The following is a 144,179-nucleotide window of genomic DNA, read 5'->3' on the forward strand; positions in this document are numbered from 1 at the left end:
ATTGGAAGAATCTCGTTTAGTCTGGTTAGATCATCTTAAAACGTATAAGAAGGCTCTCCGTAATGCCAGAGCAGCTTATTACTCTTCCTTAATAGAAGAAAATAAGAACAACCCCAGGTTTCTTTTCAGCACTGTAGCCAGGCTGACAGAGAGCCACAGCTCTACAGAGCCTTCTGTTCCTATATCTCTCAGTAGTGACGACTTCATGAGTTTCTTTAACGATAAAATTATAATTATTAGAGACAAAATTAATCTCCTCCTGACCTCAATTGGTAATGACTTCAACTGTTGGAATTTTAAAAACATCTGTAACTCCTGAAATATATCTAGACTGTTTTACTCCAATCAACCTTAACCAACTAACTTCAACAATCTCATCGTCTAAACCATCAACCTGTCTTTTAGACCCGATTCCAACTAAACTGTTTAAAGAAGTTTTACCCTTAATTAACACTTCGTTATTAAATATGATCAACCTATCTCTATTATCTGGCTACGTACCAAAATCCTTTAAAGTAGCTGTAATAAAACCACTTCTTAAAAAGCCTAGTCTTGATCCAGAGGTTTTAGCCAACTATAGGCCGATATCTAACCTTCCCTTTCTCGCTAAGATCCTTGAGAAAGGAGTCGCAAAACAGTTGTGTGATTTTTTACATAATAATAGTTTATTTGAGGTTTTTCAATCTGGATTTAGAGTTCATCATAGCACAGAGACGGCACTGGTGAAAGTTACCAATGACCTTCTATTGGCATCAGACAAAGGACTTGTTTCTGTTCTTGTCTTGTTAGACCTCAGTGCAGACTACATAGACTGGAACATTGTGTTGGCATAAAAGGAACCGCACTAAGCTGGTTCAAGTCCTATTTATCTGAGCGATCTCAATTTGTACTTGTTAACGATAAATCCTCCATGACAGCCAAAGTCAGTCTTGGAGTTCCGCAGGGTTCTGTACTTGGACCGATTCTATTCACCTTATATATGCTTCCTTTGGGCAATATTATAAGGAACCACTCTATAAACTTTCATTGTTATGCGGATGATACCCAATTATATCTATCAATTAAACCAGATTAAACCAATCAATTGGCTAAACTTCAAGCATGCCTTAAGGACATAAAAACTTGGATGTCTAGCAACTTTTTGATGTTAAACACAGACAAAACTGAAGTTATTATATTTGGCCCTAAACGCCTCCGAAACGCATTTTCTAATGACATAGAAGCTCTGGATGGCATTAACTTGGCCTCCAGCACCACTGTAAGGAATCTTGGCGTCATCTTTGAACAAGATCTGTCGTTTAACTCCCACATAAAATAAATCTCCTCTCTGGGAACCATCACCTTATTGTGGTGGAGAGGTTTGTGTGTCCCTATGAACCTGAGAGCTGTGTTGTCTGGAGCCTAGTGCTCCTGGTAGGGTCTCCCAAGGCAAATTGGTCTCAGGTGAGGGGCCAGACTAAGAATGGTTCAAAAACGACTTCATGAAAGAAAGGAAAAGGAAAGGAGAGACCCTGCCCGGAGGAAGCCCGGGGCCTCCGTCTGGAGCCAGGCCCAGAGGGAGGGCCTGACAGCGAGCGCCTGGTGGCCGGGTTTGCCACGGAGCCCGGTCGGGCACAGCCCGAAGAAGCTACGTGGTGCCTCCCATCCATCCATCCTGTGGGCCCACCACTCATGGGAAAAACCGCTGGGGTCGGGTGCGCTGTCACATGGGTGGCAGTGATGGTCAGGGACCTCGACGGACCAGACCCGGGCAGCAGAGGCTGGCTCTGGGGACGTGGAACGTCACCTCTCTGTGGGGGAAGGAGCCGGAACTAGTGCGGGAGGTGGAGCGCTACCAGTTGGATCTGGTGGGGCTTACCTCCACGCACAGTCTTGGCTCTGGAACCGTACTCCTGGATAGGGGTTGGACTCTATTCTTCTCCGGAGTTGCCCAAGGTGTGAGGCGTCGGGCCGCTATGTTGGAGTTTATCCCGGTGGACGAGAGGGTCGCCTCCCTACGCCTTCGGGTTATGGGGGGGAAAACTCTGACTGTTGTTTGTGCCTATGCCCCAAACCGCAGTTCTGAGTATTCGGCCTTCTTGGAGACCCTGAATGGAGCCCTGCAGGGGGCTCCAGTAGGGGACTCCGTAGTCTTGCTGGGAGACTTCAACGCACATGTGGGAAACGATGGAGACACCTGGAGAGGCGTGATTGGGAGGAAGGGCCTCCCTGATCTAAACCCGAACGGTCGTTTGTTATTGGACTTCTGTGCTAGCCATGGAATGGCCATAACAAACACCATGTTCGAACATAAGGATGCTCATAAGTGCACGTGGTACCAGAGCACCCTAGGCCAAAGGTCAATGATCGATTTCGTAATCGTATCATCTGACCTGAGGCCGCATGTTTTGGACACTCGGGTGAAGAGAGGGGCGGAGCTGTCGACTGATCACCATCTGGTGGTGAGTTGGATCAAGGGGTGGGGGAAGACTCTGGACAGACCTGGTAAACCCAAACGGGTAGTGCAGGTGAACTGGGAACGTCTGGAGGAAGCCCCTGTCCTGGGGATCTTTAACTCACACCTCCGGCGGAGCTTTTCAGCCATCCCTGTGGAGGTTGGGGGCATTGAACCTGAGTGGGCGATGTTCAAAACCTCTATTGCTGAAGCTGCGGTGATGAGCTGTGGTCTCAAGGTCTTAGGTGCCTCAAGGGGCGGTAACCCTCGAACACCGTGGTGGACCCCGGTGGTCAGGGAAGCCGTCCGACTGAAGAAGGAGTCCTTCCGGGTTATGTTATCCGGGAGGACTCCGGAAACAGTTGCAGGGTATCGAAGGACTAGAAGGGCGGCAGCTTCTGCCGTGTCAGAGGCAAAGCAGCGGGTGTGGAAGAAGTTCGGAGAAGCTATGGAGAAGGACTTTCGGTCGGCACCAAGGTGCTTCTGGAAAACCATCCGGCACCTCAGGAGGGGGAAGCGAGGAACCATCCAAGCTGTGTACAGCAAGGGTGGGACCCTGCTGACTTCAACTGAGAAGGTTATCGGCCGGTGGAAGGAGCACTTTGAGGAACTCCTGAATCCGACTAACACGCCCTCTATGGTTGAGGCAGAGCTGGAAGCTGATGGGGGATCATCGTCAATTTCCCTGATGGAAGTCACTGAGGTAGTCAAACAACTCCACAGTGGCAAAGCCGCAGGGGTTGATGAGATCCGTCCAGAAATGGTGAAGGCTTTGGGTGTTGAGGGGCTGTCTTGGTTGACACGCCTCGTCAACATTGCGTGGAAGTCTGGGACAGTGCCTAGGGGTTGGCAGACCGGGGTGGTGGTTCCCCTATTTAAAAAGGGGGACCAGAGAGTGTGTGCCAACTACAGGGGTATCACACTTCTCAGCCTCCCTGGTAAAGTCTACTCCAAGGTACTGGAAAGGAGGGTTCGGCCGGTAGTCGAACCTCTGATTGAAGAGGAACAATGCGGATTCCGTCCTGGTCGTGGAACAACGGACCAACTCTTCACTCTCGCAAGGATCCTGGAGGGGGCCTGGGAGTACGCCCATCCGGTCTACATGTGTTTTGTGGATCTGGAGAAGGCGTATGACCGGGTCCCCCGGGTGATACTGTGGGAGGTGCTGCGGGAGTATGGGGTGAGGGGGTCACTTTTGAGGGCCATCCAATCCCTGTACGCCCAAAGCGAGAGTTGTGTCCGGATACTCGGCAGTAAGTCGGACTCGTTTCCAGTGAATGTTGGCCTCCGCCAGGGCTGCACTTTATCACCAATCCTGTTCGTGATTTTCATGGATAGGATATCGAGGCGTAGTCGTGGAGGAGAGGGGTTGCAGTTCGGTGACCTCAGGATCTCATCGCTGCTCTTTGCAGATGATGTGGTCCTTATGGCATCATCGGTCTGTGACCTTCAACAGTCACTGGATCGGTTCGCAGCCGAGTGTGAAGCGGTTGGGATGAGGATCAGCACCTCCAAATCTGAGGCCATGGCTCTCAGCAGGAAACCGGTGGATTGCCTACTCCGGGTAGGGAATGAGCCATTACCCCAAGTGAAGGAGTTCAAGTACCTCGGGGTCTTGTTTGCGAGTGAGGGGACAATGGAGCGAGAGATTGGCCGGAGAATCGGAGCAGCGGGGGCGGTATTACAGTCACTTTACCGCACCGTTGTGACGAAAAGAGAGCTGAGCCAGAAGGCAAAGCTCTCAATCTACCGGTCGATCTTCGATCCTACCCTCACCTATGGTCATGAAGGCTGGGTCATGACCGAAAGAACGAGATCACGGGTACAAGCGGCCGAAATGGGTTTTCTCAGACGGGTGGCTGGCGTCTCCCTTAGAGATAGGGTGAGAAGCTCAGCCATCCGTGAGAGACTCGGAGTAGAGCCGCTGCTCCTTTACGTTGAAAGGAGCCAGTTGAGGTGGTTCGGGCATCTAGTAAGGATGCCACCTGGGCGCCTCCCTAGGGAGGTGTTCCAGGCACGTCCAGCTGGGAGGAGACCCCGGGGAAGACCCAGGACTCGGTGGAGAGATTATATCTCCTCTCTGGCCTGGGAATGCCTCAGGATCCCCCAGTCGGAGCTGGAGGATGTGGCCCGGAGAAGGGAAGATTGGGGTTCCTTACTGGAGCTGCTGCCCCCGCGACCCGATCCCGGATAAGCGGTAGACGATGGATGGATGGATAAAATAAATCTCAAGGACTGCCTTCTTTCATCTACGTAACATTGCAAATATAAGACACATCCTGTCTCAAAATGATGCAGAAAAACTAGTCCATGCATTTGTTACTTCAAGGCTGGATTACTGCAACTCATTGTTATCAGGTTGTCCCAAAAAGTCGCTTAAGACTCTTCAGTTGATCCAAAATGCAGCGGCACGTGTATTGACTAGAACAAGGAAACGGGATCATATTACTCCTGTATTAGCTGCACTGCACTGGCTCCCGGTAAAATACAGAATAGAATTCAAAATCCTTCTCCTGACTTACAAATCAATTAATGGTCAGGGTCCAGCATATCTTAAAGATCTCATAGTACCTTATAAACCAACTAGAGCATTACGCTCCCAGACTGCAGGGTTACTTGTGGTTCCTAGAGTCTCTAAGAGTACAATGGGAGCCAGAGCCTTCAGCTATCAAGCTCCTCTCCAGTGAAACCAGCTTCCAGTTTGTGTTCGGGAAGGCAGACACACTCTCCACATTTAAGAGTAGGCTAAAGACTTTCCTTTTTGATAAAGCTTATAGTTAGGGCTGGCTCAGGTTTGCCCTGGATCAGCCCCTAGTTATGCTGCTATAGGCTTAGACTGCCGGGGGACACCTCCCTGCTCTCTTCCTTCTCTTCCTCTCTCCTCCCCTCCCTCTCTCTTCTTCTCCCTCTCTCTTCTTCTCCCTCTCTATCTGTATGCATTTATGTAAATGTATGTTACTAACTCACCATCCGGGGTATCATCCCCGGAGTGTCTGTCTCTCATGTGGCAGGTTGCCACTGATAAAGTTTACGTCAGGATCATGAATCGTGACAGCGCCTGCTGACCTGGTCCTGCTGGACACCGGGAAGCCTTATTGACATTTTCCTGGATTCATCCATACTTTCTATTTCTTTTTTTTCCAACACAACATAATTTCTGTCAAATGTTGTATTTGTACTATGTTGTTTATCCTGTACACACAACATCTATTGCACGTCTGTCCGTCCTGGGAGAGGGATCCCTCCTCAGTTGCTCTCCCTGAGGTTTCTTCCATTTTTTCCCCTTTAATTTTGGGGTTTCTTTTAGGAAGTTTTTCCTTGTGCGATGCGAGGGTCTAAGGACAGAGGATGTCGTAACCTGTACAGTCTGTAAAGCACACTGAGACAAATGTATAATTTGTGATATTGGGCTATACAAATAAATTTGATTTGATTTAAGGTCATCATAGTCCTAGACTATGATGAAGAGGAAGGGAGCAAGGGTGTCCCCTTGCAACACTCCAGCCAGGATGTCAAACTCTTCACTGTTGCCATCTGGGGTTACCACCTTTCCTATTGTACCCTTGTACATGGTCCCTATGGCCCAGAGTAAATTGGAAGGGACACCGTAGGCCTTGAGTATCTTCATCATCACGCCTCTGTGTATCGAGTCAAATGCCTTTTTGAAATTGATGAAGCACAATACCTCCTCGATGATTCTCATCAAGGCCAAGATCTGGGTCACAGTGGTCCTCTTCTCTCGGAAACCGTTTTGGTTCTCTCAGGTGGGGGTCGATGGCGCTCTGTATCCGGTTCAGTATCATGCGGTTGTACATTTTTGCAATGACACAAGTCAGACTTATGCCACGGTAGTTGTCTGGCTTCGAGAGATCTCCGGACTTAGGCACTGGGATGATGTTAGAGAGAGACCACATATCAGGCTGGCTGTTTGTCATAAGGGTTAGGGTTGATCACAGATCACAGTATTTACAGACCTCTGGAGGGATGCCGTCCGGCCCAGCACTTTTTCGCTGCTTCAGTGTCGATTTCACTTTGGCAAACTCCCTGACTGTAAACCATCGTCAATAGCGAAATTCGTGAGGACGACAGGTATCATTTCCTCAGGTCCATCCACTGTCAGGTGTGTTCCTAGGAGATTTCGGAAGTGAGTGAACCAGGAGGTCACCCTCTCTTCTGGGCTATCGCCCGCCACCTGTCCCTCCTTTGACCTTTTCCTCCCACTCATCTCATTGATGACCCTCCATGCCTCCCCGTACTGCTGTTCACCATGCGCCGCCTCCACTCTCTGCACCTTCTCCATCAGCTCCTCCCTCCTGATTATGTGGACACACTGATAAACTTTCAATTTCAACACCATATCCCAGAACAAGGTCCAGAGTGTGGTTTAAACAGTGAGTTGCTTCATATACATTCTGACTGAACCCAATTGAATCTAATATTGATAAATCCATTATTAAGGCGGTCATTATCAACATCCACATGAATATTAAAGTCACCTACAATAATTACTGTTTTAAGGACTAAACTTGATAAGAATTCTGAGAATTCAGATAGAAATTCAGAATACGGACCAGGAGGGCGGTACACAGTAACAAATAAAACTGGCTTTATTGTTTTCCATGTTGGGTTTGAGAGCGTAAGAACAAGGCTTTCAAAAGAGTTATAGTTTAGTTTAGGTTTAGGATTGATCAAGAGGTTTGAGTCAAATATGGCCGCAACTCCACCTCCTCGGCCAGTGCCTCGAGGAAGGTGAGTATTAATATGACCAGGTGGAGTGGATTCATTTAGACCAGTTTTACTCATTGCGCGGCTCGCGAGCCTCCTGCGGCTCGCCAAGCTTTAATTGGTGGCTCGCATGGCAGTAGGCTAAATAAAGGGGTGATAGATATGACTATGCAGTCAATACAGATATTTCATAAAAACACTAAAAACAAGCAGGGCTATTCCATATAACCCATTAAAACACAGTGTTAGCCTACAAATAATAATAAAATAATTGATAATAATAATTGATAAAAGATGCAAATATAGACTAGAAACGGCACTACACTGACTCACTGCGGAGTTGCCAGTGTTGGCGGTCTATAAGCACTACAATGGTGAATGTGCTCTTGGACAGGCAGATACATGGTGTGCTAGTATAGAAATAAATAAACTTAAGGTCATTAAAAATATGTTATCATAAGCATGCTTACGAATATGGACATTTGCTTAAAAATTATTAATATCGCTAAATTGGAGCATTTAAATTGGAGGATACTACGACCAACCTGGCACTTCATACTCGCGTTAGCTTGTTTCATGCTAGTTTGCGTGTGTTTCTACAGGCGTATAATTGATCGATTTCTTATTAAAAAAATAGTTGCACACCAGGTGGACAGAAACAGAGCGTGACAAACGAGGTCAATTAAGATCTATTTAACAACCGCAAATCGAGCGGGAGATGTGGTGTGTGGACAAACAACAGCTGCTCCCGTTAAAAATAGAAAAGAAAGGTACGAGCCATACAAGACGAGCAAAGGACATTTCAAGAAAAGTGAACAGGAATTTTTATTTGTCCTCCACAAGTCGAACCCTTTGTGCTTAATATGTAAACAAACCCACTCTGGTTTCAAGCAAAGTAATTTGGAGCGGCATTTCTAAACGACGCATCCAAAATTCAACGAACACACCTGGAAGTGAAATTAGAGCACCTTTCTTCTTCTCTTTCTGGAAAACAAAGGCTCATACACAGGACAACTAATACAGCTGAACGATTAACTGAGGCATCTTTTGAGATCGCATGGATTTTGGCTCTGGCAAGAAAGCCCTTCTCAGTCTCAAAAGTTGTGAAACACTGCTTTTTGGCTTCAACAGAAATATTGTTTGCAGAGTTTACAACATCATCCCAGTATTAAGCTAATCCTGTTTTTATTGAATGTATTGGTTGGCTGCATTGCATATTGTATGTTCTGGGTGGGATGACAGATTTTTATGACTGGATGTTGCTTTTCATACTTTGCGGTAAAAGTGGCTCTCCTATTGACTTTGTCCTATCAATGCGGCTCTCATATAAAAAGTAGTGAAGACCACTGATTTAGACTGACATATTCTTCATGTTTCATTGAGACAAAATAAATAAATCTTATTATCTGATATTAAGTAATCTACCAATCCAAAGTAGGATGGATGCCGTCACTCCTACTCCCGTGTCTCCCGGCTGCTCGGGCCCTGACGGGGGACAGCTAACAGGAGATACCACTGGTATAGGGGGCTTGCTAACAGCTACAGTTGCTAACCGCTGACTAACCATGGTGCGGAGCCGCTCATCTATCCCTCTAAAACTCGCCTCCAACCCTGCGTATAAACTACATTTAATACACATACCATTATCACCAAAGGAGGCAGAGCAATAGCTAAACATGAAACACACCGAGCAGGAGAGAGCAGAAGAGGGAGATGCCATTGCTAACTGCCGAGCTACAGCAGCTAACGTTAGCAGAGCCGAAAGGAGCGTAAAGAATTGAGGATTTAGCGAGAGTCGCTAAGAGAAGGAGGATAAGGAGAGAGTTGTAAGTGCTAAGGAAGTAAAAGTATAGGTTTGGATAGATGACAGGTAATTAGCCGATGTGATCAAGAATATAACAACATTAACCGAGTCAAGCTGGAGCTGCCGAAGTATGCTACCAGCAACACAGAAACATTAACAACTGAAAATGACGCGCTTACCGTAAAGCACAGTCGCACCTTATATGGAATTATATGAACACAATTCCATTCCAGAATGTTAACTGATGTCATAAAAATAATTCTGTCTGGCTCTGTGGGACTTATGTGTGACTTATGTGTGACTTTGTGTGACTCTGTGTGCCTCTATGTGGCTCTGTGTGGCAGAGTGTGACTGAGTGCGGCAGAGTCTGGCAGAGTGTGACAGTGTATGGCAGAGTATGAATCCTATCCTCTCTGGCATACCCACAAAACTACTCAACAGACTCCAAATCATTCAAAACTCAGCTACCCGTATCATTACCCGCACCAAATCGTCTGACCACATCATCCCCATCCTCATCCAACTTCACTGTCTCCCTGTTCAGCACCAGATTGATTACAAAAACCTTCTGCTCACATACAAAGCCCTTGGGGGTCCTCGGCCTGAAAAGCGTTGAACCCTGCTTTAAACATTAAAACAATGAACTAACATTATCAACAGAATGTGAAGAGGTAACAGTATTGACGTTATGTCAAAGACGTCTGTGTTGTGTTGCAGATATCTACTGAAGTTAGCATGCTAACAGCTAGCTGCACTCCGTCCAATCTGTAATGCCACTTGTTCCTCTAGAGGTGATAGTGAGTCACTGTAGCTGCAGTCTGCCTCAGTACAGAGGGAGAAGAAGTACAGCTGCCTGACTCTCTTGTAGATATTACAATATTATACACAATAAACAGAACTCATGTTCTGTGTCTGTTTTATTGATTACATTCAAAGTGGCAGAAACAAGAAAAAAACTCTGCATCACCTTGCTTCGTCCTCCCAGCTCTGAGGAGGATGTTTCTCCGAGTGTAAAGCGGTCCGCAGACCCGGGAAACGGCGTTGCTTCAGTTAACAGTTAACCGTCTGAAAGAGGCGGCTGCTCTCCTGGCTGCGCCGCCATCGGGAAGATGAGATATGCGGGTCGTTTTCTAATTTCTGCCACTTTGGATTCAGTCCATTAAAAAAAACAAAAAACAATGTTACACGGACTACAGCCCCGTTAACATCAGTTCCCAGTAAACACAAATGATCAGCTCCACGTGAAGATTATCAGACAGCAGAATTTTCTGACCAGCAGTTTGGTCAAATATCTTTGAGATTCTTGCCCTGCTGACTGACAGGCATTACACAGGAGTAAATGCAATACACAATATAAAGAATAAATTAGAATACAATAAACATGCCAAACTACTACAACTAAAATATGAACATTAGAGATTGTATGGACCCAGTTTAGTATTTACTATTTCATTGGAGCAGGTGTCTCAGAATTACACACTGAACCTTTAATGTCTAGATTTAAGAGTAAAACAGAATAGTCTTAAAACATTTCTTTTAATGAAATGCAAGAATTTGGAAGTGACGGGTGTGTCAACTCGAGCAAACAAAGAGTACCTGAGAACTTTATTATGAGAAAAACAACATTTACAGAACACATTTTACATCGGGTATCTCGTACTTAATGACATTTCACAACTCAATGCATTTAGTGACACCATCTTCACTGTGTCTTTTTAAATGAAACTTGCATATGCATCTGAGGATTCAAGTTTATGGGAATCAAAAAAAAAAACTAATACTTTGTGGTTATTTCATAACAACATAAGTAATTGTTCTTTATGTTACCAACATCTTATTAAATGGCTTACAGCAATGTCAGTATCACGTTGAAATAAAGACAGTCCCGAAAATAATCTTTGGTGATGTCATACATCAGATGATTTGAGGTGGGAATCGGTTGTTTCATTTGACTAATTCAGTTCATTAGATTTAGACGAGATAGAGTAAGTGCAGCTCGGGGCAACGCGACACAAGCGTCAGAAGTCTCAATACATTAGTACATTATTTCAAAATCTATATTTGTACAAGTCAAAATATGTTTTATACAGAGCTTGAAAAAAAATAAAATGATGTCAAGCTGCATTGAAAAAAGAAATATGGTGCACCTTTAACAGCAGTAAGATAGGGCAAGGCCCTGCCTGCCATTAAACAGCATATTGCTACACAAAATATATTGTATAGTTAAAGACTGTCAAGTATTGGGACATCTTTTTTTAGACACCATAACTGCTGTAAGTTTCAGTGCTGTGGTAAAGGCAAGCATCCGTTTGTAATTAAATTGCAAGTTAGACCCTTAAAAGTTTGTATTTCTCCCCCTGCCATCTCGGACAGTACACAAACTAAAAAGAAAATAGAACCGAATACAACCTTTAAACCAGCTGCACAAAAGGACTGATTTCCCTTATTCATTTCCTCAGTCTAAACAGAATCATATAAAAAACTGGTCTTTTGAGCCCCAGGATGCTCCTGCCTTTTTAGCCACAGCATAGAGCACATTGGGCTCGTATGGACGGACCCTCCTTCCACTCTTCGCTCGGGAAGGGCTGCGCTCAGTGAGGCCGACTGCTGGACTCCATGTTTGGCTGCTTCTTTGTTGTTCCATAACCGTTAAACCACCCGTTCAGCCGTTTGGTCAAACCACCGTTTAGAATATCCTGGATGTGCTGAACTATGAGATTTATAGCAACTGTATGAAGAGACAAAGAGATTGTGTGGTCAGTGTCAGCCCCAGTGTGTGTGTGTCACAAAGCTACACTGCAGTTCCATCCACTGCATGATAAAAAAGAAAGAAAAAGAAATGTACCCGCAAATCCAAACATAGTAAGAAATAAAAAATATTGTTTCCAATATTTTCTATTTTATTACAAAATAATGAGAATATTTTGCTTGTGCTGTACAAAAAGAGCAACATGTCCGAACCTGAATTAGTTTGGAATTGTTAGTGTATTCTCATCATGAATTGTAAACTTGGAAGCAGCTAAGCTGCATTTATGCGGTCTTGAATTTTATAAAAGTATGATACTTTGTGTCTTGTGCTAAAGAGCAAATGTAAACATGCCAACATGCCAAACTAGAATGACGAGCACGTTAGCCTTGTCATTGTGATCATGTTAGCATGATGACGTTAGCATGTAGCTCAAAGTACCACTGTCCTTAATAACTGTGTCACTGCTATCCTGGCTGTGGATTCAGTCCTGTTCAAAGATTGTTGGGTATTTATTTTTCAAAGAGCTGAATGCTTAGCTCTGTGACTTCAATGTAATGGTATAATACTTGAGGCAGACACAGGGGCTAGGTCAGGGTAGGTATCCTGCTTCCACATATTTAGACTAACTACAGTACATTTTTCTTTTTTTTGGATGGTTTTAAGTTATTTTCTCAAATCAACAGACAGCTGTTTTGTTCTACCAGCAGCAGTGGCTTTTGCTGCTTTAGTTTTGAGCACAAGTCCCAGCTCAGAGGCCAACAATAAACACAGCTGTGTCCTTTATGATAACACTGTTGAGACTAGTCTCTCCAACATTTGGTTTCAATGTCTTTACCATCATCTCTGAGCACCAAAAGCTCTAACACTCACCGAGATTGTCAACTCCTCTCGGTATGATTACATCAGCATATTTCTTCGTCTAAAAAGCACCAATAAAAAAAGGACAAAGGTTTGACTATGAGTCAATGTTCAGACAACCATGCAAATTATTTGGTACATGTTGACTAGCACTTACTGGCAGACAGAACTCCTCAAATGCAGGCTTAACAAAAGTAATGTACTGTGCTAGAACGCTTTCCAAGTCCCGTCCACGTTCACTGATATCACGCAGCACTGGGGGAAAATGAGACCAGGGAAAAATTAGCTTTAAAAAAGGGAACACCAGTAGTTCGACATTTTGGGAAAAAAACGCTTATGTTAAATATATAATGTGTTTATTAAGAAGTTCAAGGTGTTCTGGTAGGCAGATTTCATTGCCTTTGACAGAGCCAGTCAAGCCGTTTCCCCCTGCTTTACGATCTTTGGGCTGGGTTAAGCTAAACACCTGCTGGTGGAAGCTTCATATTTACTTTACAGACATGAGTGGCATCAATCTTCACATCTAATGCTCAGCAAGAAAAGGAAAAAAACATATATCCCAAAATGTCTAAATCACCTAAATTAAGTGTCTTGCAATCTTTTTTTAACTGTAAAAAATGTTTGTTACTTTTTTCTAGTAAATACATTGTTAATTAGATTTTTAATATCAGTTTTGCCATCTCTTTCATTCCATTTCTATTTCTTTTTCATCTTATTATTATTGTTTAACATAAGTCTTTTTAACTTAATATTCATTATCACTATCTGTATATCTCTCCATGTATTATGGTATTTACTCATGTACACACTAACTTAAAAACTGAACTGTTGATCCATTTATGCTGGAAAATTTCAATAAACAAAACTTTGAAAAAAAAAAAAAATTGTGTCTTGCCTCTTGGGTTTTGAAACAGAGGGGATTTGCTTTGTCATGCTTGCATGTCTCACCTCTTCGAGATAGACGTGTGTCTGCGTCTGTGTCCACAAACAGCTTCATTTGGAAAAGGTCTCGGATTTCCTGAGAATAGAACATCAGAATGCCCTCAAACAGCACCACGTCAGCAGGGTACACCGTCACGGTCTCCTCCTTCCTGCCATACAAAAGACAGTCAATAAAATATATATATTTTTTTTTTAAACACTTGAAGTGTGCCTATGTAACATTTGCTAAACCGAAGACTGTTTTAAACTGAGAAAACAACTTGAGAAAAACAAAAAGGGGGGCCACACCAGTACTCGTGAAATTGTACTTTAGTCCATTTACTACAATTTCCGTATAATTTGCATTACTGATGACCATTTTCTATAACACTTTGGTGTTTCAGTTTTTCAAATATGTTATCCTGCCTTCCTGGCAGCTATTGGTTTCTTTTCATTTCACCATGCTATGAAATCAATGTATGAAGAGAGTAGTCCACCACAGTGGAAATGGTGTCTTCTTTTAAAAAAAACTTAATTTTACTGCTGCAATATGATGCCCTTTTATAGTACCAGTGCTGAAACATGCAAATGCTCCTTTCATGTTGTCTCTGTATGTAGCCTACTTGATTAGACTCATTCACCTGGAGTGGGAAACAAAGTCGTACACAGGGATCTGGACGGTTTTTCCCTCCTTGATGTCCCACAAAGTCGCGATTATGAGATCGTTGTCAAATGCATCTATACAGAAAGAAAAAAACAAACAAAGAGAAAAAACTCCACGATTAATGACGTAAATTAACAATCCTCACATTTATGAAGAAAATATTCTCTGATAAAGTCACAGATTTACGAGAAAGAAAAAATAGCATAATCTCTGAGATTAAAGTGGTTAATTTGGAAAGAAAAAAAAACAAGAAAAAAAACTTGAATATTCTCTGAAAGTATAAATTCAAAATCTATATTTAAGTCACAAATTTACAAGAAAAAAACCTTTTTGTCAAGGAACAACTTCACTTAATTAACCTCATGACGCCACCAATAAACTGGAAATGCCACATGCACATGTTAGTGAGGAGGTGCCACAGTATGGAACACTTTTTCACATCAATTTGTGAATATAATCTCAGAGACGTTTCTCACAAATTTCTGACTTTATTATGTTTTGAGGTTTTATTGTGATCTGGGAAATTCTGAGTTTTCCCTCCCACCTCCACTCCACTTTTTTTGGTCTCTGTCCTTGCACCATTGTAAATATCACCAAGCAAACCTCACAAGACCTTGAATCACATAAAGATGAACTGCTGAATAAACAAGTCAAATGTTTCCCAGCAGGAGACACACAGCTGTTTGAGGCCAGCAGACTTCCATCCTCGACTGCGCTGCTGCCAGATGATACATGAATACAAGGAGGCATGTGATGAGGTGAATGATATCCACACACCTGGGTGGTCGAAGTTGAACTGGCCCTTGAGTGCCTTGGCCTTCTGCTCCGGGGTGAGGACCCTGTAGAAGCTGTCCAGGCTGAGGATGGCCACTTGTCGCTGGTGGTGGTCGATCTCGTTCTGGCCCAGCAGCTCCATGATCTTGCTGCACACCGATGACTAGTTACACAAGAAGAACAAAACAAGTAGTATGACTAACTACAGGCCCCCCATTATCTTAGTCATCACATCATTATGCTTTTGGAACATGAGTGGTTGCATTTACAAAGTATACAAACTTTCATTTTCTTTGCATTTAGTTTACGCACGTCTTCACAGCCTGGATGCATAGTTACTATTAGAAATAAGTATCCATTTAAAGGCTACAAACTTGGATTGTTGAAATGTGTGAAGCTGGCAGACAAACACACTCAGACAGTCACATGACAAAACAAAAGATGGCAGTTTACTCCACATTCAGATAACATGTGTGGGAGAGCAGGTGGTTCTGTGAGCAGTTTGTCTCATGGGGGGAAAGGGGCAGAGTACCAGGAAGTCAGACCCACAAACAAGTGTCTGCTGAACACAGTTTTGTTGATCCAATCACTTATAACATCTACCTGCTGTCACCTACATAAACAATGTCAAGGCTACCTAAATAATCAATGGTGGAAGAAATGTTCAGATCCTCAACTGAAGTAAAAGTAATAATACTCTTACTGTTAAAATACTCCACCACAAGAAAAACTCCTGCATTCAAAACTTACTTGAGTAAAAGTATCGATTGTGCAGTAAAATGTTCCCAGTCAGTGTTTTACTATTATATATGACTGGATTAATATTATGGCTGCATTAATGTGTATGTTGCATTTTAAAGCTGTAGGTGTTTAAAGTCTGTCTCATTTGAACTCCTTTTTAATACTGTTGGGTTAAATCTACAGCAATGCATCATATTCTATAAGATCATATGTATACAAGCGCCTTAAATGTGTACTTGAGTAAATGTACTTAGTTATATTCCACCACTGTAAATAACAAATGCATAGAAGTACATTTGACTACCTTCCAGATTTACACTGATGTCACACAGTAACTCTCTGACATTTCAATAACCACATTTGTCACACATTGATTTGATTTTGCCTTTCTGTGTGTATCCTGATGAGCTACTCTACAAAGTGCTACAAAATATAAAACTAATGCATCCAATTCTGATCTTCAAAAGACAGAACCACACTTACTGACAACCCCACTGCCCAATATTGATATTGTAATGCCAGTAAGCCACCCTGTGAGATGAGGTGAAGTGAAAATCTAGACTGAGCTTGAGACAGAGGTTACATCAGTGTCACAGAGAAGACAAATCCAGGTCATGACATCAGATCAGATCATCATGATCAGAACAAAAAATAATCCTCAGGCCACATTGGGTAGCCTACACCACATCTATAAATATAGGGAGTCTATTGAGCTTTCATGGTCTATACATCGTTTTTTTCTTCTCCAATTGTCATGGCTTATAATCGGCTGACCAGGCGCAGCTGATGCTAATTAAGTGGAATCTTATCTTTTTACTCTGATCCATGACACCCTTTATATTCCCCTTAAATTGAAAAATATGACAACATACGAGAGTCTTTAAGTCTGATTTCCATGTACCACACTACTTTATTATCTAATAAAGGCATATTAGACAATGCACATGTCATCTTGTTTTGACAAGTGTGCTGTAGGGCGGCCTACACTCCGCTCACTACTGATCAAACAATATATTCAGTCTAATTGATCCAAAAGTAACGTGATAAAGATACGATTATATCCTGATGAAAAAAATGCACGTCATCTTCAAAATTCCAAAAACAAATTCATTCGGTTCACACATGTATAGCAAAATACAACAAACACATAATAAATACCAAGAAATAAAACGCCACAATTAATTATGATATAAATACCAACCTTTCCGCTGGCTGTCCCTCCAGCGACACCAATGAGGAAAGGCTGCCAATTAATGCTCTCATTTTCGGCTTGGTCTGCCGGCTTTGTCTCGCTGTCTCCTGCCATGCTTCATCTGCAGCAGCGCGATGATGCGGCCCTCTCACACCCGCTCATCGTGCGCTCCTCCCATTTGACGATGGTGACGGTGACGAGGCTGACGTTAATGGACATGGAAGCATGATGATGAAGTGGTGATCAACATTCACAAACTACATTGATGGAAAATGCGTGTTTTGCAATTACGAAACTGAGTGCCTCTGTATGAAGTTAGTTAAAGACTTTGACTAGTTTGATTATTCATTTACTTAAATAGGGTTAGGGTTAAATAGTTTTATGATAAGAATGGTATTGATTGTAAAATATTTTTTATTTCGAGCCTCTTTATTTTATATGTACAATACCATACTCAAAAATGAAAACACACTAGAACATACTACAACAATTCAAAATAGAAATCAGACACTGTATTGAAATATTAAAAGGACTGAAAGCAATGAAAACAGTAGCATTGTAAAGCCTTCGATATTTTTTCTTTAATATCTTTATTGTGTGTTACATGGTACCCTTATGTATATAGTTCTATCCTGTCCTGTCATTTTGTTGAATCGTACACCTGTTATTTGTTTGAATACAATTGTAGGTCTATGGCATGATACAATAAAGGGGAGACTTTTATTTTGAAACGTTTTATATAAATTGAGTGCTTTAGTCTACTTTCATTCAGGGGCGTAGCTAGGTTTTAAAGTTTGGGTGGGCTTAGCCCAGAGGTGAGGTGGAGCTGTGTGCACATGCATGGTAGTACAATCACCATTAAAGGAACTCAGATGGCATGATGATGGAGAAGTAAGTCTGGGAGTTTTGCACTGAGCAAAGCCACCCATAGTGTTAAACATAGTGTTTTGTGCTGGTTGCGTCACCAATATATTAGTCATGTTAAGCAGGTCCATGTCACCTGGTCTTAGTCATGTTGGCATGACTTAGGAGTAGGGTGGACTTCACATCCTCTAGGGGGGTCCAGGGGCATGCTCCCCAGGGCAGAATTGTTTTTAACATTTTAAAGTGAATTGTCTGCATCTGGTGCATTTTGAGAGCAAAATTAAGATGCTAGATCTAATAGAACTTTGTGGTCTTGGTAACGGGAGGGGGCACAACTCTCAACACTAATGTGAAAAATATATCAATCAATCAATCAAAGTATAAAAAATAACGTAACCAATGACAATTAAGTGAAATATTTTCATTTTGAAAACGTTATTCTTCAAAAAGGAGCATGATCCCAGTTTTTTTCATTTGGATGTGAATTTATATTTGTTTCTTACTAATCTTATACTTGCTCATCTCTGTGAGCCCATGGGGTTGGGGTGAAAATATAAGAATGTTTGCCCTTATTGTTGATGGTACCTGTGAAAATAATAATAAAAATATATAAAAAAGAAGCTGAGATGGCAATTACAAAGCGGCCTTACTCTGAGCCATCTCTCACCTCCCCAAGGGTCTTAGTGCCTGGTTATTACATTGTAAAGTATTTGGAAACAATATTTTAAAATATCTGTGTAGTGTTAACCCCTTTCCTCACAAAAAAGACCATGAGAAGTGAATGCCCTTTTCTTATTTAAAAATGTGTTTTCTTCTAAATTTTCATTTGGGTGGGCTTTATAACATGCAAGCCACTTGTTTCTATTACAATATTTGAGATACAAACATTTATTTCAGGACGTTTATTTATTTTATTGTTTTTGGGTGCACATCACCTTGCAATTTACGCTAATACAATTCAATATCTCAGACCTCACAATTCAGTATCAACAACTACTGTGGCTAAATCAACACATCTATGACACAATGTTAAAATAAATATATTTTTTATTATAGAATAGTTGCATTGGTTTTGTTTTAATACAACATTCAACACCATTTCTGGTTAGCCTGTTGAACCGGAAGTACTTTTCATATGTATGACCTCGTTACTAATGCTGACACAACCCTATGAGACCAATGTAATGTGCTCATGGTGTAACTTCTATTAACAGTAGACTACTTCTCGGTGTGGTCGGACAAACAGGACAGTAAACGGGACACTTAAAGCACCATGAGCACCATGTTTGCTGATACTATTCTCATCGTGTTCATCTCCGTTTGCACAGCCTTGTTAGCCGAAGGTGAGTGAAATCCTGCTGACAGTTCGACAGGCAGCTTAAGCAGGAATGCGTTTTACTATCGTCCAAACAACACATCGATTAGTCTTTCTCTTTACATCCTTCTGGATTACATAGTGGGGAAATATTATTCATAATAATATTCATTCATTTCTACTTTTGGTGCTTTTGAGGACTGGTTTGCTTGCTAGCCAACGAATGTAGCTTACCAAGCTAATGCTTGACAAGTCAGTAAGCGCAAGGAATTAAACTTCCGGTTAAATTTTCACAATAACAATCTTACGAGAAGCCGTTTTTTGTTATGTTGGTATAAATTATGCTTTATTCACTCCTTCTGGGAAACTTGTGCTCTGTGATTGACCCATCCTAATTTAGGATAATTTAATTTAAGATGAAAACAAGTTAAAACAGTTATCGAAGTTTTATTGTTGTAACAAGTTAATATGAATGTTATAAATAAAAAAACCCGTATACCTAATTTCTAAAAGGGCTTTTTAAAACCTCCTTCTTCTTAGCACTTAGAGCAGTGGGAAACTACAAGACTTTCAATTCATCTGCTAAATAACAAACTCTTTATTGCAGGAAAATTCAAAACTAACGATAGTCCTGTGCATTTGAAATTTAAAGAGCATATATTGTTAATTAAGTGCAGTTTAGCATCTGACTGTCGATTCTATTTTGACAAAAAATCTTCTTTGGATTTCTCCTCAGGAATTACCTGGGTTTTAGTGTATCGTACTGAAAAGTACAAGAGGTTAAAGGCTGAAGTGGAAAAACAAAGCAAAAAACGTAAGTGACTCGTATGTGAACTTCATACGACTAATTTCTGCATTGATATTTTTTTCTGTAGACCGTTTAATGCATTCTCTGTTGCTTGTTTGATATTAGTTGAGAAGAAAAAGGAAACCATCACAGAATCTGCAGGACGTCAGCAGAAAAAGAAAATTGGTAAGAAGCGTTTAAGCACACATTGATGAATTGAAAGCAAACACCTGTGTTTGTGGATAAGTGATATATTTGTCTGAATGTATTACAGAGAGACAAGAAGAGAAGCTGAAGAACAACAACAGAGACTTGTCTATGGTGAGAGACACTACATATGTTGGAGCTAAAGCCATCAATATATTGTCATATGAAAGGAGATCATGTCTGGAGTTTTAGTTGTAGTTTAGAATAATTATAGTTTGACAACATTAACAGGCATAGCGACACTTTCATTGTCAATATAAAAATGTGTCAGTATTGTCTAGTCAAATATAATCTTTCAAATTTCAAATATGCATATTTAATGTGTGTTTGTTTTATAGGTTCGCATGAAGTCCATGTTCGCCATAGGCTTCTGCTTTACAGCTCTGATGGGCATGTTCAACTCCATGTAAGTGTTGCACCTATTGGGTTGATGTAACATTTTCATCTTTTTTATAAAAAACGGAAATAAAAGTTTAAAGGTGATGACTTTAAATCTGTGTTGCTCACTGAGATTTTTGCTTTAACATATTTGTAGCAGACTTCTTCGTTCCACTACTTTAAACATGCCGACGAGCTCCAACCACTGTCTCTTTTTGTGTTTTGTTCAGCTTTGATGGAAGAGTTGTGGCCAAGTTGCCGTTCACACCGCTCTCTTACATCCAGGGACTGTCGCATCGCAACCTGCTGGGAGAGGATTACACTGACTGCTCCTTTATATTCCTCTACATCCTCTGCACCATGTCCATCAGACAGGTAACTTCTACACTTAAATAAAAGAACTCAAAGGTCTTTGGAGTATAGTGGGTGCACAAAAAATCCCACAACTAGCACATGAAGTCGACAGCTCTTGCAAATAAGTATGTAAACCATTTCATGATGCACAGCAGCAGAAAGAAACGTGTGTCAGCCCTCGGCTTTACTCAGTGTTTCTGACACATTAGTGGGTGTGAGCCCTCTTCAGCCCTCTGGTGATGACCAACCAGCTGCCACAGATCATCAAAACATTGTAGCAGGAAACTTTAAGTTATAAGAAGGAATGTATCATATTTTGTTCTTGCAACAATTCTCATAAGTGACCGACTGATTTACACATCAACAATAGAAAATGCATGTATGTACATTTGTGTGCAGAACCTCCTTAGAAAACAATCACAACAACATCATCAAAAGATAAATACTTGTGAGAAAGAATACATCGCTTTCTTTTATTGCAACAACCAGATAAGTGACCAGTTGAATTGCACACTAACAATAAGAAAACCTCTAGAGTTGCAACAACTGTAGACCCAGGGGGGTTGATACCTTTTACAGTGTGTCACTGTGCAGTTCTGGATGTCATGGGCTGTATGTTAGTGGAGAGAACAGAGGTTTTGATAGGAAACAGTTTCTGAGCAGAAAGCGATGGACCGTCATACAAAGCTCAAAAGAATGCCAATTTGAAAACCTGCTTATTCAGCATGTTAACATGTTAAGCATGGTCAGCAGGAGAAACCCCTGGAGAAGTAGTAGGTAGTTTTGCAGGGGGAGCCTAAGTGCAGCTGATTTAATTTGTCCTTTCCTCTGGTTAACCTCAGGCCGAGCAGTCTATGCTCCACAAAGACATTTAGAATAGCAGATGACATCTTTCCAGTTTTCTCAGCACACTGATTCTGATGTGTAATGAGCATAACAGCCTCACAGACCACTGGTGTGGACATAGATTTCAGCAGTGTCGATATGTTGAACCTCAAACAATTAAGCAAAAAAATCAATGCAACAAAATATTTATAGATTGCACCTCTAGTGTAAAAGCAGATGGTTTTACATCGCACACACAGCGGTACAGACAGTAACGTGTAGAAATTCTACAGTGTGAATGAAGAAGACATATCGCTCACAATTTATAATTACAAGTCCAAAATATGCTGAGGAACAACTTTAAAAACAAGGTTTTCACAACAAAATAGCCCTGTAACTTGGTGCGGTTTGGGAGAAAATGTAAGCTATTTCAATAGTCTTAAGTTTTATTTTGAACATGCATTTGAATTTATCAATTCTCCATGAAACAAAATAAAGTTGTTTATGCTTTTTGAATTATAGTTCTTAGGAAGAAAGAAAACTACAGGTCAAGAAATCATAATTGGCCAAGAAAATTGCAATTGGTGCATCTCTAATTGTTATTAACCAATAACCTTCTAAAATCCCGGTATATTACAGCCAGTCTGTGCTTTGGGACAGGACAGTCACCCATCTTCAAAAGGTTTAAGTTGGTGGAATTCTATATTGTCTTGGTGCAATTGATAACATTCAGCCAATAGATGGCTCACTCCTCCTCCCATCTCGTTCACATAAAAGCACCGTGTTTGCCAGTTTGATGCACAACCCGCCCACTTCATGGACAGTGTTGGTGTATATTTCCAGTTAGCTAACTAGCCATTTTAGGGTGGCTTTTCAGTCCTTGAAACTCCTTCAGCTGACTCCAAAAAGCAAAAGCAGAACCAATGTTCATCCTGGTCTTATTCCTCCTTTTGTCACTGAGCACTTGGAATTGGTACCAGCGTGAAGCCAGCACATACATGCGTCAAACTCAGAAATTGTTCTGTTTTTTTTGCACACCAACTGGCAACTATTAAGACTCTTGATCGCTGACACTGGGTGATATTTACAGATGACACTGACAAAAATGTTTATATAATGAATTCACTGTCATAATGTTTTTAAGCAATGCTTTTATTCTGCACCTTTTTTTAAAAAGCTTTGTGGTGGATTTAAAAAAAACATGATTTGTCTACATAACAATTTTATCAATATAAAACTTTCAAATCAACAAATCTCATGAAAACAACAAAAGCAACAATGTGTGCCCCCCTGTTGTGGCACACTGCCCCAAGACCATTGATTCTGACGAAACATGTGACTCTTTAAAAATAACTAACATGTGTCTCATCTGTGGATTAATACACATCGTGTGTTCTAGTGCAGCGGTCTCCAACCTGGATTAGTGGGAGCCCTGAGCTTGTGTCTCTGCAACGAGCCGGTCCAATATAGGGGGATAAATTCTGCACCAATAGTAAAAGGTTTCTTCTCTTAGCAACACAGTTAGTCACTAAGTATGACGCTCTCAGTGCACTCGCATGTGTTGATGTGGTGACCATCAGTCATTGTTTATGTCTTTCTTGTTCATGTTTTTTTCTTTCAAAAAACGCCAAGGGCTTGTCTTTTAACGGCGGGTGCCGGCGAAGCCGTTATGATGGCTTCGTTACCTCATGTGCGAGCCTGTATGTTATGCAGAGCGGCGCATGAGAATCACCTGTAGCGATAAACACGTATTTTAAGTAGGACTCCTGATATTGTCTTTTAAATGTCTCCTCATTGGGTCTTTTCCCTTTTCCAGAAAAGCTCTTTAAAGACGTTTGTTGCTTGTGGGCTTAATTTTTTTGAAGTATCACGTGACGGACGAGCGTCTTGACATGTGTCAAGAGACACAGACGATGTATCCGGTGATTTTTCAAAATAAAACCTCTTTCAAAATAAAATATTATTTTATTCAATCTTTCTGTGCGGCCCTGTACCAAATGACGACGGTACCGGTCCACGGACCGGTGGTTGGGGACCACTGTTCTAGTGTTTCTACTGCAGCAGAATGGTGTATGTGAGATTAACTCAATACTATAGTGACAATGTTCCTCATAATAAAGGAACATGTCAGCCAGTGCAACAGTGTGAATCATCAAACTAAAAACGTTGCTTTGTAGATGCACATTATAATAATGCCCTAGCCTCAGGTTTGTGTTGAGTGTGTGTCTACACCTGCTCTGCCTCAGCTCATGCTTTATAAAAGCTTCATTACGTGAACTTTAGCAAGAAAAAAACTATATTTGGTTTCTGAGAGAGAGTGTTTTGTTCTGTGTCTCCAGAACATTCAGAAGATGCTCGGTCTCGCGCCTTCCAGAGCTGCAACTAAACAGGCCGGAGGCTTCCTGGGACCTCCACCCCAAGCAGCCAAGTTTTCCTAACCATCAGACGGGTCTCACAGTGCTGTTCCTGCAGTCATGCCTCCCTCATCTGAGCACAGAGCACGGAACAAACATATTCTGTTGCAGCTACTGTACTACTGTGTACCTTCTGTTAGATTTTTCATTCATATTCTGTTTATTTAACTTTAACATTGTCTTACTTAGAAATTAGAGGAAGAAAATGAGTTCTTAATGACATTAATTACAAAGGATACAAAAGTCTACCTTGTATTCAGCACATGCCATACATTGTTATGAGATTTTAATGAATAATTGGCACAGTAAACTCTGATCCATTAATCAGTATTATTGTATGTCATTATCTGTATCCTAATTTCTTACATATAAATAAAGTTTTACTCTTTAGTAGTGTTTTTTATTTTTTGAATGAATTGATAGTGAATAAATTATTTTGCGGAAACAAAATCCCAATCAAATTGGCTCACTGTCAGCTCTTTTAGCCTGGTCATTAGTATGTTAATACAAGTTCAGTCCTCACAGATACTTTATCTGGAATAAGTATATTTTACACAAAAAAGAATTACTGTTTTTATCGATCATGGTTTGACGTGGAAATGTTGGTAGTTAATCAATTGGTAAACAAAAACGATTTGTGACTGTCATATTTAGAATTTCTTCAAATAATGCAAGGTACCAGTCACACCCAAAGAATATGCTCTTGGCCAAGGAGACAAACAACAGACGTGGGACGCACTCAGAGGCGGACTATTCAGTATGAAGGAGGCGTGTCCTCTGTCCAGTGTAAATCCACACCGTCTGCTGAAGTTCACGCGGTATGTACGAGCCCTAAATTCACACATATTCCTCTTTTGTTTTAAAGTTACTGTTTTTAAAATGACCTGCGAGTGGTCTTGCGTGCTGCTTTTTTCCTTGTGCTGGTTTAGCTACGCTCCTTTGTGACAGCTTCACAGCGCATGCATTGTTCACTTGTCCTAAATATTATTCTGCATTGTCAAAATCAGCGACTTTGCTTATGTAATTTAATGTAATTCCCCGTGTCCTTGCAGGTCTCCTCCCGCTGAAAATGTCCCAGTCAATCCTCGACAGTATGCCCGGAGCTACGACGGGATCCGTCGTGGTCTCAGACCCGCTGAACTTCTGGGCTGGGAAGCGAGTGAAGCCCAGACAGCAGACTCACGCAGAGCCCGTGTTCGAACCTGCCACTGGTAAATACAGCGCACTGAAGTCTGGTTCATTATGTAATGCTTCATATCTTAACTTTGAATAATTACATTTGTGTTGGAGCCCACTTTACACGTTTGTAGGAGAGTAGCACATGAGTGCAGACCTATGTCCACACCTCAGCGCTGTGTCGTGGCTGTTGGCTGGTCACTAGAAGGACATACTGTTATGTAACGGAATCATCCCTTCTTTCTTTCTTCCTTATTTGGTGGAGTGCAGTAACTTTTACATTTTTAAATTGCATGGATGTATTTAAAGGATTAAGGATTCAATACTACTTCAAATAAATGAATAACATAAAATCTAACACACAAGAACACCGTAGATTAAACACTAGCACCTGTACAATGTGCATCAAAAACCTCTGCCAATTATTGAACCTTTCGAGAGGCCTGAAATGCTATGTTTGTAGTGTTGAGGACAGCTTCAACATATGTGCTGTTCTGGAAACTAGATGCTCTGGTTTTAATGCTTCTTGGGTCTTTTTTGAGAAGGAAGTAAGATTTAAAAGGTTGTTAGCTGAGTGAGAGGGCTCCTTTAAATCTTGAAGGCCCTTCTAGTCTTAGATATTTCCCCTAAGGGTGGGAGATCAAACTCAATAATTAAATGTTAAAATAAAATACTAACTGTCATTTTCCCATAATTCTTTAATTCTTGTGTTTAATCTTGGAGCTCAGCCAGTCTGTAATCTGTTGATCTTGTCCTGTGCAGGCCGTGTCTTGTGTCAGATGGTCCCCTGTGTGGCTGAGGAGGTGGACGAGGCCATACAAAGCGCCCACGCTGCCTACCTAAAGTGGCGCAAGATGGCTGGCATGGAGAGGGCTCGGGTGATGTTAGAGGCCGCCCGCATTATCAGGGTGAGTCTGGAAACTAGCCAGTCTGATTTCAGTGTTTTACAACATAAATTGGAGGCGACTGTTGTAAGCATGCAGTAATACACTAGTTATTCATTACAAGGGCAAACATGCCCTCCCTCCCTCCCTCCCTCTACTGTTGGCCTACATTTGCACAAAATACACTTTTTGTGTGTCTGTGTGACCTCTTTGATGTCATGCGGGTTATTATATAATCTTAAAGGGATAGCTTGGATTTTTGAAGTGGGGTCAGCAAAAAGAGTAATTTTACCTCGCAGAGAATGGAAGTTGCTGGTCTACCGCCGCATCACTCAGTTAGGTAGTTTATTATGTGACTTTGATGAATCCGAACCAACAATTTACAGTCACACAATAACATCACACACCCAATTTCAAACAATCCACCTATCCCTTTATTAACACTAAACTAAATGTTTTTCAATTGTTCTGCATTTACAACATTTTCTCTGTCAACCCTACACATATAGGAGAGAAGGGAGAAGATTGCTAAACTGGAAGTGATCAACAACGGCAAGTCCATCACTGAAGCTCTGGTGGATATTGATGTTGCCTGGCAGTGCATTGAGTACTATGCTGGCCTAGCTGGTACTCTTGCAGGTGTGTGCAATAACACTTTAGTTTTCCTCAACAACAAAAAAGTGTTTTTCTGAAAGTTCCAAAACTTAGTGTTGTGTTGTTTTAAAATTGTGTTTCATTCACTGAAGGCCAGCACGTCCAGCTTCCTGGTGGATCATTTGCGTACACCAGGCGGGAGCCCCTTGGTGTGTGTGTGGGAATCGGTGCATGGAATTACCCCTTCCAGATCGCATCATGGAAGTCTGCTCCTGCTCTGGCATGTGGTGAGTTCTAACAGTGTGTATTAACACATTATTATAAGACTTGAGATGATTATTTCTGCCTGTTTGTTCAGCACTTATATGCCTTGAACATAAACTGCTATGTAGACCATATCCTGCAGTGTTAAAATGTGTTTGTGTTTAGGTAATGCCATGGTATTTAAGCCTTCTCCAATGACTCCTGTGACTGCCGTCATTCTGGCTGAGATTTACAAAGAGGCAGGGGTACCCGACGGGCTCTTCTGTGTGGTGCAAGGCGGAGCAGACACCGGTACCTTGCTTTGCCAGCACCCCAAGGTCGCCAAAGTGTCTTTCACTGGCAGTGTACCAACAGGCAAAAAGGTACAGAGCTGTGACTTTTAACATAATTATGTTTAACTCAACTGAAGAGAACAAGAGTGTCATACAAGCCTATAACCACGCCTGTCATAAATGATCCTTCTATTTAAAAGACCATACCAGTGTTTCTGTATGTTTTAACCCAACTTGCAGAGACATGACTGCATTTATTATTGTCAGAAAAATGTCTATTGTCATTGTGTGATGATTCGAGTTTAGTTTAACTTGAGAAGTTTGCGCTGCAATACTATATAGTACTACAAGTTTAATCACAATTGATGCAGATTCATGTTGCGTTCATTTGTGATTATGTATACAAGCAACGTTCCATAGGACGCAGGATATGCAAGGCAGCCATCATGCTCACACAAATGTATAGTTAAAAGCAAGTTTATGGCTTTTCAGTCATTCTCTGGCCACAATGACTGTGCCGATGTGAAGGACTCGGAAACACAGACTAAAATCTGCTATATTCAGACAGACACTACATTAAAACAATAAAGGAATTTGTGTTGCATGTGAACATGCTCTAGTAGAACCTGAAATGAACATAATATTTCCCCTTTAAACTTTTCCAGACAATGCATGATTGTTACACCATGTTGAAGTGAATAAAGCCAGTGGAAGCCTGGGCAGTAACTCCATTCAAAGTATAAAAAAAGCAGCAGTATTGGGAAATATATTGCAATAATGTAAAATATTTGTGCTTTGTCATGACTCTTTCAAAACAAAGCTTTTTAACCTCTCTACAAGGCTTCAGTTGTCCCTGTTGTTAATGCCCAGTGTGTTCTCCTTGCCCCCAGGTCATGGAAATGTCTGCGAAGGGGGTGAAGCAGGTGACTCTGGAGCTCGGAGGCAAATCTCCCCTCCTGATCTTCAAAGACTGTGAGCTGGAAAACGCGGTGAAGGGAGCACTCATGGCTAACTTCCTGACACAGGGACAGGTGAAGCGCTTGTTTCATTTATGTGTTGCGTTGTATCCAGCTCGATCTGGTCAAGTACATTATTTGAGTGCTTTAAAATGACTTCTTGCATGGTATAGGTTTGCTGCAATGGGACCAGAGTGTATGTGCAGAGAGAGATCATGCCCCAGTTCCTGGAAGAAGTGGTGAAGAGGACCAAGGTCATCCCTCTGGGGGACCCCCTGTTGGATGGCACCCGAATGGGAGCGCTGATCAGCAAGCCACAGCTGGACAAAGTGCTGGGATATGTCAGTCAGGCCAAGAAAGAGGTGTGTTTATAATCCTCCGACCTTTAATGATCCCTGTGGAAGAATTGAGCAACTGTGGAGAGGCATTTATCTGAGAAATAATCAGCTGATGACACCACCACTAGTACCTTCACTAGACCTCAAAGCAGTTATATGAAGTTAAATTATACTTATCATAGTTGTTATATGTCTGTTATTACAGGGAGCCAAAGTGCTTTGTGGAGGAGAGCCTTTTGTACCCAGTGACTCCAAATTGAAAGGAGGCTACTTCATGACACCCTGTGTACTTGGTAAGTTCTTTGTATATTCTCCAGGATGTCTTGATTTCTTGTAACACTCATTTGCACCACAAGCATGTTTTATGTCCCACGATGCACCATGATATGTTACATCCAGTCCTTTTCCCGGCACAGATAACTGCAGAGATGATATGACCTGTGTGAAGGAGGAGATTTTTGGCCCAGTTATGTCCGTGCTGCCTTTCGACACAGAGGAAGAAGTGATCCAGAGAGCTAACAACACCACCTTTGGATTGGCCTCTGGAGTCTTCACCAGGTCAGACACACAGACCACACTTGAGTTTGTCATTACTAAGCAGTCTGTTGCAACTGCTGCTTCAACCTGACACTTTGCACCTGAAGAGAGTGAGGTTATCGCGTTCAATAAAAATGTTGCAATTCACCAAGTGGAATTCATTGCGCAACAGTAGTCTCTCTGTTGTTAGAGGGCAGAAGAAGCAGCCTTTTATCTGTGGGATCAAGTTGCACACAGACTATTGGTTCTTTTTTGAGCTTGAAGTCAGAAATGTGTTCCTTTGCTCTGCCTGCAGGGACATTTCTCGAGCCCATCGTGTGGCTGAGAACCTGGAGGCAGGGACCTGCTTCATCAACAACTACAATATCAGCCCTGTGGAAGTGCCATTTGGAGGATACAAGATGTCAGGTAGGGTGATTTAAGTTTAAAGTGATCAGAGTCAATCTCCATATATTGCTTGTAATTACATCTGGTTGGCAAAAAAACCTTCCTATTAGGTTTTATAGCAATTTACTATGTTGTTAGTTTATAACCATCTTTATTAAAAAACGCTGTTCTGGCACAGTTCATGCGGTCAATAATTAATTACAATTGCATACTTTTTTTTTCTCCATATATTTTCTTAAAACAGAACTTTTTTATTTTATTTAGAAAAAGTCTTGAAAGACATGTTAATACTATTTCCACCCCATTCTCATACCTGTTTTGAATAGTTCAGCTGTTTTAATGTTTTCTTGTGTGTGTGTCTCTCACAACACACTCAAAATGTCAGGAGGGTCTGAAAAAATAAAGTCTTGCCTATGTCCAATGTTGTCTCGAGTACCTGGATAATCTTTACTGAGTGGGTGAATCATGAACAGACAGTGTTAACACAATCACTCCTGTGCTTCTCCAGGCTTTGGCAGGGAGAACGGCCAGGTGACCATCGAGTACTACTCCCAACTGAAGACTGTGGTCGTGGAAATGGGCGACGTTGAGAGCCTCTTCTAAACTCCGGACAGCAACTTCACACTGCTGAGCCAGAACTGTGAATACTATGTTCACTTCTCCCTTCAGTCACGTGCTCTGCACCACACATGACTGTACATCCTACCTGTGAACTAGGAGAGGCAGTTGTGTATTAAATGCCCATGTAAGAAGTGAACACTGTACTTTTTTTGCCCAACCTGTGAACCTACTTTAGTATTAACCAAGTACATAAACACAAACTTTGAATTCACACTAACTGCTTATTAAAAACAGAACACATGCTGCTGATGTGCGTCTATGTGCACAACCAAGCGCCTTAATTAGAACTTATGTTTGTAGTGAACTGTGTCTATTGGACAACTAACGCCTTTTTGACAAAAATAAAACATTTTAGATCCAAAGTCTCTGATCCTGGTTACTTGTAGCTTCTGAATCAAAGATGAATTAAGATTAAGGGGTCACACTACAGGTGAATAGAATAAACGTTTTCATTTACTTACATTAAGAAAATAATTTTACAATTAGAAATTGTCTTTGGAATCATCCATACCTCCCTCCATGGATGTGTGGCAGGAACAAGCCAATCAGAGAGAAAGAGTGAAGAAGATTATTGTTCTTCATCGTGGACTGATTCTGAGAGAACTTATCATGGAGAATGACTTTCACTTCCAAGTTATTCTTCCTGATGGAAAGCTTGAAAAGGCTGTGGATGATGGAGGTGTTATGAGCGATATGCTGTCAGGATTTTGGAATGACTTTTATGAACAGTGCACTATGAGAAATGGCTTCAAAGTGCCATACTTATGTCATGATTTTGGTAAACCAGAATGGGGAGAAGTACCTTCCTGTAAAACTTGCCCCTGTACTTCTGGAGCAAGCTGTTTTGGGCTTTTTTGAGAGTTATCTTGTGGACAGCTTTCTCAAGTATGTGTCAGAGTCTGAGCGAGTGATCTTTGAATCTTGTCGTTCAGATTTTGAAGGTGTGGACCAAGAAGAATTGCTGGATATCATGGACATCCACAACTGCAGGCGGCTTTCAACAGCAAATAACTTTGAGCATATCTTGAGGGAGCTTGCTCACCAAAAACTGATTCAAGAGCCTGCTTTTGTGATTGAACAGTGGAACCACACACTTGCACCGGTTAGATCAGAGCTCAAAGGACTTGCAGCAGTCTACGAAGAGCTCCAACCAACGTCAAGAAAGATCATGAGATCAATAACTTACCCCAGTACACAGAATGCACAGGAGAAACAAATTGTGTTAAATATAATATGTTAGTTCATATCTTAGAGCAGGGGTGGGGAACCTCCGGCCTCGGGCCGTATACGGCCTCCGAGACCATTTGATCCAGCCCTCGAGGCAGTTCATAAAACACACGCAAAAAAATTCCACTTGCAAAAAAAACTAGACGCCAATATTTTAAATGGCCGACTGACTGTTTTTCCTGGCCAAGGTCAGGGTCCTTGAACACAACACGAGCGGAACGTGTCATCACGTGGTCATGTCATGTCAAAAAACGTCATGTCTTAAAAAAAAATTAAATAATAAGTTCAATAATTAGTTTGGCCCTCGAAGGATGTTTAAAAAAAAATGGCCCTTGATAGGAAAAACACAAAGATTTCAGCTGACATGAACCTGACTGCAGTCAGAGGTTCAAGGCTTGTGAAAGAAGAACTACAGCAACAGTTGTTTGACCTTACGGAGTGTCACAGCATCAACATCTTGTCAATATGTTTTAATGCTTTTAGTCACATTGAACATTGTTTTCAGTTTAAGAACATGTTATTTTAAGTTTTAATGCAGAGCACTTTCTGTGAATACCTCTCAATGAGTTATTTTCGATGATGCTGTAGCAAGTTATATTAAAATGAAAACAGCAGTTTTTTTATGCTGTGATTGTTTAAATATTTGAATAAATAATTCAGTTAATACATGTGTGGATTTAGCATTTTTACCCAGTACTTACACATAGTCAATCTAAGCGCAACACATTACTTTGTATGTCAATGTATTTTGTTAGACTGATAACTGGTGACTGAAAATATTTGGTACATATTTGATGTGTCTCAAACAGCCATACTTATATTTTCATTCATCACATGTTAAAGCATATTATAATTCTGACAATTGCAAGTATGTATATTTCAATTTGTCAATTGAGTCCGGACCTGGACCTATAATCAATAAATGATTGAGGGATTTTCAATTTTGACGGGGAACTTCTATTTTAACCGGCGCAGCTTTTTTCGTCTTTAAGGCACTGGTTTAGCGGTTCAGGAAACTCACAGACCAATTGCATTTGAATTAAGCCATCCCACGTGATGCTACTCAGCCAATCAAATCTGTGCCTTCCAACCGGCAAACATTGCGACTCTGAATACAGACAGATGAGAGGCGAGAGGTTAGTGACAGACGGAAAGACGAGTTAGCGATACAGGAAGAGAAGACGGAGAAAGAGAGAGAAACACAGACGAAGAGACGAGGGAGAGCGGCAGACAGGGAGAGAACAATAACTACTCATGGCGCTCTCCAAGAAGAGAAAAGTCAACAGAGCTTTCAACCCAGAATGGACTCATTCATGTTCATCCTTCCCACTGGGAACACAACACCAGCGTCTCATATGCTCAGAGACTGTGGTGCTCATTAAAGTGGTGATGTGAAACGCCACTATGAGACAAAGCACAACGTTTTTGACCAAACATACCCACTCAAGTCTGAACTGAGGGCACAGAAAATAAGCACTCAGAGCCCAATGTGATTTTGATTAGTGACAAAATAAAGCAAATAGGCCACCTGCCAGCATCATCAGCCACAGAGAACAGTTTAACCCAGGATGTGCTAGCCTGTGCTAACTGTTCAATTGTTAAGATGTGTTGAGATCTATGTGTTTATTCTAACATTGCAGCCCGAGAAGAACATTATACATATCTACAGTATTATATATATCTGTATAGTTCAATGTTGAGTGACAATAAATATTGTCGAAATTCTTTATTAGATTACAGTCAGTTGTTGATGACGTGCAGACGTTGATACAGCTACTAGGCTACTTCAATATATATCACACTAATTCATAACGCAAGTTAGACATTATGATGTTCCAGACCTTTGCTTGCGGAAATTTTCTCTAACTGGACCTCTTAGAATTTTAGTTGAATACCCCTGATCTAGATCTAGTTCATTGTTCATCAGCTGTCTGAGTTGGATGTACAGGTCAATGGTTTCAAACACATCATTTGTTAATGTCAGGTTATACTCTGACATTAGGTCCACACAGATATGGAACACATCTTCATCACATGGGAAGTCTTTTAACACACACTCGTCAAGGCAGACTTGAACCTTCTCCAGGTCCACAGAGTGCAAACACTCTCTGCCTCCGTACAGATGAGGGACTGCATGCAATATGTAGGGACGTCCATGGGGTGATTGTGAGTTCTGGACTAGACGGACTCTGTGGCTGTTCCAAGTCAATACAACCTCATTAAGTTCTTCCTAGGAGGCAAATAATATTCAGTCAGACAGAATGTGTTAAATATTGAGCATTGGTGATTACTGCCTTAGTCAAGTCGTTTGTTATATTTGAGAGTTTTATTTTTTAGTTGTAAGAAGTGTTTATCTCCACATGGTGTGTTGCAGACGTGTCTGCAGAGAAGTGATACATGTCTGGTCCGTCATGTGTCTTTTCACCTTCTTGAGCAGTTGCATCACTATTGTCTTCCACCAGATTGATGTCACAGGCAATGTCTCTCTTCTTGATTGTTAAATAGAAACATAAGAGAGGTAATTTTGTCTTTTCATACAGTTCCCTGACTGCATTCTTTCCATCTGGAAAAAACAACTGCACAGCCTTTTCAATTAGGTTCTGTTTTTTACTGTCCTTCATTACACTCTCTTTTCTGGTTCCCCCACCCTTTTTGGTGCGTACCTGGACAAATTCCCCTTCTCTGAAATGCATCCATCCAAGTTCAATTTTTCCTTTGATTCTTCTGAGCATTCTTTGGAGGAGTTTGATGCTCTCTTTCAGACACATGATCATGTTTGTTTTTTGAGAGCCTTCCTCTAAGTCGCTCAAAAGCTTTGTCTTGCGACTGCTGGGTTCTCTTTCCTTCCGTCTGCAGTATCCAAAAACAGCCAGTCGATCACCATAGGATGGCAGATACTCTCAGCTGGTCATCTGTCATGAGATGTATGACACTGGAATCAATCTGAAATTAAGAAATATTTCAAGAATTTTTAGGCCAAGTGACAACAATGAAAAACCTGCATATACAGCACCGGATATTATTTACAAAGCTCTTCCAAAGTTTAGGGTTTTTTAATCTGTTTATCTGTAAAATGTGAAAATGAAGCATTTCCTATATAAAGATGCCGAGATATCCATGCACAATGAATGATATCCATGCACAATGAATGATATCCATGCACAATGAATGATATCCATGCTAACTGTACCACCTCAAGGCTTACGAGGTGATGTCACTGAGAATAATCGCTGATATTAGCACTTTCAATAGAATACAAACTGAAAAGCGACAAAGGACGACAGTGCTCATGTACAATATCCGCATGACCTTTAACCACTACCTTACAACGTAGACTACAATAATGAGAGGTGTATTGTAGCTGAGATAACACTTGCCGACTCTTAATTTAAGAGCTATGCTGATACAGCGGCCTCTGAGTAACATGAAGCAACTCACCGCAGCAGTCGGCCTGCTTACACTGTTTTCATTAGTGATGTGAACCACAACACTAGAGGCATATTATAGTTTATAACAGGTATTTTCGGAGCTTCATGAACTGCATTGTTGTACAAACTGTAGTTTAGCTGCAAAGACTGCTGATTAACGTTACAATTAGGCTATATGTACTATCTAACGTTTACAAAAGTCACCTGTAATAGTTTCCTTATTTAGCACTGCATGTCGTTTGCATGATGGGGGCAGCGAGGTGATGAAGGGACCTCTGAAGACAGCGCCACTGTAACGCATGCGCACTTCTGATCTCATAATTATGACTTAGTATCTCATAATTTCGACTTTTTATCTCATAATTATGACTTTCCATTGAGATTTTTTTTTTTTACTGGCGGAAATAGGCTTCCATAGATTTGCATGCATTTCCTGTACAGAAGCTTTTTCATTTTGTTGACATATTAGAGTCAACGTTTTTTTTAGAGGGAATTTTAAATATCTATCACTCCATAAATCAGAAGATACTTTGCGTGTGGGGTTTTGCATATTTACTACCACTTCTTTAGTAACAACTGACAAACACATTAATACGAAACATGTATGACATTCATATTTGAGCAAATATCCAATAGCTGGTAATCTCCATATTAACTTTTGCCATTTCAGTACAATACCACCACTTGTCCAACTTCCAGTTTTGCATTTTATCTTTTACATTGTAACTGATGCTTGGTGAAGATACAGATGTATCATACCCTGGTCAACCTTAAGTATTGGGAAAGTATTGCTTAAAAACAATTATCACCAGTCTGGATTTATATTTTAACATTGAACTCCTGATTAAATGTTAATTATTACCATTCATGTACTAACGATACACTGTTTCCATCTAGATGCAATCACCAATATGAGCACAAACAAATATGTTGAAACTGTCTCATGTTTAACTATTCTTTTTAATATAATATATGTTTTTACACATCAGTGTTCTTGAAATAAAAATGCCGCTACCATTGATGCGCATATAATCTGAGAATGGCCATGATATCAAGGAGTTATTGCCCATTACTAATAAACTGGCCAAGACATGTTGCTGCCCTTGTACCACAGTAACATGTATTATAATATATTTGACTATACATGTTGCAGTTGAAAAGTAGTGTGCAGTATTATTGTCGCCCCCTTTTGTCCAAACAGTGTATTGTCAGTGCTGTCAGCAAAGGTTTGATGCACATACTTGTAATTTCATATATTACAGTTTTTGCTTTGGATGCATTTTTTTCAATGGTGGAAGAAGAATTAAGATAATTTGCTCAGACAAAATAGAAAATATCTCACTGTGAAAATAATACAATGTATTTTAAAAGTTGTTTTTTAATAGTCTAAAGAAGTACAAGACATTTCTCAACCCAACATTTAATCCTGCAGTTCATCTGAAATATTATCATTCAAAATCACCAAATGTGGAGATATGTGGTTTTCACTGGACAAGAAGGGTATGGGAAATTGTAATCTGAAAAGTAATTAGTAACTAACGATGTCAGATAAATGTAATGTAGTAAAACAAATACAAGATTTGCCTCTGAGATGTGGAGTACAAGTATAACATTTGTATGTAAATACAGTACTTGAATAAATGTTCTTAGTTATTCCATCAATGCATTTTTAGTATTTCCATGTAGTGAAAAGAAAATCTGTTTTTTATACAGTTTAAGTTTAGTGCTTTTATTCTGACATCATGAACCGGAAGTGTTTCTGCCTTGATTACTGTTGAGCATTTCAACGTAAACTTGTAGTACAACAATGCAGGTAATGTTATTTTAATGTCCATATATTGCCATTTACAGTATGATACTTTGTTATATTATTTGTCTTGTATTTTCATTGAAGTTTTACTTGTATACGCTTGTATGCAGTGCTTCTGGTTTAATTAAGGAGCTAGCAGTAGCTAGCTTGCTATATTAGGCAACAGCTATATTAGTTCGCGTTTAAACTAGCTAACGGTACATACAATTACAATACATTTGAACTAACATTAGTTTGACGAACTGTCGTTCGGATTGTTTGGTGTGTTCAGTGAGTATTTGGCGTTTTTGTTTATCTGACGGAGCTTTTCTCTTCTCTCTCCCTCAGCAACGAGAAGAGAAGCAGCTGGAGGCGGCGGTGGAGTCTCTTATTTCTCGGGTAGCACACGTCAAAAACGCTCTTCACAGTTTCATTTATAAGTTGGAAAATGAATACGAGCGATTAACATGGTAAGTGAAGCATTTTACTAAACAGTAGTTTATAGTTTGTGCCGTTAAACTGAAAGGGAAAATCCTCTCTAAATAAAAGTCTGTTGCAATTTTTGCAGCCACATTATTCACATCCAGCTTCAAAATCCATCTCTGGGTGACTCTGTCTCTCTGGTCAACTTCTCATTTTCAGATAGATATAATATCCGAATCATAGTTCAGTGTGGATTGTCCCTTCGATGATCTGAAATGTTGGTAAATTATTATTGTCTGTGTATATGATGGAGGGTAGTCAAACACTGTACTCCACACCAATCAGGTTTATAAACTGTCCCAACTTCAACCCTAAATAAATATGTTCACACTAACACACTAAGCAATGAGGTGAAACTGAAAGCACTGAAATCCTGGTTAATGCATTTGTCACATCCCGGATTGACTACTGTAATGCTATCCTCTCTGGCCTACCCACAAAACTACTCAACAGACTCCAAATCATTCAGAACTCTGCTTCCCGGATCATTACCCACACCAAATCGTCTGACCACATCACCCCCATCCTCATCCAACTTCACTGGCTCCCTGTTCAGCACCGGCTTGATTACAAAAACCTTCTGCTCACATACAAAGCCCTCAACAACCTCGCCCCCACCTATTTCTCAAACCTCCTGCAGGAATACACCCCCTCCCGCTCCCTGCGCTCATCCTCAGCCGGACTCCTGACTGTCCCCACCTCCCGCCTCAGCACCATGGGATCCAGGGCTTTTAGCTGCACCGCGCCCAGGCTCTGGAATTCCTCAAAACCCACCTATTTAAACTGGCCTACTCTAAAACACAATCAACTTGTTATCACAGATCCTCCTTTCACTCCGTCACTCCACACTCTTGTCTTGCCTGTTTTATCTGTCGGTTTGACTAATTTGTTTTCCGTCTTTGTTTTAGCTGTTTTAACTTTTAAATGCAATGTAAGGCGTCCTGAAAGGCTCCTCTAAATAAAATGTATTATTATTATTATTATTATTATTATTATTATTATTATTATTAAACAACTCCACACACATTACATTAGATGCTCTGATGTTTTGTCCTCAAAATGTACAGATTCCAGATGTTCTTTGTGAAGCGTTTGTTTTCCTCTCAGATGCTGTGACCTGTGCTTGTGTCATTCAGGCCGTCTGTTTTGGACAACTTCGCTCTGCTGTCTGGTCAGCTGAACACCATCAACAAACTGCTCAAGAACGAGAAGACACCATCCTTTCGCAACCAAGTTATAATACCACTGCTTCTGTCTCCAGACCGAGATGAGGATTTAGCGGTGAGTATCAAAGCCTCTGACTGACGTGTCTGCTTCTCCGAGGCGATTTTCAAGCAATCTGTCTGACCTGTACATTTCCAACCTCTGCTTGTTTCCCCACAGAAACTCACAGAGCAGCGTGTCCCAGTGTTCAGCCATGAGATTGTACCAGACTACTTGCGGACCAAGCCTGATCCAGAGGTGGAGGAGCAGGAGAAACAGCTGAGTGTAGAGGCAGCACGGATTGGCCCAGAGGTGGCACAGGTCGGTTAGTTATCTCATGGACTGAGTGCATCGATGCTGTCTTACTCGTATGCAAAAATATCAAGCAGTTTTTCTGGGCTTAAATGTAGAGATGCACCTAACGATCGTCTGGCTGGTTGTCAGCTGAGTGTGAGTGAAGAAGACATATAACTTGCATTTCTTAACACCGTAATAACAAGTTGTTCATAACGAGAAGGTCCAGTAACTTGGTGCCGTTTTGGAGAAAATGTAAGTTATTTAACAGTCAGTGTTTTCAACTTTCCATGAAAGAAAACAACGTTTGTGTATGCTGTGAAGTATAGTTCTTTAGAAAGAATTTGTTGGTTAGACGAAAATTGCAATCAGTGCATCGCCACTAGAATGTGGAACCGTAGTTTGTCTTACGTTGCTGTCCAGCTGTAGAGTATGTTGTATTTTTCAAACCTCCCTGGTTATGCTTTTCTCAACAGAAACAGATCCAGACGTTGAATAAACTGTGTTCCAATCTGCTAGAGAAGCTTAACAATCCTCGTGATGACAGAGATTCAGAAAGTGCAGGTACGTTGTACTTTCACTGTCCAAATAATTAATCTCAAATGTATTTATACATTTAAATATGTTTTTAAACATGTTGACACATTTTTGCAGCAATGCGACAGAACAAACCGTCTTTCAACCCTGCTGACACCAACGCACTGGTTGGAGCTGTCGCATTTGGAAAGGGGCTTTCTAAATGTAGGCCTCCAGGTCCAGTGGCCCCTGGACATCCAGGACAAGGGCCCATGATGAGTGGAGGTCCGACCTTACAGCAGGTCACCATCGGTGGTGGCTCAAGCCAACAAGCAGGTATGGGAGGACCTGTGGCTCCTCAGCAGCAAGGGCAGCCAGGTAGGAGACCTGGAGAGCTGGGTTAGTATTCTACCTGTCTGTCTGCTGTTTGTGAGTTGCTTTCTGCAAATACTTCTGTACTGATGTTCAGCTGTTGCTGCTCCTCATGTAGAGTAAATGAGTTTGAGGTGGACAGGGTCTTTACATTACATTGCTATGTGAAATAATGAAATAAATGCAGTGTGAAGGTTAAATTATTTATTTAATACATCATAAAATATGACGAAAGACATTCGAAGCTTCATTCTAAATCTAAAATGTAAACAAAAACCTCAATCTGATTTGACCCAGAATCACCCATCTAGCTGTTACTTGAGGCGTCTGACAGCCTTTGCTGGAAATCTGGAACCTTCAAAGTTGGGGAAAAGGAAATCTACATGTGGTTTTACGGGGCGAAAAGTGACCATGTGATGCTACATTTTGTGAACAATGGACTCTCGAGTACAAATATGGACTGCCCTTATGCAACCTCCAAAATATTATAAGAAAAATAACTTGGACTGATATGATTGTCCATCGAGTTAAAGACACAATTCAAAAGAAAGAAAAAGATTAAAATGACAATGTTTTAGCTGCTTCAGTTTCAGGGTCCTGCTCCTGGTCATGGCTCAATAGAATCTTCACGTGTGGTACTAATTACTCCATATTTCCATACCCTCTCACACAGTAAACAACATTACTGCACATTAAAAACAGAAGAGATTGATCCAACATTATATTTGATTTAATCAGGGTAAATGTTTATGTAACTGGCTGTGTGAAGTGGTGATTCTGTTGGAATCTGTCTGACCCACTTTACGTGAGTCTTTTTCGCTCACTCGTCCACTTCCAAACCAGACACACATTCATGTCAAATGAGCCTATTTACTAATAATGTGTGTGCACAAAGTATAAAACAGTGCTGAAATCTGTAGAGGTCTGAGTACACATGTAAAACATTGTTACTAAGCATTAATTCTCCCTTTTTTTCTTTCTCAGGAAAGATGCCGAGCAGCATCAAGACAAACATCAAATCTGCACCCGGCTCAATGCATCCTTACAACCGATGAGCTCCTTGTTTCTTATTTGTTCATCCAACAGTTGTTACATTTCAGAGACTTGCCTACAGCAACGAAAACATTCTTAATCCTCACCTTTGTAACCTTTTATATGAACCCATTGTGTTCAGGCAATGGAACAACTTCTAAGAAGTCATTCTCTGTTCTCTCACAAGCTGTTTCACTGACATTCTGAGGGTTGAATGATCCCATTTATTTGTGAGCATTAGGGTACATTTTTCATTTTTGATACATCATCTGAGCATCAGCAGTTGAGACACTAGGTGGCAGTATGTCATCATTTATGGGATTATTATATTATGTTTGTGTTTGGAACTGCACTATTGACTCTTTGAATAAAATATGTGTTAAAAGAACTATCTGCCTGCATAATGAATACCTTTAAATAAGTACTTTAGCTTTTATTCTGTTTGTGTACTTGAGGAATGTGTACCTGAGGAAATGTTTTGCAAATTTTCAAATAAATTATTTAAAAAATCCTAAACAAGCAAACGGTCACAGTGCTACCATTATCAAATTTTTACAATTGGGTGGTGTTCACACAGCTCTGTGTTGTCAGACCTGTAACATTGTTGTAATTGAACATCACTAGTGTTATGTGTCTTGACATGGATGTGACCTCCACCCATCAAATGACCATCCCAACATTTCAGACACGCACCATGATCTGATGTCTCTTCAGTATTTCTTCTTCTCTTGCTGCTCTTTGCCCATTTTGCTGCGGTACCAAAGGTGAGAATAATGAGGGTGGACGTTGCTCTGTGTGGCCTGATAATGTCAAAGTGTTTAAGGGGGTAAATAAGGAAGTATCGGTGCTGACGTGTGAGGGGGGCCCTCTCTCCACGCCGGCTCTCTCTGTCTACTCCAATCCCTGTCCTGCTGCACAGCACAGTGACCGTGCCGCTGTCACAGCATGCGGGCCCATGGCTGACCTACATACACCCTCTGTCCCCGAACAGGCAGACGTCTCGCTGTGTCAGCCACCGTGGTCCGACGCTCTGCTGAGACAGCTCAAAGCTGCACAAGGTCACACTTATTGCGTCCACAGATGAAGTCTAAATTATAAACAAAGACCTAACAGGCAGCATCCTGCAAACCTCAGAAAACACAAAGGTTGACCAGAGTTTACTGACAAACTATCACCCAAAGTTAAAGGATTCTGCAGTGTTTGCATTTTAAAACTATTTTCTACAAACCACATCGTATATTTCACAATAAAGCTGTCTATTTTTTTTTGTTTGTTTTCAAAGCGGTGGACTATTTTCATGGTGCATTATTACTTTTACTTAAGTAAAGGATCTGAATACTTTTTGTAACACTGCAGTTATCTATTTCCAGCAGTATGTATACCATTGAAGGCTGTTAACCTCATTTTATTGCACCTTTTGTTATGAGATGAATCCATTTATTTTTCAAATGTCAATAATTTGCGAGGGATTGATAATATTTAATGGAAATGTATCCTCTCAAAACTATTGAGGTACAGTTTTGTTCTTGCATTTTTGCTTTTAAAAAGCAGAGCAGAATTGAATGGTTGCTTTGGCTGTAACTTTTTCTGTCATTTGTGTCAAATCAGATAAAGGTTTTTGTTTACATTTTTAGATTTTGTTCAAAATGTAATGTATATGCTATTTGTGACCAAAAAATAAATTATGTAAAATATTTTGGCTGAATTTTGAAATGTTGTAGTTTTTTCAATCAAACATTGTATTTCTTGTAGGAAATATGGAAACACCCATATGTATATACTTTGGGGGACTGCCTGTGACTCCAAAATCACACATATGAAATTTGCCTTGTGCCTTTCAATCAATTGGATCTGTTGCACACCAACTCCAAATGTCAAGGCTGTCGCAGTCTGAAGATATTAAACCCTAAAAATAGTTTCAGCCTTGGACGTTGTTTTTGGGGAACGAAAGTAATACAAATATTCAAGGACAACAAAACTATGCAATTCTCAAAATTCCACCAAAATATTTTACAGAAATTATATTTTTGATATCAAATAGCATATACATAATATTTGAACAAAATCTAAAATGGAAACAAAAACCTCTCCTTGATACCTGATGACCCATATAGGTGTGGCCTACGGCACCATACAGTAATCTTTGTTCAGAATTTGAAGTTTTGTTGGACGTACTTCACATGTTGTTATAGTAACTATTAATGACGTGCAATAAAGAAAACAATGATTGATCTGCTCATCCTTTAAGAGCTGTATAAGAGCAGATGATGTCAGTGATTTAAATTGCTCTCCCTGGAGAGACACATATAGTAATGTTACACCATCACTGCCCTGACACTGCTGCCACAGCCACATCTGAGCTCATGACAGTTGTGTATCTTCTGTGTTATGCAATTAGAATATTAATTTTCTCCTTGTCGTAAAACTAGCATGTGACATCTGGATCTGAATACCATCCTTTCATGCTGCGCTTCAAAACCAAAACGCAGAACATATTTTGGCTTTTTGTCATTTTAGATTATCAAAGAAATCATTTTACGATAGAATGTGTAATTTTGGATTAAAGAACAGCATGAAAGATGTACATTACAAGAACTAGAAAACCGGTAAAAACCAAACTACAGTGGCTGCACTCCTACTCGCCAAGGCTAGCTCGTGAGATAGCCTTAGCTTAAGCTAATTTCCTCACTTTTTCCCGTTTTCTGAGTAAAATGCTTCAACATCTTAGTCATTGAGTTTGTCATACCACATACATAAGATCGTGGCTAAATCTTAAATCATAATGGAGTAACACCACATCCATTGGGCCTGCTAAAAGCTAATGAGCCTAGATTAACGGTAACTGCTGTCTCTACAGCCTCGCTAGTGGAATTATAACTTCACAAGTTCAAAATGGAAACAGACAACTTTTCAACTGCGTACTTTAGATTGTTCGTAGAGTGCAGCATGTATTTTCTAAGGTTTTATTTAAAGGTCTCTGACAATGATTAATAATCTGCTATACGTATAACACAGTTTGACTGTGAGCCTTCAAACCGTTGAACTTTCCCTGTTCCTGTTCTTAGTGCTCTCTGCCTCTATAAGTTCCACACACCATGAGGGGTCAGCAGTGTTTCACTGTTGGGAAGCAGCAACCTGCCACAGGCTCATTCTGTAAAAACGCATTTCTTAAACCGACTTCTGTTTTAACTATTAATTTAAATATTAATTTCAATGCATAATTCAAGATTGTGTTTGTGTGACTTAGAGAGAGAGAGAGATAGTCACACCCAGTGCATTCTGTCTGACTGAGCCACACGGTACATACAGGATAATAGGAAAACTCAATATGACAGCTGCCTCCTAAATTACAATATACAGTATATAGCAGGGTACACGGAACAGGGGGAACTGGGCAGTTTTCTTTTACCAGACATAAATCCATGTTGACAATATAATCAGCATTGCTATTTTATGAAAAGACAAGATTTCCCTCTAAAGCGACACACTGCGGTGACCAAATGTGTCAAATGACTTCATGTCCAGAAATGCAGGGAAACATTTAAGAAGATGAAAACACGGACACAAACTCAAAACAAATTAGCTCACAGCTGCATGAGCGCTCCGGCTTTTGTTGTCGGATGCTCGTGCGATAATTATTGCAACAGCAGTGTATCTGAATGTCCTTGATCATCAGCACAAAAACATTTTTTGTTTCATTTTTGATTTGTGTTTTGGAGAGATAACTTCCTTAATTCTTTAATAAGGGAATCTCCTTTCACAGTTTTAAAGGGTTTTCCCCCTTATAATCGAAGAACACGATAAGGTCCACATTTTGCTCATTATGGAAGCTTTAGGCAAATATAAAGAACCAGTTTACAGCCTTAAACTCCCACACCCCAAATGCTCAAATTTACTGCAGATTCTAATTCAAATGTTCCACGGTTGAACTAACTTAAAAGGCTATGATGGCGCACGTTGATCTGTGAAATCTTTTCCAAATGTCTTCTTTATGAAAGTTAGGATCAGAGGAATTCATTAAAGATCTGTGGGTGGCACCGGCAATACAAGAGGAAGGCTTTCCAGTTGGCAAGTCTTTGCCAAACTGAACTGAGGCCAAATCTGAAATCTGCAACGCTGACTGCAACACACCCACAGTCACTAATTACTCAACCCTATTCCTGCACAACCTGTTTCCCCTGAGTTATTTTGTAAGCAACGTGATTCATATGAGATCTATCAGAAGACTTGTTTCATCTTATTAATGCAGAGGGTTTCCTTGAGACAATTATGCCGTGCCCCCAGACCTCAGACCTCAGATCGTCTGCTTCAGTACTCCTTCCCTCAGGCACATGTGTGTAGCGTCGGTGTGTATGTGTCATGCTGGCAGGCATTGACATAACTGATGCACATTATGCGTTGTGTATAAGGCCAGCCCTGTTATGAGCCTTGTTATTGTCATTGATATAATGTGAGTATGTGCCACATGCATTGTGGTCTGGTTGAGGATGATTGATATTAAACTCCAGTGATGAGAAGACTCAGACGTACAAAACCAAAGGAGACAGAAGTAACGGTTCCTGTCCACTGCTGTGTTGTCCTCGCTCTCATAAAGCATTTTGCAAATCTAAAAACTTTAAATGTTTGTGTCTTTTAGTTTTGAAATAGAAATGATGATGATGCTTTATCTCCAGTGCGGAAGCTCTGAGAGGTCAAGTGAGAAAAGAAAATTCTGGTGCTCCATTTTCTCAACGCTGGTCTAGACTGTTTTCTCTCCAGTGTTTATGAGTTAAGAAAAGGTGAAAAAAAGTTTGTTAATTTGTTTTCCATCTGTGAAAAATAAAACAGTGTTTGTTGTTGTAATACAAATTTTGACCACAAGAGGCTGAAATGCACCACTACCCCATGTTCTAAATAGGACTAAAAGCATTCATGTTTTCTTCCAGGTGAGTTTTAATTTCTCCATGCACAACGCACACAACGTACATTTATTTTGTGTTAGCAAGTTACGTTACTTTACTGTCATGTCTTTCTTTTGGCTTGAAATGTATTTTAATATGTGCTAATCTAATATTCTCATTAAAAGTCCTATTTAGAACATGGGGTGCATCTCTTGTGGCGCCAACAGCAAACACTTGCCAAAACCTTTTCTTTTCTTTGAGAAAGATTATCCCGTCAAGATCTTTTTTCTCCTTCTGTTCTTAAGTGAACACGGGAGAGAAAACTATTTAGATCAGACTTAGAGAATGGATCACCAGAATTTCCTTTCTTACTTGCCTCTTACTTCTTACTTGAGGGCTTCCGTACATGATTTAGAAAGATCTATTTTTCCCTTGATGTAGATCCATCAGAAAGTATGTACTGCCATTTTTAACCGTACCAATACAGCCTGTTGTTGTGTTCTTACTTCTGGAACAGAATCCCGGAAGTACCGGTTTCACTTTGACTCTCTGAAAACTGGATTCCTCTAAATCCAAAAATGCAGAGGCTACCTTAAAGCAACAGTTCACAGCAAAATCTAAAATACATATTTTTCCTGTTACCTGTAGAGCTATTTATCAATCTAGATAGTGTTGGTGTGAGGAGCAGAGTGTTTGAGATATCAGCCGTAGGGATGTCGGCCTTCTCTCCAATATAATGGAATTAGATGCACTCGTCTTGTGGTGCTCAAATCAGCAAAAAAAACATTTGAAAAATTCTGTTTCCAGAAATCATAACCCGGTTACTCCAAAATCCACAGAGCTTTCTGTGAGCAGTTTCATGTCGTACCCAATTTTCTTTCAACCGAACTACATCCCGGTTCAAACCAAGAGACATCGAGGCATTTTTTGACCTGCATATCATCAGATGAGCGATTGCTAGGAATGAATTGCACTTGTCGTAGCAGATCAAAGATAATAACAACTGCCTCTGATTCTTATTTCTTTTTAAATGGATATTATTCACTTCAAATGTATTATTGTGTTTTTGTATGGTACATTTTATTTATGACTCTTCACCCATATTTCAGCCATGTATTTTTTAATCATGAAATACTTCAGATAGTTCTGATTCTGTTTCTTTTCACCCTGTAGAGTGGATTACGATCAGCGTAGTCTTCTTTAAAACCTTCATAACATTTGTCACGGTGTAGCATGCTATCCAGCCTTCTTGTTAAAGGAATCAGAAATTCAAAAAGAGCGTACAGTGATTTCACTCAGAACTGGATTTATACCTTTTCACCATGTAATGACTGAATGAGCCTCACAATGCCTTTTGGTTTGTCGGAGCACATGAATAAATTAAACACGGCCAGCACTTCCTGCCTTTGATGCACTCTAAACAGTAGCCCTTTGATAGAAACAAGGAGGCTCCTCCATGTAATTACACTTGATCATGTTTGCATATGTCACTCCCACAGTCTCTGTCACGCTCTCTGATTTTTGGATGCTCATGGGAACCTATTCCTAATCCACAAGTTAATGTTTCAACCTCTTCCTCCTTTTTTTCTTCTTCCCAGGGATGGATGAATTGGAGGAGCAGCATCAGACATCCTGTCTGGTTTATCTGGAGGAGAGAGATAAGTGTGGATTCCGCCTCTTTCAGGGAACGCACATTAACCATGCCTCGGAGGGAGCTGGGTGTGTGGAGGAAAGGGAGGGGGGGTGTCTGTCTGCCGGCAGCGCACAGCTTTCACTCACTTCGGAAAACTGTGAAAATGTCCCCTTCACACCCTCGGCAGCTCGGCTGAGCTCCGGTGCTATGTTAGTGGTGATAAAATGCCTGCGTGCAGCGGCGTAGTTGGAAGTGAGACGTGCAATGTTATCCAGAGGTGTTGGCCTGACAAGTCTACAACGTGTAAACTTGTATCCTACAGTGACTCCTGACCTTGACCCTGTTACAAAAGTCTGGAGGAGAAAGCACAAGTTTCAGACGAAATCCTGCCGTGCATTTGTGGAAAACTTAAAAGCACATGAGATTTGACACAAAAAATGACAAAACTGCAATTTATGCAACAAAAGAAACTATTTATTTGGGATACGCATTGCCAGTACAAATTAAGAGACCATAAAACCTACACCTTTCAGCTATTTTTCTCCACAGAAAAAACAGGTTTTTGAATTGGAATTAAAAAGACAATTGTTTTCCATTTGATACCTTTTTACATACGCAGAGATCTTAAAAGTTAAAACCTGTCAAGAAAAAGGCTCCACGGTTTCACTCTGAAATCCTTATAAAAAAGAAGTTAACATTCAAAAACACTGCAGTACGTTATTTTTTATTGAAGAACAAAAAGACATGCAACAAATAAAACATTTCATGTTTTACAAATTGTTCATTTTTCTTTTTCATGTCTCTTTTCCTTTTATATTCAAAAACTAAAAAGCATCATTACATGAAGCTTCGATAATATTTGACAGGCGATGTGAAAAGTAGAGTTAAGCCTTTTTTTTTCTTCGAGGGGGCTGCAAAAACAATCCTTGCGTTTGCCTTGCATGGCCGGTGCTGTCAGTTCACTCCAATGACATGAGAAGACACGGCCTCCGCTGTAACACTGAGCAGGTGAGTGGAGGAGTGATCCAAATGACTTTGTTTGGTGGAATCATGCCGCGGTTGACCTCCTGACAGCAGCTCTGAAACATCCATGATTTCATACATGTGTAATAAATACAAACACACTGACAACTGTTAAAAAAGTCCTGTGGTTTTCAGGCTGTATTGTGACCGATTGGGATGTCGGGATTGAATTTAGTTTTCCGTAAGGGTTCAGTTCAGCTAAAAAACAAAGCCAGAGGGCCAAGTTAACGCTGACTTTTCACGTCACCTTCATTCTGACGGCAGCCATCTTGGAGGCAGGCTTGTTTCGGCGGTCTGAGTAGAAAGTCATACCACGGGTTTCCCCTTAAATTCAACTCCGTCAGGCTGCGTTAAAATGGCTACTGTCCAAATTCAAAGATGCAAAAAAAGAGTAAAGGTGCATATCTACATACTGTATATAGAGCATTCTTGGGCTAATTCACATATAATGGTAGCATAAAAAAAGAAACAGTCCTGTAGCAAAGCAAAATAATATCGAATGAAAAAAAGAGTTATTCACAAAATGGAGACATAAAAATATATCCAAACATTATCTGGATTTGTGTGCCATCAGGGTATTTGTTTCTGTTTTAATTTATATAAACTACTGTATTCCAACTGCATTTTTTTGGCTTTGAATACAGAGAGCATTATGAGATGCTCACTCGTACCGTAGATAATAAAATCCTACGAAAAGAGGAAAAAAGAAAACGTTGATAAAGCTGATCCCAATGTAGAGGATAAAAATTCTGCCTTTTTTTGGTATCAAAGTATGCAAATGAGGACTATTGTAATAAAGTATACGTGTTAGACCACATACTATACTGTACATACAACAACAAAAAATCACAAATGTCATTTCACATTTTGGATTGTTTTTTGTCGATGGATGTGTAAATTTTAGTGTCATTTTAAAACAAATCAAATAAAAAAAAGTAAAGAGACTCTTGAATACGTAAAATACAAGGTTCTCTTTCAAATCTTCTGCCTATTGTTATCAGAGAACCGGGGTTACGGGATAAGTAACGGACTGCGTATGGAGTTATATTTGTGCCACAATCCTGAGCGTGCATTGGGAGATTTTGAGGACAGAATTAGTTTTTTGCTCGCACACAAAGTAAAAACCGTCTTATTGTGTAAAGAATCATTTAATTTCAGAAAAACAAAAACATCTGCTCAAAATGTCCCAAAGCACTCTCAGGATTATCACACACATATTATTCCACAAATGAAAAGTGAATTCATAGAAAAGACATGCAACATGGAACCTTACAATCTGAATTACAATTGTTGTTTTGGATTTGGTTACCAGCAGTATTTGGCTACATTGACCTCACTGACTGTCTGATCATGTTCTGTACGCGCACTCTTTTTCTTCCATATAAGACTCCTATTGTTAAATCTTAATGTTCTTTTCTCTTCCACATTTACAAATGTTACCCTTTGAGTTCAATCATTAGGTGTTCTTGTGCTTTAACACATATTGACGCGTCATAATCGCTGCTCATGTTGTCACGATTTAGTGTTTCAGGTCAATTCTTCTTTGAATATTGTGGATGCAGCCAACACGCATGACAGAACTTCAACTTTTTGTGAGTCGCACTCAATTTGTTGCTAAAAATTGTGAATTATTGGCATTATTGTTCAGCACATGAGCAGAAACCCTGCTTCTCTGGCGATTAAATATAAAATGCCTTATATCTCATAGTTTGCTGTAGAAGTTCTGAATACAAACTATATAATTCGAGTTTTGGATATTACCTGACTAATATGACTGGACTAACATAATAATACTTCACAAAAGTATGACATGAAAATTGGAAACATAACATTATCAAAATTCACCTCCAGGGTTGAACTTTGGCACGATAGATAAAACAAAATGAGTGAACACAGTAATAAACAGAGGGCTTATGACGGGGCAGGGTGTGTGTACAGTCACATTTAAATTATTATATAAAGTTTGTAGTAACACTTTCTATGACGCCCATGTCAGTAACGCATTAAACTTACATTATACGATACTTATAATCTACTTTATAACAATAATCATGACACATTAATGCATTATAAACACTTAAGAAATGCAAAGTGAAGAAATATCAAAATAATCTATACAAGAACACATAAAGTTGTAAAATGAATTTTCACTTTACTTAACGTAAACAATGAGCATTATGAAAAGATAATAATGTATTATAACAATGAGAATTATAATACACTATGATCATGCAAAACAAATGTCAGTTATGAAACTTGACCTTATAAGTTATTATAAAATGTTTTATGTTTTTTTTATGTATTATTACTGTTACAAATCATTATGAATATGAATATGAGTGTTTATAATCTATAAACAGGTTATAATTCATTATAAGTATGTTTATAGTGCATTGTTGACATGGAAAGTCATAGAAAGTACTACCACTTTGGGAAAACCGAAGTTGTTGTTTTTCTCTGTCGTTGTTTCGAATCGAGGTAGTGTGGAAGCGTTTCAATTTACAAGACGTGGGGCTTTATGCTGCGAGCTGTCAGCCTACTGTGTGGATATATAATGTAAGAGAAATACAAAGAGGCAACATGGACATCAAGTGGAAACTGTACAAACTGTGAAGTGTGGATATGAGTCCCCATACGCGGTAGTCCAGATAGGAAAAGTGAAATATTTGTCTGTAAATGTCATCCCAGACCCCAGCTGTGTCCCGCCGTGTGGCGACGTACAGTACGTCACGTCCAGCCCCGATGGGGTTTAAGTTTTGGGAGATGTGGCTGGGGGTGCACTGGTGGAGGAAGTTAGGAGGCAGAGGATGGAGGAGTGGGGGGTGGAGGATCAGTTGGAGGTGTCAGAGTGAACGCTTCCGGGTCCTTCTGTAGGCGAAGTCACAGATGAGGGGGTTGGAGCATCCGGCCAGCCACCGTTTGCCTGAGAAGAAAAAAAAGGGGGGGTGAATTACTTTTATATTCATACACAATGCAGCGGGTCAAACACAGTGAGGTACTACGGATGGAAGTCCTGAGGGCGAGGTAGTGCAAGAACGCGGCGTGGACCGCTGGGATGTACTTTGAGCCTAAAGCTAAATTGCCTCCTGGCTCGGAGGAAAATCTGGAATTACAGCTAATATCACAGAATTAGACCGACATGAAAACATATAAAATCATGTTTTCAACCAAGCATAAATGGACTGAATTACAGTCTCTAGCCCATCAGACGCTACATACGCAAATTCATATAATGAAGAAAATACAAAGATTTTGTCTCAAAATAAGTGCCTGTCACTTTCATTTTAAATATGAATAATATATGTAAATTGTATGAAAAGACCTCTGAAACAAAACATGTACAATCAACGTCATATGCACTAATTGTGACGCTGACAGCAGGAATTAACATACAATAAGAGCTACGAGGGCCTTACACCGCCACAGACAGGCCGGTAAAGAGCATTTTGGGATATTAATAGTAAGTTTAAAGCCATCAGAAAAACGGGGGAATGGTCGTCGACAGCCTTTCATTTCAAAGCCTGTTATTTAAGACTGCAGACAGTAAGTGTGTGATCAAAAGTGGAGAGGTCAGATTGTAGAAAGTCTGACTTCCTGTTCCAAAATTGTAATTACGGCTGTAATCATCCACAGCATGCATTATGTATCTGCTCAGTCAATATCGAGGCTTTTTTAAATTTCACACAAGATATTTCCTTTAACTCTTTCATCATTTGGCCAGAGGTGGAAAGTTACAAAGTACATTTACTTAAATACAACTTTAAGATACTGCTATTTTATACTTCTACTCAACTATATATTTTAAAACGTTACTTTGTAGATTCATGAACAAATTAATTATGATGTATTACATTGGATAAAGATAATACTTTTACTATTACTATTGATCCCTTGATGAAATTCACAAGCTAACCGTCCGTGCGTAAAATAAAAAATAAGCTCCACCTTTACCAACTGCAACATTAAAGTAATGTACATTTAGATTAATCAATAATATATTATATATTATATAGTACTTTAAGTATATTTTGATACTAATATCTACTTATTTTGCATGCAAGACCTTTTTTACTTAAAGTATTTCTATACTGTAGTATTACTACTCGATCTGAGTACTTCTTCCACCGGCTGGAGGAGACATCTAAAGCTGATGTATTGGCATTTTTTAGATATATTTTTTTAGTTGTAAAAATAAAAGTAAAAAATACTTTAAAATGTATCATTTTCATAGTATAATCAATTTGGAGCTCTTTGCTCTGAATTGTGTGAGTTAAAACAGGCCAGAAAAGCTTGAGATGACATAAAGCGTACACCATATAACATAACAACAGACAGAAAATAACACTATCATGATCAAAGAAAACTGCAGAGCACATATCGCAGTAAAAAGGCGAGTGAAGAAGCCAAAATTTGTAACTTACTAGCTTTAGCTACATAAATCACAGGCAAACAGCCTGGCAGACAGATATCCCGCTCTTACATTATGCATTGCAGGGCTTCTTTACAGGGTATAAAAGTGAATAACACAGCATATTGTGGCAGTGTAAGATGTGGTAGAGCAAGCAGGCGTCCAAGGAGAACCGTATCTGTGAGGTCAAAGGACTGAGAGAGAACAGGGCCTGAATACGTTAGCGGCCTCTCAGGGCTCGTACAGCTGGCTGTGGGATGCGCTCGGAGCAGCCGGGGAGCCCATTTGAATACACATACATGTTTTTATACGGGAGACATTTCATCTGATTATCATATGGCCACTGAGGCACGACGACGACAGCGGAGGAGCCCAGCCGCGCCGGTGACCGTCCTCGTGCTCTCAGCGCGGCTCGCTGTCAGGGCCATTAGTGTGGCAGGAACATGATCTGAGCAATGCGCTTGGATTGCTGTCCCAAGTCCACACTCTGCTCTCCTTGTGTCTGTCTTATCGATTTTCCCCTTTACGACACGGCTTGTCGCTGTGAATTTCCCTACTGTTTGCAGCCGCCAGCGAGCAACCCCCAACCCCCTCCCCCCCACTCGATCACAACCCCCACTTCTCCCCCTGAACTCTGCTGCAAAATAAGAAAAACATACGAGGAACACACCCCGATGGCACATGAGGAGTTGTTCCCAGTGGCGTGAGGTTTTATTTTTAGCGGCGTTGTCTTTAATGGGAGCTTCTGGCCGCGGGGCGGCTGATCACGGGTCTGGTGGTCAGAGGGATCTGAAGTCCAGTGCAGGAGGTGTCACCTGGTTGTGCAGCTCGCTCACGGCTGACTGTACGTGGCTGCAGGTGCTACACCAGACCTGATCCGACGTGACAGGCTCAGACGGCGGCCCTGCATGTGTGTGGCCGGCCACATGCCTGCGTACGCCAGGCAGTGTGCTGCCCATGGCGCGAGCGATACAGAAGCAATCAACTAGGTGACCATGGAGCAGAGACAAGTCCCACTAAGTGGCATTCTGAGCCCTATGGCTTTGAAATAATTGGTAGGGAGTGAAAGAAGAAAAAAAAGAATCCTTACATTGATGCCCTGCGGACTGTACATCTGGTTGGCTGTGAGTCCTTCACTGTATCCGCCTGTCTGACTGATAACATGGCGAAGGGTATCCACCTGAAACATTCAGAAACAACAAACAAAGCAAGGTCAGAGTCAACACAAGAGAACAGAGAGAGGGGTGACAAGACGAAGAGTACACGGCTGCAAGGATATCTTTGGAGACAACAAGGTCCAATCAAACAAAAAAGGCATTTAGGATAAAAACTATTCACATGGTGAACACATTGTAAGTAATATTCTGCCCTAGAGACTGAGAAGAAGCTCTAGTGGAGCCGGTAAAAGCATGTAAAGCACTTTTTCATTAGACATCTTAACTTGCCATAGCAGGAAAACTAACAGGTATAATTAATAACATTACATGATGACTCTGTTCTACAACAGCATATTAGGGCCATTATAAAAACAACACAATTTCCCAAGTTTTCTCACAAATGCATGACTTTATATTTCAAGTTTTTTGATCGTAAATTTGTACGTTTTGTCTCCTACATTTTCCGACTTTAATCTCTGGAAAGTTTGTTTTTTCTCGGAATATTACTCCCTACCCCCGGCTCAGAAAAAAACTAAAACTAAAACAACTTTGGGGTTGGCTCTCCTTTGCAGCTGTAGAAGAACTGTAATGGGAGTGTGCATGAACAGGGTAAAATATGTGTAGTGGAACTGAAGTTGAATCAATCAGTTTCATTAAACAAACATGGCAGCAAGGCTTGCAATATTAAGGTTAGAAATACATTTTCAGACAGCACAATTAAATGTTAAGTAAAATTCATTCATCAAGCAAGTATAATAGTTAAAGACAAAATCAAGAAGACATGACTAATTCTGCATTCACGCAATGTTGGAATGGGAAAAACAGGAAGACTTGGCTATTCCTACTTGGGAGTTCACGCACTGTTCCAAGATGGCTGCCACCATTGATAGTCTTTCAGTCACACCATATTCAGGAAATAAGCCCCATTATCTTAATTAACGTGTTAGATTTGTAGCGTTTTTAAACAAGTATAACCAAATGCTAAATAAGTAGCTACTTCTACTGAATTAGAGTTAAGAGATTATAGTTAAGAGTTATGATATTACTTGGATATTAAGACTAGGGGTTCAAATTCAGATTATTATCGATTAATCTGTCGATCATTTCTTCAATTTATCGATAATCTTTTAGTCTATGAAAAGTTTAAGAAATGGCCAAAAAATGTCCATCACAATTCCACAGAGCCAAAAGTGACGTCTTAAAATGTCTTGTTTTGTTTGACCAAAAGTCCAAATATTTAGTTTATAATGATATATAACAAAGAAAAGCAGGAAACCTTCTCATTTAACAGGCTGGAATCAGAGAATATTGGGAGTAGTTTCAAAAATTACAAAAAATGGCTAATCGATTATCAAAATAGTTGCCAATTATTTTTCTTTCATTGACTAATAAACTAACTAACCTAAATTTCCCTCGGGATCAATAAATGAACTCTAATGTAATGCAATGTAAAATAAAGTATCTATCTATCTATCTATCTATCTATCTATCTATCTATCTATCTATCTATCTATCTATCTATCTATCTATCTATCTATCTATCTATCTATCTATCTATCTATCTATCTATCTATCTATCTATCTATTTAACTCTCTCTCTCTCTCTCTCTACCTATCTCTCTCTCTCTCTATCTATCTATCTATATCTCTCTCTCTCTCTCTCTCTCTCTCTCTCTATCTATCTATCTAGCTCTCTCTCTCTATATATCTATCTATCTCTCTCTCTCTCTCTCTCTCTCTCTCTCTCTATGTCTGTCTGTCTGTCTGTCTGTCTCTGTCTGTCTGTCTGTCTGTCTCTGTCATCACTCTCTCTCTCTCTCTCTCTCTCTCTCTCTCTCTCTCTCTCTCTCTCTCTCTCTATCTATCTATCTATCTATCTAATTGATTAACCATCTTTTCGTTTCAGCTCTAGTTAATGATAATAGTTACACCTATGCATGACAAGTCAAAATGTCTACGGTAAGTGAAGGAGGTCTGCCTCTGTATTATCTGCTAAACTGCTCGCGACCCTACCTGTGACTGCACGTTGGCTCCCACCTGAGCCCCCTGGTATGAGTCCCCATTGAGAGACTGCACGCTCATGAACAAGTCCCCGGAGTTTGACATGTTAAAAGAGCCAGCAGAACCTGAAAGGAGAGATGGAGCACTCGCATCACAGAGAGACAGAGAGCAAGCAGGGTAAGCAAGTCGATGGAGCATCATGCAGAGGTTAGCTAGCAGCCACACAGGCTCTGTTAGATGAGAGGAATGGAGCCAGAGAGGAAACTAATGGAAACATCAGGACAGAAGAGATACAGCTGTAACCTGACACAACAGTGTGTGTCAAGTGTTTACCTCCAAACATAGATAAGAAAGTCATTTGTATATTATTGCTCTGAAGATGTTACCATGGCTAAGCAACATCTAGGAAAAAATAAGAATTGAAAAAGCAGTCCACATGCCCCATTCGTGCTGTCTAACCAAAGGTCAAATTATCAATATAATTACAGAGTTGAGGAGTAGGCTCAGGATGTGTTTAGCCTAGTTTAGTGCAAACACTATAGGGAACTGCTAGCCTAGCTCTGTCACATTTGACAAAAATGCTAAGCCACATTCACAACCTAACACCTAACACAACTTGACTACTTGGTAGGCTACAACAGGATCAACAATTTAAACGGTTCAGATTTAAATTGGTCTAAGATAATTTTCCTCCACTTTGTTTTTCACGGATCAAAGCTAGTTGTTTGTATCTGCTTCCCATACTTGTTCTCTGCTAGGCTGAACATGTTTCCTGTCCTGATCTCTGTGCTGTGTCTCAATTTGAGTCCTTTCATAATTACACTTACTATGAGTGTATAAGTGTTTTCATACTGACAAGTATGTAAAATGCAGTGCACTACGAGTACCTGGATGGTGTACTCATAACGGTCAAAAAGTTGAGTGTGGAACGCCATCTTGTGGTTGCTCCGGCGAACACTGCACTATACACATGTATGTTATACATGTAAACAACTATTCTGTTATTGGATAAAATCCACCAGTATGTATATTGGGTTAGTTTAGCTGTCTGTAATGATTTGGTATTGCAAAACGATAACACCAATGCTAGCTAGCTAGCATTAACAGTGGCGATCGCCATTTCCGGTAAGTGCTCTTCGACTTGAGACAACAATACCCTGTTGAAATTCACGCACTATGTAAGTATAGTACACACAGTTTACTACATGGAAGTGTACTAACAAAATTATCCAAATTGAGGCACAGCACTGGTAAAATGACAAATACACACATTTCTCAAAATAATGGAGTGTATCTTTAAAAGATAAGGCTAGCAATATTGTTTTTTTCTTATTGTCAAGAAGTCTCAAAAAAACCCAAAGAATTAATCAATTAAAACAAGTACTTTCTGACTTTGCTGCCCTATTACTGGTACTCAGAGCCAAGCCCTTCCCTTTCTACTGAAGACGAAAATCTTGAGTCATAAATGTATAGTTTCTGTTTTCAAAAGGTTAAATAATTCCCTAAAACAGTAGAGTGCTGTAGTGTTTTTTGCAAATGTTAGAAGAAGAAAAGCCAATGGGATTTTTCCATTGGATTTTAGATTATTGAAGAAAATAAGTTCTGTGGAAAATAAACGTTTATGATAATTAATTGTTTTGTTCAGCAAGATAATCTTCACAAATGAACACCACTTTTATAAATTCTCAAGCGTAAATACAATCGAAAGTAAAAAGACACAACTACTCCACGGTTGTGGCTCACGTCACCACCAAACTCAAGGCGGACTAGTGTTCGGCGTTTAATGTCGATGACAACCTCTGTAGTCTCATTTAGCCACTTACTAGCAACCGCCTTTTTAAAGATACTTAAAAGCTTAAAAATTCACGAGGGGGTATTTACTGACATATTTTATGTCATGAAACAAAACGTGGACATTTCTTTACTTGTGTTAACCACAGACATTGATGCTAGTTTTTAGACAACAATGGAGCTCTACAGCACAGAGGAAGAACATATATCAGGTAGTACTTGTTAGTAGAGTTAATTCATTGTTAGTTTTATCTTTTTGTGATTTGTTGACAATAAGAAGGAAGTATAGAATATCACCAGACCTATCATTTGAATGTCAGTACAGCAGAACATGATGGATACAGAGTTAAATAGTCATACATGAAGAACATGATTAATTGAGATGAAGACAAAAGGACAGTAAGCATAGGGAGACTTGGCATGGGGCTCAGGTTGGCTAATCTCTGACACAGTTTTGCTCTAGAGAGATAGTTGTTCTTGTTAAGGTGAACTTGTTCAATGTAATGATGGTGCGTTACCAGATGATAGGCACGTCCCTTGTACAAGAACTTCCTTTTTGTTAGTCCCAATTCTTTCATTCCTTACAAATCACCAGCAACAGCACTGTAATGGCCTCACACTGATATACTGCAATATTTTGTTTAGTTGAAGTGATGCACAGAGAGGAGGTACATGTCTAATAGCTGAGCAGAGCCAGGGACTTCCTGTCTCACCTGCAGAGTTTGGAGTTGAGGGTGAATTTGCTTGGCTTCCATGTGAGGATGCATTAGCCGCATTCACGGCAGTTCTCGCAGCGTACATGTTGGCTTCTTCTTGGAACTTACCAATGTTTTTCTTGTATCTGATTCTTTTATTCCCAAACCAGTTGGAAACCTGAGCAGACAAACAAGAGAATGTAGTTTAATGCTCACAAAATCAGAACATACAGAGCCTCTCCAAATATGAGGGTAAGCATTCAGAGATATGATGGTGGTCTTTAGCTTGCATGGCCTTAATGGCTTGTGTTACACTGCAGAGAGGTAGGGGCTACATAGACTGGTGCTGTGAATCCGCATTAGTGCCAGAATGGAATGATTGCCAATAACAGTCTCATTATGTCACCATGACTGCAGCTATCATCAGAACTCACGCAAGCACCAATCAGTCAACATCCGCTAACGCCCATTACTGCTAATGGACTCCCAGATGAAGCCAGGGGGGTAATCCCAGTGCTAATGATAAACAACATTAAAATGAAAACCAAATCAATCCTGCAAAGTTTCCAATACACAGAGTAGGTAAACATTCTCCTTTATTATGGCCAAGAAACGGAAACTCGACAAATCATTCCGCCGCCGAGCAGCTTCCACAATCAGGCCCAGATGCATCCTCCAATCATTTGGTATAAATTAATGAAACCAATTGAGAAAACAATCCATTCCCAAATGATGGATTCTAAACACAAACTGCTGTTTACCTTGGCGTTGCTTTCCTTATTATCAATTCTCACAGAATTGAAACAACTTGAGTGCTAGAATGCAAAGATGAAAACAAAACAAGGTGCCTAAATATTTGACTCTTATTACTTGTCAGCAGTATCGGCACAAACATCTTAAGTGTCTTTAGATGTTGGGTAAGTTACTGTAAGATTTATAGTAAATCATCATTGCACTGTAAATGCCTCAATTGACTGCAGTGCTAATTTTGCAGAAGCTAATGGTCAAATGGGCTAATGGTAATGACTTCCATGAAATTGATAAAGCTATTGATCTTTTTTAATTTATTAATCAATTAATAGTTTTTGTCAAAAGTTGTGATGAGTAGCCAACAAAACCATTCACTTTATAATCATATGAAACAAAGTAAAGTATCTTTTGATATCAACTATCAAAATGAAACTAAATCCCAGCTCACAGAAGTACTTTTACCGACTCTGGATTTTGTACATTTTGTGTATTATAGGAAAACCGTATGATTAGATAAGAACTATGACAGCAGTGTTGTCTTTAGCTTGCGTTACTTCAATAGAAACAGAGAGTCACTGGTCAAAAATAGCTTTGTCTGGTTTGAATTACAAGACAACGAACTAATGACATGGCATATTTATACTTTGAGTCCTTTGTTGTCTCAATGAAAGGTTCTGCTAAAAGATCAGAGGAGCTGTCTGTAGTCATGACAGTCACAAAATGTATAATTAGGTTACTTGCTAAGACGCTCACAGCTGCTTCAGAATAAAAGTCGTGTTTGTGTGAGTAGTTTTCCTACAGGTGGTGTGGGATGTGGGATGCACTGATCTGTGTACCTGGGCAACTGTTATGGCACACTTCTTTGCCAGCTCTTCTTTAGCCTCCTCGCTGGGGTAGGGGTTACTGAGGTGCGAGTAGAAATACTCGTTCAAGATCTCTGTTGCCTGCTTGTTGAAGTTTCGCCTTTTCCGTCTGCAAAAAGAAGCATCAGAAGTTAAAAGAGGACTGGAACCTAGTTTACGTTTGCCACAACAGCATAGAGTGCAGCAATGTAGGTTTACATTGCTGCACGACACAGTCTTTATTGCTAACACTAACACTAACACTATCCTTATTTCTTTTAAATATCCCTTTTTTTTGTTTAAAGCAGTTGGGGTTTAAAAGTAACAATTTTTTTATTTTTTTATTACAGTTTGGGGTAAAACAAAACACCTTATATTAATTCTTTCTATCCTTTTATATTTCTAAACCAGTTAGGGGTTAAACTATTTATTTGATCTATCCTTTTATTCTTTTAAACCAATTAGGGTTTTAAAAACAACAACTTTTATTTATTGTATCTATCCTTTGATCCTTTTATACCAGGTAGGGTTTAAAACCTTCCTCTCCTCTAACCTAACCCGAACCCCTTGAGTCACTAAAATCTTTACATTTTAAACCAGAAGTGATAAAAACCAGTTCACCCGGATCACAAAGCAAAGTGAAGGGCAGAAGGTTGGCATCAAATGCCTGCTCAGATTTGTAATGTATTTGACTTATTCTTTGATCAGATAAATTATTGAATAATATTTAACACATTTGCCTATTTTAAATGTAGAGATTATGGTTTGGCATGTGTTACGTTCGTAAGTTAAAATAAGTCAACGTTGACTTTTCGTTTCACACGGAACATGAACAGCAGACTCTTGTGTGCAAGTCCTGTGTTTGTATCGAAACAGTATTGAGTTTGACTTCAGACAAACAGAACAACTGTGTCGGATTGTAAACACAAAGATAATCCAAGTAAATATTTTAGCATACCAGCATGGCAGCACAGAAACAAGCAATTAAACTCCTGAAAATGTATTGAAATGTGCACCTAACCTGAACAAACATGTAATAAAACCCAGCCATGTAAGAGTTTGACCAATAATGTAATCACATGTCCTGACATACTGATAATGTAACATTGGGTTGAGGGTATGATGGGTCATATATTTTCAAAACTGATGATTTTGACGAATAATGTAATAATGTGTGTTTAGTTTTCTCGTGAATGTAAAGTGTGCAAGTATACAACATTTATAATACTGTTAGTTTAATACATTTGACAATGATTCATGTTTGGAAATTTAAACCCTAGGCCTTTCCAATTGTATATAAAGTCAAAATGATTACATCATTAGAAAGAAATCTGTAAAATTGTTATTACAATATCAGTCAGGATATGTTATTACAAAATGGGTCTAGTTCTTACTTTATTGGGTTAACTACGTTTTTGTTGAGGTTAAGTGCACATTTTAAGAAAAGTATTACATTGTTGGGTGCTACAAAGCTGCATTTATCAAACATGAAATACACATTTTTCAAAGCTTCCATATGAAAATGAAGCATTTGAAAGCCCCCCTCCCCCACACACAACACCTTAAAGCAGACAGATATCACATGCTGATGCCCATGAGTTGACTGACCCTCTATCTCCTGCACCTATCAGGTCACGTCTGCATGTGCCACATCTAAAGAGGGCTTTACATAAGCTGCAGGGGAACCCTGTAAAATCTCTATGCATGAATCCACCGGTGAGGAGATTTGTGCTAAAATCTCTGTCCCGCACTCCAAAGCCTGCTTGAGAATATGTAAATGCACACAGCATGAGCTCCAGCAGCCAGTAGATTAATCAGCAGCGCCAAGCATGGCAGTGCCTCTCAACCAGTGAAAGCTTCCCTCTCCCTTCCCCTCTGCACCACCACAATCATTTGCAAGAGAATAGATAGGGAGCTTTGTAAGGAAGCGCATGCCTCATTTAAATGTTGTGCCTCCAACTCCAGACTTTGAGTGACATTTATCCTTGGAGAAATGTATGCAAATCCAAAGCACGCATCAAAAGGAACAAGCGATTACATTAAAAAAGGGAAACAGTTAGCGTTGTGGAACTCTTATTGGCCAGTGTTGCTGGGGATGCTGGTCCAAATGGCATCCAGAGATGCAAACCAGCCCAGTGTGTGTGGTGAGCAGCAAAACAGCATGTGTTACAGCATGTTTGTAGCATGATAGGCCTCCTACATCAGCCATTCATATGGATATCAGGCTGAGAGGGAAGCACATGATGATTTGCAATGTTGTTAAATTGGGAGGTTATTTGCAGCATGGAGCGTGGTGTGTGTGGAAATGCACAAAGACACGCACCTGGCATCGAGGAAGCGGGAGCGCAGGATCATGACGGCCTCGCAGGTGCTCTGTTTGAGCTGCATCTGAATGGAGCTGAACTTGCGGTGGATAATGTTCACCATGCGCTCAATCTCTTTGGGCGAAATTGGCCGCGTGCGCGACTGCTCCCTCAACAGGTTCATCACGTGGGTGGTGAACTCGTTACATGCCTGTAAAGAAGGTAGCACACGCAGGAATAAATAATCAAAACATGCAAAAACACTTTTCCTGAGGTCAATAAAACTGTGAATAAGACTTTAAAGCAAAATGACCATTTATAAATGAATCACTCCGTGTTGGTGCATGCCTTGACTAACGAAGAATCCAAAAACGGACAAAACTATATCAAAACATCAGAATCATTTATCCAGTTATATGTGGACTACTTCAGAAACAGTACTGTTCACGCAGAAATGTTCTGAATATTGTACGAGTTGTGTGAGAGTTTAAACAGATGTTTTGATACAGTGTTGCTTTGTAACGCGGCCCCATGCACTTTAAATACTAGATTCTTGGCTGACTGGAAGAATGTGAGAAAGGTTTTCTTAAAGAATTCAAGGTAACACAGGGTGCGAAATTGATATACAAATGATCATTTTGGGGGTGAAGTATTGCTTTAATTTGTCTATGTAATGCAGTCAATTTACCATGTAATTCACCACTGCAGACACATCTGCACACACACAATGCCATACAGTATCTAAAAGTCACAGAAATCTAAAATAAATAAAAAATCCAGCTCTTTGCTTAATGTAGTTCTGGGACAAGCTTTCCTACAGAGCCAACGGGGAATATAAGCGCTGATATATTTCATATTTAACACAAGTGGTGATAGCAGTGTGTTGAGAGGAACCAATGACAGCTGTTCCCTTCTCAGACACACACTTTCACAGCATAGCCACCCTGAGAGACGAACATGCCACGACGTTTCATTCATCCCCCCGTGTGACACCAGGCGTGAATCTGCCACGATATTACACTCCGACTCTGCGTCTCTTACTGTCTCCTCTTCTTTATTTCTTCTCCTCCTGTCGATCTCTCTCTGGATTTAGCCATGTCAGGCTTTGTCTGTGTCTGTCTATCTGCGTGTTCATCTGTCTTTCTCAAATTCATCTGAGAGGGATGCTATTGTCGTGAATACATCGGTTATCAAGGTAATGAGAGGAAATCATCCCTCCTTCAAGACTGTACTAGGAATACACACAGAGACACACAACATACTGCATATGCTGGACATTTCTGATCTGAAAACAATGTAAAGTGAAGTCTTACCGAGAGTTTTGCATTGAGGTTTGAATCTACAAGGGCTGCCAGCCCTCAACCAGCCTGATTCTTAAAATAATCATTGGTGGATTCTCACATTTCTGACGGTCCTTGAACTCATCATGTGTGCCAAACACTTCCGTCAGTAACAGAAACCAAAGGGAAGCTTAAAATAGTGATATTTTATCAAAATCACTTTATTGTATGTCTCATTTAAAATGTTGCCAAAAATAAAGCGTTGCTAACTGGATTCTGTAGAGAACATTAAAGCACATGGGACCAACAGTCACGTGACAGAGCAGAGAGGAGAGGTTGTAGGGCGAGGCTGCACAACTGTAAATAGTTCAATATGAATAGCATGTGGAGCCCTCATTTTTTGGTAACACTTAGAAAATGTTGGATATATAGATTACATTTTTCTCTTTCCATTTTTGTAAAATAATTTAGATCAAAGAAATCAACTTGCATGTTTATCTTTTTGTATGATCAATGGCAGTATAACTGTGTTGTACTGTCCAAAAGACATGCAGGACTATATACGATATACGATACGATATATTGCAGTGGAAAACGAGGCCACAGTGAGTAAAATGTGACAGGAGAAAAAAATGCCCTGAAACCACTCGAGGTTTAGAGGGTTAAGGCTGATCCTGCCTCAGTGAAGATTAAAAGATGGATCAGCTCAGCAACGATAAAAATAGTCTGTGAAATAGATGTTAACACAGCCATTAACTTTGTCTTTGTGTGTTATCACTGCATCTTTTGGTTGTGTACCAGAGGGAGTAAAGAGCAGAAAAGTATTGCAAAACATTTTCAAAAACTGTCAGTGAAAGTTGTGAAAGTTGAAATGTGAAATGTCTTGAGCAGCAAATCCTCACAACTGAGTGGCTAGAACTAGGGAACTGTGTTTTTATATGAAAAAGTAAACCATTTTTATTTTAACTAATAGATATCACCATGACACTTCCCCAGCTGATTACTTACATTAAGACAATTATTTCTGAAATGTTATGTTTACATATGCAAATTAGACATTATCTGACGCTAACTTTTTGGGAATTTAGGAGAAATCTACAGACGCAACTAGACAAAGTTAGGAAAATAAACACCTAAATGTGTATATTGGATGTTTTCTTTCCACTAGTCTGAAAGGAAACATGTTTAAGAAGAAATTTAGTCCAAACTCTCAAAACTGACCAGTGCATGAAAAAACAAGGTTTTCTCAATCCCAAGTCTCAAATGGTGAAACAAAATCAGTAAACAGTGTTCAAGCTTCCTCTAGTACTTTTATGTTAGTTGTAACAAGCTGACCTATTCTCTTCCTCTCGCCTTGATATAGGTATAAGATAAGTATTACTATTTGTTTTATTATTATTACTATTAGTATAATTAATACAGTTGTAAGATCTGAGCCAGTCACATACACTTATAGGAGATGTGATGATATATGCAGTCAGGTCTCACCTGCTCGTATTTCTCCAGCTCTGTGTGGTAGATCTGTCTGATCTGGGTCAGCTTGGTTCTGTAGTCAGAGTGCTCCGCCGAGTTGTCAGGCCCCGCTCCTCCCGAGGCTGCTGCTGCAGCGGCCGCGGCCGCCGAGCCTCCACCTTTCTCCGGACCGGACACGCCCTCTGCCAGTAGCATGTTGTCCAGGCGCATGAGTTGGGGATCCGGGGGCTCATCCTCCTGGGTGCCGCGGATACTCAGCACTGCAATGACAGGAGAAGGTCAGAGGTCAGCCATAAAAGGTCACACCTACAGTGGCGCGATGCACCGTAACAAGCTGTCAGCTGAGTGCACGGCTGACACCCACACATCTACCAGCTCAGTGTGCGGGATGCAGTATGTTGGAGCAAAGGAAGACACACAGGCAGAGACTGTTAGTGTAAAGTGTGTGGACATAAAGGTGGTGGCTACATACTGAAGCAACACTGCAGAGACTAAAACTGATCCCTTTTAAATGACAATATTCTGACATTAAAGGGAAATATGGAGAAAAGAAATCTGCTTCCACAACTTCCACAAATCTCCACATTTGAGACGCTAAAAACAGCTTTTTCTGACATGTTTGCATGAATTATTTTATAGAAAATGTTGCTGATTATTTTTCTGTCGATGGACTTATCGCTGCAGCGCTACATTTTAGAGATGCATGTTAACAACAAAGAACCTCTGTGGGTGTTGTATGATTGTATTGCTCTCACTGCTACAGACAGGATTGGGGGGCTGATTTGGACCACAGGTTTGATGATGATGATGATGATGATGATGATGATGATGATGATGAGTGGGAAGAAGTTTTAGACATTCAGTTTTTGCCCCACTTTGTTTTCTTTCTGGAAATATATATTTAATCCGGTCCAAGGCATTGGGCTCAGTGAGGAACCCAAAAACCCAAAGCTCTCCGGCCTCCTGCACTTTATAAGCCAGACAGTTGATTCTCTAGAATAATATTAACCCGACCTGATTTATAAAGAGCTGGAATGATTAATCAATTATTTCATCCACAGAAAACTCATTTCAACTGTTTTGGCAATTGACAGTTTGAAATAATATTTCAAGCAGAAATGACAAAAACCTTTTCATTTCATAATTGTGAGGATGTGCTGCCTTTATCTGGTTGATATCATTGTAAATTGAATCTTTGTGTTTTAAACAAAGCAAGACATTAGAAGATGTCTCCTTGGGCTTTAGGATATTTTATAGACCAACCATTAATTGATTAATAATGAAAACAATCTGAAGATTCATGTATAATGAACATATTCCTTAGTTGAAGCCCAAGATGTAATGCGTTACAGTATTTAACCATTACAGCGCAGAGCATATTGTATTTGTTGGGGAATCTTTCTCTCGCCCCTCCTTTCTTCACTCTCATAATCCATTCCTTTTCTTTGTCTCTCCTTGTCTGTACTTTTCTCCTCATTCAGTTATAACTTTACGTATTATATAATCTTTATGGTACTCATATAGCTGCCAGAGTTGTCATGTTTGTTTGGATGTGATTTTGTGCATCTTTTATTGTCAATTTGAAAAGTAAATGTAAAAATAAAGTTCTCTAAAACCTTGTTCGATTTCATTTGTGGAAAAGTGGACACAATGAAGTAATGTTAAATATATGAAGTGACCTGATGTGATGAAAGAAATTCTTTATCCTTATAACACATTGCAGAAAGTAGTAATCTTGAGATCCATCAACAACAATAGTCTGGATGGAGACCTCTGCCTTCCACTAGAGGTCTCCCTTGCCATTCTTTAAAAGATTCAAGTTCCACCTTCCATTTTCTGAGGTGAAACTACTCCCAGGCTCGGACTCTTCCTCCTCCATCTGACAACCATCCATTTCAATATAAAACACCTTCTCTTGTGTGGAGCGTGCTGCTGCTAGGATCCAAATTGATCCCAGAGTGGACGCTGAAAGTGCATCGACGGCGGGCTGCATTATCGTTATAGGGCCTTCGGCCGCAGTGCCAACACGAGCTGTGACTCTGTGACTTGACGCTCCGCATGTGTCGATAGCCATTTAAAACGCTACCATTTGTCATTTGCCTCGTTGTCATTGAATGAGAAGGGACAGGCAGGGAGCACTTCATTAATTCAGAGACAATGGGAGTGCTTGGTGCATTAACCCCAGACTGCTGTCCGGGTTGGTAAGCCTGGGCAGGGGGTCACTGGGATGAGAATAAGGCCTGCTGTACTAGCAGAGGAAGAGGAGGGGGCTCCCACAGTCACCCCCATCCCTGTCTTTAAGTAGACTGGAAATGCAAATATGGCAACTGTTGGCGAGTGGAAGAGGTCAGAGGTTCAGGCCACAGGCTCAGCGGGAGGTAGATTGAGTGTGGGAGGAGTGTTGGAGGTGGAGGAGGGGGGTTGATGGTTGGGGGGTCTCTTGGGATGGCAGGACTGTACAAACATCCTGTCTCATTACCCAGACTCCTTCATCACTCCTGTAATGTATGGACGGGGCTTGGAGGGGAAAATCTCGGATGGCTTCACACCCGCTACCTTACTACCGCACTGCCACGACTGCAGCCGCGTTATGACCCGATCAAACCTGCTCCATCAGAAACTCTAAACCCGCCTGTCTGCTTTAGTTAACGTACATCTGCAGAGGCCCCTGCTGCTCCCCGGCTCCTGAACACTCAGCATGGAGAGGTGGCTTTTCTCTATAGTTACCACCTCATAAATACCAGACTAAAGTGGGTGTTAAAATGAGAGCACACCACAATATCCCATGGAGGAAAAAAACAAGCTGCACTATCTGGAAGTAATTTTCAGTAGGAAAACAACTCATACCAGTAAAGAAGAATTTTGACAAAAGTGCACAATAAGAAGCCACATTTAGTTTTTTAGGGCGGATTGAACGAGTTACGAGATTCAGAAGATTCACAGACCCTGCAACTTGAATACATAGATAGATGAACAAAATGTCACAGAACACAAAGTTAAACCAGCACGCAGATGTAAGGGAGGAAGCTCTTGTCAGATGTTTCTACCAAAAAAACCCAAGGCCAGATTTCTTCCCCAACTCATAAAACGTCTAGACTGTCAAATGAAAATGGAACACAAAAATTCCCTGTGTCCAAAGGAAGAAGAAAAAAAAGACTTCGATTCACGTCTGCCAAGTTCCAACTTAACATTCATGAAGTGTTTATTTTACTTGGCTGGAAGCACCTCAGCAACATCAGTCTTAACAGTGGCTGTTGCAGAAAAAGGTCATTTCTTAGGAGATCTCTCAGAAGGCAAAGAGAAAAATGCACTAGTAGACCGACCTTTTTTTTTTTTTAAAGAAAGATGGAATAAAAAAGGTCATGGAAAACAAATGACTACATTCAACAGGGCTGGGTATTCGAAGCCGAGCATTATGCTCAAAATAAATAGGTAAACGTGTATTAAACTAGCAATTAACACAAACTCCGACATGATCCCCAGGCCTTCCTTGTTGACACGTGTATACCCTCACTAATCAGCCGCATATCACATCCTCGCCTCGCTCATACGCAGCCCAGATCGCAGCTCCACTCTTGCTGCTGATCCAGCTGTCTTGGAGAGCATCTGTCAGGAGGGACCCAGGAAGGAACAATGCATTACGCCATGTTGGCTGTGTACTGTCATCCCTCATTGACAGCACATTGTCACACTTACACAGTGTCCTCTGAGCTTGGAACAAGCTAAGTAGCTGCTGCCTATAATATCAGCTCTTCCTGCCGCCTCTTATCACACAATCTGATGGGATTCAAGTGGGGTTAATGTGGATCCCACGAAAAGGCTTCAACGATGTTCATTTTGTATTTAAACTACTAATCGGTTTGATCTTTATAACAATGACAGACATAGTGGTAACAATCTCTTGTATTGCAGTGTTTCTGTACATCGCAAAAAAAACCCTGCAAACCTGCGGTGATGGAAGCAAATGATGATTTATTTATTCCACCCTGAACTGAAAGCACATAATTAAAACCATGGAGGGATTATCTCAAACAAATAAAATTAATAAAGAAAAGAAATGGATAATGTGCTTCCATAAAATTGGCTTTGCTGTGGGTCATAATTACACGACTCAGCAAGGGCCACTTTATTGGCTAATGGCAGCCTAATTGATTCATCCTAATGTTTTTTGAGCCTTGGGTCTGCTGGGCACTCCCTGTCCAATAGTGCTGGTGAACTTACTTAGCCACCCGCAGACAAACATTGAATGTTCTCCCAGGGATAAACAATTATCTGTGTGTATGTGTGTCTGTGCGATTCCCCCCCTCCCCCTCAGTGAACACACATTTTCTGTATGTCTCTAATGGATGCCATTTCCCTCTTGGAGGCGTTTCAAAGATGGCTTGTTGTCAGACGATGCCTTATTTCTCCCTCCTGTTGTTGACAAGCAATTCTCACAAGGAGGCATGCACTGGGCTTTATTGCTTCACTTTATCCTTTGCTTCAATACGAATAAAAACATGCGATTCTTACGTTACTGATGAATTCACTAATAGAATACTAATAGAATTTAGGATTGTGGTGTAGTGTTGGAAGGAAACCTCTACATGTGTTTACGGTGAACATGCATCTCTTCAGGGATGTAGTGTGACGTATATCGATTTACAAACTGCACGTCTGTTTACTTCCGGTCAAGTCTACAGTAACAGTAACGTTACTTTCGCCTCAAGCGTGGGGATTTTTCCTCTTGGTGCATATTGTTAATAGTATTTATCTATTATATAAGTGATTTTGATGATTTTAATAAAACACCTCAATGTCTTAAAATAGCGAGGTGAGGCAGTCAGTTTACGTTAGCCAAGCTGGCTACTAAAAATAAAAAATATATCGTCAAGTTTATGAGGAGGGCGGCCAGCTCTACAGAGTTTTGATCGGCCCCTCTTTGCTTTCACTCCTTTCAGCTGATGCTGAGTTTAGGACAAAGTGGGAAGTTAAAATTCAAAGAGCCATAATTTAATCTAACATTAGCTAAACTGTAAACATGAGGCTAATGTTGGTGCTAAACTAGTTACATGTAACAAAGTTACGTAATTAAATGACAACATGAATGTAATTGTAATCAGTTATAGATACTGGGAACAAATATGTAATGAAATTACAATCACTAATCAAAATGTTGGAGATTACAAATACATCCAAATATATTGTTTTAGGTAAAAACATTATGTGTAAAATGTATCATTCATCCTGTTGCTCTGCTGCAATTTTAATTTGAGTTATATTAAAGAGCATTTAATTAAAGTTTGATTAATCAGTGTTGGGTACTGTTGTGAGGTTAAAAATAGTTACATTACCTATAACATTTGTAACAAGATAACTAGTCATCTGTAACGTATTACATTCCTAAACTAACGCTAGCTAACCTGTTAACATGTACAAAGCTAACTGTGAAAAGCAAGTTAACAAACTCAAGAAAGAACATCACTAAGCGAAGGTGATGTTACTGTAGAGTAGCCTGGAAGTGAACAGACGTGCAGTTAACGGATAAACGCCACACTACATTATGCACGTAGAGAATTGGGTCAGGATGGGCAAACTTTAATTTAAAACCACAACATGGCCTTTTACAAATTAAATGGATGTTTATTAGAAGGACTATCAGCTTTTGGATAGGTGGACGTTTAACTGTCTGGTTGTTTATCAGGGAATATTTATTTCATTTCCACACTGAGTGAAGAAGCTCTTTGAGGATAAACTCGGGCTATCATATTCGGAGATGATTTACGCCCCTATTTGGGGGAGAGCAGCTTGCCCAGACCCCCTTATTCTCCCCCCTCGTTGCTTGTTTTCAGCAAGCACATGTGTAACATGCTCTGTTCCCCATATATTAGTCACTCGAGAAGATTGGCTCACGGCCTCATATGAAGATGGGTGGGGGTATTAAAATATTAATTGAACTACTAGCAACATACATACATCATTTCAGAGCAGCTCTGACTTTGGGGTGAGTCTTAATTGAACAAAGACCAGAGAATAAATTCTGTCTTCGCTCTGAAGGGGAATGAACCATGGCAAAGGAAAAGTGGGTTGGCAGCCTGGGGCTAGCATCACAACTAGCCTTTTTGGAGAAATGTTATCACTGGGGAAGGACACAGGTCCATAAGAGATTGTCACATTATCTAGCCATACATGACAGAAGTTCATAAATGTGAGAAATATCAAAATTGACAGCAAATACAAGCAAGATCCAGGTCTAAAAATACGCTTTTGAGTCAGTGACAATATTTGGGATCGAATCAAAAGCTTGTCAGGGGATTAAGATTTCTTCCAGGACACTGCTCGCATCTTAAAAATGATTCCGTTTTTTTCATGGCGTAACAATATCAGACTCAAAGAGTTACAGCACACCCTGCTCTGCAGTCCAGATATCTTATCCTATCAGATTAACAGAGGCAAATGGCAGGCTGTCAAAAACCATTACCATATGTAATCCCCTTCTAGATTTAGAAGGCATGTCGACAGGGACTGTTGGCATGGCAGCCTGTCGTGGCGATCTGGTGATTGGGGGAAAGCCTGATGTTTAATTAATGATGTTGGGCTGTTCTGTCACAGTTAGCGAGATGGACGGTCAAACATGAAGGCCTCTGACAGAGATTGGGTGCAGACACCTTTGGAGGCCCTCCGTTCTCCACCCAGATGCTGAAATGTGATCTGCAGTGTTACATCACAGGTAGCAGCAGCACGGGGAGCGCCGGCCAAAAGTGACACGCGATGCCGGTCAGGTGACAGCATGGCCAGGCAGATCAACAACGCCTGGCTTGACATTTCTAAGAGCACTTTGAGTATAAAGGCGAAGGGCACGAGACTTTAAAGTGACAACCTGTGATGTTTCCTCTCAGTTTTTCTGTTCTGTTGCTGAGCAATCAGCCAATAGGAGGCTCTTATACAGCTCATTACAACTTTTAATGTGGCAGGTTTTAAAAAAACATCCTCTAGCGCACAGGAAGTGATGCTTCCTGTGTTTGTAGCAGCAGCAAAAGTGGTTTGTTTGGGGGGGAAAGGAGAAGAGCATGTTGTTAGCATTAGTTACAACCATTACTGCTAAATACACGGACAGTAAAGTACCCAACAGGGCTGTCGTTTTTGAAATTCAAACTACTGTCCAAAGATGGGGAAACGTTTAATATTCAATTAATAATGCTCTGTTTGATTTCAAAATTCTTTGCAGTGTACAAGCTTTTTTCACAAAAAATACTTTATATTTATCATATCAGATATTTACAAAGTATCTGCAAGAGTAACTAACTAACTCATTTTACCTAAGCCATTCTGTAATCAACTATTTTTGGTTCCAGCTGTGGTACTGATACATTTTGAGTTGATTAGCGAGGAACAAGGATTTCTTACTGTGCAAATACATTATTTTTGGAATGCAAAAATAAAATGGTAAAATATGCAGTGCTGACTAGTGCATGACCTAGCTGTGAAGAATCTTGTATCACCGGATTTGAATAATTATTGCTTTTATGGCTTCCTGTGTATAAAAAAAAAGCACAAGATATTTAAATCATAGTAATGTATTTTGTAGTTATCAAATACAATTAGCATATGGTGAAATACATGTGGATCTCCAATGTTTACACTCAGCATGTGGTCATACCTTTGACCAAACTGAGTCATGATGTAATCTCGCCTGGAATAATCAGTTCATCCTTACAGACAGTCCAGTGTGTCTGATGAAAGCCAAATGATTTTGCATAATTAACCCTTTCTGGTCAGGCTGTGGTTGGCCTGTCTGCTTGAATTTACAGTGACAGCCCTGGCCCTATTTGTTTGCATTGGTGCTTCAGTGGGCACACTTCATTGTGGCTTCAGCAGTTAATAAATCACAGTAGAAGCCCCCTCTCTCGACGCCAGCCTGTGCTACGGTGGTCCTGTCACAAGGCAGGCACCAGCGCCGAAGCGACAGCTACATGCTAATTCAACATCGGCATAATTCATTATACAGTCGCAAGTGTACTGGAATGGAAAGAGAACCAACATACACCAGGAGGAAGACGACAGGCATCAAACTGTTAAATCCTGCTCCTCTCTGTTTGTCTTTGTAAAGACTCAAGTCTTTCAAATCCTGCCAGCAATATAACATTATTATACATTGCTTAATAGACATGCACAAAAAGAGCTTTGGGATGTTTGAAGAATAAAATCATTTTACTATATTTACTTTCAAAGACACAAAGTCATGTAATTTATTTCAAGAGTAAAAGGTTAACAGACAATATCAAAGAGGTTAATGGACAATGAAGACAATTAAGAAGCAACTGAGCTCCTTAACAGTGTTGTTAAAAATAAATATTTTTATGAAATATGGTAATTTATACAGCCACTTCCTGTAAGTCATGCAAAAGCCAATGTAAAATGACATATCAAAAGGTAGAATGAGAGCTACTGCACTAAAGGGGAAATTAGCAAAAAGATAAAGAGTCAATTAAACCGATAAGGCCTTGTGCTCTTCAGAGGGTGAAAACCAAGGGGAGTGGAGCTGACAGCCTTCACATTAAAGCGCTGCCTTCTCATCCTCTATGTGGCCCCTCCGCTTTGTAACCACCAGTTCAGAAGAGAAAGAGGCCGCAGAGTCTTTGTTAGGAAATACTTAATCATCCACGCACTGTCTGCAGATACCACTAATGAAGGTTATTAGAATTAAGTCCACCAAGGCCTTAGGGTCCATAGTAAGGACATAGTCTTTGGTACAGTGCACACTTCTTATTAATATTTACATTAAAAATACTTTTTATTTCTTATCATTCACTTCCGTCTGACACTTGTTTCAATTAAACTTTTTCCTGTAGAAGAATGGTATGCTTGATCTAAACTTACAGGATGAAGTTAACACTGTGATACCATCAGCCTTCTTCTGTTCATGTCTATCGAGACACAAAAACTATTGTTCTGTATCAATACATTGCCCTCTTGCGAACCCTCATCACGGGTTGCAATTCAAACCGCTAACCATGTATTTAAAACTGCCACCGTAATTGAGAATGTTGTTTAGAAAAGTATGGAGATGTCATTTGTAGGAGACGGGGATGACTTTGTAGGTGTTGCTGACCAAATGTGAAATTAGGACAACTCCCAAAACCAAAACCAAAACTCAACTTTATCTAAAACAAAGCAAGAGATTCCTGTTATTCAGCATTTGATCAAATGCAGAAGGTCTATAATGAACTTAAACCAGCTCATCTTTCAGTGAAGCCCAGTCGGGTTCAGTCCACTGTGCAACTTCACATCCCACATAAAGGATGGGAAGCAGTTTAAGAGCATCCACACGAGTGTCCTGTGTGTCCCACATGAGATAGCAAGCGTCCAGCAGCATGCACCAGACTGGGGCCATCCATAGCCTTGGGCGGTGTGTTGACTGGGCCTGCCATGTCATTAACAGTCGCCTTGATCTGCTCCACCTTATTAAAGCCATTCCTTCAGGAGAGCAGACGAGCATGTCACAGTGTGAAACCAGGCCAAGGAGGGAAGGTGACCACACTGCCACCCTCAGCTTGTACAGGGGGCAGGGAGGGGCGGGGGGTACAAGCACTTTGTTGTCAGCCTCATCCCGGACCCCCTGATGTCCCTGTGATTCCCTTGTCAGCCTGTGTTAATGGAACTCACAGTGGTTATGCTCCTTCACATTCTTATCTCCTGTAGCAGGACAGTGCACAGCCCAGCAGTGTCTGTTTAGTCTCGGCTGACCAGGAGACAACTGCTGTGTTAAATATTGACAACATCTCTCCTGTCAACAAGAAATATGTTTAGGATGACTCCTATTTAGAAATGCTGAAACTCAACGCCATACTATCAGTATAAATTGGACTCGTACTGTTTGTCCAGTATTAACTGATGCAGAGAATTATTAGAGGTTAACTTCATTTGACTGGTGTGCTCATGAGTAAAAAGGCTACAGCATAAACTCAAAGAAACGCCCGATTGGGAAGCCTGGCGGCTTCCGGCTCTGTCCCATTCCATCTATCTGACTACACAGTATTTTTCACCAAGCACAGCTCCCCTACTGCCAACCAGTTTATGTAAAAGTGATTAACAGTAATTAATCCTTAATCACCATGATTAGCCAAGTCGCAGTAAATTAAGCCACATCTGGAGCAGTTGAGGGCTCCAGAGTGGCAGCAGGCACACTGAGTGTGAATGTCACTGTGGACTGAGGTCTACCTGAAGCGTCTGAAGGCAAACAGCACCAGGCTCATCTCAACTGCTTTGTTCAGACAGTTTACCCTTTAATGGTTGTGGAACAAACGTCTTGAAAGAGAAAAGTTAAGTTGCGTTAAAGTACCTTTTCTTTGTGGCTTTTATATAACTTCACATTTCAGCCATCAAACATGTACTTTGGCAACCAAATGTAGGGGCTTGGTGGCCCCAGTGCTTGACAATAGTTGCATCTACACCTGCTTTCATCGTAAATGTAGTTTGATAATTCTTTATGCAACTACGCATACTGTGTTGAGCAGTTCAGTTAGACCTGCTGGTCAATACAAAGAGTCCCTGGCAACACACAAACAGAACTCTCAACCATGCTGTTACAAACTGATTGAAGAATGAGTCTGATACCCATATTGGACAGTTTGAAACAGTGGACAGTATTATCTTATTACATAAACCTATGACATTAACAAACATTTTTGATATGGATCCTTTAGATTAGGTTTTTAAAGGATTGAGCAAGAGTCAAATAGTCAAAGAGTCAAATTCGTCTCTCGAGTAGACAAACAACTGTCTGTAACAGAGACGGTGTTTCTAAATTGAATTGAGCATCTGAATGACCCAGCAAATAGGGGATATGTAAAAAGAAATGATATATATATATATATATATATATATATGTACTATGGCTGACTATTAGGGCTGCAACTACAAAAATAGAGAAAAGCCTGAAAACAACATTTTCTGCCATATTTGCTTGAAACATTATGATTACGATGATTAATCGATTCTCAAAGTGGTTGCCGATTATTTTTTAGTCGATCGATTAGACAATTACTTGTTGCAGCTCTAGTGACAATTTAATACAATAATGATGAGATGAGTTCTATGAATACATTTTAAATTCTATACATATAAGGAAATCTGTGGTGACTAAAACAGCCTTCCAAGAAACCATGAAACTGACCTTCAATATCTACAGTAAACAGACACCAGAGCAGATTCCCCACATTCACAAGGACACACACACACACACACACGCACGCACGCACGCGCACACACACACACACACACACGTCCCAGCGCCCTGTGTGTACCCGCGCTGCATTGTTGATTGGCTGAGTTGCCTGAAGATGTCTCGTGTGTAGCGGCAGTGGCGCCTCTCTGTAGCTTTTTCCTGCCAGATAAATGATGCAGGAGGACTGGTTGTGTGCCGGGGAACTGGTTCCATCACAGCGGGTGTGCTGCTTCTCTTAGCCCAATGTTTCTCTTGTGCCCCCCTGGAGAGTTTTCTCCCTGCGCCCCAGTCTCTCCCTGTTACACAGCTCCAGATTAATTACACACTTTAATGAGCTGAATTATTAATGGGGCTCTTACTTGGCAGTTTAAGGAAATGCAGAGGAGAAGACAGCGTCGAGCATCGGGAAATCGGGGCTCTCATTAAAACATCACACAACGCCTTTGGGAGCGGTGTTATTTAGCCGGAGAAATAATAGGATTTGGTGTTTTATATTATAGGAGGAAGAGTGAAGCTGCTTGAGTGTGCATCCACAGATAGAGAGAAGAGCCCTGCAGAGGCTTGTGCACAACATTATGTCATTATGGGCCCAAGGAAAATGAAAGGCCATCTAATGCAGCCGCGAGGAAAGCTTTCCTTTCTGATTGTTCAGCACAGATGGGAGCAACATTAACTGAAATGAGGTGGACTAAAGCAGGAGTGGATTGAATGAAAAGAAAGGCCATTGCTAGGCAAATACGTCTCACTCCATTCTCCCTCAAAAGGGATGTTTTTTATCCCACACAACTGTAACACTTATACAGCGGCGAGGGTGTTCATTAAAATCAGGAATATGGGAAATTGTCATTATGAAAGCTGCAGGAAAATGAGATTATATATACATAATATCCCAGTTGCTCATAAGAGAATATTATACGGCGGAGAGATGGGAAATGAAACCAGGAAACAACTTCCAGTTGTTCCTGCAAGTCTACATTTATATTTCTGCTGGAGAAAACTTCAATCTCCTTACTGCGTCGGTGTATGATGTGTGTATATGCATGTGTGTGATGTATTCAATAAGAATTACAACACTGTGGAGCATTGTTAAAGCTCACATATATGATATCTGACTGTGTAGAAGAACAGAAAAGGGGCGATCCGTACTCTAAATGCACTTGATTGTGTCGGAGAACAGTACCATCTCTTCTTTAGTTTTTTTTGACAAAGCATCTTTATCAAGAAGCTGCTCATATTCCGGTGTGATGATTGTGTTTATCAGACAGGTTTTCGCTGTGATGGCTGCCGCACTAACACAAGCTACATGTCTTGAGAGCGCCAAGCGGCTTTCACGCTCACTCGTGGAATCCACAGTGTGATCCCAGGGGATCTCTCTCTGTCTCTGTTTGTGTACAAGCTGCTGCCAGTGCTGACTGTTCCTGGTGTTTGGGAGGAAACAATAACAGGCTCATTGCACAGTCAGATTACATTTCAGCCCCGATGCTCTGCACGGCTATAAGGCTCTGAATGGATTTTGGCTTTATTGCCATATTTGGGGAAGACACTTCAGGAGAAGCTATGACACAGCGCCTGACAAATAAGATTGAAATCTGACTGATGATTTCGCCCCTGCGCCTCGGTGGAACAGCACATTAACACAAGCCTCTGATTAGTAATCACCGTGAAGAGCAATCAGATGACCTGGAATGGCCCGGGTGGCCGTGCAGGCAGGCAGGCGTCTGGATGGGACGGTGTCTTTGTGCAGCTCCAGACACAAAGCCCCGGGGACACAGCTAAACACCCCCCTGAAGCCAGGAGAAAACCACACAAGTTCCGGAATAACAAAAAAATGGCCACGCGGCTCATTACGTGGGTCCTATTTGGGTCAGGGAGCAGATGCAAATTTAGGTCAGAAGGAACCCCTGTTGTCAATCAAGAAAGACGAGAGCAAAGGATGGAGTAATGAAGGAGGATGGGAGAGTGTCTCCCCCAGTGTAAGATCCAGCCTGCTACTCTCCACAGCCCATCCCCGAGGACAGCAGAGTATCAAATCATATGCAGAGGAGGGGAGTGCTGCTAAGCTTCAATGAGGAAACTTAATTAGACTCATGCTTGTGAGGTTAATTTGAGCTAAGTGACGCGAGTGAAAAAGCATTAACAGTTTTTCTGCAGGATCCAACATCAAGCTCTGTTTTCACTCTGGTGTCACCGCACCATATATCACCAGCGCACCAATAAAGCTCTTTCCCATCTCACCTATCCTGCATGTTCTGCAGTTGTGTGATGAGGTCAGTCTGACCTACAGAGTCCAGGATCTAAAGGAAGTAAACTGTACACGTTAAGTCACCTTGAAGCAACATGCGCTGTCACATTTCCATGCTTGAATCCCTTTAAGATTACTTGTGGGTTTTTTTTTAAGTACATCATCTTTTCTCACTCTTGCACTTTTGCCCAATTCCAGCTCCTTTCTGAAAATCTCAGCAGCAGCAACAGCGGCTCCTCCAACTCTGCAGCACTTCATTTCACCTCACACTGAGCTCAGATGCAGCGGTAACTGCCTCGAGGTTGACACTTGTCTGAATAATGTTATGCTAATGCTCTAGTCTACCTGTATTTACCCCTAAGTGCGGCAAGCAATCTGTTGATTGCGAGAAAGCAATTTTACCGAAAGAGGGGGGAGAACGGGCAGCGAGAAAAGACTGAATGAGAGGGTAACAAGAGATCTTCTTTAAGCTGCGGCAAAAGCAATTTACAGAGGACGCCAATTTTCTCCGGCTGTGAAAGGAGTGCTCTCTCTAATTGTGCCTACGCAGAGCCATCAAGATGGGGATACAGAAAATAGCAGAGAAGGCTCGCACACATCCCAGAGCAACTCAGAGGTATAAGCAGAGAAACAGCTTTAAAACCTTCCTATTATTTAGTCAGGGATGGATTTTTGAAAATATATTAAGATGCCCATTCATTCTGTAAATGATATAGCTTGGATACATTGTGCTTTCAAGCTCAGGCTAGTTACCTTTACATTATATGAATCAAACATATTGACGTATGAGAGAGAACAGCCTCCATCTCTCTGCTCTTTCTTTTCTCAGGCACAATGCCACTCCACATGCTTTAATGATGAATGAGGACATTGTCCTTTTATTTTGTTTGTTGGTCCTTGTGTTGCCCGAGAAGGCAAATGTAGAAATTAATTGCTCCTTCTGACAAGGAGTTGGGCTGGTGTTTGTGTAAATGTGTGTGTGTGTGTGTGTGTGTGTGTGTGTGTGTGTGTGTGTGTTTGATGGGGTGACAAGGCTTCTAAAAATAAAGCAGCAGAAGCAGTGTGTGTGGTGCCAGATTGGGCTCAGTGCTGTGCTCGTCTCGCTCTGGCTCGACTTCTATCTGCCCGTGTGATAAAGCTGCTAACAGGCCTTTATCGGGGAGCAAGGGGAAATATGCTCCTGCCAGATTAGGCCCCAGACTCTGCCAAGGTTATAAACAGCCTGTTATCTGTGTCCCAAACAGAGTAATCCACGCTCTATCAGCACCCAAACATATGGGCCACACAGTGCAGATAGCCTCTGATGGACACTTGGTTTTAATTGCAATGAGAGCCAGCGGAGCATCTCCGGGAGAGAAAAAGGACATAAAAAAGATCAGTTATTGTGGACATGTCCCAGCCAACATTCACAAAGACCAACCTCGACCTCTCTGCAGTGCTGCACCTGCTGCTTCCTGTGCGCTCAGGCGATAGCATGAATGAGCAGGGCAGCGTCTATGTTACATTTCCAGGAATCTATTCAAGCCCTGCTGGATATTTGTTTCCCACTCAAATTAATATTTTCCCTTTTCATCCCATGTCATTTGGTGTCATTGTGCGTTTCAACCAGCATGCTTAATTAGATCTTGGCAGCAGTAAGTATGCATTAATTTGATTAGGTGCTGATGGGCTATTTTCAGTGTTCTCAACACACTATTCTCCAGCCAGCTTCACAAAACATCAGTTCGCAGATGCACTCTGTGTCCCTGATCAATAACAACCTTAAACTTCCCCAGACGTTCTTCTTTGTAAACAAGAGCCACTCAGACGCTCAGTAAAAGTCTGAGTGAAGTGAGGACAGCAGACAGAGATGATGAACCGAGTCTTTCAGCCCTGCAGGAACTGTGTTGAAAAGACTGACGTAAATATGGACAATATATCTATATTTCAGCGTTACAGCTGAGGGCCAAGGAATACCTCGTCTTTTTCTTTTATCTAGGTCTAATGGATTTTGAATTCAACATCTGTAAGCCAGCATTCATTGATTATTTAGACTATTTGAACACAACAATGACATATTATCGTCTAATAAAGTTCATATGGTGCTTGCAGTTCCCACCTCTCAGACAAAGAGCAACAATAGCACCTATTTAGAGTCATGTTTGTGTCCACCTGGCAAATGTAATTATAATATTTACTCTCCAGCAATCCTGACGCTTTAGCTACTAAATGCTCAAGTTTCAAGTTACAAGCCCAATTTTCATGAAACTTAGAAGAAGGGTGTAGCGTGGGCCTTGGAAGAACCCATTACATGTGGGAGCAGATCCAAATCATGGGGGACATACAGACAATTATTTTCCCTCTTTGTTAACGAGATAGGACATTTGGCTCCGCGTGCCCTCCCAGTTCTGTGCAGTTCGTCACAACATATGACTCCTTCCACAGTACATGAAGTCATTTGACCCAGTTTTAACAAATATTGATCAGTGCAGCTTTAAGCATGAAGGCTTTTACAAAACAAGTCAACTGTGTCTGTTGTCATATTTATGGGCAAGGATGTTAAGTGTTCTCTTTCAATCCATTTATTTCTACTTTTCTTAAACGATATTTTCCAGGTTTTTTGTACTCACCAAGTCAGATGGTGTGATTTGGGAATGTAACGTTGCTTAAGAGCAGTCCAACTGGGCAAGGAACAAGTCGGTCAGACAATCTGACCTCAAGGCAAAACTCATTTGGAAAAGAGAATGACATGTTTTAACAGAATGTTTGTGCAATGAGGGATTACTGACCACATTTTGGGTGTTTTAACTCCCAGTTTTACCTCAGAGTTAAGTGGTTTATATAGTCTGGGTAAACTGTTGGCTCGTTTATAACATTGTCTGAATGTTTTCGGCTCCATGTGACTTTGTGTCCCCTGATATCAGCACTTCTGTGGGGACAGTGTTACTGGGTAGTGTACTGCAACTGTTAATCAATAGGCCGATCGGCAGAAAACTGAATCTTTTTGGTTTAGGACTGTTGGTTGGACAAAATAAGCAGTTTGGAGATGCCACTTTGGACTTTAGGAAACTGTGATGGGTATTTTTCACAATTTTAAATAATAACAATAAAATAATGAATGGAGAAAGTAATGGTTAGTTGCAGCCCAAGTATCATAACCAATGGAAAAGTTAGTCAATACTACAAAAGTACGAGCCAAATTATAATAAACCGGAATTATCTGTTCGTTCATGACATTTAACCAAAACACAACAGAAGAATTCACACAATTCTTATTATAACGACACTACTTCTTGTATTCCATCAGCGTAAGACTGTACATTCACAAAATTCACCTCTTCTTCGGTGAGGCATGAGGCGTAACGAGCAGCAGCTCCTGCATTAATGAGGATTGAGGTAAATCAGGGAGAGATTTAGACCCTCTACTACTCTCTGTCTCCTCATATAAGCAGCAGGCTGCTCTCTCTGTCGACAGAGCTGTGATCTGAATACCTCTGCCTTCATAAAAGATTCAGGCCTTATTGACTTCCTACTTTGGTTTCCCCGCAGAGCCTACCTCCACGGCTCCTTTTAAATTCTGCTCTCGTGGCTGAGGATGCACACCTGCCTTGGGAAAAAAAAAGGCTACGGCTTAACGCAGAGCTTTTATAGCCTTCCGTGAACCGCATCCAGACCATATCATTCTCTGTGCAGGAAATGCACACCTCCTCTCAGTGCATTATTAGAAGATGACCCTGTAAATAAATAATCCTGTATATCTGATAAACGTGAATAATAAACGTAAAGAAGTATTGTTAAATGTACTAATCACTCAGCTGTTAGTGACTCACAGGGTCAGCTGGGGATTATTGGCATTATAAAATGCCACATCACATCTGTTATGCTAAATATTGATATATCATGTTCCTTTTTACTTGGGCATCTGTTACCTGCTCTTTAGTGCACATCATTACCGACTGACTGCAGCATTAAAACCACACAGGCTGAGCTCATCTGTCTCGCTGTACAATATTTCAAACACAGCCTACACAAAAGGCCACAAAGTCTAATAAATTCCTCATTTTATATACTGCCTACAGATTTCTAAATCCTGTCCAATAAAGTTTTAAATGTCATGAAGGACCTATAATATAGATAAACCAGAGCGAAGAAAACCATACAGTGCTCTGTCCCTTATCTTTTTATCCGATAATGTTTTATATCTTTGAATCAACTATAAAATGGTGTGGAAACTGTCAACAAGGGGATAATTGAGCAACTTTATTGTTACGGTGATATGTCCCAACACACTCATTTCTCTTTCCTGACAGTAAATGAGAAAACTGTACCATGTGGTCTTTCAGTAAACCTGTGCAGTCTGAAAGAATCATGTAGTATATTTAGTTTGGGGTATGTCTTAAAAGAGAATAACAAATATATGTATGATACATAATAAGGGGATACTGCTCAGGTTGTCAGTCATGTAAAAAGAAGTAAAAAATATCCAAAAGCAGAAAAGCGCAGTGTGTTCTTGACCTCTAAAAGCACCACTGACCTTCTGCCCAGGATTTCCGAGTTGCGACAAACTGGTCGAACAAACAAAAGCAGACCAGCATCTCCAAGGCGCAGCATTTCACACTTGGATAGAGGCAGAGGACGGGCCTTTAATGACACACAGTCCCCCCAGTCACCTAGAATGAACACGCAGCGCTGGAAATAGACCGGAAAGTCAGCCTCCATGCGGGCCAGAAACCTGGTGATGCCTGCCTGCCAAACGCATCCTACCACTGCAGAGAGAGACAAACCCCCAACCATGTCTCAATCATACAAACCGAACATGATTCAAACATGTTATTCACAGAGTTATAATGCTGACACCATCATTGAGTGAAGTGTGCAGATACTGCAGCACACTTCAGTCAGCTGATGTGCTGTCCAGTGATGTGTGATAACACTGGAGATGGCACAAAGCCCATCCGTAGATTCTCTGTGCGTGTTGTGTGCAGCTACCAACAAAACACTACACTTGCTGTACAACAAACTCCTCATCAAAACTGAGGAACATTTGTGTTGAGGGTGAAGAGGACGTGAGGTGAACTGTTACAGTGGATCAGTAAACAATGGCGCTGGGTATTGAAATTGTGCGATACTAGTGTAAATGGACATTTTTCACTACATGTGACTTTTTAAAAACCAAATGAGATAAACATAATTGTTAGTTGCAAACCTAAAAAATATAACACATACCACAGAATAATAGTGAGAAGTGCCAATTTATAATGGCTGTGCTGTATACTGGGGCTGCACCCATTTATTTCTGCTTTTTTGCTTCTGAATTAAACACAAGATTTAAAGTGGTGCTTTTGCATTATTCTCTGTGGAGAAACTCAGATCTGTCGATCAAATCAACTAATTAATTGGTCAACAAAATTGTACGATTGTTAGTCAACTAAGAATTGTTTTAGTCGAGGACAGCTTACTGTGAGGCATGAATGAAACAGCTGATGCCAATTCAGCTAATACAAGTGTGACTTCAGTGCTCTCACTGAAATTAAACGTTGCTTCTCAAATGTTTAACATCTAAATACAAGCATTTACACAATAACTTTGTCTTGAATAAAATAGTGTATTGGGGGGGAAGTTAAGAAATCATTCTAATTATTTGATCAAAGAATGAGTACAGACATTTACAGCCAACGGATGGTACTCACGCTCTGGACACATTTTGGCCAATAACAAAAAGTATTAACGTACGGTCACACATGCGTAACATTAATATTGGTGAATATTCACCGCCCGTTCACTTGCATTCTATGCGAGCTAAAGGGAAAACACTGTTTTACGGTGGAGAAGCAAATCCCCATCGTTGCATCGCGTGGAATTCAACTTTGGTGAACGTGGAGCAGCAAAGTCGCAGCCTAAAGCAACAACAAAGATGTTTGTGCACGCTCACATTCAGTGTTGATAAAATATAGATCAAGATTTTGTTACTGTATTGTATATTTCTCACCTGAGAAACCAATTTAAGTGTAGCGTTTAGCTGTCATATGAGAACGTTTGTGACCCAGGCCTGCCATGTTGAAAACAGCCAAGCAAAAAGCAAGCACCACCCACCGGCCAGAGCAATATCCCCTCGGCAGGCCATGGTAACTCGCCTGCATTCATGCATGTGTGACTGTGCCATTAAGGTTCAATACCGAGCCCTCATAAGCACTTGTTTTTAGGATTTACTTTTGAATCACTAGTGCCTTTGACGTTTCTACACATTTAACATGACATATAGGTCACTTACATAGTATTAATACAGAGAGCTTTTCATTGATTGTGCTTCCTTGCTAGTGGAAGCGACATGGCTGGTTTGCTGCTTGGAGACAGGCCATTTCATACATAAAGTAACTCACCTGTGCCTCTGTGCAAAGCCTCCCAGTATTGAATTCCACCTCCCAAAATGGATTCCCCCCTCCAGCACTAAATTCCCTGGCTTCCACCAGTCTGCCATGACAAAGGGAGTTAAGGCAAACAGCACTGGGGGTTAAGGCTCCAGTCTCCTAACGAGCTTCTCTGTTCCAGTATGTTGCATAAAGCCATTACCTCCCAGCACATTACCTCATTCATTTCTTATATGTGGATAGCTTCCCTCTCCCAAGAGCATGGCATTTCAGACACGGCTCATGGTATACTGTATGCACATGTACAGTCTCACAGTAAGAGTCTATAATGTTTCTATTTCACATAGCCATTGACCCTGAGATATCAGGCAAACACTGAGGGAAAGAAAGAAACTCTGCTGGCAGGAGATCTATTATTCACAGAAAAGACAAAGAGAGAAAAACAGAAAGAGAGAAGGGAAGAAAATGTCTCCCCTTGCAGTAGTATTATCTCAGTATGTGGCAACTATTGCAGCGTAGGATGAAAGGCGCAGGTGGTAGTGAGCTCTGCTGTGCCTCAAGCTAATCTGCACATGCAATCCAGAATGATCCTGTCCCCAGATTCTCTCTCAATTTGCCTGATAGTTGAGTACAGTAAATTGTCAAATAAATGCGGGGATTCAAATAATGACCAAGTCTGAAATTATAGTGGATTAAATAAAGGCCAGTTGCCAATACAGGGATGGTAGTATTTATTTCATCAGTATTCCTCATTCCCTAATTATTTCCAATTGCTTCTACTTTGCCATTTCCCCAATCACTATTACACTACTGCCAAAGAACTCAGCACTTCTTGCACAACCCTCCACAGTAAGAGCTGGAATAGGTTGGAAGATGTCTTTTGCCGTCTTTTGATGACTAACTACTATCAATGTATCTCAGCACATCCTGCACAACCTGCGATAAAAGAATACCAGGAAAAGACTTTGTAAACCGGTATCTGCATATGAATCCAGTATCTGTAGGCAACGGGACAAGATGAGAACGGTTATTCGGTTCTGTTTATAGTCCTTGTAGTATAGACCAATCGCGTTTGACCTGTTTTTGGTTGCATGCACGTAAACAGTCCGTGTAGAATGCAAAGGAGGCAGAACGCTTTGGCCAAAATGTAATCTCAGAACCCATCGGCTATCGTCTGACAACTATTTCACTTTTCATTAGCTTAACATTTGCTTGTAAACTTGTGGCAACTTGTGAAGCAATCTGGTCGTAGATGTCGTTACTCCAATTCCGCAGTTGCTAATCGGACTGTATGACCAGCGCATGGAAAGGAAGTATTGACCGGGGAATCCGCTGGCCGCAGAGGCTTATTGTCCAATAGTCGATGGGTTCCGAGATCGTATGAGGAAAGGGTATGCTATGCTCTTTGAACCACTGCAAGGCTTTCATTGTGAAACATCTGAGCAGGACGAGTTGAGTGTTATTTACGATATCTTAACAGTGACCGAAAAACTGCAGCGTAAAAACGACTGGGATGAATTATTGAATGAAAACTAAAAGATACAGATGAGGACAACATATAATTGTAAAACAGGGGAAATGAGGCATAACGCCCCTCTCTAATATAAGCCTGTTAGTTCTCTGTGCACTTGATAACATTCTTTTTTAAATAATTCACTGTTTAAGAATGTATGCTATTTGTATTACAGCATAGCAACAGAACATTTACCTTTGATCTGACTGTAAATGAATGTACACATCCTTTGATATCTCTCTATTCACAAGCAGCCGTTGGCCAAAACTTGTGCAAATCAAATAATCACATATAGGGCTGGCTTTCATGTAACAAACCACTTCATACAGTGTTGTGTTGATTGATTGTGCATGCTGAATAAATCTTGTCAATTATCAATTAGGCTGTACTAATCCTCTGCCTTTCCAGAACCAGATAATATTTATGCCTGTAGAAGACAATATTAAATTACTGCGACAGCCGTCGCTGTTCACAGGAGATTCATGTGTGTCGCAAAGCGAGGACATACGTGTTGGCTCGCGCTCACACAAGGATTTATTCAAATGCATGACACCTTAGTTGGAAATTGGTTGGGCCTTAATTTCAGCTCGGTGTCAGAACACTTTATTTTGTCACCATAAATCAACAGTGAGCCCAGAAACAATGGGCCTATTTCTCAAGCGAGCAGCAGCAGCTCATTCCACAATGCAGAGGGAGACTGTGACTCTGAATAAAGTACTCAATATGGCACGAGTGTTTACATGGGTATCAATATTTAATCAGAGTTAAAGGCAGCAGCAATTCACAGAGACAATGGATAGAGTTTATATGGAGCGCCGTTGCCATCAGCCAAACAATTTGTGGAGTTTGCATGACTTCCTTGGCACTTAAATGAAAAAGTGAACAACAACATCAAATCAAGACCAAGTGGGATTGTGTACCCTGAGCCTGTACGCAATAACTAAATCTTCTTACATTACAAGCGGTGATGAGAATAACGTGAGATGCTGTCTCATTTCTCCCACTTCTATTGCAACCAGTGACGAGGAGGACTCTGACGTCTGTCGTTGATGTTATTGTTTGTCAGGCTGAGTCAATAAGTGACGTTTCAATCCGAGCCATTTGGACTTTGTTAGAGCTCCGACCACAGCCCTCACACATCAATCAAAGGAAACATTGTGAGCAAATGTGTCCCCTGTTATAATTGGATGCAGCCCTTTTTTCTATTGCAAAGTGACAGTGTATGCAGTGCTGGGAAACTGTAATGCAACCCGCAGTGAATCATTCTGTTTGAAGGGGGAATGTCTGCAATATGAAATCCATATGAATGTTTCAAAACCTCCTCCAAGTTTCCATGAAAAAAGAAGAAGAATTCTAATAAATTGCCATGGAAAATTGTCACCATCCTTCTCTTCCTTCAGGGGAGGGATGTGAGGCTTGGCTAGGCTACTGTCTTCTGCATGTGGCTGCTTTCTCTCCTCTTTTTGTCCAAGGCTAAGTTAAAACAGAGCATGAAAATCCCAGCTTTAATAATTGAGCAAGAGACTGCAGGGTACTCTGCTCAGGCCTTCTTGATGTGAAGAGTCCTTAAAAGATGCATGGATGCCTCCCCAGAGGGAGATGGAAGGGCTTCATGGAGCCGAGGCTCTGTACACTTAAAGATTATGTGTGCATCCGCTAAGGCAAGATGACCAGAAAAATGCTCAGAGGACCATTATTCACCACAGAGCGGTTTGAGGGATGGGCACCGAGCTGATAAGATACTATCAATATTCATGCCTCTAAATCAATTATATCCCCATGTACTTCAAATGCAAATCATTTGGCAAGCAAGACATTTCCAGAGTGACTCTGCAGACTGCAATAATTGAAAGCTGGATATACAAAAGCTAGGTAAACAAGCACTTAGACACAGACTTAGCTTTAGAGTAAAAGCGATAAGCATTCCAGTAAACATAAATGTGTCAGCTGTTTACATTCAGGGGGTTCTAGTTAACTCCGGCTGCAGCTCGGGCTGTGCCTTTAAAATGTAATCTCTGACTCAGATGTATTGCTTTCTCTTCACTCCACCATTAAAGCTAGAGCCTAAATTATTGATCCCCCGCCTTCATCAGCATAGCAGTCACGTCCGAGCGCAGGGGATCTAACTCTGGCTGTGTCCCCGCGCTCCAGCCACTGAAATAATTAGGAGGAGTTCTCATTAAGGGAGAATGGAGGGTTGAGAAACAGAGGAGGGGAGAGCTGCCTGAGGGGCATTCTGGGTGTTTAATGTCGTCCTGTGGGCCTCAGGATCATTCTGATCAAATCCTGAGGCTGTGTCTAAAGACGACAGGCCGCGCCACAGGAAAACACGCACGCTGCGTGGACACACAAATAATACATCTAGACGAGAGGAGCGATGCATAAATAAAGATGCTGCACTGTGCGACCAAATTAATAATAAATTGTTGGGATTGGGATCAATAGCAGCAGTGCATAACCTCCGCTGTGTAAATAAGGGTGAAAAGAAGGCTACCATAGATGCAGTATAGTAAGCAAATAGCAGTGTGAATGAAGTGGAGCAATCCCTGCTCAGCTTGTTTTATTTGAGCTGCTGAGGGAATCCACAGGGCTTTGGTGCCCCAAGGTAGTTTCCTTCTTAACGCTTAGTGAATCATACAGCAAAAACCTCAGTGTGTGTGCATGTGTGTATGTGTGTGCGGAATAGAAAATGTTGACTGGGAAAAAAAAGGTTGAAAGTTAAAAATGAATAAATTGATAATGGCAGAATAATGAATATTTGATTTGTAACTATTTATAGAAGCCGAAGACATTTTAGAATGTATCTGCCAGAAATAACAATGTGCTATATGTGCTAACACTACACAAGAGAAACAAAACACCTTTGATTTGACTCAGTCCAGACTAAATTAGACCACAGACGCAGCACTATGGAGATTTTCTCATTCATTTTTCAACATAAGAGCACACTACAAAGAAATGGCCTTGTCATGTCTCCCTGTAGAAGGAAACATCGGGCCGAGGCTGTAAACTGAGTTTGCAAAGACACCAACTGAGGAATTTGCATGCTACAGTTACATTTGTGCCAAAATGGCTTTCGCAACGACTAGTCAAGTCCATGAATCTTTTTGTGACTTTGTGCTTTCAGTGTCGGCTCGCCTCACACTGCGACTCCGGAGCTTTCTAAGTAGCTCCGTGTCGAGGCCACACCCCTCGTTAGTGGGGAGGGTTCATTATGCAAATGATCCTGCTGGAGCGGTATCAACTAGGCGCACGCTCCGTTATCATTTTCTGCCGCCGGGGCTCTTCTTCTCCCCGATCGCTCATACGGAATCATGGCCTAATAGCATCCCATTAACATAATTGCCAGCACAACTAGTGTTCCGTGTCTCAGAGCCACTCTGCTGCTCTGCCAGCCGAAAAAGAGAGAAGAGGATGGGTGAGGGTGAAGATGAGGGGGGGTGGAAAAAATTTAATTAAGCCAACGCGTTGGCCACTCCCTCCCTCAGTAAATGTCTGTTTGCTTTTTTTGTCAAATAGGAGAGGGCAATGCTTTTGTTTTCAAGAGACCTTGAGAGTCTCCCTGTGCTCCTGAGAAGCAGGCGAGGTGCTCAATATTCCACTGATGAGCCCACAGCAGACGCCAGAATCATGTCCAAATCCAGTCTGCCATGCAAAATAAAACCTTTATTATATTTGAATGAATCCTTAATTAAAATATATCACAGAGAGGATTCTGCAAATCTTTGCTAATGTGACGATGTGGCCCATTCAAGCATATTTACACATCTTTAATTAACGCAGCACATTCTTTTAGTCTAACAAGCCGTGGACTTTGAGTGCCATGGGGTCCAAAAACACGGCAGAGACTGTGGAGCATGTAAGGGAAGGAGGCCCCTCAGACACTCCCACAGAACAACAGATTGCCATTGTGGTCGCTAAGGACGCTCTGCAGGAATCTTTTGTAGCTGTGGACCGACGGGTGTATAGTCAGGCGGTCCATTAAGACACTGCAGCATCAGCTATCGCGGTGAGGCAAAATAGTTGCAGCAGGGAGCCATAATCATGTGCTGCGCTCCTCCTGCATGCTGCCATTACCACGCCCCCAGCTCTCCTCTCGGCAAATCCACCCGTGTTGCTCTGATGAATTGATTGAGACCATTTTCCATCTTTCCGTGCTGTCAGAGAAAGAGAGAGTGCCACACAGGGAGGCCTGCTCCTCTGACACTCCAGCACTGTGGTCTCCACTGGCAAATGGACACATACTGTATAACACAACAAATCGGCGGGAGAACTAGCAACGGTCCTGCTAGGCTAAACAACCGAGCTAACAGCTAATTTAACAGAGGTTCCATTGAGTAACTTTATGATGCGTTCAAAGTTTATTCAGTAAAAATGGCAAAGGCAAATTATAATGTTATCATTATGTTCAAATGTAATCTTGCTAAATGTATTTTATGGCGAGACACTTGAATAAATACAGTTGTTTGAAGGATATGTTTCTACAGCAGATACAACAGATATTTGAGAAGGAATAATGACCTGGTTAACTTCCTAATAAAAACAATTATTCAAACGGTAAAAAAGGGGTGTATGTTGAAGTACATGGGATTTATTGTTAGTTTTTTGTTTTTTACCGTGGTATTGAATTGGTTATCGAGAATCGTGGAATTTCACTGGATCAATAAAAATGTTATCCACACTGCACATTTCCCTGAAACATAAACACTCATCACAAAGGTTCCATCAATGTGGGGTAAATGTAAGAAATCTGCTTCCCCACTGCAGCCTCACAGCTCAATAACACGTCTGGCCTCGTTACGCTTATCACAATGACAACTAAATAAGCAACAATTAGCAGTCAGCCAGGCTTTCTCACCGCTGTTGATTTCATTCCCCAAATTATTACTGCGATCCCAAATGTAAAAAAGCAACAAAACTTCATCAAGAATAATCACATAGCTCACAAACTAAAAGAAAGGTTAAAGCAGCATGTTGACAACAGAGACAGTTCTGGATCAAACTCATTTCTACAGCAAATGAGGCAACAACAACAGACAAAAGCACGGCTGCTTTTGTCTGTTGTTGTTGCCTCATTTTTCTAATTGAAAGATTAATTTTGCTCATTTGTTCTAGATGGTCTGGGGCAAAAGCAACACTCTCTCAACCCGAACCACTTAAAACAAATTGCTGCCCTAAACAAACTAAATAATGCAACAGAGGGAAATACATGCAATGACACAAACGTACACAAACAAGAGCGGCTTCCTCTCTCTTTTCCCAGGCTGTTTTAATTTGACACCTTGAGCTGGGGTAACTAGGTGGGGAGTGAGGAGCCACAGAGGAATTCATTAGGCGCACCACTGCAGGGTCCTGGCTCCGAGCGTTAATGACATTGGAGGATAGGGAAACGAGACAGCCCAGACGCAAAATGAAATAAACATGAGGACTGTCAGTTCTGACAGCACCAGCAAAGGGGACAGAGTCATTTGGGCCGGAGACCTTCAGCCCCGAAGATCAGAGCAGACGGCTTCTGGACCAAAACAATATTAGTGTGGGAGCACAATCATCCACACTCGCCCCATATATTCACATTGACAGACACTGTGTGTGTGGCTGTGTAAGTGTGTGTGTGCAGGCATTGATCTTTCTGAGCTTCACTCCTTATATCATTAAAAATATCCATCACTTGGCGCTCCTGCAGCATTCAGATACACGACTGCAATTAAATTATTAATGTCAGAGCATTCCCCCACAACCCCTCCCATTCAAACTGCAGTCTTAATGTGGCTAGTGAAAGACATTAAATATACAGCAATCTTTGTCTGGCTTCACCGTGGATCAATTTAGATGACTACAAAAATAACATGCAGAGAAAGGGAGGCTAGCCACAGAGTATGAAGACACAGGGGCGAGAGAGTGAGAAGGGTGCATTAGTCATTTGGCTTTCACTATTTTGTGTTATTTATTTGAATACAAATGTCATGCAGTGTAGCAGGTAGAGCAGCAGCGAAATATGGACAAATTTGCTTCTGAAATGACGGGACATTAGCATCTGTCTCTGTGTCATCGTCTCTCGCTGTCTCTCCATAGATAAGCCAGTTGTAAAGTGAAGCTGTATCACAAAATTAGTGACTTGAATTTGAAAATTCCAAAAGCCATTTTTTTTGTTTGGAAGCATTAACACAGTGTTACACTGGATCCTCCCATGTGCTCGCTACTGGAGACAAAGCATCACTTTGAGATGCTTCCCTTAACATAGCTAGGTGCCGCTCTCAGCACTTTCGTAATTCGAAACAGGATCTCTGTGTTAGGAACAGATGCTTACATTATGGCTGATGCAAACTTTGCACTGCTGCTGCTTCTCATTTAAACAATTTTGAAAATAAGACATAACATATTCTTTCTCTTTAAGGATGTCAATTAAATCAATCAGCAATTAAACAAACCTGTGCTTAACTTAAGACGCTCAAGTATTTCACTGCTACAGTGTTACTTGGTCTGGTATGACGAGTAGCTTACGATTGCTATCCAACAATCTTGGAACCCATCAGCTATGGATCTGACGACGATTTTGCCTCTTGAGGCAACAAGCAATATTTCAGAGCTACCAGTGTAGCCAGCAGATATCCGGATCTAGACTTTCTCTTCTATGCATCGTTGTTTACAGTCCGATTACTAACTTGAGACTTGGTCAATACTACTCGGATTACAAATGGAAACCAGAACACTTCCAATACAAAGATCTTGCACTGTTGTCTTTAGGTTCTGCATTCATAGTCACTGTTTATAGACATTACTAAATTAAGGACTCTTTTCTACTTATGTTAATGTTACACTACTTGCATGTTTTACCATTGACCCTGTAGCTAGTTGTCGCTTGTTGTCACTTGCTGTTCGGTAAAAGTTACAAAGGCTTGTTTTAAAGCTTTCAATGAAACTTCTTGCAATGAATCTGTAACTGAGGTTCGCAGTGTTGTGTTAGCGATCCCATTCAAATAGGTCTACACAACAAGATTTGGACATATTTGGTGCTATTTCCTCAGTGGATCCGCTTTACATATGTTAGCTTGGCTGCGCTGTCCCAACCCATATGGAAAAAATGAACTGTAATATCATTTCACTTGTGTTTTTAAATAAGATAAGCTCATAAGAATTCCTCATGCAATTCCTGAGTCCCGAGTCCTTGGGGCTGAAGCTTCTGTAGTCTATTATGTAGTATGTTCTGTAGTTAGAATATAACATGTCAGATGCCTCCATGGCTGCTTTTGTACAATTAGAAAAAGAGTGTTGTCAGCTAAAAGACGTGGACTCTATACAAAGAAACAACAATGCATACAAAGGAACAAGTAATTCTTCCCGAGCACGGCTGAGTGTGGTCTGTGTTTGTAAGGCCTCTTCATGAGAGCCTTTCATCCCTGTTCCTCAAAGGACACAATAAAGCTGTCAGTCAGCGTGTCAGTCAGTCAGGACGCAGCCCCAGTCTGTAATGCTCTTGGACTGGGACAGTCTCCTCTGGTGGATGTTCCATATCTGACATGAGCACTCTCACACACTGATGGAGCTCGGGTCTCTTGCGATGTGGCGACTGTGAATGGGTGGCAGAGATGACCCTTCTCTCTCAGTTGCTCAGCTTCAAATATGTGGCTCAATCGCAGCAGGCATCTGCCTGGACGAGTGTGAGGAGGGGGGTGGCGGGTTGCTGACACCTGTCTCTCCTAGGACGAGCCCGCCTTTGTGACGTGGGAGTCCGGGTTGGCCGTCGGGACAGGCCTGAGACAGAAATGACAGGGCCGCTGACAAGGGCCAGGCTGCACGCTGGGAGCAACACTGCAGTCCAACACAAACAAGACTTCTGCTCTCTTCACTGGGCCTGTAGTGAGACCCACAGCTGGCAGCTGAGAAGCCTCAGGCACTGAAAGCAACGCTGTGAGCCACTGGCTTCTCAACAATGCTAATCACTATTGCATGGTTGGACCTCCAAAACACAAACACAGAAAATCAAATGCAGCTTTAACTGTATGTTAGTGGCAAGACTTCAAACTCTGCAGACCCAAGAGCGCCGGATCTGTTCGTTATGTCAACCTCGCTTGGCATGCTCATATTTCTGAGCCCCATTCGAAAGCAGACGCCACCTAATTGTTATCAGGTCTGTGTTGAGACAGTCTGAGCAGTGAGACGCTGATAAAAAAAACTCCCTCAGAGATGATGAGACTTCTCACAAATAGCTGCAGAACCCAACATGTTATGGATGTCGAGGTACCGTGGAGGGTGTGGAGGCAACTCGCCTTGCTCACTGACCACAGTTAGAAAAATGTGACTAATTAGCCTAGTTTCCCTTTTAATTAATCATGCCTCACTGACAGCTACCTGTTCCACACATCATCATTAGTGAAGAGGAGAGCAAGTCCCAGCTACGTGATGATAAGAGAGGAGGGTACACCTCATCAACTAATTTTTCTCCATTTGTTTTTTACAGTAACAAAACAATCAAGAAATATTTTACACCTGCATCTTTGCCTTGTTTTGCTGAGCTGTCTGAGGATGGACTTAATATACACAGGGACACAATATAATTTGTCAATTGTTAGAGATTTAGCTATATACCTTTTATTCAATTGTAGATATACATTATTACCTCTGCCAAGGACGTTATGTTATGGAAAAATAATAGCCCGATTTTCATGAAACTTGGTGGAATGGTTTAGTATGGGCCAAGGAAGAACAAACTACATGTTTGAGCGGATCCCAATCGGGGGGCGGATAAACGCATTATTTTTTGGAATAATTCAAATAATTTGTTCCAGACTGGGAAAAGAGTTCAGTCTTGGAAAGGTTGTAACAACAACTCAGAAAGTTGGCGAAAGCTTTTTGTACACGACTTGCCGAGTTGAAGTGATATTATGCAGAAACATGGCGGTCGAAAGCAAATCTTGGGTTGATGGCTCTGCCATTAAAATTCAACACATCTTCTTCGTAGCCTCTATGTGGTTTCCACATAATGACTTAAAGCTCATTAACACACCAAAGTCAGAAGAACAACTTCCTAACTTGCTAGTTATTGCTTTTCAATCCATTGACCCATGCTAAACCCTTCCACCAAATTTCATGAAAAGCGGGGGAGTAGTTTTTCCATAAACCTATTGACAAACAAATCAAGGAACTGAACCGAAAGCATGAAGCGCAAAACCATGAAAATAAGACCCAAGTTGTAATAAACTGAAATGACGCTTTAAAAAAAGCATTTGAGCCAAATCACAGGACCTTAATGACCTCTCTCTGCATCACTATATTCAGTCGTTTTAATTATTTGGACAACCATCTGTGCGCCTCCCCTCAGCTTCATTGAGAACGAAGAGCTGAATTTAATTAAAGGGTAACACACTGTCCACAGAATGCTCAACAGAAATGCACATGTGTCACAACAAAAGTCATTGTTCCTGTCCCTCACTGAGAACTGATGCTGCCTCTCAGGACTCAGGAAGCTTGCAGATGATTGACAGCTCCATCTTTATTGGGGCCATCCAACAAAAAGGCCATCCCCACCCACTGAGCTGAATGCGCTTGGAGACCAGCGGTTACAAGAGATTGAAAAAATAATAATAAAAAAACCATCTCAAAGACAAATGAGAAAGAAATGACACACATTCTCATTTATGTTGAGGAATACTGATCCTAGGCAACTTCTAATTGGACTCATTGTTTATCACAGTCAGTTAAGGTTTTCCCTTCCACGCAGGCATTTTAACAACTATCCATATGTTGTTTAATGAAACGTATTTGGTCTTATCTGACTCATAAAGGGATAATTACCACTTTCATAAGGCAATAAACACCTTGTTACATTCAGGAGATTGTATCCAGACATCATGTACCCAGGATGTGGTAGGTGCAAATAAACACACTGGAAAACTGTCTCGCTTCCATTTGCAGAGGCAGGACATTTGAGGTGAGATAGATTACATACATGTGGCTACAGGGTTGATGGATATCATCTGAAACATGAAAAGGAAAGCTGGTAGGGTAATAGCCTGCCTGAGCTTGCACCAATAAATGTTCCACAGCCTGTGCTGACATAGTTAAACAATAAAGAGAAATGTAGCAATGTAAAATTCTCTACAAGCTGTTAATATTTCATGAGTAGCCATTCTGACACTGTCAGTATATACCTAATTTGTAAAGCATGCAAGGAGAGGGGAAGGTAAAAGATGGGGGGGGGGGGGGGAGACGAGACAAGGGATAAATGGAAGAAGATATGGGATAAAGGTGGAAAAGTGTCTCCAAAAAGACTTCAGCGTGAGCCGAGCTGGCTGACAGGGAATTTTTTGGAAGTCAGCATAGTACAAAGAACATTTGAAATGGGCCATTTAACAGCACTGTACTCCACTCCCAGCCGATGCCACCATTTGCATACTTCATATCAGATGAAGATGGATGGTGAAAATCAATGTCACTGAGAAGAGCGTTTTATCAAGGTTACGCTATCCTCCGAACTCCTAAAACCTCTTTATCTCATCTCTGTTGTCGGAATATTAACTTATCAACACAATCTCTTTACAGCAGCGGCAGCAGCAATGTGCATTTATCAGCAGGGATAGCAATGACAGGGTGGCCAGCTGGCTTTTAGTACAGCAACTAATGACTAGTTTGACTATCAATTAATCTCCCAATTATTTTTCTTTGATTGATTCATAATCGTGTACAAAATGTCAGGAAATAGTAAAAAATAAATAAAGTACTGATGCTTTTGAATTGCTTATGTTATGTTGTCTGACCAAAAACACCAACATGTTCAATTTATATTTTTATAATAAGTTAGTGTTAATATTGGGTTTTGTTTGGATTTGACTGCCGTTGGTGGAGTGTCTGCAGCCTTTCTGTCGACAGTTTGTTGACGTGTTCGTGGTTATTTTTATAAAGTGAAAGAAATGTGTGATATCTGCCAATCAACATTACACGTCTTAATTGCGGCATAAACAGTTTGACGTAAAACTGCTAAATTTAAATGTAGGAGTGCATTGGTTTGTTAGCGAGAGAATCTGTACCATTAACATGTTCGCAAAGATTGCGCCTGTTTGCTGAAAAAGACCAACCCGTAAACCACATAGGCGGTGTCTAAAATATCTTATTTACTTAAGTTAAGTAGTCACATTGACCTTTGGCTACACATGGGACACAAACAGCAGTGTCCTCGGTGAAAGTCATGTGTTTGTTCGAACCCATCCATCCACCCGACTTTGTCGCTCTTCATACAGAGGTCACCTGACTTCTGGACCGCTTGCTCTGAGCGTTTAACATCTGTGTCATTTCTCATATCATTTTAGCAGGATTTTGTAACACTTGCTTATTTCCCCGCTTGGATGGAGCAGTGACCCCCTTGAAAAGTAGTAATGGGCCCATTTCTTCCCCTCCTAGACAATCCTGCCTTAAACACTGTTCAGATCACAATCTATGGGGCTCTGCAGTCCATGTTTAGTGAAACATCATTATACCTCTCGCTGTCAGGCTACAGAATCCTTCCCTTTGTCTGCATGATTAGCTCCTGGTTCCTCATTATGGAGATGAGGACTTAACTTCCATTTCAAGCCTTTGTGACTCCCACCTTTACTTCAGTCCACTAGTCATAAAAAATGTCATGACAGCTATAGAGCACACAGGCCAAACTGAGATCTAACAGGAATCACACGCTCAGGGCAAACACGGCCACTGGTTACAGTTTGGATGTTGCTAATGCTTCTCTGCATGTGACTTTTCCACATGCTCACCCTTCCCAACCTCCTGACATCAGCCTGAATGTGACTTCAACCAAGTGCACATCCTCCGTTAAATCTCCTGGTGTAACATTGCACCGCGGAGAGAAAATGACAGACCATTTATAAAACAGGAAGGGGAGCTAACTACAGTAAGCATAAGCTATTTCTGGAGGACGGTGTGTGCAAATAACAAAGAGCTGTCAAATTCTAAAAGGTCCACAGTGAAATAAAATCACTTAAAACAAATAAATAAAAGGCTTCAACACAGAGAAACTCCAAGTTGTGTGATCCCGCCTGCTGTGACCCCTGCTGATGCTGCAGACGATCACACTCCACGCTTTAAATTCCCCACCATGTTGCTGGTGTTGGCGCTGGGAAGGCGTCCAAAACCACAATGCATTTCTGCTATGGAACATTTGTTTCCTCTCAGGGGGGCGCAGGGCCTCAACATGCTTCTGCATTTTTCCTGTACTGCCACATTGCATGAGAGTTTATTTTGGGAAGCGCAGGTTGGCACCTGAGACAGAAAGCTGACAAAGCACTCGGTGTCACTTCAATGAGGCCAGTTGGTGCCATGACAATGCCTCTGGCCATGCAAAGCTACGAGATGGACAACACTGCGCCGAATATCTTGGCAAAGTAGGAGAAGAGGTATCAGCTGTTTGCACAATTTCATCTTCAGAGGGGAATGAAGCAACATGCAATCTCTAAATGTGAGAGTGCTGCAGGAGGGAATCCACCTCAGATTACGGGGACGTTAATAAAACCTGCTGTGATGGACAGTTTGCCAGTTTCCCTGGCTCCAGCCCAATACATGCTTTGTTTAGATATAAGAATAGTAACTACAACAACAACAACAACTACAGTTAGGATTTAGACAGTGTTACATTTTAAGCATGTTTCTAAATAATGGTCCCTCTGAGTGTGTTAATCGCAGCCGGTGGAATGACAACGACATGAGAAGCTGCAGTTGCATTAGCTCGGCCAATTATTCGCAGGACGCTTAATGTAGCTCTGTGAGGAGGGAGAGCTGCTGCTGAGAGGAGAGTCAGCAGATCTGTGGATGGATGTCACAACTGGCAGTCACAGAAATCAAAAGATTATTTATGATACACAGATGTGGACTGGGATTGAACATGTATAGAAAACACTCATGTGATAACTTTGTCTCGCAGCACGACCTTGGAGTTCAGTTTCCCAGTCGTAGGTATTTTAAAATACTATTTTCCAGAAAATGAAGTGTTGTATAAATTCACTACCTGCCACACACACTCAGAAGTGAAGAGTGAATGCATATCCTGTTTCTCATAATGCAGTGGCGACGGAGTGCAGATAAGATTACTGGCTGTTTAAAAAACACACACGAACAAAAGCCTGCGTGCACACACTCATACAGTACATACTCAACACCCACACACACCCACACACACACACACACACACACACTTGTACTGTAAAGTGACAAGAGCAACTGCTTTGCTGTGTTAAATATCAGATGCAAATGAAAAGAGAAAATCTATCATGACTCTAATGTGGCCTGATAGGAGGGGGCGCACTCTCCTCTGAGGAGCCGAGCGGTGTGAGGAGGGTGATGTATGGAGGAGCTGGATGAGAGGTGAAAAGCGTAGCGAGACGGACGAAGGGAGGGGTGGATTGCTAGGGGGGAAAGGAGGGGGTGGGGGGTGCGCAGTCCTGCCAGACTCCTGAGAGCCCAGGGCAAAAGTGGAATAAATGTTGATTAGTGTTGATTTTGTCCAACGAGCACCCGGCAACTGACAGTGGGACTAAGCTGCAGCGAAAGGGAACCATTAATCTTGGTCTGGTTTAAGTAGTGTATATTAATTTGTGTCATTTCCACTACGTGGAGAGAGGCCTCTCTCTCCCCCTCTCTCTTTTCTTTCTCCCTCCCTTACAGTGTTTGAAAGCCGTGGCAGCCGAGCCTCCTTCACAGAGAACATACAGTGGAAGCCTGGAGGTGGCGTCAGCAACTAGCAGCGGGGGAAAGTGGAGGAAATGAGATTCCAAACACTACATTATGGAAAATGAACTCCTGGGGGGTTGGTATGGCAACCACATCTAAATGTGCCATTGCATGTTCAATTTAACGTGCATAACAAATTTGCAGACTTGATTAAATTCGTAACATATTAAGAAGGACTGTGTATAAAAAAAGTGTGAGCCTGCAGGGAGTGAGATTGCAAAGAGAGCCTTGAACAAGGTAAATGGCAGAACAGTGATATTTAAGCAGCGCGTTGAGCACAGGAGTCGACATTCAGGTAAAAGATTGAGGCCCGCGCTCTTTTACGAGTCTGCTCGGATCTCGCCTTCAGTCTGTAATCTCCACACTGGCAGGGCTGCTCGCAGCTAAATGTAATTTTTCGACAAAGTGCATTCCAGTGGCCTTCAGCCAAGACGGAAAAAATCATTCATCAGTTCAGGAAATTCTGAAAATATAGCAGTTAAAAATACAAAAAGCATACAGTGCTGGAGGATGACAGTTTCACAGCAGAGAAACTTCTCCTGGAGAAGAAATAGATCACTTTCTTCGTACTTGTGATGTCAGTGTTAATTAACAAATGGCGGCACAGTAAGATTCCTATAATTAAGCTCCTTAATATGATTAACATGTATCAATTAGGCGACTGACAATTTGCATAATGTATAATGTAAGCACATTGTTCTATACTGTAATGGTATTAACACACCATTTACAATGCTGTCACTCACTGATGATTCTGTGATTAGGATTCTGCATCAAATACAGTCAAAGGTCCTGCTTACGCTGGTGAATCAAAGCACATTTCTCCCCCTGTTGTCTACATCCTCGAAGAAGAATTAGACTTCAGATCGCCCTCTCTTTCTCTCTCTCTCTCGGTGGATGATTAAACAGAGAGATTGGGGAAACAGCTGTGGCGGCGAGCTTGGTATTTCTCTCTCCCCCTGAATGCTGCTGTATCAGCATGGAGGAGGAAGGATAAGAGGAAGACAAAAGCTGCACGTATCAGAGTCATCTCTGTGCCCGCCGAGAGACGGGAGGAGAGCTGAGCCCCGTGACACAGCGCTCGCTATCAGAGCATCACCTCGTAATACAGACAAGCTAACATACACTTTTACTATCTGCTGCTTTACACTGACAATGAGTCACAACAAGCCCAGATACTCAACTGATACTCCTCAAGATGGACTTTTGATGGAAATAAAATTAAACTTTCTTTTGTTCTACCAACTATTAGACCTTTTCTGGAGGTTTCAGACGTTTGGTTGGACAAAGCAAGCAAGAGGAAGACGTCACCTTTGGCTTGGAATTATTTTTTGAATTTTCAATAGATTTGGATTCTTTGGATCAAACGATAAAATCAAGAAAATAATTAACGGATTAATAGCTAATGTCTCTTTTATTTTCAATATTAATCAAGTTGTTGATGTCAATTATTTGATTGCTCGCTTGGTCAATAAAATGTAAATGTTGAGGTGTCCAAGGTGATGTCTTCAAATGTCTTGTTTTGGCTCGAGCTGCAACAATTTAATTACTTGTTTAGTCAATAGACAGAAAATGTATCTATTTTGAAAATGTACTTATCCTTTATGTAATTTTAAAAGCTAAAATGCCAAAACATGTGATGTTCATGTGTGAGATTTATTATTGTTGTGGTCGTACATTGAATATCTTGGAATTGTTGGACTGTTGGTCGGACAAACAACATTTAATAACGTTACTTTGGACTCTAGGATAATGTGTGGCCGTTATTCACTGCTTTCTAACCTTTTTAACGGCTAATGAATGTTGAATATTATTTGGACTGTTGGTCGGAGAAACAAGACCTATTAAGAGTTACCTTAATAATGTGCTGGCCATTTTTCACTGTTTTATGGACCAAACAATGAATTGATTAATCGAGAAAATAATTGACAGATTACTCGATAATGAAAACAAATTTTGAATTAACAGTCCACAACCCAAATATATTCACTTTGTAATGATATAAAGCAAATAACATTCAGAAACAGATGTTTGGCATGTTCCTTTAATCATGACTTAAAATATTAATAACATAGTTGTTAATTATCTGTCAATAGACTAATTAATTAATGGACTAATTGTTTCAGCAGATTGTCCTACTTCTGAAAGCCTACCTGATCACCCTGAAGTGTTTACACAGTGCCGTGCAGCCTGAGCTGCGTTCAGCCTCTGTAATACAAATAGGCAGACGCCAAGCATCTGAATGGACTGACAAGTCAATGTAGTGTAGGCTTCCAAGCACCTTCCATAATCAGACCTCTGGCTCATTTCATCCTGTCAAACACTACTCGGCTGCCCTCCGTAAAACACCCTATTTTCACCCTTCAAGAAATAACATTACATCACTCGGCCAGTCATTTTTATAAATGGAGGATCCCTTAGGCTTGAAACCTTACACTATACAAACACGGGCCACAAGAAAGCCGGCCTTTTGTTGAGGTTGAGAGGAAAAAAATTAAACAGCAAGTCAGAGCAGCACATTTACTGCGCAGCTCAGTCAAGGAGTGGTTTTGTTTGACATTGCTAAGAGATTTATGATGTTGGTGAAGTGTTTACAGAGGTCAAGGCGGCTCATTTTCCAAATCAGTTTGTCAAGCATTTGCTTATCTAAAGAGGCCTTTTCATCAATCATAACAAAATGATGGTGAAGAGAAAACAGTCCACCTTAAAAATATCAATGTTTTTACACAGATATATTACATAAAGAAAGTGAAAACTTGATTAAGTTGTGTCAGATTGTTTGATATTTGACCAGCCAGACAGTCAGTTAGTGCAAGGGTTAGGTTTCATGGGCCAATAGTGCAGTCAAATTGTTTGGATATATTTTTGGAACGTCTCCTAACAGAGCACACCGCCGTTGCTGGGACCGACTCTAACACAGCAAAACACAGCGTGCTGTTTTTACCTTTGCTCCACATTCTGGACCCATCCAGTACTATATTTAATATGATTTATATATTTTATGCTTTGTCTCTTCTTAGGAATGTGCTATGATACACACACAATCCTGCACAGTGTCTGGCAGTATTCCTTTGAAGTAAAAAAAGACTTATTAACAGGAAGCACACAATATTTGGAAGAATTGATGGTGTGTTTGAGGCACTCACATGGAGAGCGCGGAGAGTGATCCCAAAAGAGACAAAAAGAAAGAGGCAGTGGTTTAAATAAAGCGTTCCTTCCTCGTCTTTTCCTCTCGGGTGTTGCTGCACCATTGTGCTTGTTTATACTGCACAATATTTCTGTTGGCCATCCCTCACTTCAGCCCAGTAAAAATACACAGAGTGGGTCAGGAGTTCAGGCCCTAGATCAACACTGGCATTGTGTCCTGCAGGTGCTGTCAGCCGCTCCGGGGACAACCGGGGAGGGAGAATATACACACTGTCTCTGCTCGCACATGCAGCTGGGACAAAGAAGTTACAGCGGCTCAGCTTCACATTTGAGGAGCAGCTAAAGCTGGTGGACTACATGGAATTATTTAAAGGAGGAAGTGGGAAAGTTCGGGAGAGACAGAAAGGTTTGTTTCGTCGGATCAGTTTCATCCCTTCATCACAATCATGTCAATAACACAAAAGTATTCTTTTGTTTTCAGCCTTCCGTTAAAGCCTTGATATAATGTCAGTATAGAGAACATGGAAGACGAATCACTCATAGTACAGCTGCAGCGATCAGTCGACCGACTATCACCAACTATTAAGATTATGAATCGTAATTTTTAATGCAAAAGTGTCAGAAAATGCTGTTTAGCCTCTCAAATATGGAGATGTCCTGCTTTTCTCTGCTTTATATGAAATATATTATTAAAGTCAATATCTTTAGGTTTTGGACTGAAAAAACAAAACATTTTAAGACATCAGACTTTAAAAAACTGGGATGGACATTTTTCACTATTTTTTGGATATTTATAGACTAAATGATTAAAGTAGAAAATAACTAGCAGATAATCAATCATCAATCAATAATAAACATAATCATTAGTTGCAGCCCAGCCAACTTCAAAACTACAAATCCCATAATACTACCACTGACATCACAGCTATAATATAATTTCTATGAATTCATAAAACTGTACAATACAATAGGAAATTCATTTGTCACTTTAATAAATGTTTAAATTCACTTTCCAAAGGAAAACCAAACCACTAGAGGGAGTAACAAGCTGCGACTTTTTCTAAACATTTTACATAAGTCAATTCATATTGAGCTGTTTCACCGAGACATGAGCAAAATAATACCGACAACGTCCAACTGTGAACCATGAACTCCACAACACTCTGAGTTCACCAGGAGGGAACTATTACTCAACATATTCATTATTAATTATCAGGTACAACATTCATATCATGAATTGTTTCCCAATGTGTGACTAAAATGATGTTTTTTGACAGACTTGGTTTGTAGAAATAGATCTTTTTAACACACTTTGTTTTATTTACAGTAAAAGTTACAGCAGTGTTGAGACTGACGGAAGTTAAATAAGCACAATTACTCATGATGATTTTTATACTGTGACCCACAGGCCACAATAGCAAATACACCTCGGATTAACTTATTCAGAAAATAGGTTTCGTGTAATACAAATGTAAAAGTGATATAAAATGAAAACAATCAATCTTAAAATGATACCAGAATTAGCGAGCCGAGTGGAATATAAATCAGACAACTAGACACTTACAGATCTTTCAGTAACCAATTAAAACAATGGATGGTTAATACATACACAGGCCAGCACTAAACTGTCTCTATGTCCTGCTTGTTTGTAATGCTGCTCTACATGTACATCTGTCACTACTGCTTAACAACTGTGTGTTTCCCAGTCTTTAAACTGCATGTCCTGCTGTTGCTCTGATGTATTTAAAGACGCTTTTTGTAACACCTTGGCAAAGGACTACACATGAAAAATATACTTTTGGCTTATTCTGGCTTTTTTAAACCATGTGTATTTATTAATTTGCACTGCTCTGTCCCTCAAATAAAATAAAATAAAATAAGAGAAAGCGTTTGAACTGCAATAAATGTTTCTCACTAAAACTTGGAACAAAGCTAAGCGGATGAAATGAAAGTCTACACAAACAAGACGAGCAGCAGATCTCCTGAGTAAAGCTCCGTAAGCTGCACCTTGTATTTATAGGTTGCCAGCTGAAAGAGAGAAGAATGGGTATGCAGGCAGGAAGAGGTCCAAGTTACTTTGTACTCTCAGCAGAGCCGAACTTTGGATGAACTCCGAGGAGCGCCAGGGAGTAAAACACTATGCATAACTGTGTCACTCCCCCCCTGAAAAACCTACCAAGACAACAGAAAAGAGGAGCGAGCCAGCAGGCTTCAAAATGCCCCGTGCTCTCTCCTGAGGCAGTGGCCGACTCAAGATCTACTGACGGGCTCGGGGGGGAAGGCAGAGAGGTGAACTTCAATGAAAACCTCAATGAGAACATCTGTGAAAGCACCAGGCGAGGGTGGCATCACACACGAGAAACAATATAAACACCGCCACAAAGGTCAAGTGTGAGCAAGTACAACTTTAGAGGAAACAATAGCTTCTTCATCCTCGATCCTTTCCACTTGATTTCATGCACTAATGATTGTGAAACACGCAGAAAGCGCTGCCACTCGGAGCAAGTCAATATCTCAGCAGTGTAACTTCTGAAGAGTCCTATCAGTCTAAAGATGGGGAAATAAAAGATGAGATGCACGCCATCAGTCTGAAGTGCACTGAATTCCATCTGTGCCAATTTCAAAAATGTCACAGGGAAAATGATTTGGAAACATGACTTACGCCTCCTGTGTTACGTTATTTCTCTCCTAGCAATTATTCTGCTGACACGCTCCCTCACAACCGCTTTAATAGAGAGACACAATACCGAATAGAAAGAGACGTATTCACCAGACTTGACAGTTAACTCACAAGGGGAGACATCAACATGCTTGTGACAATTTTTTGCTCAATACTCTCTATTATTCCACAATAGCATTAAAAAAAAAACCTCATTCATATTTTGACACGATAATTGATAAGGACTGCTGAGGTAATTGTCCATAGTTCCTATTGTGAAAGAGTTTAAAATGCAAAGACATTTTAAGCTACAGGAGGAAACACATGTCCTGCATGTCAGTGAAATTTATATGGTGAATTGTGTTGTGACTGAATATCCAACATCAGGTTCTGCTATGAGTCTGAATAGCAAATTACCCTTTGATGATAAAATAGCCCACATAGAATTGGTGGATTTTGTTTCTAGCTACCATTAGTGAAACATAGTGTGTGAAGCACTTTGTACATTTGACCTGGTTAAGGAGTATTTTCTTGTAGAGAGTATGGAGACAACAACAGTGTAGTGTTTCTCTTATTGTAGTGCAGAATGAGAATGGACGTACCTGTTTTCTCTTTGATTTCACACAAGACATTGAAAAGAGCTGGCTTCATTCTGTGACAGTTCAGAGCGTGTTTCCTGCAACAGAAAAGTGGCTTCATAATCAAACCACAGAAACATACATAACATCTAAAAACTAAATTGTTGGTCAACAAGGCTGCCTGCTACCATTTCTATTTGTTGACCTTTTAGATAAATGCCAGTACAATAACAGGCACAATATATATATATATATATATATATATATATATATATATATATATATATATATATATATATATATATATATATATATATATTTATAACATCTGTATATCCATTTATACCAGGTAAAATATTTTATTTAGCTTTATCTGCTGTTCTGTCAAAATTACACAATTAATATATTAATTGCTTCTTTTTGCTAACTTTAATAATAAAACAAAACATTTTAAAACTTTTGTCAGCTTTACTTAATTTAAAGGATTAAACTAAATGGTGTGTTTAACCTAAGAAAGTTGCTGTAAACAAGCTGTAAGCCACTCTAAACCCAGTAATTACATTTAGAATGAAAGAAATTAAATATCGGATGTTATTTTATGGTCTCGTGAATGCAACTTGACTGTATTAAAGTGCTTTCAAAAGACTCTCCGTGGACGACACGTTGGCATGTCATAGTAACATTCACACACTTTTATTTTCTCTTCCAGGAAAGACTTATTTAAATGTGAACTGGTTTGCAGGCATCCCATCGTCACTGTTTTATCGGCTTTTGCACAAGGCTGAGCAAAGCCTTTACATTTACAGTCCCATATACACCGCACTGTATTTTAAATTTAAACATTCCAATAAATATTTTTTTTTTTTTAAATGTGTGTGTAGTTTGCCGCCTCCTCCTGACAGTAGATGCATATCTTTACCTGGCTTGCGCTTCGTCCAGACTCTGATCCGTGATGGTCATAATTTGCTGTAAAATGTCTCCAATGTCCTGTTTTCTCCCGTCGCCGTCAGTTCCTCCGGTGCCTTCCTGCATATGCTGCGGCAGGCCAGGGTGCCCTGCCATGCCTACCCCCGTGTGAGAGTGCATCAACCTCGTCTGCTCGTCCATCTCTTCTTCGCTCTTATCTAATTCTCAGTGGCGCTCTCGCTGCTGAAATCCTGCAAAAATACATAAAAGGGAAAAAAAGAAGAAAAAAAAAATCCCGGTGGTGTTTTACAATATTTGCGCCGCGCACCCGGTTGTTCCTCGCTGGTTCTGGCGGGGGTATCGTGGGGGAAAGCGGAGATACGAGTCCTCCTGCTCTCTGGCTGCCTCTCTCAGCTGGTCGGAGCTGAATGTGAAATCTGATCTGAAGTGTTGTTGCCTTCACTGGAGCAGGGTGTGCGTAAAAAGAGATACGCTGCTGAACATGAACTAGGACACGTTTGTCTTGTAATGTGGCGCAGTGATCCCACTCCTCCTGACAAATTACAATAAAAAAGTGGCTGTGAGAAATAAGAAGTGTGGATTTATTTCACTCACTCCATCCCCCTTGCTTTTGTCATGTACAGTACAGGCTGGGCAGGCGGCGGCATAGCAGAGAGCATGAGAGTCAGACTCCGCCTACGCGACATGATTGGGAATATAAGACCATTTAGCCCCACCTTGAGGTGCCTCTCATGAAACGTCGATCATTGACTGTAAAGGTGGGATGCAGAGGAGAAACTGGGAGATGTGGCTGTGAGAGACGGTACAGAGTGGCAACAGGGTGATGAATTGAGCCTCAACTCCAAATAAATAAGAGTGGCTGACACAGAAGGTCTGCTTTAGTCTCCCCCTCTGACCCTAGCAGGAGCACCCTCCAGCTCCACAGGAGAACATTTCATCTCCAAACTGTGCCAAGATATAATCCAAACAATTGGCCAGCCCTTCCATTCTTTATAATCAGTGGAAAGATAATGTGATTGAAGATTTATGGCTGGAAAAATCAATCCACTGATGAGACACCTTTATGTAAAGCACCTTTGTGATATTCATATTTCATTTCTAAACAGTATCGTACAATCACACATGCTTGTTTTTGTTGCAGTAGGCAGTGGAGCATTGACTTTGTTCACTCATTTTCAGGTATGTTGCAGGGCTCCGCTTGGCTGGCTTTGGCAGGGTCCTCCTAATGTAAGGCGGTGACCCATGTTGCGCAGCCAAGCAGCAAGGCCCGAGTGTGTCTGGCCAGGCTGAAAAGTGCCCTTCAGGCCCAGTGCTGCCTCACTGCCGCTGCTCCCCTCCGCCACTGAGAGCCATTCAGAGGGAAGAGAGGAGGAGGTGGTATAGGAGGAGGGGCGAAGAAAAGAGCTCCAGTGTGGAATTAAGTATGAACAGTGCTGTGCAAATCATCAGCCTGTGTGTAGTAGGCCTATACATGTGTGCAAAAATAAGATGTAAATGCTTAAGAGTGGCACAGTGTTTCATTGTGAGCAGCTTAAAATCAAAGTTAAATGTTTCAATGACTGCTACCTCATTTTCCCTGCTAGTTTTGACTTAAAGAACACACTGTGTTAACGATGCTCATCTGAACCAATGCGTTGGTCAGGAATTCAATGAAATGACACACACATTTCATGTTGAAAATATTTAAAGCCTCTGGAAACATGCTTTCAAATGTTTTACATTTTCTGTGAAATGTTAAGAAGTGTGGTTTTAGATCATTTTAAAAGTGCATTGTTTAACTCCATATTTATTTCATAGCAGTCTTCTTCTTCCCCACACAAACCTCCACCAAATGCAAATAAACAAGACCTTAATATTTCCATACAACTTTAACTTATAAACTTATGTAACATAACATTAAGCAGCACTAGCCTTATGAGTTTGATAACGTTAGCTAGCTATGCTAATGTCGTTAGCAAACTAATAATAAAATGATTAAATTTAACTTATTAAATTATTTTTCTGTTGTGCTATTGAAAACGTTAACTTGCTCACAATATTAGCATAGTTAGCTAATGCTATCAAACTCATACGGTTTGTACAAGTTATTTATTGTTTAACGTAACACTAACTAACTTTATAAGGTACGTTTATATCAAAATATTAACGTTGTATTGTTTACATTGGTGTTATTGGTGGAGGTCGAGTGGCATAAAATACAATGTACTAAATACACGCTCAGTAGGCTACTTTATTTGTTAATGCTATCAAACAAAACACTGCGCAATATAACGAAGGGGTAAGGTATGTAAATGTTATTTATTGGTAAGGAAACGCGATAAACGCATGTGAAATTCCATCTTGACACACATGATAACGCGATAACGTGATTTTCCAACATGAGTACAGACAATATAGATGTTCACAGTGCCAGAGGAGGGCCCCAGCCTGGAGGGCCCCAGCCTGGAGCTCTGCAGCAGGAAGCTAGTGAAACTGTTGCAAGAGTTTGATTCATGTTACCAAGTCGTGATTGGGGCATCGAAGTACATGACTGTTCCAACTGAGGCGCGGTCACTTTGAGAGGAGCACAGGCAAAAACACAAATAGAGAAAAAAGTCTCATTTAAGGTAACCTAAACTGTAGCAACTAGAGAGAAGCTGACTGAGAAAAAAGCTTTTCAAGGGTTTTAAATGATAGAATTATGTTTCCTAATTTGAGTTTGAAAGGCTCATGTAAATGCATCAATTCTGAAACTTGAGGTTGTGATAAGTGATAGGCTGTATATGCAACCACTCTAGAATACAATTAAAGCCACTATTTTACCATCTTATTAAGGCTGTTTCATAGTAAAACATTTTCTGATTGATATTAAACTATTTAAAAATCATCAAGCTGCAGATTTTTCCTCCTTACAATTCAAAATATACAACTGGGATGCACCCATTGGAATTCCTCTGTACAACCATTAGCATATTTGAGTTTGAGGTGCAGTGGCAGTGACATTTCAGACTGTCTTCCTGAGCCTCAGGTGGAGCTGCAGTGCAATCCTGGAGCTAGGTACTCTCCCTGTAGGAGCTCCTGTGAAGCAGCGGCTATGTAAATTGGGAGCAGAATATGTATGATGGATAATAGTAAGTGTGGTAAGTTTCCCTGCCATCTGCTCAGTAGTAGAATAATGAGAATACCTGAGGGGGTCTCTGTTTCACCAACATCCATATGATTCCCCAACATCTGCTAAGTTACGTTAGCAGAGCCTTTAGAAATCTAAATATATGCCTGATACTTCCTGGCTACATGGAAAGGCAAACAAATCACAGAGCTGAAAGTGATCTTCATCCATTCATTGCATTCAGGCTAATGTATGATCAGCCACTCACTAGTGATGAAACTCAGAGAGGTCCTGTAAAATGCTTAATTTGCGGCAGAGACGTAAGCGATATATTATAGAGCTTGGTGCTGAATACATGAACTTCCCATGCCAAAGTGCAATTCACATTAGTGGGATTCTGTGATACAGTCACAGTTATTAAAAGTAACAAAGGCAGACTCGAACAGGGGTGACAAATATAACACCCAGGTGTAGGACGGAACAGCAGCTTTGGCCCTCACACCTCTGCACTGTAGATCCTTCAGAGCACTGGAGCAGTGGACACAACCTGACTGGAATTAGACCATAAACATTATAACGATAGAAATGTATTAATTAATTCAACATTAAATTATTTATACCTCTGTCTGGTCCCAACTTTATAAATGGCTGATCATTAGCCTCTTTCACACAGTCCCCGGTACATTATTGGGAAAACCTTTCAGGCACCGCTAATGATTTTCACAAATGCACTACAGTGAGGAACATTTCCGTCTTGCGCCTTTTCACACGTCCCACGGCAAAGCTGGAATACGGCAAGACACAGGGGACAGTCCAGCAGATGGTGGTAATGCAACACTTATGTAAAGAAGAAGAAGAAGATGGTGAAAGACTGGATGTTTGTTCACGGCGGAAGACGTCTCTTAATATTTTCAGGAACATGGCAACACATTGGTGTAAATGTTCTTTTCAACTGAGAAAAGCCTTCAGTGCCTTTACTTGCTCTTCTTTCAATCAAGAAATTCTCTCTAGTTCTGATATTACAGATGCCGCCTTTACGCTAACCTCTTTAGGAGCCGTATGAGCCCTCTGTAGAGCCGCCATTGTTATTTTTAAAGAGCAGTCGCCTCTCTGTGTCGGGTAACACACACCTAAACCACGCCCGTAGTGGTCGCTACTCTCAGGCATGGTGGACACTGATTGGTCCGGACACAAACGCATTACCTGAAGACTGACCAGATGGATTTTCGTGTGATAAGTGATATTTTGCGAGAATCCAGCTACCGTACAGGGTAAGTGCTGAGGAGGTGTTTATTTCAAGATTTACATATGTATTTCTTACTTATCATCATCATCTAGTGGTCACTGTGGATTTGTTGCCAGTCTATCATAGGACACTTAGGCCACACATGCATATGTCATTTTGAGTATATTATCTCTAGCTAAAATCCGGATGCAATTTTGTTTACAATTAGGGCACATACATGCGTCCTCGATTGCGCCACATCATACATCTGCATGTAAATCAGATTCAGCCTCACTCCAGTCCAGAGGCGACAGCTAAAAACACCAGAAGAAGAAGAACTTTAGCAGTTTAGTTTCAGATATGGTTTAGCATGGTATCTAAGAACTTTACTTCAACTAACACAAAACCTTTGGTGAAACCAATGAATGGACCTCGAATGACCTCGTCTTCAGAGGACATCAACCCTTATTATTATATATACAAAACATATAGATTAATAAGTACATACATTAATGGATAAATAAGTATTACAGTATAGCTGCTGTATGCCAAACATATAGATGCCTTAATCAATATACAATTTAGAAAACAAAATGAAGATTCTATATGGGAATAATATGGTCACCATAAACTTGAAACTCACAACACTGCATAATCAGATAGAAGTCCCTGTAGAAATATTACCGTAGCGTATTAAAGTGATACCATAGTAGATACAAATGCCCAAAAGTACAGTAACGTCACTATAAACTTACTATTCAGTACCACAGCCTGAAACCGATAAGCCTATCTGTGAATCTGAGGGCAAGGTTTACAAATCTATTCTAACGGATTTACACATCGAGTTTTACTTCTACCATGTGACCCCAGAGGGCCTCTGTAGATTTGAGCTCTGTAGGGCATCGATAGAAGCACAAGTTCTCACCATTTTGGAATAATCTCTTTGGAAACTAACTCAGACATTCAACAGGTGTGAGATCCCTCTGCATAGGGTTGGCCAGATATCTGTGCAGGGAAGGCGCAGAGGGCAACTGGAGGACGACGGGACAAGCAGCCAGTGGTGGGCTGGTTTCCATGGCACCTGAGAGAAAGACCTTTCTACTCCAAGCCCCAGGTCACACCATGTGATGAGGCTGTGCAGATAAATCCTCCCTTTCATCCTGCACGGCTTCTGGCCTGTGTGAAGGGAGCGCTAATGGAACGGATTCATACACATAACCCTTTCTTTGATTCTAATACGTTTGGACTGAGAAACGAATGCATGGGAGCTCCACGTCCACACAAACAAACAGCACAGCATATATGTACAGCAGTCACAGCAGAAGCCTACTATATGGAACAATCAGGAGATGACTCTTAAATTACAGTATTATTTATATATAAATGAAAAGATATTGCGTCATTGTAACACTGGCTGCCAGAGATAACTCTCAGTGAACTGGCAATACGCAAATGTTTTCCTTTTACGTCTTTGGCCTGGCCTAATAACCCCTTAATGTTTTTTTTATATTAGACTTATGCTGCATTTCCATTGCACAGCTCTACTCAACTCGACTTGCTTTGTTTTAGTTTTCCATTAGCTAAAGTTGTGGATAGTACCTGGTACTTTTCTAGCTGTCAACTCGAGGTTCCAAGTGAGCTCAGGTGATACAAGGTGGAGTTAAAAACACTGCAGACAGACCACTGATTGATCAGAGAGAATTACAAATCAGACACTTTTAAATAGCCAAGTTACCCTCAAGAGCGACTGCAATTCTTTTTATTCACTCGTCCCAGATTTTTTTACATGTCAGCTCGCAGAACTACATACACAATGTACACTTTACACGGTACAATTAATAAAGTGCAGACGGTCCTTTGTTTGGTTGCCGATGAAAGGATTCGGTGAGTGATGCATTGAAGATAATGTCACGACAGTGGTACTATCTGCAATGGAAAACGAAAAAGAGAAAAGGACCAGGTACCACAAGTAAGTAGAGTCGAGCCAAATCATGCAGTGTAAAAGGAGCATTAGAGTATGATACATTCCTGTGGAGACTTGGAAGAGACAATCAATTGATCTGCCTGTACAATCATTAATTCTTCCGTACAAACCATTAAGTCTTTTAAGGATGCAGATGATATAACGGACAGCAACAAGTTTGAAGGCTTTATATCGGACAGCTTAAAAAATACAAATGTACAGGTCATTACAGCTGAGTAGAAAATAGAGTCTTTGAAGGCTGGGTTTTGTGGAGACTCAATTTCTTGCTGCCCTGTGTGAGCAAGCATTACACCAAGATCCATGGTACAATCTGGTTTGAGCAGAGCGAGCACCAGTGGAGTACTTTTGGGAGGAGGTCTGAATGGATCAATACATCACAGAACAAAGAGGAACTGTGCTTCAGCAGGGGCCCCAGAACAAGACAGGCCCATTGCTCAACCACTGTCACAGCAGTGTATCCCAGGCATCTGACATGCATCTCACACAACAAGGATTAAGACGGATGTGAGGATGGGTGGATAAACTGAAGAAACCTGGGACACAACCAGCAGATAGACAGATAAACTACTGCTGTGACAAACAGAGCTCATTTGGCTAACATATGTACGTTGTTATATAACAGGTTTTTTTTTTCCACTGCATGGTATGGCTGGACTCAACTCACTTGGAAAAGTTATTTTTTGGTTTTCCATTAGCAAACATTGTGGATAGTAGCCTAACTACCGCTGGTATCTTTTTTAGTACCAGCATGGTCAAAGTTCCAAGTTAGCTGAGCCGATACAAAAAGATTGGAACCCTGCTTGCTGTGGTAAGGACTCCTCCCAGGTGAGCTACCGGGGCGCACCACATATTTTTCCATCAATAGTGGCCGGATGTTTTCATTCACTTGACCCAGATTTTGAAATATGGCATCCCGGAAAATCACGTCATGGTCAATTGAACAAGTACAGACGTTCCTCTGTTTGGTTGCCGATGTAAGAATTAAGCAAGAGAGAAGATGCCGCAGCATTTTCAAACGGCATCCCAATGACATCCAGCTAAGAATCCTGAAGGACCTGGTACCAAAAGTGAGTCCAGCCGAGCCGCACCATGTGTAACCATGAGTAGTGTAGAGTATCAGAAAGTAATGTGACTAATAATGTCATCATCATAATAACTGACTTGCCCAACATTGGCTTTAGCTAGAATACAATCCTAACTTGCAAATAATAAAAATCTGAGATTAGTTGTGTAGAATTAGCTTTACTTTATAGTGGAGCTAATAGTTCTGAAGCATTATGTGAATCTACACGAGAGGAAGACTAAAGATCTCAGTATGCTCCAAACTCACTTGTTCTTATGATGTATTATAAGACCAAAGCATATATACCTACCGGTGCATTGTGTCAACACGATGAATAATACAAAGTGGGCTCTTTTCGAAAGCATTAGTGGTGATGCCACAAACTTTCTTCGAAGCATACTAAAGTCTTAAACCAGGGGTCAGCAACCAAGGGCCGTGGTCGTTTAACCAATGGCACACTAGCAATAAGTGTGCACGGTGTTTTTTTAATTTTAATATTGAAGTGCACTCTCATCACATGCCAAATGACTTGTTTCACAGCCAGTCCTGTTATTTAGGGTAATTTGTTAGATTGTTTTGTTAATTGCAGATAAACAAGATTGGTAGATGGCTGTTAGGGTTAATGATTTCCACTCAGAGGTGGGATGTGTTCATAAGGATGGCAGCCTTCTTGTATAGTGCTCTCATATATCATTTCAATGTCCTGATTATGGTAGAAAAATCTTTTTTAGAAATGTTGCTATGCATGTTAACTATATGGATGATATAAAGGTACAGTTCCTTTAGAGATTTACATTTTGATATTAACCTTAATATTGATATGGCACACTGATTAACAAATGGCTCTTCATATGAAACAGTTGCCAACCTTTGCCTTAAACTGTCTCAATCTCTATAATTAGAAATACAGTGCAGTGACACAGAGATTTAAAATGGACAACCTCAGGTCATAAGGAATAAATGAAATAGAATCCAGACATTAAACTGTTCCTGATCAGTGCTTTTCCACCTGACCAATCCTTAATGTGATAGATACAATGTTAAGCCATCACATAAAGGTTACTGACAGTCTAGTTACCCTTCACACACCAGTAGCTGCATGCCCTTTCTCTCTTTCATTCACTACCTTTTTTTTTTCTTTAGCCACCTGTCATATTTCTTACAATATTGTTTACCTCTCATGTCAGTGCAGGGCTGGCATATTCTCACAGTGCCTTATACTCTAAGCAGTAAGCTATTATAAAAGGGAAAATATCTCTTACCTGAACTTTGAAGAGACCCCTTCTTGCTTTTAAATCCAACCTGTTTAATGTTTGTGCTGGTGGGCTTCTGGAGACTTAAATGAAGCTATAATCAAACCCCAAGATAAATTAAGAGGCAAGCGTTGACTCAGCATTTTGTTGCCCTAGCGATCCATTGACCCTGAGGGCCGGCAGCGAGAAAATTGAGAAATGCTCGTTTTAATGCCTATCCAATATATACGGCATCTACCTCGAGATGGGGCTGTGCAATCAACCACTAATCCATTAGACAGAGATGTTTTTCAAAGATTGACGCGTTATTGTGCTGCTGTCTGCACTGGCTCACGTTCAAGGTTAACCTTTTAGAGACGCCTGATTGTTGCTAGAAGGTTAAACAACACATTAACATGCATTAAAATATTAAATTATGGCTCCATTTACTATATGAGAGAAAAACAACAACATAAAAAAGGCTTTTAAAATTATGAAGGCAATTGATGAAGTGGGAGGCTAGCACGGGCGTTTACTCTGGGGGGGAAAACGCGGTTGTGGAAGTGAGATGGTTTTCAAACCGGCAGATCGGGTGCAGTTCTGGCAGAATGAGGGCTTCTTTTAGTGCCGGGTTAATGAACTGATGGTGAGGTCAAGTATTGAAGCCAATTGCAATTAAGGTGACTTTTCCCACAAGAGATGGCAAATGCACAGGATAAAAACGAATTCAAAAGAGCCACTTCTCCCAATTTTTGCTGCAGCATGTGCCGCAATGGAGCCTTTGAAAAGAAGCTCCTCTGTGGTGGTTACATATATACTACATCTATCTTCCACCAAGAGTAAACCCACACTGCAGGAGGCCGGAGAGAAGCCCTTCTCTGTTACAATATATTGACAGTAGGAGGACTCTGAATAAGTGATGCCTCCTGCCTGCTTGAGTGAAATACAACCTTGTTCCAGAGGATAAGCAATTAACTAATCTGAGCGCTACAGTGCAGCTACTGTGGCAGCATGCGCTCCTTCTCTATCTCGTCCATTTAAGTAATTTAAGGATTGGAAAGGCCGTCCCACCTTAAACATTATAAAGGAGCAATCCCATCATGCATGTCTTCACCCTCGCTGTCCCATCTTGTGCTGTCTCCCGTCAAATGTCTCTGATTGACAGCATTTCCTTTTTAAGGCTCCCACAGCACAACAGCTTCAATTTACTATGTGCAGTGCCAATAGTGACCGAGGTTGGGATGCATATATACGAAGCTGCAGCGAGGTCTGGGGGAGAAAAAAGACGAGCTTAGAGGGGGAGGAAATAAGGAGAAGGAGAGATGGAGTAAAGGGGAGAAAAGGACAGACAGAAAGACAGAGGGAGGAGAGAGAAGAGACCCTGTCACTTGGAATCACCATCACGGAGCAGGTGAAGAGAGATAAATGTCAAAGGACTCACGGCGAAATAAAACAACAACTCGCCTGCACTCATCCAGGCAAGCACAAGTCAGGCACAGTTCGTGAGTCTCCTGGCCTCTGGTCTAAGTAGACAACAGACAAAAAAGATCCATCTATCCAAATGCAAATAAGAATCGAAAATAGAGGGCAGTGGGTTTGACTAATATGGACTTGTATAGCATAAGCAATTCAATAGGTTAACCATAATTACTGCTTGTGTGCAGGCTGTGAGTGAATAGACAACTCTGAATCATATGGTAGGATTTCAATCTTCTGGTTCTGCTGGAAATATTGTTGTGACGTGAGATATAATACCTAGAGAGGACACCTAAAAGAGCAGGAAAGGCTCCAAAATTTGGTCTAGGTCCCATGTGTGTGGAGAGTGTCACAGCTGCGGTGTGACAGGTCGTCCTGAAGGCCCTATTCTAACAAACACTCCAAGGCTGCTTTTATTAACACTACCCCCCAACCCCCCAAAAAAATAACAGAGAATGGAGCCAGGGCTCTGGAGCCAAGTAGCTGTTGCTGGAATTTTTCTGGCCTAATTTGCATTAATAAAGAGGCTGTTCCTTGTCGGAATGTGTTTTATCCAGCTCAAAAAATCCCTGGGCGATCCCTCTCCGTAGAGCACTGGGAGAATCCGACTGTCAGAGCCGACAAGACAAATGAATCCTGGTGTCAGCGCCGAGTGGCTCCGCGTTGACAGATTGAGAAGAACTGTCCCTCTGTCGACAGGCATGCTTCATTTTCAAATTAATAAATCTGAATAAAATATTTTACCCTTCATTATGAGTGCTGCTGCTGTGACAGCTTTGCTGAACAGGGCTGGGATGTGGATGTGGGGGGGCCGGGAGGGGGAGGATGCTGCCAGTGAAAACAGCTTGCATCAAATCCACCTGGGCTTATGCTGTGTATTTATAATGTTTGCATGTGTGTGTGCTTGTGATGTGTAGGTGTGTGCGTTTTTTTATTTGCGGTTTGTCTTCTTTTATGCACATGCACATGTTATGCGTTTTTTCATTGATCCTCCGCTCGCACATTTTCCGCTCAGCGCGCTCCCTGAGCCCCCCGTGTTCCACCAAAGAGGATGGGACAAACAAAAATAACTAGCGCCGCTGCGGTACAGTTGTGATAGATTCCTCACATATTCTCCCCTCACACCTGTACAGCCATATGGAGACACGTCAACATGGCAAACAATAACTCTTCAATGAGAGTGTTGAGCATGATGTAAATGCTGAATGTAGCTTTTGGCTAATAGCGACAAAGGAGATGTGTCTCTTTACTCTCTCAACAGTGTCAGTTTAAATGTGTATGACATGATTTGATTTCAAACACTTACACTCAAAGCCCCTGCTAAATTAGGAGTGAAATAGTAAAAATGCGTGTATGATATCAAATATCAGATTTGTGTCTCATGAAGCATCCACAAAATTCAGTGAAATAAAAACTTTGTAAGTATTAGAAAACCTAATTCAAAGAACAGCTTGTTTTCTCAAGACTGCAGAGGATGTTTTGATTTCGATCTCCCTCGTTTTGATTGAAACCGTTGATTAAGGTAGCATTACACTAACGTTAGCTAGTAAAGTTAGCTAAAAGTCATCGGGGCTAAGTCTTAGCAACACATAAAAAGTTAGATAACCTTAATTAAATATAGTCTAATAATACAGTAAGCAACTGTGGATCTTTTTTCATATTAGAGTTAATTGCAGAAAGGTTTACAAAAACTTTAATGACAATATTTCAAATTTGGATTGAAACTCATTTCTAATACTTTTTAGAAGTTTACCATTATGTACATAAGTAGAAGTAGTTAGAAGGCTAATGTGGATTTGGGTTTCCAGTGGCTTCAACAACTCTCTTTTCATTCTCCAAACCGCAGCTGATCATGTGCAGGAAAGGAAATTAGGATTGATCAAAAAGTCAAGTGTTTAGCAGTGAATGAACAGCCAAGTCTCCCGGCAGCAAACAGTGTGGTGGGTATAAGTAGATGTTGAGTGACAGATTGATGGGGTGAAAGGCATTATTGCTTGAGATAAAAAGGAGTCGAAAGAGGGGGATGTATAAATATAACACACAGGATTTATAATCTTGCAATATAACCCCTCCAGGGTGAGAGAAGGAGGCATAAAGCAGCATGGTGGGTTGTATCCAGTCAGTCATTCTGGATGCTAAATTAATATGCAACAGCAAACACTAATATGCCTTTTGAGGAGTCCCTGCATATTGTGCAAGACTTTAAGCTTGTGAAGTTGCCTGAGGGCAAATTTCTATGAATAACAAACAATACAATATCATGCTCTGTAAATTGTAGTATTTTTATGGTGCTGCATATCTTTTCTCTTGCCTTTTGCTCTCTTCTGCTCCAATTTTTGTAACACTACTAAGTTCATAAAATGAATGTGTAAAGTAATAATAAATATTTGGTAGTATTTAGCCAAAAACACTGACAACAAGAAGTAAAATAATTCATATTAAATGCTAAATATTTAAATAATATATACTACATAGCACTAATGCAATATACAGTAAAGTCGGATTAATATCAATGGGTTTCTGGGAATTTCCATGTACGTAAAAGTTACATAGGAGCCATTTCTGAAAGATAACCTATTTTCTTTAATCAGCATACAAAGAAAGAGTGCTATCCAGCCAATTAATTTACACCAGCCGACATGTGTATAATAATGACAGGCAGCACAAAGGACTCCATGTTCCTCCTTATGTAGGCCTTCAATATTTAAAGAAGAGTACGTGTTTTTGGCAAGGCTACGGTGATGCGTGTCAGTTAAACTTCTTAGACGTCAGACTTCCCTGTGAACATCAGATCATCAAAGATGACATTTCATCAACTAACTCAATAAATAATAGAACACAGTGCCTGCCATTTGAACCTTGGGTGACAGCATCTGAGGAAATTGGCACCCGGTAATTTGCTTTCTTATGTCTTCTGTCATCTTTTATTAGAGTTATCACCTGTATATTGTAATGTCCCATGTACTGTCTGTGTTACTTTAGAACTCAGGTTTCATATACATTTAATCCACTTACTTGTGATATTTAAATTATATCTGTAAAGAGGAAGCAGTCCTCCTTAAAATGTTCATTATTTAAAAGACATCTGAAGACGCTGAGATGATTTGGCATCCCTGCTTTGACCGTAGATACATAGAAATCAAGTAAACAGAGCGGACAGAGAGTGACAGCACTGTATTTGTGATCTCCATCCAGTTGATGGGGATTGTTCGGAAGGGAAGCCGGAGAAATGTGCGAGCCCTAATGCCTTATGGCAAATCATGCCCAATATTTCATGTAGGGTCAGGGTCAATAAGGAGCCTTTTCAACACCACAGAGATGAATGGGGCCCGACTGCCATGATCAAAATGCCATCCACACACACACACACACACACACACACACACACACACACACACACACACACACACACACACACACACACACACACACACACACACACACACACACACACACGCAGGCACTGACTGAGAGGGTGTAATCAGGTTAGTGTGTGTATAGTGATGCTGAAAGTTGACTGACAGGACTACCTCTCTGTTGGCACTCTGCCTTGGATCAATTTAATGATGCTGTTTTATGGGATTGTTTGAGTAATCTAACCTTTTATTTAGGCGTACTGTTAATTTAGATTAAAAAATATATAGGTCATGGCTGAGATATACAGTCTTTTTATATTACCCTCTATATATATATATATATATATATATATATATATATTCCGAATAATTCAACCTCTTAAAACCCACTCGCGGGTTAGGCTTTAGGATTAGGGTTAAATGATGATCAACAATGTTTTGAATGAAGGTAAAAGGTTTTATAGTCCTATAGTTTCTAATTGCTTTTACTCACTTCTGTGACACTGGGAAACATACTGGAGCATTTTGATGACTATTAAACCTTCTACCATCAAACTTTGCTGATTTTCAACTGGCTTTATATCATTGCAATGTGGGTGGTATTTGCAAATGATTTGAACAATGTTCAGCTTCCGTCAATGTTATCGCAGCCCAGAGGTCGCAGCTCATTTGCGGGCGAGGGTCCACCGCATGATGCAAGTTTCAGGTCATCCGGTGGATTTTTGCCGGCTGATTTCCCTTTAATAGGTTAAAATGGCAAGGGCCATTTTAAAAACATTTGCTTGATATACTGACAAATTACAGAATTCTATGATTGATACTGTTGTTAGTTTGACCAATTTCAAGACAAAGATTATAAAATACTTCAACATATTTCCATTGTAAGCTCCCTCAATGCTCCTATAAATAGACCTCCAATTCACATGACAACCATTATAACTGGTGTCATGAGAATTTATGAACTAAAAATGCTGTGTAACCCTTAGCATATTAGATTACAGATAGATTAGATTAAATGTACAAAATGTAGATAATAATAATTGTGGTCAACATTCTTGGCCCTACGCTGTTTCTTCGTAATTGGATTACAGGCCGAGGAAGGGTTAAACCTTTAAAGAGATATACGTACCTCAGATGTGACCCCTTGCTCTCCAAGGTATCTTCCCCGTGCAGGATTCTTATTCAACTTCAAACTGACAGTGTTTTTAATCTTTTCTTTGCTTCTCTCCTGGAGATTGGGGAAACAAAAATCAATACGCTGTGGCAGGCGATCTAGAAGCCTGTGAATTACAAGGCCTAGATCCAGGCAGTGCCGCCTGCTCGGCAGCCTTGAGCAGGCGGCCATGGGAGTGTCATCAGAGACCAAGGGCAGGTCACAGGTTCAGGTCAGGAGCACGGGCAGAAAAGCGAGGTATTTACTGTCTGTGCACGGAAATGAGAAATAAGTTCAACGCGGCACCAGGGGAGCCTCGAATCTTTTCTCTTTATTTATTTTTTCTTCTTGAGAACAGTTGTGGCCTCTGTCCCGCTCCTCCATCTCACTTCTCTCCTGACTCCCTTTGGATGATATACTGGGCCTGAGCCTGTGATAATGCCCACACTACAAATCTGAGTGCAGAACATATCGACACCTGGGTCTGTCATTATCCGTTAATCACGCTGCTGACGTATGTTTCAATCCAGGCTTCTTGGCAGCCCACCAACCTACATTAATGACATCAGATAAATCCACGGGGGCCACAGAGCACACACTTCCATCTTAACTCCAGACACTAACCAAACTTACACACTAAAACTCATCATTCTGCTTATCAGAACAGATGCACATAGCCCACAAATTATGATACTGACCATAAACTAAACCTGTGAAACGTGAGAACATTTAATTTAACAGCCCCCTAAAGGGAAATTAAGTTCTGTTTTCAGCTGTTAAACAAATGATCATATTACCATACTTATGGTGTATTGTTGCACGACTGTAATTCATCCACAAAATGCGACACATTGCATTGTGGGATTTTTAGGCGAAGATTTGGGCACGATATTGAAACTAGTTTTTTGTTACTTTGTGGGAATTATTGAGGACACTAGTATATTGCATACTTCTCACACTCAGAGTTTGGACACAAATAAAATGTAGAAAAGTAAATATAATGCACTGTATAATAGCTGATTTAGTCCCCAGCCTTGCCTTATCCTGCGGTTTGCATACGCGAGGGGGGTCCCTCAGAGTGTTAGCAGAGTATTTCCAGCCTGGTCCCCTCAAAATGTAATTCCCATACAATGAACCAGTATTGTGAATTACATTGCGAGGGGAATGTATTTTCTCCAGGATTACTTTGTAATCCGTTGTAAGAAACTCTTTGCACAGTTGTCAGGAGGCTGTGGTAGATGGATGGGACAAACAAACGCAGAACTTTTACGTTTTTGTTTTGTTTCAATATACAACGTTAACCACGTGTTTAAAAACTGCGACTGAATGCGGGAGAAAAAAGGTTTTCCTCAAAACATAATTGAGAATGCAGTTCAGCAGTATGGGAACGTAATGTTGTAAGAGACAGGGTTGCCTTTTCAGTTGATTTGCTTGTACATTACATTACGTTTGTGAAATAAGATAACAAAAAATGTAATAACTGTCATGATTAGAGACTAATCTTTCCTGTTTATTCTACACAGGATGACGAGAACGAGTTGCCTTTTTATTTTTTTTACACAGAATGCATCTGACTGGCAGGATGAGCGGAGATCCACTGCATTACATGTTCTGAGGTATCTCGAAAAATGTGACTGATCAACACTGTCTCCTACAAAATGATGTTCTCGTACAAGTGAACTGCATTCTTAATTAGGTTTTAAGGGGAATGTATTTGGTCCCGGATTACCGTAGCAGTTTTAAACACGTGGTTAACTTTGTATATTCAGACAAAATAAAACAAAAACGCAACAATTTTGGGTGCACTTATATAAACATGGTCAAACCTCAGTCTCTGTATATATCTGTCCTTCTTATGGCAGCGCACATACAAATAGTCTTGAGGTCAAATGCCCACCTGCAGAATGCCCCTCTCAGGTCAGACTGTTCTCACAACAATCTATAGCTCAGCCTGGTTGACTCCCCGGACCTGACAAAGCACAGCTGCAAGAAAAGGAAAGAGGCTGGCCAAGTGTGCAGGGGAGGCAAGGTCACATAGCTAGGAGCCCTTGCCCTAAATCAGACAGTTGATGCTATGACTGTCTTACTTAGAATGTGGATGCGGAGACATCTAGGTGATCCTTCTTTAAGCAAACGATTTATGGAAAGCCTTGTTTTAGGATAAATGTCTTGAGAGTAGCTGGTGGCCAGAATAAATGGTGGCATACAATGTGACTGTATCTCTGTATTCACTTGTACTGTTCATTGTCTGTTCTCCTTGATCAAGATCTAATAAACCTTCAGCGTAAGACATCACTTCGGTCTCCATCAGCTCCTTTGGTTTCCAGTACTCTGCTCATTAAGGTTTTCCTTCACAACGGGCATAAATTAAAATAAGTGTATGTTGAGTTAAAGTCCTGTCTTTGTTTGACAAAAGCCTTACTACACATGTGTTACAGAAGTATTTGTGATATGTCAAAAACAAAGACAAAAAAACGTTTCCCTCAAAAGCAAACAATTCACTTTCGTTGTATGGGAACAGAGTTTTTTAGGAGACCAGGCAGGAACCCTTGTGTTAAAATCACAATATAACTTCTAACAGTGATTGTGGCTAATCAGTGACATTTGTTTGTAGGGTTTTACTGACAATGATTGAATATTTCAGACCCAGTTATTAGAGATATCCTGACATCTGTGACTTCTTGTCTTACTGACTGGACCGTGACAGAGCGACTCCTTTACCCTGCATGTCTCCACATCACTGCATTCGTATTCCCTGATGTCAGGCTGTTTGGTCCAGTAAGAAAATATTGCTTTGTAAACACCACATCATCCACTTCGCATCAAACATGGAACAGTTTGAGATTTAATATTTTTGCTCAGCAAAAAATAATGCCTGATTAATTTCTGCTTGAGAGTCCAGCCTCGAGCACTTTGATCAATATGTGTGCAACTACCTGCCAATGCTGGACTGACTGAGTAATTAGCCAATGTGCTTTGCGGGGCTGACGGGGGTAATGAAGTCACACAGGCTAAGAGCTGCCAGGAAGAAAATCAGTCCGTTATTCCAATCCAAATAAAGACGGTTTCCCTTCAAAGCCTTGTATGTATAGATGGATGAATTGAGAGAACGCCATAAAATGCTCAGATACATCACAACAACACAAATCATCTCCGTCCCCCCCACATACGCTGACAGAAGTAAAGAGCCCGTTCATTTGCACGAATATTAATTCCATCCAAGATTGAGGAAGAGTGCTATAAATATCTGTGACCGCCTGATTGCTCTGGGAAGATCAAACAGAGACAAACAATGTACTTTCTAAACAGTTTGTTCTGAGAGAATTATGACAGAAATAACTGACAGCTCTTGATGAACAGGAACATCCAAAGATCAGACAAGTTTTTATTGCATCAGAAATTAATTCTAAAAATGATACATCACTCAATAGCATATTAAAAGCATTCAGCTCCCGCTTGAAGAATTTTTGATTTCCCTGACAACGGAGTCTAATTAGACCAAACACGTCTCTGTTTGTCTGACTGAAATAACTCAATTATAGAAACTCCAAACATCTGGCTGCACACTCGCAGAATTGATTAGAACAAATTTTTCCTGAAATGATTAAATAAGACAGTAATCACTTTAAAGGCAGCTCCGTCTCCATTAGAAGTATGTAGAAGTCAAAAGACGTGGAACCTCAACTAATCCAATCACCGCTGAACCCACACTCCTCATTATGTGCCGTTACATGTGAGGGTGACAAAATAATCAAATGTGCACAAATAGGTTTAGAATTGCAGCCACGGCATATCTTAACTGGTTATTTTTTACTTAGCTTGTTCCTTCATGAGCAATGCCATGAGTTCCTATTGCTTTTATTTTTGGGTTGTTTTGTTTGTGACAGATTACACAGAGCTTGTCTCTAATTATGATTGTGTGCAAATAAGTGTTGGCTGCATGCTTCACTGATGAATGTGATGATTGCTGTGAACATTTATGAACACTATTCAGGCATGTTTTTCCAAAGGCTTTGGCCTGTGGGCTTATTTCCTCTTCTTCTTCTTCTTCTTCTTCTTCCTGTATAGCCTTTGCCTATCAGCCTATTACCCATGACAGGACGGAGCAGAGAAGGACAGAGCAGAATCCGCTGTAGCCTTTAATTTCAGGAGAAGAAAGAAGAAGAAAAAAAACCCAATTGAAACTTTCTCTCAATGATTTGCTACTTGATTTGACGCTGGACTTTCCCATTGTCACAAAATCGATAGAGGCAAGACAGGCAGGGCCTAACTGGAGAGGGCTTTTGGCTTTTCATGCCGAGCAAAGGCAAGCGAGAGCGTCAGGGTTAAGTGATGTGTTTCTGATGCTGAGTGGGTCTGGGACACCCCATTCGCTCAGCCACCCTCTGGAACTTGCAGGCCTAATGGCAGGGCAAATCACTGGGGGGAAGGGGACTGACTCGCTGTGATGTGTGTGTAAGTGCGCATGAATGTGTGTGTGCTTATCTATTGTCCATGTGTGGCTGTTTGTGTGTGGAGGGGGAGGTCTCTCAGGAATTGGATTGTTCATAAAACCAAGCGAGGGCTGCAACATAATGACTTCACTCACCTCTCAAAATCAAAATTAAAAAGTGGGACATCACAATGGACATTGCTATTATAATTGTAATTGGGTAGCCACAATCTGCCAGCTGCTGTGTGTGCGTGTGCATGTTCTGTGTGTGTGTGTGTGTGTGTGTACGTTAGAGTCATCTTTGTCTCTCCCCTCGTGTCACCTTTTATTGAATGAATAAATACAAATACAGGACAAATGTCACTGCTGTCAGGCCAAAATCTCCAAAATGTCAACTTGACAGGAGTAATAATCCTTAAGATTTTCATTACATCAAATCCAATTTTTGATGCTATTTATGGCTGGCATCTTGTCATTTAGCCATTCAATGTTTTTGCATGCTGCCAAGAAAAACGGCAGCACAGCAACAAGCTGTCTGCATAGAGTGGCTGAATAGGTCGATCCAGTGTTGGGCTGTGAAGTGAGAGGCTGCTGTTCTTTCCTGTTTGTTTCCGTGAGTCTATTTTCGTTTCTTTTGGCTGTGACAAGAAGAAACAAACCATGAACCCTAACCAAGTCATTTCTCTGCCTACACATTACCAAACCCTAACTGTAGCAGTGTCAGACCAGAAAATGTTCATATGAATCATTTTGTAAAAGTGATTTGTAACAGTTTTGAAGGCACGTTCACACACAGGTGTCAGATCAGACAGCTCTTATAGACTCACCATTCTCACGTCGATAACATTTGCTGTCGCATAATTACGTAATAATATACCTAGTGTAAGTGCAGTTGGATTCTCCTAGCATTGCGGTTGTCTTTAACTAAGTCAATTCAATGTCACATCTTTCCTTGACCTCATGATGTTTTCCATTGACCAAAAAGTGGTTATGAAAAGACATAGGATGTAATTATTTTGAACGTTCGATCGCAGCCCAACACACAAGAGATAAACAGAAAATGATGCATACACGTACTGGACATGATGCTGAAGATAAAAGCTGCTGCATGTGTGTATTTTGAACAATTTAAGGGGAAATATTTGCTCATGGGTTCAGTATTACCATGTTGGAGGATTTTGTTGATCGTCCTCTTCAGACGTCGTAATTAATCCCGTGCTTTGTCTGTGTGTGGATTCATCACAAAAAATGGGTCCAACAGTTTAACAAAAATGAACGGTCAGCTTTGTCAAACGTATTGGGAAGAATAAACAATGGAGACTGTTGAAATCACAAACCAAGCTATCGATTTTAAACATCCCAGACAGCGAGCAGCCCTACTTCCTGGTTCAGCTTTGACCAATGTACTTGCTGCAGATGCGAGTAACTCTTGGTTTGCCTGTGCAATGAGGCATCATTAGTGTCATTATGGCCCATGCTTGTGCTTCGCTTGACCTATTTGGTAAGTACAGTGTTGTTTGAAATGATAGAACTGACTGTTTTCCCTAAAGGATTATAATTTTGATGAGTTTAAATTATTTAATAAACAAAGAACTCTCTTAACCGATAGAGGACCTTGTAATCCTTCAAGGTAAAACATGAAAATTTCAAGGTTTTCCCTCGACAGTCACATCATGCAAAACAACCCATTTAGTTTGACATTACAATGAATGATAGTAATGAAGCAACTGACACTGAGTTTGGCATAAAGGACTAGTCAAAGAGCATTGAACCAGGAGCACGGATTCCTGAGAAGCCTGAGTAAATGCTCTTAGGCAGATAGAGAAGGCCATAGCCATTTGGGTAAGTAGGGAGCAATTACACATGAGGATGATTTAGGGGGATGCTGTCACTGTAGTGAGGAGCCAGGACCTCTGCAGATGAAATGAAAATGGCCCGTATAATGGCAGAAGCGACAACGCAGCCACTTTGGATGGACTGACTATTAGGGCACGTCAACACGAGCAAGAAAAAGAGCAAAACTATGAGGACTGCAATTAGAGAACATGAAAGAAAATGGATCACGGTAGCATCAGTGCTGAGGAGAATGTTACAGCAGAGGACTTAAATGTTGAGTTAATGCATTGATTTATAGAATTTGTCATCGCAGACATGTATGTTATAAATTCCCTGACTGCAGTAATAGCGATAATGAGGTCACCAACTGTACAGTGTCATCTCAGCACTTTGGGGTTCAGACACAGTATTGAGAGAGGTTAGCCGACCCCGCATTCTGAATCATTAGAAGACGGCATCAGTCACCAAACATTACCTTAATGCAAATGTCAGTCTGACTTTGGGCATGTCTCTGTCTCTGGTGATGGCTCAGCACACTGAGACTCTCAGATTAGAAGAACAGCTAGTGATCAGTTAGGGAAGGTCATCATTCAAAATCTACAGTAAATACAGCCCAGATACGAACGCTCATCTGCATCATCATCATCATCATTATCCACATGACCATCATCATCATAATCATTATGTAAATATGCTCTCAACATTTTGCAGTTTGGATCCTGGACTGCACAGCAGGCCCCGTCTTGCATTTGCATGTGCATATTTCAGTGTTTTCCCGAGAATGCGCCACAGCAATTAACACAGGATTAATTGGCATCTTTATCTCATTAGGGCCAATCTGATCAGAGTATGATGAGGTTTCGGAGCGCTCCCATTTGTTTAAGCGGATTGTGGTAATTGCTGTCATTATTATGGGCTCTTTAGCGTCATCCGTGGGCCTCCTCTCCCTGTCCGGACCCCATAAAGCCCAGCCATGTGTCACGGCTCAGTTTAGTTAACCCCTGGAATGAGCCCAGTGGTGCCGGCGTGTGGTTAACGGCCGAGCGGTGATTAGCTCTCAACACATCAACCCATTAACACACGTCGCCCCCCTCTCAAACTGCCTTTGTGTTCACTACTAATTACAGTCCTACCTTCCCAAATAAAAACTTTACAAGCCCCGGGTGGAGTGGGGGGGGTTGTCCTGTACACACAGTGTGGAATCGGGCAAACGAAGGTTGAGAATGTGGAAGTGTGTTTTATAAAGCCCCAGGGCCTCATTTATCAATCGTGCAATGATATACTTCACGACTGTGGCACGTACATGCCATAAAATTCAATTGATATCACTTTATAGACAATGAGAGGGAATTATGGTTATTTCACACCCTGATATTAAGCTTCGTAGTAAGGCTGATATTAGGAACAAGGAAGAGGTCTTCCCTACTCCCACAATATATGTTTTACAGCATCCTCACCATAATAAATATACTGTGGATCTAAAGCATGAAGCATCAAAAGACAGTATTTCTAAGAGAGGGAGCTATTACTTCAACATGAACTCAGATCTACAACCCACCGGAGAGAAGTAACAGACGGATATTGAGATATAGTGTACAATAGAAAAAGGGAGCCATTGATCCCACAGAGTGCAAACTTTACACTTGCTGCTAAGTTCTCTAAAGGGGGCAATCAAATTTTATATGCTCGTAACTATTTCACCCCCTCTAAATGTTAACAACTGTGCACTCGTGCTATATGGCCCGTCCCCTTTGTTGATCCGCCACAGTGATGAGCCCCATCGTCATGGATTTGCAATATAATAACAATCTGAGCCTGTACGATGTAAAGAGGTGCGAGTGTTTCACCTTGACAACCAAAGTAAATTCATAGGGCCAATATACTGCGCTCACAAGTCAATCAAGTCCTTTGGGTGCTCTAAAACCATATGGGATGATCTATCTATCAAACTCTTTGAGCAAGAGCAGTATTGAGACACCCAAGAGGCACTCTGATGTATCGCCTCTTTGGCAACTTTGCATCTTGGGAAGGCTGATCATTTGCTGAAAGAAAAAGCAGTAGGAAGCGTGACTATTGCTACACAACCTGACTTTTGATGCAACCGTAAAATCTCCCAAAAGAACATTCAACAGTCATTGATCCGGCCATGAAATTATTTGAAAATAACTGATAATTCCATAAAATCTCACTATGCCGTTCTTTAGAATTCTCTCCAATTAACACCAAATGTGCCAAATACAGATACTTTGAACACCTATATGAATTGAACCTTTCTGAAAGTTAATTGGTTATGACACCCTTTCAAATCCCACTTACGTTGTGACTTCGTTGTTTGCAGACACCTTGGACTCTCAAGTAGAGTAGGAGACATTAAAGATTACACCAAGCTTTGAGACAGGGAGACACAAATACTTCTTGAGTGTCGCAAAGGAGAACCAGTCAAAATTAGACAACCATGAGCTCCATCAGAGCCCTGACAGCCTGTCCTTATATGACAGCAGCAGGCACCAGTTGTACCCACTCACCTATGCCTCTAAGCACAAACAAAGCTTTGATTTCCTCAAATTCCCCCAATAGTGCCCCCCCTCTTTCTATGCGTACCACAACGACGACAAAACACTCCACCCCATCGCCCCTCATCTCCCCTAACACAATCTAAGAAGGCGCGTAGCCATCTGTACCTCCGGGGAAGCTTCTTCTTCTTCAAAGAGCAACATGATCAGCATTATGGCATCTGAAAGACTCTCTCCATGACTGGGGAGAGTAAATCAGTCACATAGTTGAAGACTGACACACTTGGAACAAGGCACGTTAACACCCACAGCAAGGCTGTGAGCCCCTAAAAACTTTAAACGCATTCTGTCCTGTTATTTAGGCTACGCTGTTTCCAGCCTTTTTGTTTGTATCCTTGCACTGTATCAACCTAAAAACGCAATTCTCTCCACATAAAGGACTTCCAACAATTGAATAGAACAGAAATTCTTTGAATAAAAAGTATAAGAATTACTGTATGGCCAATGAATGAGCCAATGCTGTCTGGGAGGGGGTCACATGGGCCCATTGGCACCGTAGGGGGTCACTGCTCCATCCAAACAGGACTGTGAAAGCTGCCACAAAATAATCCAAACATTGACATTAGTATCATTATATCAGAGGTATAACTAATAACTCATTTTGCTTCCAATAACACTGAAGAGATGAGGATCATGTGGATGGAAAACAGGATGAGAAAGTACTTAACTTAAAGTCAACTTCAAAATGAATCTGTATCTCAAAAAACAGACCAGTAACTGTTCAAAAATAAATGTAATGAACATGTTGTGATAATAACACTAGGATACCATATATTACTTTTTCATTATTCCAATCCTCACTTTCAAAACTGGAATTATATTCAGTGATGACTATGGAGTTGTCTACCTATGGTAATACTGACAAACTGCTAGTAAGTCACTGCACACTGCTAAAGCTGAGGATATCATCTACACCAGTGGTTCCTAACCTTTTTTGCACCCCCCTATCCATTATCCTATTATTATTCTAATTATTATTCTTAGTATTTATTATTTATATTACATATTGATTACATTAATTTAGTATTTCAATTCTTATATTTTTCTTATTATTAGGCTGCTATATTATGTTATTATAAAAACTCAAATTCTCTGAGATTGAAGTTACATAATAATATTTCAAAATAATAATAAATATTATATTATTAAACAAATGTTTTGATGTTTTTACCTTCAATTGCCCTAATACGCCATGTACCCATGGAGCAAACAAAGACATTTTATTAAGGAGTGTTAAACAAATGCAACGGTAAGAAGTTTGAGATTCAAACTTTAATCTGTGTCATAGACTGCAGCCAATCAGAAACGGGTCAGACATTCAAACTGTAACCGGTGTTAAACACAGCAGCCTCAGAAATGTGAAACAATTTGCACTCTTAAGTGATCCAACAATAAACAAGCACAAAGGAACAAGTCTGAGGCGGTTTCGGAATAATGGGCCTTTGGTCGAATGGTCAGTCCCTGAAAAATGATGTGTGCAGGCATGTAAGGCCATATTATTTATTGACCAAAGACTCATCACTTAAAAAAGAGCAGTCATTACTAACTTTTAAAATATCAAAATGATAATTAGTTCTATTTCACTCCCAGAAACATCTTGCAGAGCGCACAGACGCGGTTCAGGTTTACTAGGAACCAGCCAACAGTTTCATTTTGTAGTTAACTCACAAAATAAATGTTGCTACAGCTTGTAAAATCTGAAAATGAGAAGCCAAACAACATTGATCGTACCCTTGATTGATGGGACAGGGTGGTTGTAATGGTGCAACATTTAGGGAATAGTTATGAAGAAAATAGTGCAGGTGGAGATGGAGATGGTTTTGATATGGAACTTAATATAGACGAAGACTTAAGTTTTCATATACTCAGATACCGTATTCATTAATAATAACCTAATTGCATTATTTTTGTTTATGATGATCAGGTTATATACAAGCCTTTAATACCTTTAATTAATATATGTTTATTATTATTGTGGCTCTTGTGGCACAGTGGCACAGTGTTTATGCTGTGGACAATTTTCCCTGCAAAACTGGAAGTCACAAAAATACTTCCAATGAGGGAAAAAAAATGTTTTTGCAGAGAGGCGCCGCTTGTACTAGTTACACCAGACATCAGCATTGCAGTCTATAATGGAGCCAATATTGCAGTCAATAAACTTTGTGGGATCATGCGCTCAATTACGGCTGAAGCACTGTGAGGCAACGACAGCAAATGTCTCTGATGCAGCAGAAATATTCATGTCAGTGGTGCCCTACAGAATCCAATAGGCCTGGCTGCCTTTGAGGAGAGACAGATGAATAACCCGAAAGGGAAGGAGGGGAGATCCAACGAGAGAGGAGCTTTGGTGAAGAAGAAAAAAAGTGAAAAAGCGAAGCAGCCTTTGCTCTGCTGGGTCTTTGAAGTCCTTTCTCCAGCAGACACTGGTATACAGACACACACAAAGGCACACAGGCTCTCTCTCTCTCTCTCTCTCTCTCTCTCTCTCTCTCTCTCTCTCTCTCTCTCTCTCTCTTTCATCTCCTCCATATCCCTTCATCTTTACCCTCGGTTTGCTCCAGGGATCCCCCCTGTCCCCCAGTACTTACCACTCGTTTGCTGTCCAGGCTTTGATATCTGTTCGCAGCAAGATCAACAGCAAACTTTGGATCCATTTCTCCAGCTACCACTGCTTTAATAAATCGGCAACAAAGCCAAGGCTTTTCAACCGCACTGACTCACATCTATTTGTTATTCATAGCCACTATCATTTCCCCAAAGCACTGAAACATACGCATGCCGAGCTGACTTCATGATTTCTCTAAAACATGAAAAGAGCATATGCTGTGTGGGTTTCTCAAAAGTAGTGAGTACCACTCTGAACACAAGTTCAGGAAAGAAAAAGAAAAAAGTTCACTATGAGCTATGATTGCAACTATCACAGTGTCATGATGCCAGAATAAAGCTATAAATTAAAGTATATAGTAGAGTTTACTCATGGATCAAAACAGATCCTACAAAATTGGGTTTAAAACATTGATAAGCATCAAAAGACATAATTGTAACCACAGTCATATGTGCATGTACACAGTATTCTGTGGTTTAATGAAGCTCTCTGGCCATGCAGACAGATGCAGCCTGGTTCTGTCTCAGTAAAGGTTCTGTGAGCCTCCAGGCCAGCCATCACACCAGGCATGAATCATGGAAATGTCAAGTACAAAGTCTGCCACAGAACACAGTGAGGAGCCTGCATACTGGGAGGCACAAACCACAACACACTGCAGACCAACACCAGGACGGTGGCAGCATTAGCAGAGCTATTGCAATAATTATTGTTCTTGTCTTTTCTTCATTACAAATATAATCAGTTTGATTTTTCATTTGACAGTGCTGCCAATTGGAACCTCAAAGAGCCAATCAAATGAATGGAATAAATGTAATCTCCTCCTAGTGTATACAAATACACACTAAGGAGCAGAGCAAGTCAGGAAACCTGCAAAACAAAAGTATGATAATGGCTAATCCACAGTGTATAGACACGCAACAATACATTGTAGTCATATTGTATGTCATCTATAAACAGATATCTGCATATGAATGCATCTGAAGCCTTCTGGTTTGCGTTTGTAGTCCCAGTAGTATTGACCAATCACATGTGAGCAGGATTTGGTGGAATGCAGGTAAACTCTCGGTGAGGAGAGCAAAAGAGGCAGAACGCATTTGCCGAAATGTAATCTGGGAAACCATCAGCTATCGTCTGAAGATGATTTAGAGTTTTGTTTGCTTTTTTTGAATATGCATTCTTATGCAGATATGAACAATAACTGGCACATGGAAGAGGAAGTCTTGACCCAGATATCCTTTATCTGTTATCACCACCAGAACCCCAAAATATAGGCTGTTGCCCCCGGAGGATAAATTGTCACGATAACCAATTATTGTTTTCTCTACAGTAAATCATGGAGCAAGCCTGTCTCCTATACTACTGTTTTGTTTAACCAATTATGTGTCATAGATAATGTAATAGCTACCTGGAATATGTTCAATGGCAACGCTTTCCAGTAAACAGTTACTTGTTTTGTACCGCGACCAAGTTGTAGGGAGATGGTCACGGTGGAGGTTAGGGTTAGGCAACAAAACAACTACGTTAGGATTAGTGAAAGATTAGCTAAACGTTACAATGGAAAACTTACTAATCGCTGTAAACATTTTGCAGATGCGTTTAGTATTAACACTTTTATTTTGGTTGAAAACATTTCCTCAATATGTTGATAGAAAAAGGAAGTTGCATTACGTTTCAAATTATATTCTAGATACACAAGGTTGGAAGCAGACGATACTTCAATAAGAAAATGTGACAAAATAATTTCAACCTCCAAGTCCACTTATTAGCTTTTACCTCACTTTCAACTGTATCTCATGAAATAGTAGAATTTGCGTTGGGATTACTTTTTTAACATATAGCAATCCCAAAGGCAAGAAAGGACTTAAGCATTTAAGTCTAGGAAATGTTTTTTGAGGACAAATAAAGTGATCCAAAGGAATAGTCAAATGTTCCCAGGCAGTTTATGTCTGCTGTTCTATACTGTAAATCATGCTGCTGTGATATAACTTTATTATTTTTCACACATTCTTCAACTCAGTTTTTTGGCAGTTCTCTCAGAAATGAGTAGGGGCCTCAACCTTCTTCAGGTCGATGACAGAAAACATGAATAATAACGTCCTCTGACAGCAAGTTCTTCTTTCCAATTTTATTTATAGCAAATGGTTGTACAACATCAATAACTTATTTTTGTATTACACTTGTAATTTAATTGTTTCATTTAGATTGACTGATTGTTTACATTTAACAACATTTAACAGAAATAGCAAGATTGAAATATTTTTCATAACATTTTCAACTTTATCAGCTAGCACTAACAGACCGGCAGTCTGATATACTGCACTATATTGTATAATATATACTATACTATACTGTCCATACGATAGATTGTTGATTAAAGCTGCAATGATTAAAGCTGAGGTGATACAATGTCCTCTTGCTCTCAGAGGGGATGTACAGCACTAACCTTTATACCATATCACCTCCAGGAAATGGGCCAGATGATTAGGAAGGTGTGAGTGGGCTGCTATTTTTACACTTCTGTCTCTCTGTCAGTCCGCCTTATTATCTCTTTATCCTTGTTTCAGGAAACAATTTTGTAATAAGTAGTGGCGGAGGTGGCATAATGGTCTTTCAGATCAATTATTTTAAAATAATCAGAGTGAAAGAGGATGTTACCTACAATACCACAGGAGCGAAGCTATAGCTGAGAGCCAAACTTCTTTTTGGTGACAACAAATGTATAAGCCATCAAATTTTGATCGTCGACAGATTGCCAGCAAATGCAGCAGGTACACGTTGCCATATATGAATGCTCCTCCAACAGATGGATCAAAGATGTGCAGTGCACAGCAAATCTGGAACTCTTAATAATTCAGCAACTTCTTGTGTGACATTGACTGCAGTTTAGCTCACTCCCAAACTGGGCACAGATGGAAAGGCAGACGCGTCTCTTACAGCAAACACTACACTAACAGGAGAAGTCCCCAAAGAGAGCAGAGAAGAAGTGAAATAGGTAAGGACAGACAGACTGCTGCACGAGCCCCCTGAGACCCAGGGAGACTGCTCCTCAGCTGCGCCTGTTCAGCTGCTAACAGCTTGAGCTGCTGTGCCACATGCTGCTGGAGACACATCCTCCTGTTCACCAGTTTAATTTGTGCTGAAATTAGAGTACAGCCGAAATATACCAGGTTCAAGATGAATGACCGGACCCAGAACAACACAAGTTAACCCAACCAGGTAGGTGTCTCACACCGTGCAAACTACAATCTGAGAGGTAAAAGAGAGTATGTTCGAATCAGCTGCTCAGAAGCAAAGAAGCTGTGTTTTGTGATACATCTTAGTGAAATCTTAATGTATCCTTCCCCATAATAAACATAGGTAGTGCTGCTACAAATATGTGAACATGTCAGCAATTCTTCATATTTTGATTAGTATGGAATAAGCAGCTCTGTTGGCTTTTGTAGTGCCAAGGTTGACTTTTGCCTGTAAAACCACCTTAAATGTTTTCAAACTTTGTTGCCAAGGCAACATAGGTGGTTTTATTCCACTTGAGCATTGAGCACCACTGGTGTCAACAATAATGTTTGATTTGAACAGACTACACATTGACTGGTCACACTGTATACTACATATCAAACACCGCGGTGACCTATAGTCCAGTACGAGCTGCTCATGGCAGGAAGAGCACCGCATTCAGAGGCAACGATGAAACCACTGAACAGTGGACCGAGAATACACTTCTGAAGAATGCAGGTAATTGTTATCAGAACATCAGGTGAGTCAAATCACACCGCCTCACTTACTTCTATAAGTATGTTCTAAGCAGTTAAGCTTAATTAAAATCTAGCTTAAGTTTCATTAGTTATCCACATTTTAGCTAGCACATTACTGAACTAGCTAGTCAATATGATACAGAATAACAACTAACCTTCCTGTGTGACTTTGTAGCAGGACATGGGTTGAAAACATGTTGACTGAATTTTTGTAACTCCGATTTAGCATTTCTCTGTCAGCATCTGGTAGCGAGGCTATTTGTTCATCGTTGAATGCTACAAAAAACAAACCGAGAGACATTTCGCTTCCTGGTTTGGTCGAGACTCCTGCTTTGTTCAGTCTTTCTTGCATAGTATCTCAAATTGAAGTATCCACGAGTGCAATTAAATGCTATATAAATGTATGAAATAATATATTCTGGTGTAATGTAATATTGCACTGAAGAAGTCAAGAATCTATGTTCCTATGCCTTTAAAGCTAGCATATAGATAGCACCCAGCTGACATGCAGGTTAGAGGTGGATCTATATCAGTTACTGTAGCTGTATCTAATATTTGAGATTTTAAAAAGGCTATAATCTGCTTGTATTGTAATGGATATAACATAAAGTATAAATAACCTGTGATAACATGATAGTCATAACATAACATGATGTCTGAGCCATCCTGGTGTATGCATGGACCATTTCACTGTAATGCTACAGCCTGCATGGTGCTGTGTAAATGCCCCTGCACTAGACCGTACTGTATGTCTATGATGAGCAGAGGAGAGGAAACCACATGACATACCACGTGTGGAAGATCTTTCAAAAGATGGCTCTTAGTGCTATCTCTGCCTCTCAGACACTTGCCCACTAATTATGACATAAACAAAAGCACCATGTATATGAGAAATAGTCACCATGGTAAGATTGTTTTTTTGCTCTATCAAACCAATCACATCTTCACCAAGTTAACGACAGTAATGGCCTGACTAGCACGTATGTTTTTATCAGCGCAGATTGATTTCTTGGGTTGAAACTAATTCTGTTTATATGAAGGTATTTGCATTATGTTTCTGAAATGTTATGTTATGTTCTCCTCAATTGTATTGGGGTGTAGGCAATACATTTCAGAGGCGTTTATTCCGAAACTTGAGCAAAAATACCCAAACTATCTGCATGGTGCAGTGAGAAAATATGTTTTTTTGTAATTTGGGTGAACCAGCCTTTTAATTATGTGAATGCCAGCGCTGCCTTCACTTCATGTGGGATGGCAGTTCGCGATATAGAAGATTCCCATAGTTATTATTAGATTCATGTGGTTGGGAAACTTAAGAGAAAATATATATGTCATTTCTACTCAAATGTTAACAATATTTTTTACTGTTTTAAAAAGACACAGTAGAGACAGGTTCTGGTGTGCTCAGTTCTTCTGACTCGCTGCTCGAGTTAAAAAGCCCCAATCCCCCAACTGACCAAAAAAACAAAAAACTGAATATTCATATTTATTCTCAAACTTAATTTGTAACACAAGTAATACAGTGTGTTTTTTTGGCTGATCTGCAGGTTATCCAAAGCTTTCTTTGGGAGACCAGAGAGAAGAGCCTTGAAGTAATCACGCTTACTGGCACAAACATGCATTATCTGTTTGGGAGACAGACAGGCTGGGGGCTTGCTGTTTGTTTGAGATTTGTGTGCTGATTGTCTTTCTGAGTCTGTGCTCCAATATGTAAAACCTCTTTTCTTTGTCCAATTGCAAACATTTTGTAACATTCATGAACTGAGATTGTCAGTGCTGTCAACTAGTTTATCTAGAGAGAGGACACTTAAGTATAAGAAATGTGAATATGAGAAAAACACCAAAAAATAAAATTGGATTTGTCAGTATTTCAGCTACAGAAAGGATGATGTTGACCAAAAACAGCAACTCTGTCGTCATATGGTGTAAATTCCTGTAAATCTTCATATTATATCATATTATATTCCCATCATGTCTCGCAGAAAACAAAATCATAATATCAGTTTTTTTCAATATCATGCATCTCTAGTGAATATGTGCACATGAATTAGGCCTAATAGTTCACAAAGATTCATAAATGCTTTCTGTGTGACTGGAGGGAGGAGGCTTGACTGCTCAGCGCCTGTTGGCAACAAGAGAAACTTCCACACAACTTGGCACAACTCCTTCAAGACCTCTGAAAACCCCTGGCAGTGCATGAGTCACACACACGCACACACACACACACACACACACGCACACACACAAGCACGCACACACTTCATAAGGATAACTTCCACTTCAGCTGGTTAGGTGGACTGCCTGGTCTCTCTCTCTTTCTTTCTCACACTCTTTTTTCCCCCCATTTCACTCTTTCCTTTTCTCACTGCCTATCTCACGGACATCCCCGGGGCACCAGTAGTTGTTAGTGTCTCGTAGTGGAGGTGGCGGTGGGGGCCGAGGAGCACCATGGTCTCATTACCTCCACACACTCACCCTGCAGCCCGCAGTGGGGGCCTGAGATGAGGGGTGGCGCATGGAAACTGATTCATTTTGATGTTGCGCACATAACGAGGCTCCCTGGTGTTACTCCCCGTCCCCGAGCGGAGCCCCGAGGAGCCTGACACGCGTCCGACGGCATGGCTGCATGAACGCCTTGCCATGGCGTCCCCAGCAAACCTCTCAAAGGTCAGGGAGTAATCTGCTGAATTTCTGTGTCCTCTGGGCTTTTCTCATTAGCAACCCGGAGTGGGTGGATCTCCAGCGTCAATCAAGAAACACTCTAAGGATCTCCCAGTAGGATAAAGAGAACAAAACCATGCTGCACGGTTTCAGTAACAAAGCAGACATAATACAGTTGGGACTCTTCTGCAACTAACCCCCCTATCCTCTCACTCACACTCACAAACATTTCCTCCCATCCCAATTCCCGACCACATGCATCGCACCGCCACACATATCCCACACTTAATCTCCACGGCTCGGCCTCAAGCCTGACAGTTGAGCTTGATAAGGTATCTGGTTTTCCATTATTGTGTCTGGGATGACGGCTGAGAGTATGTACACATGTAGGGCTAACACCGAGCTGTGTCTGCCTCACTGATGCTTCTAACTGGTGGAGCCTAATACCACCTGATTGCCAGCACTCAGAGAGGCTTTGCTCCCAGTCTGCCACCCTCTCCGCTGCCTCCTCTCCCAGCTCTGTTGTTTGGTCTCTGGAATAATCTAATAGGCACATCACGCCTGAGATGTTTCGGCCTAATATTTCCTCTCATGTGGCTGGGAGTGAGCGCCAGCCGACTGTTAGTTGCTGGAAATTCAGATGTATTTTTTATATATTTGAATTATAATCTGAACAGTATAATATCAAACATATGTAATGACAGCACTACCATTTGTACAGTGCTTATATCTGCTCTCACTACTGCTAATGCTACTGTGACTGTAGTTACTACTAGTTCTTTTTTTTATCCAGGTTTGATACATCCACTATGACATCTCTGCCTCCGTTTCAATTACTCGTCCAAGATGAATCAGACTTTTTTATTTTTTAAAGTTTTAATGTATTCTAAACAATGACAATACAATCTGTTGGAAATCCAAGATGACCACAAAGATAACCTTTTGTTATATAATATATACAGTAAGTTAAAATTACGAAGAGCAGTCGGTTAAGGACAACATCATTGTTCTGTTTTAATGCCTGTTTTAGCAGGGGGATTTGTTGACAGTAAGGAATATATAGAATAACTTCTCTTTCAAGGACTCAGATAAGCAATAATAACACAGAATTATACAATTTTATTTGTGATATTAAGGATATTTAAATTGATCCACCTGTATGTCAGACAGTCCTACAGTATCCCCCATGAGCCACTAGAGGTGTCTCTAACAGGGAACAGACCAGGTCCGTCAGACATTACTGTAACCATCAGTATTGCAAACAGAAACTGTGAGGCCGTGAATGAAGATGTCAGAACTCTTTAATCAGGGCAAAAAGACTCCCAAGTTGTTTTCTGCTGTCTCTGCCTCATCAAGAGTGGAACCTGAGAGGAAGAAAATAATCAAATCTTAACTGCCAGTTTGAGTTTACAGGAACTGCAGAAGCAAAATGACCAGGAAAGGTTTCAAAGCAGCCTGTCTAATTTCTCTGTTACTCACCTTTACTTTCTTTCGCCTGGTAACCCTGTAATGTATGTCTCTCCAATATACCGACTTCAGCAGAAGCGCGATTGGCTCCTTTGTGCCTGTCCTATCAGATGGGAGTTTCAAAAGAGAGGTCTCCTTCAGCCTTCAAGACATCCATTCAGTCCCGCTCCTCTCCTCTCGGCTCTGCCAGGCCAACAGAATGAGAAGCTGCAGATGGATAGACGGACAGCAACGGGCAGACGGGCTGACGCACACTAAAGAGTTTCTTGCTGACCACTATCTGACACACTGGCAGGAGAAAGCAATCAGCACAGCACCAATTCTTACTTTTCTCCTGCAGCAGCATTTTATCACTGCAAATTTGATTTGAAACCGATACAGAGATATCCAAGGAGCTGACGACATACCGCCAGGATCAAATCAGATTCTACCTGTTTGTTCCTCAGAGTCCAATTCCAACACACCAGTTAATTTAAAGTCAAACTAAATTGAGTTTTGTATATTTCTCTGCTGTGCAGCGGCCCCTACATTAGTGTTCTCCACTACTATCTGTTGCTGCATTTTGTCAGTCACCACAACTGGACCCATGAAAGAGAGATTAATGCTAAACTAATCCAAGCTACACCCCCTTACAATGATGTGGGACAAATGCACAATCTAAGGGGTGAATTACCAAAAGTATTTTGCAGCCGTCAAACCTTCACAAATAAATAAGAAAGCCAAGCAAACAGTGTCTTGATGCTCCTGTGCTATTTTAATATATAGTTATTCAGGTAAAGATTAGAGCTAATAGCCCAATGCAGTTACAGTCAAATGATTAGCACCTCGATAGAGTTGTTGGGAACTGAAGCACTGACACACTGGGATATTATCTTATGTTTAAATTATTTGCCTGAAGTTCTGAGGAAGGCCTCAGCACCTCGCGCTGTACATTACATTTGAATTTTTTTGTTCTTGGTGCAAAGGCAACAACTCTTCTTTGCCACATTGATATTTGCAATCAGAAGCAAAAAAAATGCACTCTGCTGTAAAACCTTATGGGACTGTTTGTGCTCTAATATCGTTAGCGCAATATCTTTTGTGAATCGGATCATTAGAAGGGGCAGATAGCGAATGCAAACAATGCCTAATTCATGTTGCTATAGGCCGCAATCTATGCTTTGTTGATATTATATGACAGAAAACGAAAAGTAGCGTCTAGTAGGAATCAGTGCTGACGTTAGCATGCTAGGCGGACTAGCTGCCATGTAGCCTACCGAGCAAAACTAGCTTGACCAGCTCGCTAGCTTCCATTTTTGGACTACGCGTTTCAAAATGAAGTTTTTTATGCCTGTTGGAAAGTAGTCACATGATCAGTATGAACAAGTAAGTTACATGATTAGTGTAAACAGATAAAGTCACATGACTATGTAAACTATAGGCTATGTGGGCTTGTATGAAAAAGTTGAAAATGACTTTTAACTTTTGAGGGCTGTACAGGAGGTGTTCCTCTCAGTGGCACACCACAGTAGTTGACTGCACGTCCCCTAACAACTCCAGTTCTCAAATGTCAGTCACTCATTGCGGTGGGAAACACAGCTCTTTGTATTTTAGACACAAATATGTCCAAAGACCAACAGTGTTGTCTTATTTCAAATGATTGAAAAAATATGAACAATAGCTGCAGTGTATAGGACATTTCACAAAAATCTGAAATATCTTTCTTTAAAACAAATCCAAAACCACCTATTATTTTAATGCTTACTTTACATTTCTGTTATCTGCTTGTGAATTAGAATACTTCTCCGGGCTTCCCTGACCAGGTCGTTTCAAGGCATTTCTGCAGCATTCTTAAAGTGGCTTGCAATGTGCTCGGGGAGTGCTGGTCTGTTTTCTCTTACTCCAAAGCAGGAGATGGGGATCAGAGGGTGAAAAGTCAGAGGGAGGACAACTTGACAGATAGAGCCGGGGTGGAAGAGGGGTCAGCGCTGGGAGGGCCATTTCCTCGCTGATTTTTATCCGTCTATTAACACAATACACCACCTGGCAGCTATAAACACACAGAAATAAGAACATAGAACATGAGCGCATGTCCTGCAAAATGTACTTTAAGAAAAAACCTCCGAGAAAAATTAAATTTGAATATTGAAAAAGTTACAAACAGCCTTGCCTGCAAAAATAATATGCTCCAGTGTGTTCCTCTCATGGCTCCATTCGAGGAACTGAGTCCCACATTAATCAAAATAACTTTGATGACAAAGTTTGAAGGTAACTCTTTGTCCCAAGCATCCGTCTCTTTGATTGCATTTTCCTTTTATTCTTCAGTTTAATCAGAGAAGCCTTTTCAATAGAGAATGCAATTACTCCACACACCTGAACACACAATGCTTTGGACCTCATTCACTGCAGGTCATTGTTGGTTTAAGCATCAACGTCTCTAATAGGAAATATTGATTCAAACTTCCTCACCTTCTTTCTGTCCAGGCACCAGCATGTATTCTTTTCTGAGGCTGAACGGATTCAAATCAAAAGTGAGCGGGTGTTTATTTCATTTGGGCGTATTTCCCCGTAGACATGTAACACCTCTTTGCAGTTTATTGCTTGGATTATCATACTGAAAAAGCAATTAGTATAAAATGATGGCTTTAATTCATTAACATTGGGAGAGCGACGAGGAATCAGGCCCGAACACGCTAACCTTTCTTTGTGGTCTGAATACCATTTGTAATAAGAACCGAAGCACTGAGAGCTGCTTAATGTTACACCGTTAATATTCTTGACAAAGGTAACCATGTTGTAGCAGCAGAGACTGTAAAAGAATCATAATGGCAAGAAATACTTAAAGGAATGAATGCCCTTTGCAAGAGTGCTGGCATATTTTGTTAAAGGTCAACACGGTAGAGTTGAGTCAGAGCATAAACAGGGGCGCTCCATCCAGCTCTGGAAACAAGCAGCGTTCTCTGGGCAGCACCAATTTCAGATTCAGCAGTCCAGCCAGAGCCAAGAGGAGTATATTCATCATGTCCAGGTCTAAAGCGAACAGCGTCTACAAACGACTTCTGCACAGATCACTTCATAAATCTACTAAAGCGCACTTAATGAAGGTCTACGATCCCGGCCACAGAGATTTACATACAAGTTATGACACTGCAGAAGGCTCCGAGTCGATGCCGTTATCTACTTTCATTTGGTTTTAGCTGGTGCAGAGGGCACTTTTTATCCAAGTCTCTACATGCCAAGTACATCAATTTCATATTACAGGCAAGAGACACGCTGCAAGGCCACACCATAAAAACATCTCAATAGGTACTTACCTTTGTTGGATTAACTTCTATTTTACGTGCCATCAT

General features: G+C 40.8%; 5 protein-coding genes across 12 annotated transcripts; 3 read left to right on the forward strand and 2 right to left on the reverse strand.

The window, feature by feature from the left end:
* Positions 1 to 10,293: 10,293 nt before the first annotated feature.
* On the reverse strand, positions 10,294 to 17,067 carry uck2a (uridine-cytidine kinase 2a). 3 transcript variants are annotated; one of them, XM_029430411.1, is made up of 7 exons: positions 16,872 to 17,063; positions 14,933 to 15,092; positions 14,133 to 14,229; positions 13,519 to 13,661; positions 12,728 to 12,825; positions 12,583 to 12,631; positions 10,294 to 11,691 (listed from the first exon to the last, which is right to left on the reverse strand). In XM_029430411.1, exons 1-7 carry the CDS (start codon positions 16,974 to 16,976, stop codon positions 11,555 to 11,557), a joined length of 789 nt encoding a protein of 262 aa, XP_029286271.1. In that variant the 5' UTR covers positions 16,977 to 17,063; the 3' UTR covers positions 10,294 to 11,554. The 3 variants fall into 3 exon arrangements, with proteins under 3 accessions (XP_029286271.1, XP_029286272.1, XP_029286274.1); XM_029430414.1 differs by having other exon boundaries at positions 11,554 to 11,691; positions 12,583 to 12,642; positions 16,872 to 17,065; XM_029430412.1 differs by lacking the exons at positions 12,583 to 12,631; positions 12,728 to 12,825 and having other exon boundaries at positions 16,872 to 17,067.
* A 1,782-nt stretch (positions 17,068 to 18,849) lies between these two features.
* tmco1 (transmembrane and coiled-coil domains 1) lies at positions 18,850 to 24,396 on the forward strand. The gene is made up of 7 exons (XM_029428810.1): positions 18,850 to 19,069; positions 19,778 to 19,855; positions 19,955 to 20,014; positions 20,103 to 20,149; positions 20,374 to 20,441; positions 20,644 to 20,788; positions 23,932 to 24,396. The coding sequence occupies exons 1-7, from the start codon at positions 19,000 to 19,002 to the stop codon at positions 24,028 to 24,030; spliced, it is 567 nt and encodes a 188-aa protein (XP_029284670.1). The 5' UTR covers positions 18,850 to 18,999; the 3' UTR covers positions 24,031 to 24,396.
* Positions 24,397 to 24,706: 310 nt separating this feature from the next.
* aldh9a1a.1 (aldehyde dehydrogenase 9 family, member A1a, tandem duplicate 1) lies at positions 24,707 to 30,397 on the forward strand. Its single transcript, XM_029428833.1, has 12 exons — positions 24,707 to 24,824; positions 25,059 to 25,217; positions 25,945 to 26,090; positions 26,576 to 26,705; positions 26,813 to 26,947; positions 27,090 to 27,286; positions 28,087 to 28,227; positions 28,326 to 28,514; positions 28,696 to 28,783; positions 28,907 to 29,048; positions 29,323 to 29,435; positions 29,923 to 30,397. Exons 2-12 carry the CDS (start codon positions 25,076 to 25,078, stop codon positions 30,015 to 30,017), a joined length of 1,518 nt encoding a protein of 505 aa, XP_029284693.1. The 5' UTR covers positions 24,707 to 24,824; positions 25,059 to 25,075; the 3' UTR covers positions 30,018 to 30,397.
* Positions 30,398 to 36,408: 6,011 nt separating this feature from the next.
* On the forward strand, positions 36,409 to 40,768 carry med8 (mediator complex subunit 8). 3 transcript variants are annotated; one of them, XM_029428829.1, is made up of 7 exons: positions 36,409 to 36,503; positions 36,828 to 36,949; positions 38,099 to 38,243; positions 38,346 to 38,486; positions 38,936 to 39,023; positions 39,114 to 39,374; positions 40,332 to 40,768. In XM_029428829.1, the coding sequence occupies exons 1-7, from the start codon at positions 36,498 to 36,500 to the stop codon at positions 40,400 to 40,402; spliced, it is 834 nt and encodes a 277-aa protein (XP_029284689.1). In that variant the 5' UTR covers positions 36,409 to 36,497; the 3' UTR covers positions 40,403 to 40,768. The 3 variants fall into 3 exon arrangements, with proteins under 3 accessions (XP_029284689.1, XP_029284690.1, XP_029284691.1); XM_029428830.1 differs by having other exon boundaries at positions 39,114 to 39,353; XM_029428831.1 differs by having other exon boundaries at positions 39,114 to 39,311.
* Positions 40,769 to 47,344: 6,576 nt separating this feature from the next.
* On the reverse strand, positions 47,345 to 107,566 carry LOC115006882 (pre-B-cell leukemia transcription factor 1-like). Of its 4 annotated transcripts, none has more exons than XM_029429483.1 (9): positions 106,940 to 107,566; positions 106,045 to 106,118; positions 64,631 to 64,875; positions 61,883 to 62,073; positions 59,554 to 59,689; positions 58,097 to 58,145; positions 55,494 to 55,606; positions 53,414 to 53,503; positions 47,345 to 50,838 (listed from the first exon to the last, which is right to left on the reverse strand). In XM_029429483.1, exons 1-9 carry the CDS (start codon positions 107,125 to 107,127, stop codon positions 50,746 to 50,748), a joined length of 1,179 nt encoding a protein of 392 aa, XP_029285343.1. In that variant the 5' UTR covers positions 107,128 to 107,566; the 3' UTR covers positions 47,345 to 50,745. The 4 variants fall into 4 exon arrangements, with proteins under 4 accessions (XP_029285343.1, XP_029285342.1, XP_029285345.1 ...); XM_029429482.1 differs by having other exon boundaries at positions 57,986 to 58,145; XM_029429485.1 differs by lacking the exon at positions 55,494 to 55,606.
* Between the last annotated feature and the right edge of the window lie 36,613 nt (positions 107,567 to 144,179).

The sequence above is a fragment of the Cottoperca gobio genome, chromosome 4 (genome assembly GCF_900634415.1).
Source record: "Cottoperca gobio chromosome 4, fCotGob3.1, whole genome shotgun sequence".
NCBI classification, from domain to species: Eukaryota; Metazoa; Chordata; class Actinopteri; order Perciformes; family Bovichtidae; genus Cottoperca; species Cottoperca gobio.

Coding starts and splice junctions, on each gene's coding strand:
- uck2a (XM_029430411.1), bottom strand. CDS start 16,976: ATGGCAGGAGACAGCGAGACAAAGCCGGCAGACCAAGCCGAAAATGAG. Junction 15,093..16,871: donor GAGGGACAGCCAGCGGAAAG/GTTGGTATTTAT, acceptor TTGTGTAACTAG/TCATCGGTGTGCAGCAAGAT. Junction 12,632..12,727: donor TTGAGGAGTTCTGTCTGCCA/GTAAGTGCTAGT, acceptor GGTGCTTTTTAG/ACGAAGAAATATGCTGATGT.
- LOC115006882 (XM_029429482.1), bottom strand. CDS start 107,127: ATGGACGAGCAGACGAGGTTGATGCACTCTCACACGGGGGTAGGCATG. Junction 64,876..106,044: donor TGAAATCAAAGAGAAAACAG/GTACGTCCATTC, acceptor CTGTCATTGCAG/TGCTGAGTATCCGCGGCACC. Junction 59,690..61,882: donor TCCCGCTTCCTCGATGCCAG/GTGCGTGTCTTT, acceptor TTCTTTTTGCAG/ACGGAAAAGGCGAAACTTCA.
- aldh9a1a.1 (XM_029428833.1), top strand. CDS start 25,076: ATGTCCCAGTCAATCCTCGACAGTATGCCCGGAGCTACGACGGGATCC. Junction 25,218..25,944: donor CGTGTTCGAACCTGCCACTG/GTAAATACAGCG, acceptor TGTCCTGTGCAG/GCCGTGTCTTGTGTCAGATG. Junction 29,049..29,322: donor GCCTCTGGAGTCTTCACCAG/GTCAGACACACA, acceptor CTCTGCCTGCAG/GGACATTTCTCGAGCCCATC.
- tmco1 (XM_029428810.1), top strand. CDS start 19,000: ATGAGCACCATGTTTGCTGATACTATTCTCATCGTGTTCATCTCCGTT. Junction 19,070..19,777: donor CACAGCCTTGTTAGCCGAAG/GTGAGTGAAATC, acceptor ATTTCTCCTCAG/GAATTACCTGGGTTTTAGTG. Junction 20,789..23,931: donor GCACCATGTCCATCAGACAG/GTAACTTCTACA, acceptor CTGTGTCTCCAG/AACATTCAGAAGATGCTCGG.
- med8 (XM_029428829.1), top strand. Junction 36,950..38,098: donor GAATACGAGCGATTAACATG/GTAAGTGAAGCA, acceptor TGTGTCATTCAG/GCCGTCTGTTTTGGACAACT. Junction 39,375..40,331: donor TAGGAGACCTGGAGAGCTGG/GTTAGTATTCTA, acceptor TTTCTTTCTCAG/GAAAGATGCCGAGCAGCATC.